Source organism: Scyliorhinus torazame, chromosome 8 (assembly GCF_047496885.1).
Source record: "Scyliorhinus torazame isolate Kashiwa2021f chromosome 8, sScyTor2.1, whole genome shotgun sequence".
Classification (NCBI taxonomy): Eukaryota; Metazoa; Chordata; class Chondrichthyes; order Carcharhiniformes; family Scyliorhinidae; genus Scyliorhinus; species Scyliorhinus torazame.
The window spans coordinates 65,958,840-66,065,362 of record NC_092714.1 but is presented as its reverse complement, the minus strand read 5'-3'; the positions used below and the strand labels follow the sequence as shown (position 1 = coordinate 66,065,362).

Genomic DNA, 106,523 nt, shown 5'->3' with positions numbered 1-106,523 from the left:
TGGATGATTTCTTACGGGCCCTACAGATCCTCGGTAGGAACTGTGACTGCCAGGCAGTTTCGGCAGTCCAACACACCAAACTTTTAATTAGAGACGCTTATGTCACGGGCATGAAGTCTACGTACATCCGCCATCGACTATAGGAAGGGGGTACGCTCGATCTCGCGGGGACTAGGCAGCTTGCTAATTCATTAGAAGTGGCCTCCCGTAACCTGCAGTCCTACACCCCCGACCACACGGCACCCTTGTGGGCCCCACCAGCTGCCGACTCCAGCTCACCGCAAGCCTGCGCCGCGCGGCAGCCAGCCAACTCGGGGGGGCCCCAAGTGTTATTTTTGTGGACAAAGCAAACACCCCAGGCAGCGCTGCCTGGCGTGGAGCGCGACCTGCAACGGGTATGGGAAGAAAGGGTACTTTGTTTCCGTTTGCCAGGCCCGGTCGGACGCCGCTGTTTCCAGGCCCGGCATTTCTACACCCCCCCACGTGCGACCCAGGGGCGCCGCCATCTTCCCCTCTGCAAGCCTCGTGCGGCCCGTTTGCCGCCATCTTCCCCACTGTAAGCCACGTGCGGCCCGTGGGCGCCGCCATCTTTGATGCCGCCCGCCATGTGCGCCTCGTGGGCGGCGCCATTTTGGACCACGCCTCAGGACCCCTCCTCGTTTGGCCGTTCGCCGCCTACTGCTACCTCCGCCACTGCTGATCAGCCCGGGACCTCCCAGCATCTTCCGCAGCTCGCCTCCATCACCCTGGACCAGTCTCGGCCCCGCAACCTTGCGACCGCTACAACGGTGAAGATCAACGCGCACGAGACGACCTGCCTCTTTGACTCAGGGAGCACAGAGAGTTTCATCCACCCCACTATGGTAAGGCGCTGCTCCCTCCCGGTACACCCAGAAAATCTCCCTGGCCTCCGGATCCCATTCCGTTGAAATCCGGGGGTACTGTATCGCGACCCTCACCGTCCAGGGCGTAGAGTTTAGCAACTTCCGACTCTACGTCATCCCCCACCTCTGCGCTGCCCTGTTGCTCGGCCTGGATTTTCAGTGCCATCTCCAAAGCCTGACTTTGAGATTCGGCGGTCCCTGCCCCCCCTCACCGTCTGCGGCCTCACGACTCTTAAGGTCGATCCACATTCCCTGTTTGCGAACCTCACCGCAGCCCCCACCCCAGCAGGATCCGTCCTCCCACTGGATCCACTCAGGGGTGACGAAGACGAGGACAACATGCTCCCGGAGTCGCAGGTGACCACGTCGGTGGCCACATCACCACCAGGACTGAGGCGATCGCGGAGGAGGGTCAAAGCCCCCGACAGACTTAATTTGTAATGTTTCCGTCATCCCCGCCAGACTCTTTCTTTAAGAGGGGGTGAATGTGGTAAACACCACTACTGGTATATTGTATGTATTACGGCACTGCCCGTATATATTACAGGTACAACGGTAAATCCCTGCCTCCTGGCTCCGCCTGCAGGAGTGTGCTCTCCTGCGCTGCAGCCATTCTGGTTCCAGCTACAGGAGGCACAACATCTTGTTCAATAAATTGATGTACCGTCAATTACCACGAGACGAGAATGGTGGAACAACCGAGGCTTTATTGAACAAGATGGCATTGCCATGGAGAATACATAAGGGAACTATTGTCCCCTATGCTAAATTCATTAAAGGTACAATACCTGGACATGTTCCTTTGCCTGTAGAGGACAGGTTGCAATCTGCGAATGAATATAGGTAGCTTCTAGCAAGTGTAAGTGGGCCACATTGTAGGCCCGACTAACAATTTTAAATTGGTTGTTCATGTAATTCTGAGCATATGTGGGATTGTTAGCTAGAGCTATTGAATTGTAGAATAACATCTAATGTTAGACATTGGGTAATGCCTTCTGGCTCTGCAAGGTAGGATTTGGAGATACCCCAAAGATGCGTTGGGGAATCCTTCTTGGAGATTCCCATGTAAGCATTTACCCAGCAACTGTCCAGTAGGGCTAAATTGCCCTGGAATTCCCACTGGGCTGGGAACTATCCAGCAGTATTTAAATTGGATGGGTCTGCCAGTTTTACGGTCATATAAGGAGTTGGAAATAAAAAAAGCAATTCTAATTTCAGAGTTGCTATTTTAAACAACTGAATTGAGTCCCACACGGTACATCCACCACACCCCCGACTTGCAACCAACCAAGCACCCACCCACCCCCGACTTGCAACCAAGCACCCACCCACCCCCAGCCCTCTTCCCCCATCTTGACCTGACCCCCGAACCGACCGGTTCCCCCTTCCCCCAACTCGTCACCCCCCAAACTGATACCCCTGACCCAATCTCCCCTCCGTCAACCTGAATGACCCCCACCCCCACCCCCACTCCCACTTCACTAGCCAGACAACTCCCGACGACCTGACAACACCCGACTTGAATTGGTCCCACTCCCCCACCCCGGCCTGATCCGAATGATACCGGACTGACTTAACCACTCCTGACCTGGCAACCCTGCCAATCTACGACCCTTCTCCGACCCAAATAACAAGCCCCTGACCCAACCCGACCTGACACACCCCATACCTGGACCTTCATCCTGAATCAGGAAAGTCGGGCAAGACAGGCGCTTCACTTTTTACGCACCAATTGCTACTCTGAGGAGGTTACAGCCCAATATTGTGTTCTGAGTTTTGCAAGTACAGGCTCGTTGAGTCCAGTCAGTACTCTGCCTATTGCAAATAGCCAAATGCCTGTGCTTAACCAGCCCAAAAAGCTTTACTTAACCCTTATTAATTAAAAAAATTAAAAATTTAATTTCCCAGTTCCTTGGACTAACTTCTGAATATTGGAGTAAAAGAAACAAAGCAGCAATACTCACCAGCAAATCAACTCAAAGTCTCCCTGGATGCCACAGTTTTTGGATGTGGCGCTCAACCATTATACTGAAAATAGACAATGAACCAAAAAGATAAAATAGCTAAAGCTTATTTCAATATATATGGAGCGGATGACATTAGTGGGAAACGTCAAAATTGGTAAGATTTCTAAACCAACAAATGCAATCCCTGAGCCTGGTGAATTGTTGCAGGTGGGGGGTGATACCTGGCTGGTGGGTTAAAATCCTGGCAGCAACGCAGATCATTCACTCTGTCATCCAGTCATCCGGTCTGATCGGTCTGTTTCCGCGAAGCTCTGCAGCCAACAGCGAGGCCAAGACTAGGACTGCGGCGTGAGGTCCGAGTGAGTGAGGAGAGAGAGGTTGGGAGGGAGGAGAGGAGGGAGGTGGGGAGGGAGAGGAGGGAGGAGAGGGAGGTCCCAGATCCCAGATCCCAGATCCCAGTGAGTGAAATCCGAGTGAGTGAGTGAGGGAGGAAGGTTGGGAGGTCCCAGGGAGTGAGATCCGAGTGAATGAGGGAGGGAGGTCCCAATGAGTGAGATATATGGGGGGGGGGGGGGAGGTCTCAGTGAGTGAGATCCGAGGGAGGGAGGGAGGTCCCAGTGAGTGAGATCCGAGGGAGTGAGGGAGGGAGGTATGAGTGAGGTTGGGAGGTCCCAGGGAGTGAGATTCCAGTGAGTGAGATCCGAGGGAATGAGGGATGGAGGTCCCAGTGAGTGAGTTCCGAGGGAGGGAGGTCCCAGTGAGTGAGATCCGAGGCAGGGAGGTCCCTGTGAGTGAGATCCGAGGCAGGGAGGTCCCTGTGAGTGAGATCCGAGGGAATGAGGGATGGAGGTCCCAGTGAGTGAGTTCCGAGGGAGGGAGGTCCCAGTGAGTGAGATCCGAGGCAGGGAGGTCCCTGTGAGTGAGATACGAGGCAGGGAGGTCCCAGTGAGTGAGATCCGAAGGAGGGAGGTCTCTGAGTGAGATTTGAGGGAGGGAGGTCCTAGTAAGTGCGATCCGAGGGAGGGAGTTCCCAATGCAATCCGAGGGAGGGAGGGAGGCCCAGTGAGTGCGACCCAAGGGAGTGAAATCTGAGTGAGTGAGATCCAAATGAGTGAGGGAGGTCCGAGTGAGTGGGATTCGAGTGAGTGAGTGAAAGAGGTCCCAGTGAGTGAGATCCGAGTGAGGGAGTCCCAGTGAGTGAGATCTGAATGAGTGAAGGAGGTCCCAGTTAGTGAGATCCGAGTGAAGGAGGTCCCAGTGAGTGAGGTAGGTCTGAGGGAGGGAGGTCCCAGTGAGTGAAGTCCGAGGGAGCGAGGAAGGTCCCAGTGAGTGAGTGAGAGGGAAGATGTGAGGGAGGGAGCGGTCGGGGCGAGGATGTGAGGGATGGTGTGGCTGGGTTGAGGATATAAGAGAGGGTGTGGCCAGGGCGATGATGTGAGGGACGGTGCAGCAGGGGAATGCATGCCTCCATTCTGGGGTTGTGCAAGATGCATTTTCAATTCCACTCAGAAACACCACTTCTCCATGTAGAATTCAGTCAACCCCATTCCCTCGCTCACTCCCTTTAACCCTGCAAGTTTTTTTGCTTTAATTCCCTTCCAATTTCCTTTTGAAATCTTTGACTGACAATCATTGGTGTAATCCAGAATCCCATAGATTTAGCTAAATACACAGTGCACCCTGCCAACATCAAAGATTTATGAACATGAACCCCCCAGGTCCATCTGTCCCTACACGCTCTTTAGAACGATGCCATTCAGTCATGCCTACCTTCTGCTTAAGTGCATCACCTCACTTCTCTATTAAAGCCCATCTGTTGGTGCTGCTAACCTGTAAATGGCTGTCACAATTTGTACTTTCCTTTGTCTTGGGGTTTAGCTACTGTTGACTGAAGAGTTACCATGTAGACCTAGGAGCAACCTGTTCATGATTGTTGAAGTTGAGACTCTGGGATGAACAGATCTAACCTCAAAACATGTGTGTGTTTGTTTATACAGATTTTAGTGGCTGGTGCTTTATCTGATGCACAGGAAAATGGTCAATGTTGTTTGAGGTTAATCATTACAGCCTAGGACAGTATGTAAAGTCCCTTGATGCTGTATATTCCATCCAGTCATCGTCTGCTCCTTCAATTATCACCTTCCCTTCATTCGTATCAATAGATATGGTCTTGTTCCCTGATGCCTTAAGTGCACTGCTGCATTCACAACTGCTCTTAGAAAGGAGCTAACCTACAGTAGATGTAGACATCCAACTTTGGGCTCGAAAGTGGCAGGTATTATTTGACTGGAAAACTCCATGGCAATGGATGAGTTGAGTGGTTTAGAGAAAGATGAAAATTTAGTAGAGGTGGTGGAAGGCCAAGGATACGTTAATCCCCCCTAAAACATTTATTTCTCAGCTATATAGTTACTACAATTTTCCATTGCAGTTAGTTGGGAAAATTGGACAAGTATTGATTTTCATTAATAGACTGTTTATTTTTATTTAAGCCGATCTTTACATTGCTGTGCTAAGCTTAGCACCTTGCCATGGGCCTGACAAAGCAGTACCTGCGTTACGTTGCCAGTGCAGTTTTTGGAGTAATCGCAAGTCAGAAAGCAAATATTACTTTTGTCCAGCTGCGAGGAGAGCGAGGTCGATATGTGGCTGTTTCTGCTTGTGAGCATGTATTCATTTGGGATATTCGAAAAGGAGAAAAGGTTAGTTAACATTCTGAATTGGTGTGTTTATGTTTTTGCGTGTATATGATCTTGTTTTGCCAAACTACTGTCTGCTACAAGGAAAATTATTTGTTTTTTGGGTTTTTGTCTCAATTCCATCAGCTTGAATTTACAATAAATTTCTTCAAGGAACAATTGAACTGATATGTTTTGTTTTAACATTGTGCTGTGATGTTTCCACAGGTATTGATTCTTCAAGGCATTAAACATGAAGCTACCTACTTGTGCCCAGCTCCTGATAGGCGTCACCTGGCGGTTGGATATGAAGATGGCTCAATCCGTATCTTTAATCTAATGACTGGGGAGAGTAATGTCACCTTAAATGGGCACAAAGCAGCAGTGACAATTCTCAGCTATGATACCCTTGGAGCACGACTAGTTTCGGGGTCAAATGTAAGGTTTACTCCTTTCAGAAGCTGTTTTAATGTTAACCAAATCATTGTTTAAAGTGACTCAATTGAAGGGAAACCTCTACATTTCGTCTCCAACAGGACACACAAATCATAATTTGGGATGTTATCAATGAGAGTGGATTGTACAGACTAAAAGGACACAAAGATGCCATCACACATGCTGCATTTCTGAAAGGCAGGAATTTTCTGGTCTCAAGGTAATATAAAAGAGAAAGAGGCATAAATTTATATTATTAAATTGAGAAACCATTGTGACGGGCCAAAAGCCCCACAGCACACCCAAGGTTGGAAAGAGACTGTCAGAAGGCAGGATGAAACAAAGTAGTAATTGATGAAGCCAAACTTGTATTTTGAAAACCCGAAGGTTGGAAGAAGAAAGGACAATGAAGTATCATCATTTTGAGACCCTGATTTATCAGGCTATGTAATACATCTTAAAAAATGAGAATGCAAAGAGAAGGAAAATTCACGAGAATGCTATCTATCGTAACAATATTGATTAAATAGAAACTGAAGAGTTTCAATGGCAAATAAAAAGTAATAGGGTGGTAAAAGGAAGAATAAGTCAAATTAAGGACCAAAAAGGAGGTTATTAATACACTGGAAGGATTTAAAATAAGGAATAGGTATTTGATAAAGTTGATAAGGCCCTAGGACCAGATGAGATGCACCCAAGGATACTGACGGAAGTGAGAGTGGAAATTGTGGAGGCATTGGCCATAATTTTTCAGTTTTCCTTTAGATTCAGGGCAGGTGCCAGAGGACTGGAGAATTGCAAATGTAATAACTTTTTTCAAAACAGGGCGTAAAGGTAAGCCCAACAACTAAAGGCCAGTTAGTTTAACTTTAGTGGGAAAACGTCTAGAAATAATAATTCAGGACAAAATTAATAGTCACATGGACAAATGCGGGTGAATGTAAGAAAACAGTATGGATTTCTTGATAGAAAATCATGTTAATAATAATCGCTTATTGTCACAAGTAGGCTTCAATGAAGTTGTTGTGAAGAGCCCTTGGTCGCCACATTCCGGCGCCTGTTCGGGGAGGCCGGTACGGGAATTGAACCCGCGCTGCTGGCCTTCTGGCCTTGTCCTGCATTACAAGTCAGCTGTTTAGCCCACTGTGCTAAACCAGCCCCATGTGATTAACTAATTGATGTGGTGTACATGAACTTCCAAAAGGCATTTGATACAGTGCTGCGCAACAGACTTGTGAGCAAATTTGTAGCTCATGGAACAAAAGGCACAGTAATAATATAGATACAAAATTGATTGAATGACAGGAAACAGGGCAGTATGCTTTTCGGGCTGGAGGCAGATTTGTAGTGGAGTTCCTAGATGTCGATGTTAGGATCGTTGCTCTTCCTGATATATATTCATGACCTAGATCTAGGTGTACAGGGTACAATTTCAAAATTTGCAGACGATCCAAAACGTGTAGGAATTCTGAACTATGAGGAGGACATGGACAAGTTAGTGAAATGGGTGGACAGCTTGCAGATGAAGTCAATGCAGAGAAATGTGAAGTCATTCCTTTTGGTAGGAAGAACATGGAATGAGAAGATAAAATAAATGGTACAATTCTAAAGGAATTACAGGAGCAGAGGGACCTGGTGTATGTGTATAAATCATTGAAGGTGGCATAACAGGTTGAGCTTGCGGTTAATAAAGCATACAGTATCCTGGGCTTTACTAATAAGGGCATGGCGTACAAGAGTAAGGAGGTTGTGTTGAACTTGTATAGGTCATTAGTTCGGCCTCAGCTGGAGTATTGTGTACAGTTCTGGGGTGCCACACTTTAGGAAGGATGAGAGTGTGCAGACACGATTCAGGAGAATGGCTCCAGGGATGAGGAACTTCAGTTATGAAGAGAGACTGGAGAGGTTGGAACCTATTTCCTTGGAGAGAACATCAAGAGGAGGTTTGAGAGAGGTATTCAAAATCATGAGTCTGGGAAGAGTGGAGAGAGAAATTGTTTTCACTTGTGAAAGGATTGAGAACGAGATAGCACAGATTTTAAGTAACTGCCAAAAGGAGCAACAGTGACATGAGGGAAAACTTTTTCTGCAGCGACTGATAAGATCTAGAATGCACTACCTGTGAGTATGGTGGCGGCAATTTCAATCGGGACATTCGAAAGGGAATTGGAGTGTTATCTAAGATAGAAGAAGACAGGTTTATGGGGAGATGGCAGGGATTGGCTTGAGATGAGTGTCATTCAGAGAGCAGGTGCAGACACGATAGGCTGAATTTTGCCTTGTGCATCGCCAAGGTGCCAAGTTGGCATTTTCTGTGTGTTGGCGATCAGGCCGGGGGTGGCCTGCGTGGGTGTTGGGGAGGTGGGGGGGGGGGGTCACGTTGGGGGCCTTGGAGATCGAGACACCATTTAAAATGGCATCCCGATCTCTCGTTGTACTGATCCGGCGAACAGCTCCTCGGTGTAGGCTATGGGGCTGTGTGTGGCCTCGACCGTGCGTTCACCGCTGAAGCCCCTTATTTAACGCGAGTGCCGTTTTATAGATGTGTGTTTCTCAGCGCTCGCTATGGGACTTTGTTCCCATTTAGTTGAATTGCGCCCTATAATTCAATGGGAAATCCCATTGACAGCAACGGGACCAGAAGACCCATCACCTTTGAGAGAAATTTGAGTTGGATTAAGAAAGTGCAAGCAGATCCTGAATCTTATTTGAGACGATGAGGCTAAAGGAATCAAGGAATAAGGGGGGGGGGGGAAAGGCGGGACCAGAGTATTGAACTTGATGATCAGCCATGATTTTCATGAATTGCGGAGCAGGCTCAAAGGGCCGAATGGCTTCCTACTGCTATTCTTTATATTTCTATGACAAGGACAAAGGTTATTGGATTGGATGGAATTTTCACTGGTTGTGTTTTTAAGATTAAGTTAAAGGAATGATGGGCTGAGAAATCTTTGACATTGCAATGCTAATACAATGAGCAGCAGAGTAAAGAGTCAAATTTGGGTTCCAACAGTGACTCGCTGACTGCATCATTACCTGGTTTTTCAATTAATTATCCCACACCAAAGTATTTCGACCGTATTGCATTAATGATTTATCCATTCTCCTATGTATGGCCATTAGTTGGTTAAGTTTCAGCTTTCCTTCAGTCTTTCTTTCCATTTTTATTTTAGCTCCAAGGACACGTTTGTTAAGTGGTGGGACTTGGATACACAGCATTGCTTCCAGACCATGGTTGGTCATCGCAGTGAGGTCAGCAACATTGAAATGAAATGAAATGAAAATCGCTTATTGTCACAAGTAGGCTTCAAATGAAGTTACTGTGAAAAGCCCCGAGTCGCCACATTCCAGCGCCTGTTCGGGGAGGCTGTTACGGGAATTGAACCGTGCTGCTGGCCTGCCTTGGTCTGCTTTCAAAGCCAGCAATTTAGCCCTGTGCTAAACAGCCCCTGCTACTTTGTTTGTTTCCATTACCTTCAGACTGATGTCACTGTGGGTCTTTCAGGAAACTTGGATGTCTAAACAGATTATACGGCTTTGTTTTGAATCTGTCCAAGAGTAATGAGACTATTTCAGTGGCCTTATGGGTTATTGCATTCATGCTGGTGTAGCCCCCACAACCAGTAAAACATGATGTTCCTATATTTCTTTGATCAAGTCAGAGTGTTTTAAATCAGCGGCTGTTTTTTTGAATCTCTTGCACAATAATAAGTTGGGATTGTGTTGTATAAATTCCAGCACATTCAGATTGTACTTTTACAGGCCAAAATCATGCGGATGTCATTTCTTGCCTGCGTCAGTCCCACTCTGATCTCTGTCCTCAGCCTGCTACTGTACCCCTAAATCTTAAGAGACAGCATCTCATATTTCAATTAGGCATGTATGGCCTCCCAGGGAGGTGATGCTCTGTGTTCTAGGGAGGAAACGCTCAGGCTGATTTCACAATCCAGCTTTTGGTCTGTAACATTGTAGGTAGCAAATGAGTAATATATCACCCATGATAGAATGACGGAGCAGAGCCGATGGGCCGAATGGCTTAATTCTGCTCCTATATCTTATGAATATCCAGACGCAATGTTGAATTCAACAATTTCAGCCCATAATCGGGCAGCATGATAGCACAGTGGTTAGCACTGTTGCTTCACAGCGCCAGGGTCCCAGGCTCGATTCCCGCTTAGGTCACTGTCTGTGCGGAGCCTGCACATTCTTCCTGTGTCTGCGTGGAATTCTGAAAGATGCGCTGTTAGATCATTTGAACATTCTGAATTCTCCCTCGGTGTACCCGAACAGGCACCGGAATGTGGCGACTCGGGGCTTTTCACAGTAACTTCATTGCAGTGTTATTGAAAGCCTACTTGTGACAATAAAGATTATTATTATTATTCCTCTAATTTTTTAGGTTTGCTGTTGGTTTTTCCCATTTACATTTCCTCTGGACTCATGCTTTGGCTTGCACCATCAATACTTCTGTCATTTAATCTCCTGCTCTCTACCCTTACACCAACATTCCCTTTCGATCGCTCCACCACTTTACCTGAAATGTTGATCCGGTTTCTCTGCTCCCTGGGCTGCTCAGCATTTCCTGTTATTATTTTAGATATGGTTTCATTGAATAAATATAGATGCTTGTTTTGTTAATAAACATAAATATTGTAAATTATTTCCTTAAATTCAAATGTAATTTTGTACCACACGGTAGAGTGCTCGAACTAGGATGTAATAATTTAATTTCCTGTGAAAATAAACTTTAAATATAATTATTCTTTTGCTTTCTGTATTTGCTCTAGGTGTGGGGTTTTGTGCTACTTGCTGATGAAAAGCAAATAATGACTGGATCATCTGACAGTGAACTCAGGGTGTGGGACATCCATTATTTGGATGAGGTAAAAACTTGATACAATTCACAGACAAAAATATCAATTGTAATTGTTAGTCTGTTTGCTTCATAGAATTCCTACAGTGCAGAAGCCCATACCTTCCTCCAATCACCTTAAAATTATGTCCCATTTCTGCCCTGGGGAAAAGTCTCTGGCTATCCACTCTATCCATGTCTCTCGTCACCTTGTACACCTCTATCAAGTCACCTCCCTTCTTCGCTCCAATGAGAAAAGCCCTAGCTCCCTTAACCTTACTTCATAAGACATGCCCTCCAGTCCAGGCAGCATCCTGGTAAATCTCTTCTGTACCCTCTCCAATGCATCCACATCCTTCCTATAATGAGATGACCAGAACTGAACACAATATTCGAAGTGTGGAATCTGGGACTATGGCAATTTTACCAGGACAGGGGCTTGCAAATAGTCACATAATCCTCAACAGTTCTTGACCCGATAGAAATCTGAAAGAGTTTGATGAGGGTGCGATGATGTCAAGAAAACGTTTCCAGAGAACGGTTACGGTGTAGAAAAAGGCCATTCAGCCCATCATGTTTGCGCCAGGTGGAATTCAAAACTAAGAGGCCTTAAATACAATAGTCACTAATATGCTCAATGGGGCATTCAGGAAACACAACTAATCCCAGAGAGTGGCTAGAATGTGGAGCTCACTATCACGGGGACCAACTACAGAAAACCACACTGATATATTCAAGGCAAGTTATGTAAACATAATGAATAAAATGTTATGCTGATTGGTTAGATGAAGAGTGGTGGGAGGGGTTTTGTGGGTGCAGGAACATAGGTGTGGATAAGTTGGGCTGAATGGTCTGTTTCTGGGCTATTCACGTCATGTAGCTGTATGCAGTTCTATGTAATGATACCCATAGGAGGAATAAACCTTCAGTCACCATGGAGATGAAGTATAGTTCACAGGGTTCAGAAAAATAATAGTCTGAAAGGTTATTCAGGATTTACCTTTTCCAGATAAAAACACAATAATATGGCCTGGTAAGCCTGCTCCACCATTCGGTACAATCATGGTTGATCTTGGGTTTCAACTCCACTTTCCATAAGATATAGGAGCAGAATTAGGCCAATCGGCCCATCAGGTCTGCTCCATCATTCGATCATGGCTGAAATGTTCCTCAACCCTATTCTCCTGTCTTCTCCCCATAACCCCTGATCCCTTTATTAATCAAGAAATCACCTTATTAATCCAAAGCACCAGAGTTGTGCTTTCCTGCCCTCCTCCATATCCCTCGATTCCCTGAGGAACCAACGGTCTTATCTATCTCATCCTTGAATATATTTAGCGATGGAGCATCCATAATCCAAAGATTCACAGCCCTTTAGAGTGAAGAAACTTTTTCATATATTTTCCATTGTCCTTGGAGACAGATTGGGTGATACTCGCATGATTTAGAAAGTTCCTTGAGAACATTCAGTGTCTGTATTTGTGCTGAACTTCAATTCTACTTACAGCAATGTCCCAGCTGCATTATTACCGTGACATCGATGTCTAATAGCCCCATTTAGGATGCATCTCACATTGGAATTCAGTTGGCGTATTAATATTCGGTTATTTTACTTGTTGGTGCGGCTATCTTTAACTGGTTGCTACGGATAGCCTGTTCATTCGAGTGTCCTTGATAAAAAAGTTTCAAATTAATAGCATGTATTTTTGTAGCATTTCTACAGAAAGGTGGCTCTAAGTGTTTTACCTGGTGGTGGAAAACCATGATCAGGTGGGACTAAAACTCCAGTAAATTGTAAAAGCACAGAAAATATCAAGTCTTGACCAGCTATTATCCCCAATTTATTTGGGGAGTAAAAAAGAGTAAATAATACGTTAAGAGTAAATAAACAGAATAGCAATAAAGTTCGAGAAATATAGGGTGGAATTCTCCCCCCCGCCTCCATCCACACCTGGTCGCAGCTGGAGGGAACAGCACGGGAACGCTGGGGGGGTGGCCTGTGGGGCGGCGAGGGGGGGTTCCTGCACCGGGGGGGGGGGGGTGGGGAGGGGGGGCTCAAAAGGGGTCTGGCCCGCGATCGGTGCCCACCGATCGGCGGGCCGGCCTCTCTGAAGGAGGACCTCCTTTCCTCCGCTGCCCCGCAAGATCGATCCGCCATCTTCTTGCGGGGCGGGCGCGGGGAGGACGGCAACCGTGCATGCGCGGGTGATGTCATTTACGCGGCGCCAGTCGCGTCATTTACGCAGCGCCGCTTTTACGCAGCGCTAAGACCCAGTGTGCGTAAATGACGCGGCACCGCTCCTCGCCCGACCCCCCCCCCCCCCCCCCCCCGGGGGCGGGAGAATAGGGGGCTGGGAACGGCCTCCGACGCCGGAGTGAATTAGTCTCCCGATGGGAGAATTGCGCCCATAAACTATATCTGAGGTTTTCTTTTCTAGGGGAGCCTTTAAAAAGCAGGGAAGATGGTTAAAAACGCAGAGTGATTTGGAGGAGGCAGTTGCAGAGGGCAGGGACAGAATGATTGAAAGAGTAGCCACAATTGGAGGAACAGGGAATATCAGAGTACTAATGAGCCCATGAGGGTTCCTTGAGATTGCGGAGGGGAAGGGCCTTGCTCCAAACTTGAAAGGACCCGCAAATGAGGGTAAAATCTCTGAAGTCAGTTGGCCGGGGGAAGGACGTTCATGAACTTTAGCACGGACGTGCATGCCATTCCGGGCTTGGTGGTGTTGATTATGCAAAATCTAAATTTCTTCATCATGAAGACGCAGGTCGGGCAATAGTAATTCCGAAGTGGCAATTGAATTAATCTTTGACAATATATCTGTGCCCAAACACAGAAAGGAGCCTTTAATTATCTGTAACTTATGTTGTGTTGTGGATTATTTCTCAGGAGAAAGAAGTTGGAGAACCAAATGTGAAAAGAACAAAGAGTCCTTTTGAAAACACTGAAATAACTGAAGAGGAATTGAATGAAAACCCAGAGGAGGTAAATCCTACTCCTGCAATGTACTTTTAAAAAATAAATTTAGAGTACGCAATTATTCTTTTCCAATTGAGGGACAATTTAGCGTGGCCAATCCATCTACCCTGCACACCTTTGGGTTGTGGGGGTGAAACCGCAGACACGGGGAGAATGTGCAAATTCCACACAGACAGAGACCCGGGTCCTCAATACAATAGGCAGCAGTGCTAATCACTGCGCCACTGTGCCGCCCTACATCTGTAATGTATTCAGTTTGAAAAGAACAGAATTGCTTATATTCTTTAAAGTACAGCCTGCTTGCAATCTTAAACCAGCAATAGTTGAGCAAGTAATTTTTGTTAACTCCTCCCAACATTCATCTGAACTTGCAAGCACTTTTAAAATGTATTAATGGGAAGAGGCGTTGCTGGCAAGGCCAGCATTTATTTGAAATCTCTCATAGCCCTTGAGAGGGTGGTGGTAAGCCACCATCTTAAACCGTTGTAGTTCATGTAGCATATGTACACTCTGTTGTTAGAGAGGGAGTTCCAGGATTTTGACCCAGCCACAGTGAAGGGATGGTGTCAGGGTGGTGTGTGGCTTGAACACCGCCACCTATCTACAAGTTCCCCTTTATCTTCCTTTCTCCAGGAGGCTGGTTTGAATGGTGCTGTCAAAAGCCTTGGTGAGTTGTTCAGAATCACAGAATTGTTATGGCACAGAAGGAGGCCATTTAACTCTTTGTATCTGCACCAGCTCTCCAAATGAGCATTCACTTCCAGGCAGTCCATCCCAAACCCGAACTACTTGCTGTGTGAAGAAGTTTTTTCCACATCACATTAGTTTCTTTTGCAAATCACTTTAGATCTGTGTCCTCTCATTCCCTATCCTCTTACAAGCAGGAACAGTTTGTCTTTGTCAATTCTGCCCAGCGTCCTTGTCATTTTGAAATCACATCTCCTCTTAGGCTTCTTCTCTCCAAGGAGAACAGCACCAACCTCTCCAATCTGTCCTCATAACTAAAGTTTCTCATCCCTGGAACCATTCTCGTAAATCTCTTCGATGCGTTCATATTCTTCCTAAAGTGTGGTGTCCAGAACTGTACACAATATTCCAGTTGAGGTATCACTAGTATTTTGTATAAGTTCAGCAGAGAACCATAGAATTTACAGTGCAGAAGGAGACCATTCGGCCATAGAGTCTGCACCGGTCCTTGGCAAGAGCACCCTACTTAAGACCACGCCTCCACCCTATCCACGTAACCCACTAACCCCACCTAATCTTTTGACACCAAGGGGGAATTTAGCATGGCCAATCCACCTAACCTGCACATCTTTGGACTGTGGGAGGAAACCAGAGCACCTGGAGGAAACCCACGCAGACACGGGGAGGAAGTGCAAACTCCACACCATTACCCGAGGCCAGAATTGAACCCCAGACCCTGGAGCTATGAGGCAGCAGTGCTAACCACTGTGCCACCATGCCACCCAGCATGATACCCTTGCTCTTGTACTTTATGCCCCGTTAATTAAAGCCCAGAATTCTATATGCTTTATTGACCACTCTCTCCACCTATCCTGCCAACTTCAATGATCTATGCATGTATACACCCAGGTCCCTCTGTTCCTGCACCCTCTTCAGAATTGTGCACACTGCTGTGTTATTGGTGGAGGGAGTGAATGTTTATGGTGGTGGATGGGTTGCTAAATCAGGCAGGCTGTTATGTCCTGGATGATGTCAATAAACGTCTTCAGCATTGTTGGAGCTGCACTTGACCAGGCAAATGAGTATTCCATCACTCCCCTGACTTTTGTGCTGTCGATGGCTTTGAGTCGGGAAGTGAGTTACCTGCCCAGAATTCTCAGCCTCTGACCTGCCCTTGTAACTGTTGTATTTATAAGGCCGATCCAGTTACATTTCAAATCAATGGTAACTCCCAGCATGTTGATGGTGGGGAAATGTGAGTAAATTATGGAGTAATGCTACTGAAAATCACAAAGCAGACTGTGTTCCAGACATTACTTTCTGAAGATAAGGCATTGGAATGAGCAACTGGTGTGAAGTAAAAGGGACGAATTCTGAATAAATTTGAAGTTGATTAAAAATATTTTGGAAATGAAGCAAAAAAGTGAAATCTCAGTGGTCAGTGAAAGGCGAATTACAACTTTTGTTGTGGAGCTGCGCTGAGATCAATTGATTTTGGACTGTTAGCTGAGACATATTAGTAAGTTTAAAAAATAAAATTGCCTTAGTCCCAGATGACCATAGGCTGTTTTCCTGTTTGAGGGGGAGAGCTGACTGGTGGTGATTTAACCTGAGGGTCTCTATACTTCAGGCGAGGGGCATAGTTGAGAAGGCGGGGCCTTTCATGAATAACCTCCGCCGGTACAGGAGGCCGCGCTGCTGGCCTTGCTCTGCATCGCAAGCCAGCTGTCCAGCAAACTGAGCTAAATCGGCAGCTGAGACATTTACTATCGTGACTCCTGGCTATGATTGTAATCCTTTTCTATTTTCTTTACAGCATATACTGACATGCCGGAAAAATGGTTCTGTATTTCGGGAGGGCAGGGATCGTGTTGTTTCCTTAGCAACAGACACCAGTAGTGAAATTGTTGCCTGTCATGTAAGTATCATTATTGTTATGATATGGCAGGTGGAAATTGCTGGGCTGCCCAAATCCCAAAGGGAAACTTAGACAAGCTATCACAGTGATTTGTATTTTGTTATGAGAAGCTGTCATGAGCAAACATTTCAAAGCACTTTTACAGATTTTAAATAAATTTTAACATTTATTGGAAAATGAGCACACAAAATTACATTTATATACTTAACAGTAGAATCTGTTGGTACCTGGGACTTCGATGTTGTGGCCATTTCGGAGACATGGATAGAGCAGGGACAGGAATGGATGTTGCAGGTTCCGGGGTTTAGGTGTTTTAGTAAGCTCCGAGAAGGAGGAAAAAGAGGGGGAGGTGTGGCGCTGCTAGTCAAGAGCAGTATTACGGTGGTGGAGAGGATGCTAGATGGGGACTCTTCTTCCGAGGTAGTATGGGCTGAAGTTAGAAACAGGAAAGGAGAGGTCACCCTGTTGGGAGTTTTTTATAGGCCTCCTAATAGTTCTAGGGATGTAGAGGAAAGGATGGCGAAGATGATTCTGGATAAGAGCGAAAGTAACAGGGTAGTTATTATGGGAGACTTTAACTTTCCAAATATTGACTGGAAAAGATATAGTTCGAGTACAATAGATGGGTCGTTTTTTGTACAGTGTGTGCAGGAGGGTTTCCTGAAACAATATGTTGATAGGCCAACAAGAGGCGAGGCCACGTTGGATTTGGTTTTGGGTAATGAACCAGGCCAGGTGTTGGATTTGGAGGTAGGAGAGCACTTTGGGGACAGTGACCACAATTCGGTGACGTTTACGTTAATGATGGAAAGGGATAAGTATACACCGCAGGGCAAGAGTTATAGCTGGGGGAAGGGCAATTATGATGCCATTAGACGTGACTTGGGGGGGGGATAAGGTGGAGAAGTAGGCTACAAGTGTTGGGCACACTGGATAAGTGGGGCTTGTTCAAGGATCAGCTACTGTGTGTTCTTGATAAGTATGTACCGGTCAGGCAGGGAGGAAGGTGTCAAGCGAGGGAACCGTGGTTTACCAAGGAAGTGGAATCTCTTGTTAAGAGGAAGAAGGAGGCCTATGTGAAGATGAGGTGTGAAGTTTCAGTTGGGGCGATGGATAGTTACAAGGTAGCGAGGAAAGATCTAAAGAGAGAGCTAAGACGAGCAAGGAGGGGACATGAGAAGTATTTGGCAGGAAGGATCAAGGAAAACCCAAAAGCTTTCTATAGGTATGTCAGGAATAAGCGAATGACTAGGGAAAGAGTAGGACCAGTCAAGGACAGGGATGGGAAATTGTGGGTGGAGTCTGAAGAGATAGGCGAGATACTAAATGAATATTTTTCTTCAGTATTCACTCAGGAAAAAGATAATGTTGTGGAGGAGAATGCTGAGCCCCAGGCTAATAGAATAGATGGCATTGAGGTACGTAGGGAAGAGGTGTTGGCAATTCTGGACAGGCTGAAAATAGATAAGTCCCCGGGACCTGATGGGATTTATCCTAGGATTCTCTGGGAGGCCAGGGAAGAGATTGCTGGACCATTGGCTTTGATTTTTATGTCATCATTGGATACAGGAGTAGTGCCAGAGGACTGGAGGATAGCAAATGTGGTCCCTTTGTTCAAAAAGGGGAGCAGAGACAACCCCGGCAACTATAGACCGGTGAGCCTCACGTCTGTAGTGGGTAAAGTCTTGGAGGGGATTATAAGAGACAAGATTTATAATCATCTACATAGGAATAATATGATCAGGGATAGTCAGCATGGCTTTGTGAAGGGTAGGTCATGCCTCACAAACCTTATTGAGTTCTTTGAGAAGGTGACTGAACAGGTAGATGAGGGTAGAGCAGTTGATGTGGTGTATATGGATTTCAGCAAAGCGTTTGATAAGGTTCCCCACGGTAGGCTATTGCAGAAAATACGGAGGCTGGGGATTGAGGGTGATTTAGAGATGTGGATCAGAAATTGGCTAGCTGAAAGAAGACAGAGGGTGGTGGTTGATGGGAAATGTTCAGAATGGAGTTCAGTCACAAGTGGAGTACCACAAGGATCTGTTCTGGGGCCGTTGCTGTTTGTCATTTTTATCAATGACCTAGAGGAAGGCGCAGAAGGGTGGGTGAGTAAATTTGCAGACGATACTAAAGTCGGTGGTGTTGTCGATAGTGTGGAAGGATGTAGCAGGTTACAGAGGGATATAGATAAGCTGCAGAGCTGGGCTGAGAGGTGGCAAATGGAGTTTAATGTAGAGAAGTGTGAGGTGATTCACTTTGGAAGGAATCACAGGAATGCGGAATATTTGGCTCATGGTAAAATTCTTGAAAGTGTGGATGAGCAGAGGGATCTAGGTGTCCATGTACATAGATCCCTGAAAGTTGCCACCCAGGTTGATAGGGTTGTGAAGAAGGCCTATGGAGTGTTGGCCTTTATTGGTAGAGGGATTGAGTTCCGGAGTCGGGAGGTCATGTTGCAGCTGTACAGAACTCTGGTTCGGTCGCATTTGGAGTATTGCGTACAGTTCTGGTCACCGCATTATAGGAAGGACGTGGAGGCTTTGGAGCGGGTGCAGAGGAGATTTACCAGGATGTTGCCTGGTATGGAGGGAAAATCTTATGAGGAAAGGCTGATGGACTTGAGGTTGTTTTCGTTGGAGAGAAGAAGGTTGAGAGGAGACTTAATAGAGGCATACAAAATGATCAGGGGGTTGGATAGGGTGGACAGTGAGAGCCTTCTCCCGCGGATGGAAATGGCTGGTACGAGGGGACATAACTTTAAACTGAGGGGTAATAGATATAGGACAGAGGTCAGAGGTAGGTTCTTTACGCAAAGAGTAGTGAGGCCGTGGAATGCCCTACCTGCTACAGTAGTGAACTCGCCAACATTGAGGGCATTTAAAAATTTATTGGATAAACATATGGATGATAATGGCATAGTGTAGGTTAGATGGCTTTTGTTTCGGTGCAACATCGTGGGCCGAAGGGCCTGTACTGCGCTGTATTGTTCTATGTTCTATGTTCTATCTGTTTAGTTAAGCACCCTTTTAGGCAACAATCCTGAGATTTTCTCCATAAAAACAAGTACCACAAACATCCACAGGGGTAGAATTACACAGGCATTCGAAACTGGAAAACTAAAACTTATATCAAAACCTTGCACCTGAGGGCGCAAGCTGCTCTCTTTGCATGAATGTTTTAGCACGTGTTTTAAAAATCATTTATGGGATATGGGCGTTGGGTGAGGCCAGCACTTATTGTCTCTTGAACTGAGTGAGAGAGCGTTTAAGAGTCAACCACATTCCTGGGTAAATTTCCTTCGCTAAAGGACCAGATGGGTTTTTACGACAATAGTTTCATGGCCATCATTAGACTTTTAATTCCATATTCTTTATTGGATTCTAATTCTGTTGCAGCATGATTTGAACCTGGGTCCCCAAAGCATTGCCCAGGATCTCTGGAGTACTACTACAGTGACAATGCCACTACGCCACTGCCTCTCCCCCACGTGGTTTTCAGAATCCCATGGCTACACCTATGCAGCCTTCATTCTCTCTTTAAATATGATTTTCCCCTTTCATCTTCAAATCTGTTTTTACATCCCTTTGGAAGTTTCCTTTCCCAGAATATTCAGATCTTTTGTGTTATTTGTATGGCTACTACTTCAATACTTTGCTTTATGCATTATGATCTTTGCCAATTGTACATTTTCCTTTTGAAATACAAGAGTTGAACTTCAAGTCAACCCCTTCACTTACCTTCCTAATGCAAATTTACATTCACTGGTATCCCATCTCAGTCCTGCACACTTCACCATATTTGCTTTCACGCCTCGTCCCATTTTGATGTTTTTAACCTGGCAGTACCTTCAGTCTAATTAAATTAGTCACACCTATACATACACACACACACAAGCCTGTTTCACAGTATACCACAGTGATATGAGGAAAATCTTGAAAATTATAATATTTCATCACATTATGTTGGTAAATGAATTGAATGCCCAAGAACTAGGCCCACATTTTGTAATATTCAGTCATTTAAATAAAGTAAGCTATCGCTTAACTTTGGCAAGTTATTTTGAATATCCATTGATTTTATCTTTTCATTTCTGATTAGTGTCAGGCTAGAAAATCTTATGGCTCAGTAGGTAGCATCCCTGCCTCTGAGCCAAAAGCTCATGCTTCAAGTCCCACTCCAGCACTTGATGGCCGAGGAAGGTGTGTTCATAATGTGGCTCAACAGGTTGAGTATCAACTTGTAAATCTTTCCTACATATGCCAGTGGCAGGCGGTAAGAGCAGGAGAGATTGCTGGTCAGCATGTGTGAAGAAGGCAGTATCTTGTCAAGCATAACCATGGTTGTCAATGCCTTCTTAGGGCATGGTACCCGAAGGAAAAATAGTGCCAGGCTAAACCTACATGCAATGTATACAGTAACCTAAGTGTTCAAATCTGATTAAACAATTGTGAAATTGATGCTCGATCAACATCTCATTAGCACAAATTGCCCACAGTCTTTACCGAGAAAAATGGTAACAGTTGCTTTTCAAAACGTAATAAATTGGCTGTGAAGCACTTTGGCATGTCTCAATGATGTGAAAGGTGCATAAAAGTACATCATGCCCTTTTACCCATTCATCTCCTTGTCCCACCTTCCTGCCAATATCTCAGTCTCATTACTACTTATACTGCTTCCCCTTTAAATCACCCACTCAATTTCTCAATAGTTCTGTCCACCTTTCTCTACTGTCACACATCTCACCTATATCCCACTATCTACCCCACCCGTCACGGTCTTTCCAAGAGCAGGTGGTGTAAAGTCCTCACCATAAACTTGTTTCCCTCTTGCCTTTCTTCTTCCTTCGTTCCTTCCTCTTTCATTCTACCTGTTACCTTCAAAGGAATTTTGTTTGCTTTTTAAAAAAAAAAATCAAACATTAAGAAAAGTCAGCCTTTGTTTCTCATTGACTCTTTCTCAGGCATGGACAATTTGGTCCTTTGTCATTAGATCACAAATCACTTAGTTAATTGGATTCAAAATTCAACTTTTTTACAGGACTGAACATTTGCCAAATAAGCTTTCAGTCTCTCTATTTCACATGCTCTCCCGTGCTCGCTCGCTCTCTCTCTCTCTCTCCGTCGCTTGCTCGCTTTCTATTTCTCTCCCTCGTCTGCTCGCAAGCTACCTCTCCCCCTCGCCTGCTGGGGCGCTCTCTCGCCAGCTGGCGCGCCCTCTCGCCAGCTGGCGTGCTCTCCCTCGCCTGCTGGCGCACTCTCGCCCGCTGGCACGCTCTCCCCTGCTGGCACGCTCTCCCCCTCGCCAGCTGGCGTGCTCTCTTATCCCCTCGCTCGCTGGCATGCTCTCTCGCCCCCTCACCAGTTGCCACGCTCTCTTGCCCCCTCAACTGCTGGTGCACTCTCTCGTCTGCTGGTGCGTTCTCTCTCGTCCCCTCGCCTGCTGGTGCGCTCTCGCCCCCTCGCCAGCTGGTGCGCTCTCTGGCCCCCTCACCTGCTGGTGCACTCTCGCCTGCTGGCGCTCTCTCTCCCCCTCACCTGCTGGCGCACTCTCGCTCCCTCGCCAGTTGGCGTGTCCTCTCGCCCCCACGCCGGCTGATGCACTATCTCTCGTCCCTCAACGGCTGCCGTGCTCTCGCCCCTTCACCCGCTGGCACGCTCTCTTGCTCGCTGGCGTGCCCCCTCGCCCACCTGCGGGCCCCTCATCTGCTGACGTGCTCTCTCGTCCCCTCGCCCGCTGGCAGTCGCTCTCGCCCGCTGGCATGCTCTCGCCCCCTCGCCTGCTGGCGACACGTTCTCATTCTCTCACCTGCTGTCTCGCATGCTCTTCTTCCCCCCCATCCGCTGCTGTCGCGCACGCTCTCGCCCCCTCGTATGCTCGCGCTTTCTCTCTGCAAATATTTTTTCTTACTTAGTGAGAAGTTAACTGTAATTAGCTTTAAAATGCAATATGTTGTAATATTTGACCATCACAAAGAAAGAAAAAAACATGCATCATCAGCATCCTTCTGAAACAATGCAACATCCGCATATTGAGAATCAAATATGCAGTTATTGTGAAATGTATTATTCATTAACCAAAGTGCTTTTTACGAAATAGACTCAGAACAACCTTGTTCAGATTAATTCATATTCTGATATTAATTTGACAACTTGCCCCCTGCTGCTAATTCAGGCAGGTATGTTTTCTGTTTATAATGTGAGTTACTGATTGGATCAAGTCTGAATGAGAGTTCCTGCAAAATAGAATTAAAAAGTCATATTAATTAACGGAGTCCGATCCAATACGACTCGTTATGCAGGAGGGAGCAGCGAAGGCTAGGTGTTGGCAGATTATAGTGAATTGACTGCAGTTTTCCGTGATGGTCACACACACAAGAGCACACAAGAATTGGGAGCAGAAGTCGCCCTTTCGGTTCCTTAAGCCTGCTGTGCCAGTCACTAATTGAGCCATTACCCTTCTCTTCCTAGTTGAACAAAAATCTAGCCAACTCAGACTTGAACATATTTGATGATCCACCCTGCACTGCTCTCTGGGAAGAGGATTCCACAAATTAACAACCCCTTGAGAGAGAAAAAATTCTTCTTATCTCCGTGTTTAATCTTGTGTTTGACAACTGTTTTACAGGGCACAGATGGTGTTCTTGAAGTTTTTAAAATCCTAAGTGAAGAGGAAGTGAATAAAAAGATTGAAAAGAAACAAAAGAAAGCAAAGAAAAAGGCAAAGTGAGTGAAAGTATAATTGATTTGACTCCATGAATATCATTAAAGGGAAAGTCATTTGTTGGAATTTTCCCCCACCGATAAATCTCTAAGTATGGCTGCTTCACCATTGCGATATCATTATCTCGCAGGATATTTTTTCAAATTGTGTCTTGCATCAAAGTGGAAGTTATTGCTTTAAGTTTAACCAACATGTCGTTCTAATGGTCTCTGTTGGAGTGTGAAGAGCAATTGGGGATCAGGCACCATAAACAATACTTATGTTAGATGTACATTTATGTTGGCAAAGAGCATGGTATGGGCATATTAAGTTTCCCTCCTCACTAGCCACAATTGAAGCATGTGATATTTCATATGACTAGCTCCTTGTTTTTAGTCATGCCCTCTGGAAGAAGCTTTGTTGTAAAAGTTCGAATCCATAGAATCCTTACACTACAAAAGGAGGCCATTCAGCCCATTGAGTCAGCACTGACCCTCTGAAAGAGCACTCTCCCTGGGCCCACACCCCTGTAACCCCATGCATTGATCATGGCCAATCCACCTGACCTGCACATTTTGGACTTTGGGAGGAAACCGGAGCACCCAGAGGAATCCCATGCAGGCCCCACGGGGAGAGTGTGCAGACTCCGCACAGATCGTATCCCAAGCCGGGAATCGAACCCGGGTCCCTGGCGCTGTGAAGCAACAGTGCTAAGCACTGTGCTACCATGTCACCCCAGTGATGATATAAGCAAAAATCTAACAAATAAGAATTAGAGAATTTTTTCTCAAGTGACTTCTAGAAAATTCTCAATTTGAGATTGGTATTTGAAAAATCTTTGGGGGAAAAAAAACATTCAGTGCGAAACCTTTCCTCTCCCTTCTCTCAACTGGTGTCTCATGGCAATGTGCACTTTGTGACGTGGCAATGAATCAAAAGGTTTCCGATTTGATTACCACTTTGTGCTAAATTAGTTAATTCTACCAGAAAGCTGATGAAGTAACTGCAGTTGAGCTCTGTGGTTTTGAGCTACAGAGAGACAAAGTTGTCCAGGGTGCCGACCCGTTCACTGCCATAAAGCACTTTCTGAAAGTGTGCACAGAAGTTTTGACAGATCATGTTGGCTTTGGCTGTGATCGTGCTGATGGTTTGAAAAGCACTCACTGTTTCGACACACAGTCAACATGCCACTGCTGACCATGGAAAGGGGCTGGTTTAGCACAGGGCTAAAGAGCTGGCTTTTAAAGCAGACCAAGGCAGGCCAGCAGCACGGTTCAATTCCTGTACCAGCCTCCCCGAACAGGCGCCGAAATGTGGCGACTAGGGGCTTTTCACAGTAACTTCATTTGAAGCCTACCTGTGACAATAAGCGATTTTCATTTCATGCCCACCTTTGGTTGCCACTTTCAGGAATGGCAAGCAAGGTCAGAAAGCAACATCAGAAAACTGAATTCCAGCCCTGGAAAATAGAGGGAATACAGTGGGGGTATTTATGAGGCAGCAACACAAAATGAAGCGGTGACAGAATCCACATCAAGTGAACTGTCATATTTTAAAACAAAGCAGTCATAAACATTCAGTTCTGGGCAGACTCTCACTTGTGTCCTGCTATGACACTCAGTTCGACAGGCTCCCAAAAAGCTCTATATTTTATGTTTGCTTTAGTATAACTTAAAAAGTAAATAATCAAACTAACTTTTGATTACGAAAAGCTTTTCAAGACATTTTTTTTTGCCTGTGAGCATTGCTAGGAAAGTGGCATTAAAATCTGAACAAAAGAAAGTTATTGTTACTTAAGTATCTGAAGGCAACACAGACATTCCTGCGTGCAGCAAATGTGCAGCACTGGCCAGGAATGTGGAGAGTTTATTGTCGGGCATAAATCCAACCAGTTTTCCTGACCTGAAATGACTGCATAAGAGTTAAAGCATTATGTACCATTGCATCTAAACTGTGCATTAGTTTCATTCTGCTTGATTCCCAGATAATTGCTGATTGACAGAGAAGCTTGTAGATTTCAGTCTGCAATGTGATAGCTGAGCTAGCTTCGTGCCTGGATTCTGTAAGGAGCTTCTGTTTCACTGAGTCTATCATTTGGTCTTTGTGACTTATTAGAGAGGTAGGAACAGAGGAAGGATGTCAGATGGCACCAAATCCATATAGTTCACCCTGTCGTTATGCACTCTTTGTTGTTATGGCCCCATACGCTTATCTATCAGGCACATAACAAGGAGCACTGGAATTTATAAGGAGACAGTTTTTTATTGTTGTTTCAGGAAGAACTGCAGATAGTTATAATCTTTATTATTATTGTCACAAGTAGGCTTACGTTAATAATGCAAAGAAGTTACTGTGAAAATCCCCTAGTCGCCACACTCCGGTGCCTGTTGGGATACACAGAGGGAGAATTCAGATTGTCCAATTCACCTTAAAAGCAGGTCTTTCGGGACTTGAGGGAGGAAACCGGAGAACCCGGAGGAAACCCAGGCAGACACAGGGAGAATGTGCCGACTCCGCACAGACAGTGACCCAAGTGGGAATCGAACCTGGGACCCTGGCGCTGTGAAGCAACAGTGCTAACCACTGTGCTACTGTGCCGCCCATATAAGGATCATTTCATTTGGTTGGGAACTGATTACCCCATTGAACCCTGACGAGCAGTTTTAACAGGTAAAGATAGAAGGAAGAAGGTCTGGGATCAAAAGAGACCAGTTACAGAAAATTGTTTTTACTTTCTTTGTTTCCTCCTGGTCCCCATAAGGAATGTTTAGACCTCCCCAGCCACAGGCTTCTCCCCACTCTCCTCAATGTTCTCAGAAGTCAGATCATTTCAAATAAATGTTCAACAAAATAAAAAACCCAATAAACATAATCACAAACAAATCAATTTTGTGTACAATATTTATCGCCCTTCAGCTCTTGCTTTTAAACGTCTTGTCTGGCTTTCTTTTTAAAAAGGAATATCTTTTGGAAGTCCAACCACAAATCCCAGTTTAACAACAATTTCAGCCAGATATTTTGTCGCAATTTCTCAAGTATAATAAATTCCTTGTGCTTACTGGTTGAACGGAAAATGCTGCTGCTATGCAATATTGCCATCTGTGTGCCTGTAATACACTGGACAGCTTCTTTTATTCATTTTTCAAGTTTTAATTAAACTTGATGCACTTTGTAATGGTTAGGCATCAGAAATAAGTGTTCATGGAAAATATGTTCAGTTGTTTTACGTGCTGCTCAATATATTCATTTCTAAAATGTAAACAAGTTAATTTAATATTAATAAATACAGGGGACCAGACAGAAAATGATGTTGGATTAGTTTCTGTTTGTGTCCAGGGTATTTGGTAATACAAGTTTGGTTTCTGCTCTTAGCAGGCCTCAATTCTCCCTATACTAAAGAGAATGGATGAAAACAGTGGGGAGTGTGACGGTTAGATTTATACTCCTTCATATTCACTGATCAACAGCTCCTTTAAATTTATAGCTAAGTAGCCAACATAGCATTGACATTTGTGATGAATGTAAGAAATTGTCATATTTTATACTTTATTTTGGTTTGCGGTAATGTTAGAAAAACTTGAATTAAGATGCATACATACAGTATGACTACTAGAGCTTTGATTAAGACGTTGTAAACGTGAGGTAATCATTGATTTGCAATTAAGTGTTCTGTGACTAGATCTTGAGAACCATTTACTTGTTTACAGATAGTTAGCTAATGGAATATTGTTTACTTTTGAAGAGCCGCTGGGGTGTAGATTATTTATGTGGGGTACTCCTTTTCATCCTGGTTAAACAAGTCAAGGGACAGCTTATAAGAAGAAATACAAGAATGCCTTATGGTTTTGGTACAGATGATGTAGTTGAAGGGAGGAGCCAGGCCTGTCTGAAAAGTCAGTTGATCCTAGGACTCTCATCTGAACAGAGGTATTTCGGTTTGGCCCGAAAAGGTGTTCTCTCCAAAGATTCTGCACAGAGAAAAGCAAGTAGAAATCTGGTTGTTAACTTTATTCATGAGTAGTATTTGAAATATATTGGTTTCTTAATTGGAAATAGTGGCAGGATTAGGAAGTAAGTTAGGGTTTTCTCTTTTACTTAAGAACTGTTAACTGTAAAGCTATTTCTTTGTGGCTAATGTGATTAATTCTGTGTTTAAATTAAAGTTTGTTTTCACATAGAAGATGCCTATAGGTCAGTGTCATCACTCCTGTGGTGTAGTAACAGTTCCTTGCAGTTTTACAAATTGAAGATTGTAGGGTTCTCGCTTGGGATCCTAACATATTAAACACTCATTTATAGTAATGGTCAAAACAAAATTTGAGTTTATATAGTACCCTTAATGTAAACATTCCAAGATGTTTCACAAGACCAATGTATGCTAAAATTTGGCACGAAGCCACGTAGCGCACTATTAAGGCAGATGCCTTGTGGTGTGTTGGTAGTTTCCCTACCACCGAACCTGAGGAATTGAACCAAAGAAAAGAGCATTAGACTGGGATGACCAGTTGGAATAGTGCATTCTGGACATTAATTCAAGTTGCAGGGAGTGAACAAAGAGATGGGCAAAACATGGCGAGAGGGGGCGGGGTGGCTATCGGGACTGGTTCTTTGCACAAAGGATGCCACAAAGGATGCTGGGAGGCAGAGGCCCAGAGGAAGGAAAGGTATGTGTAATGAGCCTATCCGAATCAGTGGCAGTTAGATTATATGACCAGGTCAAAGAAAGGGCCTATCGGAATCTTGTATTCGTGTATGTGGAACTTGATACTGCATGAATGTAAACTAAAGACCACATGTGTTGCCTTCCTTTGTCTCACTCGCTCAAGAGACATGGGCCTCCTGCCTTCATCAGAGGGAGTGTAAGCTTGCAAGCTATTTGAAATAAACTAACGGAATTTCTAAATCCGAACTCAGCCTTTTGATTGAGACCAGACTGTACAGAAAGAACTCAATTTCTTCATTTGGTGGCAGCGGTGGGATTTCTACAGGCGACCACCGGTCATCTGCGAAATTAGAATTAAACTGATCTCGGACAGGGAGAGAGGAAATGGGCCCACGGTGTGAGTAGCTGGAAAATGACCATGTTGGTTTTCCTGTCTCATTGTCTGATGAAGTTTAATCACTCGCACATGGTCAGGTAAGGTCGTCTCGACAAAATCAAAGGTCAGTCTGGCGGATTAGAAAACTAATTTCAATCTATATAAGTACGATTGAGGACTATTTAACTGAGGGAATTTGAGGGGACAATTCAGCTAGGGCTTGAGGGAATGTGCCTCGGAATTCATTTTGCATGTTGAAAATTAAAATTGGTTGTATTGAATGACACTTTAATTCAGTTAAGGTCTTTAACGGGTTGAGGAAATGTTACAGACAATTCAGCTACGACCACTGAGGGAATGTTCTGGAGACAATTCAATGCCGTACAATTAGAATTGATTAAAGTTGGATTTTGTTAGGGGGGAGATATGTCTTATGAGTGAAAAAGTTGGGAGATGAATGGCCACTAGGGGGAACCAGAGACTTGGAAAATTCAGAACCGTATTGGAAAAGTGATTTCAGGAATGTATAAATTTCCTTTACAGTTTTGAAGGGGAAAAACGTGCAAATTCACAGTTTTACTGTCTAGTTGGTTGAAATGAATGAAAGTATAATGATTTGAATTCCTTTCGGTTGAGTGGAGGTCTCGATGGATCAATGAGTGTGTGTGTGTTTAATAAGAATTTGTGAACTTACCTCTGTTATTCCTAGTTTTTAAAATGTTGTGTTTTGCAAAATGAAGTTGCACATCAAATAGGAGGTATACAGGGGCAGTTAAAGTGAGATTTAAAATGGGGTAAGTATTTGAAAGTTCTTTAGAAAATCAGTCATAATGATTAACATTGTGGAAGTTATTTAGAACACAATTCTCAGGACGTAAAAAAAAGGCAAAATCAAAATGTATAAATTGGGATTTGTAAATGAGTAGTCGAACTCGGCATAGTCTTGGTTGGTTAAAAAAGAAAAAGAGAGAACAAAGGAATCAAAAATTGAAATGCGAAGACCAGGCATTCGGTGTGGGCTGGGTCCATGTGCTCCTTTATTAGAGGCAGCCATGATGTACCTACATTTAAAAAGTTTGTTCAGTGTTTTCCAAATTGTAGAGATTTCAGTATTTTCTCTGTAAACTCACTACACATCAAATTTAAGATTTGGGGATTTTCATATAGCAAAGACTATGGATTTTTAAAACTTTATTTTAAGATTACACGGGGGGAAAGGAAGGTCCCAGTAGAAAGGAAGCGATATGGCACAGCTCCACGGGGTCCTAGTGCACGCTGAGTTGCAAGAAAGTCACTAGCAGAAGAAATGAAGTTTAGAATTTTAAATTAATAAATTTAGAGTACCCAATAATTTTTTTCCAATTAAGGGGCAATTTTAACGTAGCCAATCCACCTAGCCTGCACATCTTTGGTGTTGTGGGGGCGAAACCCATGCAAACACTGGGAGAATGTGCAAACTCCACACGGACAGTGACCCAGAGCCGGGATCGAACCTGGGACCTCGGCGCCGTGAGGCATCAGGGCTAACCCAATGCACCACCGTGCTGCCCGAAGTTTAGAATTTAACTACATTGCAGGCAGAATTTTAGGGAATAAAGAAATGGGACCGGAGCTTAGATTAGGAGTATTACTTGCAGTATCAGGAAATGAGAATCTGATGGCAGGGAAAGATTAATAAAAATAGATGCAGAAAAAAAAAATTACGATATTAAAAACCAATTGATAACGTAAAGGAAATAAGGAAAGCAAACCTAGCAATAGAAAGAATGACACAGGGTTAATCAGCACACAATTCCAGCACACAATCCAGGGAGGCAATACAGGCCGTAAAAGAAATAGCCCTTGACCCGAGGTGCCAAATGCGAGCTGGAGATAATGATCAAAGAGTTAGAATAGCACGGAATCATTCATGAAGTCACATATGCATCGACGAATAGCCCACTTCAGGTAGTTAGCAAGCCTGTTGGTACATTTAAAATGGTACCGAATTACAAAGCATTAAATAAGGTTACAAAAAGGAAAAAGAGAAGGATAAACAGTATTTAATAAATCCACAAACTGCATTGGAGAAGGTGGCAGGCAAAACGTATTTAACTAGTATAGATTTAGCCAACGGATTTGGGAGTGTTCCGTTAGACCCAGACAGCAGGGAAAAGACAGCATTTACCTTTGGCACGAAACATTACGTAAAATGTAAATTGCCACAAGGATATGTTAATTCCCCAAACCACTTTCAAGCACTAGTAAGGGAGTTGATTAAAGATGATTTGGCTTTAGTATATATTGATGATTTGTTAATTGGAGATGATGATCAGGGGGACACATGTTGAAAGAGTGACCAAAATTATTAAAACACTTAATGAAGCAGGGTTTAAGATAGGGCTAAAGAAATGCCAGATTGGCAGGAGCGAGGTCGATTATCTAGGGTCGTCAGTGTCAAGGGCAGGTGGGGAAGCCAATGTTGGGATGAGAGAGAAAGCTGCTAGAATCGCAGCGCCCGTTTCACGAAACGGGGTAAGCAAATCATGGGAATTTTGGGGGTATTTGAGACCAGTAGTGGAAGACTTTGGTCTTTATGCTAGACCCATTTATGAAACTTTAAAAGGGGATTTTAGGTGGACCAGTGAAGAACAAAGAAAATTACAGCACAGGAACAGGCCCTTCGGCCCTCCCAGCCTGTGCCGATCCAGATCCTTTATCTAAACCTGTCACCTATTTTCCAAGGATCTACTTCCCTCTGTTCATATATCTGTCTAGATGAATCTTAAATGATGCTATCGTGCTCGCCTCCGCTGGCAAAGTGTTCCAGGCACCCACCACCCTCTGCGTAAAAACTTTCCACGCACCTCTCCCTTAAACTTTTCCCCCTCTCACCTTGAAATCGTGACCCCTTGTAATTGATACCTCCACTCTTGAAAAAGTTGGTTGCTATCCACCCTGTCCATATCTCTTGAGATTTTTCCTACTCTACTGATATTACTCCAAAGCTTCATCAGTTTAAGTCGCCTAGATCTTATGTATGCTTCCTTTTTCATCTTGGCAAGTCTCACAATTCCACCCGTCATCCATGGTTCACTAATCTTGCCATTTCTATCCCTGATTTTCTCAGGGACACGTCTGTCCTGCACTCTAATCAACCTTTCCTTAAAAGACTCCCACATTTCAAATGTGGATTTACCCTTAAACAGCTGCTCCCAATCCACATTCCCGAGCTCCTGCCAAAGAGGAGGTTGGACCAGTAAAAAACAGCTGTAGCAACATCCGGGCCATTAGATGAGAGACATGAAGAGGACGATTTGAGCATTAAATTTGATCTGTACGCAAATGGATATGGTATGGTGCTTGTTAATCATAGTACTCTGACACCGCTCAAACATTGACAGGAAATTGGGCAAGGGCTGAACAAAAGTTTTCGGACAGTGCGAAATGTTTGGCAGCCATAACAAAAAGGATAGCAGAGATTGAAAATTTATCAGCCGGAAAGAAAATTTATGTCACAAATGAATTTTGAGAATTGACAGAGTTGACCAAGAGACAGGGTTGCCAGCAAGGTGCGAATACAGCTCGATGGGAAAGATGGGAAACCATTCTTTTAAACACTGCCTTAATGTTTATTCATAACATTAAAGAGGGACAGAAACTTGAAATCAATTAGCAGAACAGAGTTGGTAAATGCTTGGGTGGTATATACGGATGGTAGTAAAGTTAAGGAGGACGAGGGACAAGCCAGGGGGGCATCCATTTAAAAAAAAAAATTCAGGAAAGAAAATGGTGGAGAAACAGGGAGTAGCATAGAAAAAACTGAGACACTGATGGATGAATGGTCACGAGAGTATGCAGGCCCTCTTATTCCTAGAAGCAGCAAAAGTAATTTGTACTTTTTAATCAAAGCTGATAGCAGCACGGGGGACGTTGAATTAGAGAATCAGTGGCACCTGGAGCAAAGGAATTGTATCAGAACTAAAACATCCGACCCAATTAAATAATAAAAGGATTATTATAATTTGCAACCTATCGGCAGCAAACGAAGAAACATAATTAGTAAGGAATTGAGAATATGGGATGATAGGTTATTAATGGACCCCAGTTTAACATGATTCATTGTCAACATAATAAAACGTTGTGTCAAGGATGTGGCACGCTTTGTAGCCCAGTAGTTTGGACAGGGAGTAATCATATGAAACCTAGGAGAATGGCAGATATAGCATTCAGGTGAGTTGATATTGCATTTAGAATGACAGAAATGGGAAATGCTTCGGCTCCCAGGGAAATTTCGGGAATTCAGTTTGTCATGATTGTTTTGTGAAACATCAGGCAACACTGATGATCGAAGTTTGTGACCACATGATAGCTTTTGACCATGGGATGGTGTGATAATGATAAATTGTAATTACTGCAGAGAAAACCAAGCTGACGACGGAGTGATTGGGAAAGGATGTGCAGGATTGTGAAGAAGTGATAAACTTGTGGTACCAATTAGTGAGGGAGTACGTAGTTTAAGAGATGTTGGGATGACCCGGGGATGTAAAATTAGCCTAATAGTGTTTAGAGACTGTATCACTGCAATGATGCCATGCCACAGGATAGATCATATCCCCAAACCGCTCGGACAAGGGAAAAGGAATGTTTGGTTGTGAGTGGCAGGGGATAACTGCACTTACTTGTATAATGGAATCAGTGGAGTGGGATGCCAGGGAATTGAAACCTGTTAGCAGCATCGATAGGACAGATGATAAGGTGAAAATGTTATGATTGGAAATTACTTTCATAAAAATCCTGTCGTAATCAAAATTACAGGAATTAAAGTACATGCAGTAGCAATATCCGACATGTATCAGGGAAAGTTTCGACCCGCTTGGATCACGGAGTTAGTAAAAGGGGAGTTTGAGATTCTTCGAGTCTCACTCAGGGGTGCAACGATAGGAGAAGGAGGCTTAACAGGCCTTAATCGTATGATGTATGTCAAGGATGAGAAGGGAATTAAATGGAAATCCGGAAGCCTTGGAGAGGGCACTTCTGGAACATCCAAACAAGAATAGAAAGATACAAATTAAGAAATAGGGCCCTCTTCGCCTTTGACCTGTTCATTTGGTTTTCAGATGGAGCAAAAATAACACAGACGAAGAACGCGAACTACACTCCAGAGAAGAATGTTTTCGACAGTATGGGGGGGGGGGGGGGGAAAACTAATGATACAATTGGCTACATATTTGAGGGAATTAAATGACAGAGCCCAGAAAGAAAACCTTACGGGTTAGAAACAAATCAAAATATCAAATTATTCCTCAATAATGAAACCTCCGGTCAGACATCTCGAACTGCACGTTAGCTGATGGATGATCTGTGGTCTCCACGGGGTATGTACTATGCGGTGGAGTTATTCAGGGTCTTGGCAGACGGCAGCAACTGACGAGGAACCCCCGCATTTTAAATGACAATAGTTTAGGAATTTTGGCAGCTTGATGCCACGGTGGAAAATTTGTAACCAATGCAGCAAACAATATTGCATTGGAGAGTGTAATAGTTATTACGGACAAAATGTCCTGTAAACTGTTAGGGACTGTTATGTATGGATTCAATTGGGTTGTAACCCCAAAAGTTGACTGTATTGAATGTGCAAGTGGTGTATTGCAAAGTAGAAAAACAAACAAACAAATAATGGCAAGCATACACTCCATGCTGTAAGGAAAATGTAACGGATAAAAAGGATTTGAAGAAAACTGAGTATTGGCTCATGTAAACCGGGGCTGGCAGACTACATGGTTCAGTACAATGTTAGACATTAGTGTGAGGAAGTCAGGAATAAAAACAGGATTGATTGAAGCTTCTGCAATTCATAAAGCGAGATAATCAGTGGCTAGTACATGATATAAATAATACCAGTGAGGGATGAAAACCTTTTTGGTCGCTGATGGACTGAGTTGTGTGCTGTTTCTAAGGGACATGAGGAAGCTTTTACGGTGCTGCATAAGATAAAGATGTATGGCATTAAGGGGAAAGTAGTAGCATGGATTGAGGATTGGTTAATTAATAGAAAGCAAAGAGTGGGGATTAATGGGTGTTTCTCTGGTTGGCAATCAGTAGCTAGTGGTGTCCCTCAGGGATCAGTGTTGGGCCCACAACTGTTCACAATTTACATAGATGATTTGGAGTTGGGGACCAAGGGCAATGTGTCCAAGTTTGCAGACGACACTAAGATAAGTGGTAAAGCAAAAAGTGCAGAGGATACTGGAAGTCTGCAGAGGGATTTGGATAGGCTAAGAGAATGGGCTAGGGTCTGGCAGATGGAATACAATGTTGACAAATGTGAGGTTATCCATTTTGGTAGGAATAACAGCAAAAGGAATTATTATTTAAATGATAAAATATTAAAACATGCTGCTGTGCAGAGAGACCTGGGTGTGCTAGTGCATGAGTCGCAAAAAGTTGGTTTACAGGTGCAACAGGTGATTAAGGAGGCAAATGGAATTTTGTCCTTCACTGCTAGAGGGATGGAGTTTAAGACTAGGGAGGTTCTGCTGCAATTGTATAAGGTGTTAGTGAGGCCACACCTGGAGAATTGTGTTCAGTTTGGTCTCCTTACTTGAGAAAGGACGTGCTGGCACTGGAGGGTGTGCAGAGGAGATTCACTAGGTTAATCCCAGAGCTGAAGGGGTTGGATTACAAGGAGAGGTTGAGTAGACTGGGACTATACTCATTGGAATTTAGAAGGATGAGGGGGGATCTTATAGAAACATATAAGATTATGAAGGGAATAGATAGGATAGATGCGGGCAGGTTGTTTCCACTGGCAGGTGAAAGCAGAACTAGGGGGCATAGCCTCAAAATAAGGGGAAGTAGATTTAGGACTGAGTTTAGGAGGAACTTCTTCACCCAAAGGGTTGTGAATCTATGGAATTCCTTGCCCAGTGAAGCAGTAGAGGCTCCTTCATTAAATGTTCTTAAGCTAAAGATAGATAGTTTTTTGAAGAATAAAGGGATTAAGGGTTATGGTGTTCGGGCCGGAAAGTGGAGCTGAGTCTGCAAAAGATCAGCCATGATCTTATTGAATGGTGGAGCAGGCTCGAGGGGCCAGATGGCCTACTCCTGCTCCTCGTTCTTATGTACCCCAAGGTAATCAGATGCCTTGGAGGTAGTGGAACACACGGATATAGCTATTGTGTTACCTTCCTGAGTAGCGACAGCTATGGTTCATGGTGATTTGGCTTGAGGAAAGAACAATACAAAGAGTCTATCGCCACTGGTCTACGGGTTGGATGAAGCTCAGGGTTCAGGTCCAATGCCAGGACTTGTCGGCCAAGGGTCGCACGGTGGCGTAGTGATTAGTGTTGCTGCCTCACGGCGCTGAGGACCTGGGTCCGACCCTGGCCCCGGTTCACTGTCCGTGTGGATTTTGCACATTCTCCCTGTGTTTGCGTGGGTTTCACCCCCACAACCCAAAGATGTGCAGAGTAGATGGATTGGCCACGCTAAATTGCCCTTAATTGGAAAAAAAATAATTGGGTACTCTAAATTTTTTTTTTTTAAAGGAGTTGTGGGCCATAGAAGGAGCATTCAATATGGTTCAATGGGCTGATAATCAGCTTGAGAATTGCTCTCACTATTCCCCAAAAGGGTAAAAGAAATATGTGGGTGCAACACTTTTAAAAAACAAAAACAAAACCTTAGTCAAAAAGGCAGGTTTAAGGTACACAAAAGTCAATGGAAAGGCAGGTTTAAGAAAGAATTCTAAAGCTTATGACCTTGGCAGTGAGAGTACCCCTCCAATGGAGGAACTTTAAAATTGGGAATGCTCAAGAGGCCGGAATTGAAGGAACACCGCTGTCTTGGAGGGTTATCGGCTGGAGGGATTACAGAAGTAGGGAGGGATGACATAGTAGAGGGAATTGAAAATGAGGATAAGAATTTTAAAGTTGAAGTGTAACGAACCAGTAGCCAGTGTAGGTCAGCAAACACAGGGGTGATGGATGAACAAAATTTAGCACAATTTCGGTCATGGGCACTGGAGTTTTGGATGATCTCAAGTTTATGGATGTTTGAACTTTGGAAGCTGGCCAAGAATGCATTGAGTCTAGAGGTAACAAAGACGTGGTTGAGGGTTTTGGCATCAGATGAGTTGAGATAGGGACAGAGTCTGGACCTGAATTTTCAGGGTGAGCACTTGGCACCCATGTTCCTGCAGATTGGCAGGGATGCCGACAGGTACGCTGCTATTTCACGCTCAGTTGAGCCCTGATTGGAAGAAGTAGGATTTCTGTCCGCACGGACAGAATTCCTGACGTGGAGAGCTGTCGGGCCAATTGGAATGATCAACAGATCTCCAGTCCTTCCATCCTTCCAGGCGCAGCACTGCAGTGGTCAGAAGAGGTACTGCAATGCTATGCCTGAGACAGGGCCGCACTTCAGCAGTCCCGGGAAGGGGAGGGTGGGGTTGCCCAGAGAGGGGTCGGAGTGGGGGGGTGGTGGGGGGGGGGGGGTGCTTTCTTGATGTTGGAGTTGTGCAGGGATGGAGGGCTGGAGCTCCTATGTCCCTGATAAGAAGGTGCCTCTCGCCCGAGATTGCGGGTGAGAACGTCTTCAGTTTCCCACCCTCAGTTTTCGGGCACCCGCCAATCTACAATATAAGACTGGGCGGGAAAAGGCCGTTTAAGTGGTCAACAATAATAATAATCTTTATTATTGTCACAAGTAGGCTTACATTAACAATGCAATGAAGTTACTGTGAACACCCCCAGTGGTCACTTAAGGGCCTTGCTACAGCTTCCCATCTGAGGCCCTGTCTGCACCACCGTAAAATTATGTGTGGGATCCTGGAGGGAATCCTGTCCAGGTTATTTTGCACTCCCCTCTCTCCGCCTCAAAATTTGCCAGAGGAGGTAGTATAAAATTCTGGAGTTGGAAAAATTCAATCTTACTTAAAGGTAACATTCATGATCGACTGGTTAACATGCTAGCACGTTACATTACTAAATCTAGTAATGGAGAACAGTGATTGAATAAACTACAGGCATTTACCGAGAGAAGTAGGGAACTGCATCTATCTATGCACACCAGTCTCAATAGAACTGTCATAACCACCACGAGGCCCATAGGGAAACCACAATCGATTTTCTTGTGGGGCTACTAGAATACAAGCTTTCCCAATAGTGGCAGAGGCCCACTCAGCTTGGGCCTGTAAAACCGAGCATAAAAGCTGACCTGAGCAGGGACCGGCAGGTTGGTTGTCCCAACGGGGATTGTGATGTGTAAATAGTTACTGCCGTGGGCAGACTTTATGTTTAGTTAAAACAATCTTGTCATTCCTACTGCTGGCTTCCTTAGTCATTAGAAGAGCCATGTGCTTCAGTTTATGTCCAATATCTCTGCTTGTATAATCAAAGGTGAGCTAGACACTGGTATTCAGGTAAGTAAAGGTGTTCATGGGAATCTGGATATCATTAGAGTAATGGAAGAACAGAAGGAACTTGAACTTTGATTCTGAGTTGGATTGGTTGGATTTGTTTATTGTCATGTGTACCGAGGCACAGTGAAAAGTACTGTTCTCCGTGCAGCTCAAACAGATCATTCCATAAATGAAAAAAATACATAGGGTAAACATAAATATACAATGTAAATACACAGGCATTGGGTGAAGCATACAGGAGTGCATGCAGTACTACTCAGTAGAGAAGATGTGTGAAGATGTCCGATCAGTCCACAAGAGGGTAGTTTAGAAGTCTGGTAACAGCGCGGAAGAAGCTGTATTTGAATCTGTTATTGCGTGTTCTCAGACTTTTGTATCTTCTGCCCGATGAAAGAAGTTGAAAGAGAGAATAACCCGGGTCGGAGGTTCTGCTTCCCGCTTTCCCAAGGCAGCGGGAGGTGTAGACAGAGTCAATGGATGGGAGGCGGGTTTGTGTGATGGACTGGGCTGTGTTCATGACTCTTTGTAGTTTCTCACGGTCTTGACCGAACGGTTGCCATACCAGGCTGTGATGCAGCCAGATAGGATGCTTTCTATTGTGCATCTATAAAAGCTTGTAAGAGTTAATGTGGACATGACTAATTTTCTTCCTTTCCTGAAGAAGTATAGGCGCTGTTGTGCTTTCTTGGTCGTAGCGCCGATGTGAGTTGACCAGGACAGGTTGTTGGTGATATTTACACCTTGGAATTTGAAGCTGTCAACCATCTCCAGCTCCGCCCAATTGATGCAGACAGGGGCGTGTACAGTACTTGCTTCCTGAAGTCAATGACCAGCTCTTTAATTTTGCTGATATTGAGGGAGATGGTGTTATCATTACACCACTCCACTAGGTTCTCTAACTCCCTCCTATATTCTGACTCATCATTGTTCGAGATCCGATCTACTACGGTCGTGTCGTCAGTAAACTTGTAGTTGGAGTTGGAGCCAAATTTTGCCACACAATCGTGTGTGTAAAGGGAGTATAGTAGGGGGCTAAGTACGCAACCTTGTGGGTCCCTGGTATTGAAGTCAATCGTGGAGGAGGAGTTGTTGTTTATTCTTACTGATTGTGGTCTATGGATCAGGAAGTCGAAGATCCAGTTGCAGAGTGAGGTCCAAGTCCTAGATTTTGGAGCTTTGATATGAGCTTGTCTGGGATTATGGTGCTGAAGGTGGAGCTGTACTCAATGATTAGGAGTCTGACGTAGGAGTCCTTGTTGTTGAGATGCTCCAGGCTTGAGTGTAGTGCAATGGAGATGGCGTCTGCTGTGGACCGGTTGTGGCGGTATGTGAATTGCAGTGGATCTAAGCATTCTGGGAGTATGGAGTTGATATGGCTCATGACCAACCTCTCAAAGCACTTCATTTCATTATGATCAATGTCAAGGCCACTGACTGATAGTCGTTGAGGCACGTTGTCTGGTGGTTCTTTGACACCGGTATGATGGTGATCTTGAAGCAGGTGGGGACCTCAGAACAGAGTAGGGAAAGTTGCAGTTGTGGACTGGAAATAAAGGGATCTGACCGCAGGAAACAGGAGTGCTTTGCACATGGAATTAATTCATTTTATTTTGCTGCATTTACTTAAATAATTCAAAGCAAAATATTCAATTTAACAGACGCAAGGCTGAGTCTGGGGAATCTGACGTTGACCTGGAGCCTGCAGTGGAACGAACGTTAAAAGATGAGATTCAGAAAATCACAAATATCAAAGTTTCAGGAAAAATCAGGTGAGACGTGTGGCCAACCAGAAAGAAAGAATTACCTGTGGTATAATCTTAAACATAATCATAAACAATAAAATGTTAATCAGTGCTAGGAAAGTTCTCGTTCACAGAGATTGGGTTGCATTTTCAAAAAATAAGTATATTCCAGATAAATGATTATATTACACAAAATTTGGCAGCCCATTTAAAAATTGGAACACTCCTTTCACACGATTTTTAAAAATTGTCCTATCTCTATGGAGGAAATTAAAATGAATAGAAGTTTTTATTCAAAATAAAAGCTTGGAACTCTGAAATGTCAGTGTGTTGGACTTTGTGAATGGGTGCATACCTGTCTGTATTGCTTTATGCATTATTATATCAGCAAAAGATAGTTTAGGGTTGCATTTTATTTCTGTTGCACAATGTATCTTTAGATTTTTCCAGCAGTTTTGATGTGCATAAAAATGTACAGTATATTGTATCTAATTCCAAAGCAATATGTTCGGCCATTTTACTATTTGTGAGCTCTAATACCATTATATAAATGGAAGTGCATAAGTTCCCCTTGCTCTACTGTATTGAAACGTGCAATGTAATTGAGTTTAGATTTATGTTTTTGCTGAGCAATCATTGTTGCTTCCACATTTAGAGGATATCTTTAATATTAAATTTACACATGTCACTCGACTAACCTGAGTGAATTCTAGTTTAGTGTTTTCAGTCTTGCATTACAACTTATTGCTGCTTTGGCCTTTTGACCCCGACTGATTTTCTTTTCTCTAGATCATTCAATTTTCTTTTATTGCCAAATGGGGAACTAAAGGCTGTGATGCTGCTGCACAACAACACTGTTGAGGCTTACAGCCTCAACCTAACAGTGAAAACGCCAGAATGCACAAAAGTTGCCAGGATAACCATAGCAGGTCACAGGACAGATGCGAGAACCCTCGCCTTCAGCTCTGACAATATTGCTGTACTCTCTGCTTCGGCCGAGACAGTCAAAATTTGGAACAGGTTTGAATATGTGTGTGTGTGTGTCACATACTCGTACATCTGCATGCACTTCCAGCCTCTGCCACTTGACTCCACGTTGCCACCCTTTATTTATCAACTTCTGCCCATTTTAAATTTGCGTATCCACGTTGAATACGGATTTTACCTATGTAAATGTGTAAGCAAAGAGGAGCCGGCACAACTATGGTCATGCCTGGCAAATTGGCTGTCCGCTTGCTTTTCTAACAATGGATCTTTTGGGGGTCCTTAATTAAATTTTTTAATTTCATATTTGATCAGTTTTAAATTTTCACACCATTACTTTAGCCCACTAATAGCTTTCCACCTTCAGCGGGTTCCATATATTCCTTCCATTCCTTATTGGCTGCTGTGAAGCACAAACCATCCAACCTGACCCGCACAACTGTGATATCCTGAACATCACAATATCTACACACACACACCCCACCCCACCTGGATGCCATGTAATTGCTGGCAGAGGTTAAAAGCCCAGGCCAATTAAGGGTGAAAATCTGGAAAATTCCTCTCTGACTCCTTTAGGTGATCAACACTAGTCCAGGAGATCACTCTGGCCCTGGTTAATCCTATATAGTACCTGATTTATGTTTGAGTTCATCTCCATCCAAGCCAGAAATGAGTCCAGCTCTCAGTTGAGGGCATTCAGAGAATCGACGTTCACTGCATGGGTCCGCACCATGTTCCACAGGTCCACTATTCCTGGGCAATAACCACCTCACCCATCCTAGATTTGGCCATGCATAATTTACGTTTGTGGCCTTTTAACCCAGTGGTCGGTAACTTGTGTCCTGGGGGCCACACACGGTTCATTTGGGTTCTGAGTGCAGCCCACAAGGCATTTTGTTGACTGCTGCCCATGTGCAGAGTTGCCATCCTCTGCTGATCTTTCCTACGGGTATGACTGAAGTGATACGCATGTAAAGAAAGGGCAAGTGAAGTAAGGCGCGTGCTGATTGCACACAATATTGACTGAGAACGATGTCCTCCCTCTGCGTCCAAAGTGTAAATGTTTATTTTGATTTTACCTCTTGAAGTTGATGACAGTTCTACTAATATTAAATGATTAAGCTCACTTGTTATGAAATGTTCGGCGTGTATTAAATATATTTAATCTAATTCATGGGGCCATGGTTAGTGAACAAGCCTGATTTCAAACATGTAGCCCACTGAGATGAAGGAGGCCATTCGTGTGCCCCACTCACAAGTCTAGGTTGCTCATCACTCTTTTAGCTCTCCAACCTATGTATTTGTAAACTGTCACTACAGGCATGGGCCGGGATTCTCTGAAATCCCGGCCAAGTGTTGACACCAGCGTAAACACCGGAGTGGTTTACGCCGGCGTCAACGGGCCTCCTGGCCCAGCAATTCAGCGGTCTTCAGGGGGCCAGCACGGCGCCGGCTCGTGTCCGCGCAGGCACGCGACAGGCGTCTCCGCGCCAGCGCATGCACGTGGTTGCCGTCTCCGCGCTGGCGCCACACAACATGGCGGAGACCAACAGGCTGCCTCCAGACCACGGGTACCCACCGATCGGAAGACCCCGATCGCGGACCTGGACCCTGTGGAGGCCCCCCCAGAGTCAGATCCCCCCCCCCCCCCCGGCCCGCTCACATCCACCGGGGCCACAGGTCCAAGCCCCCGCCGGGTGGTACCAGGTTGGAACCACACCAGCGGAACTCGGTGGGAGTTTGGCCGGTCGACCGCGGAGAATCACCGCGGGGGCCTCTTTCAGCGACTGTGCGGGCACCGGAGAATCGCGTCCCGCCGTCGGAACGCCATGGTGGGAATTTCCCATGTCCCCGCCGATTCTCCAACCCGCCGCGGGCTCGGAGAATCCCGCCCATGATCTATTCCCTCTATCATTCTATACACTTTGTTCAAATCACCTCTTAGTCTATGCTTTTCTAAAATATGGAAACCCATCTCATTGAGCCGGTTTCGACAACTAAGATGCTTTAAACTTGAACTTAATCTTGTGACTCCTGTGCTCCCTTTTAAAAGTCTTAATATCACCACCCTGGAAAGATGCAGAAATGGACACAGTATTTTGAGACAGACCAATGTCTTGTAGAGGTCAAAATAGTTTGATTTGTCTGAAAGATTTTATTTAAAATGATTATTTCTGAAAGTTTTAAGACTCCATTTCATTTCATGAAAGCATTTTCATTATTTTAGACTCTGGGCTGGTGTGCTCTTCTATTACTTTGCCTGCTATTATTTTAATCATTGTTTGACTCTGGACAGTATGAAGCAAGCAGCAGACAGGGTTCATGGACTGTCTTCATCCATGCAAATCATGGTCCTATTGAGTTAAAGGAGCCCAGCAACATCCTCACCGGGCCTGAGTGGGGAAGGTACCTTGAGCGGGAGTGCTTCTCTGTGCTCCGCAAGGAAATTTGCAAGCACCCCTGTCAAGCATTCCTCTCTTCCCTCCTGAAACTCTCTTCCATTACTTGCTTGAAAACTGGACACCTAATTTACACCTGTTAGCGACTACTGTGTCCGTTCCCTACAATTTCTCCCACTACCTTTCTGGATGGGAAATAACCTGTGGCAATTAAATTAGACCTGGCAGTTAAAACATTCGGGATCTGAAACTTCCATATTCTGTACTCGCTCAACTGCTCAAAAGCCTCTCCTGATTAAAACCGGCCCTTTGACCTTGTCTTCACATGAGCAATGCCACATGAAATCAACAATTTTATTGAAATCCCAGTCACCCACTAAAAGAATAAAATCACAAGATTTAATGGTTTTAAACAAACAAAATAAACTTTAATATACCAAGTCAGCAAAGTAAAACAACTTTAAAATATCTATCTTTTTAAAAATAAATTTAGAGTACCCAATTCTTTTCTTTTCCAATTAAGGGGCAATTTAGCATGGCTAATCCATCTATCCTGCACATCTTTAAGTTGTGGAAGGGAGACCCACGCAAACAGGACTTTAATTTAAATTTGTAACATTCCTATATTAGGCATGCAACTATGTAGATTCATTAATATTTTAGTTGCATATCAATCATGCGGCTTCAATTCATGTAGTTTCTTTGAACTAGTCTAGATGCCCTTTTTTATTTAAAACATTAAAATGCACTGTCTGTTCTAAAACCATTATCAAGTGCACACTTCATTCCATACACTTTATAAAATGTGCACTTGTTTATCAAGCAGACCCTGAAAGTTTTTTTTGCTGTTCCTCAGATCTACTCTGCAGTGTATCAGGACCATGGCTTGTGAATACTCTCTCTGCTCTCTTTTTGTTCCTGGGGATAGACAAATTATCTTGGGAACTAAGGTAAGGAACTAAGACTTCTCTTTGCAAAGCTTTAGAGCAGCTATTGTGACCAATTTTCAATTTAAAGTTTTCTAATTTGAGCAGTCTCTAAGGTAGTCAGAACATGATGCAACGATACCTTAACAATTGTGGTGAATTGGAATAAATTGGAGATAAACAATCTTGGCTGTAAAGAAGAATTTTTCGAAACAAATCTCAACTTCTGAACGTATCAACTCATGCTGGAGTACAAATGCAAGAACATCATGATCTGAGTTTGTATAGCTCTGAAGCACTGAGCAGTGCATTTACCAAGTGTGCCATCAAATGAGATCCGATAGGATGCCCTTTAACGACCCACTTTCGAATGTCATTGATATGTGCTACGTAGAACCACCTTTTCTGTATTTGAAGTTCCTAGTAGAAGCAGAAGGAAAATGTATGCATATATATGAGTATAAATGGCAGTTCATGTAATCGCTAGTCTTGATACTTCCAACTTAAAATGAATCATTAGATCATTCTCTGTTAGTTCTTGACTTTGAATAGAATTAAGGTAAAAGAAACACATTCATTATCTCATTTTCTGGGCTTTTCAGTCAGATGCAAAGGGAAAAAACAATGTAATGAAAGCCTACACAAACTAGTAGCTGTTGCTTAGAAATATTGTTATTTTGCTGTCATTGGTTGTTCTCTGAGGAAGCGAAGATAATTGAAGTGAAATTTTGTCCTCCCCTCGTGGATCAGCCATTGAATTTAAGACATTTCTGTTTGTGAAGTGAACATCACTTCAATTGGTGCCAGATTGAATTTAAATTGAGTTTGTGTAAATGCCTCCATTGAATCCTCCATGGGCTCATCGTCCCAAAGCATACTGTAATTGTTATTAAACTAAATAATTCACAATAAATATGTGCATGAACCTGATCAATCGATTGTAAATGAAAGGTCAGTGAAAGAGAAAATTTAATGTAAAAATAATTACAACTCTTAAAAGGTTTTTAATCATCAATAGATGTTTCTTCATGATAGAACATAAAAGGCAGCAAATAAAAGACATTAACCTGTGTGAGTTGCATCTCTTTTAGCAGACAGCTGAATTAAATTTATATCACACATGTCTTTGCATTTACTATCCCTTCTTTTCTCTCTGTAGTCTGGAAAGCTACAGCTTTTTGATATAGCTTCTGGGAATTTGTTGGAGACATTTGATGCCCATGACCGAGCAGTGTGGTCCATTTCACTGGCACCAGACCAGGTAATTCATTCTGCAAGATTTTAGCTGGATAGGTTATTTTTGGATGAGGTCTGAAAATTACCCTTGCATTGCCCTTACTCAAATTTCCTTGTAATACATATCAAGCAAGCTGTAATTACTCACCCACACAGGCAGAATCTAGTAAATGTACTATTTAAAAACCAGCCTTTTGAAATTGAGGCCGCTCTTTGCCAGCAGGTAAGGACATGTATAGAAATGACTTCTTGTTTATAAGTACAGAAGTTACTTGAACCTTACATTGAAGGAGCCAATATATAATTTAATAGACCAGGATAGCACGGTGGCTTAGTGGTTAGCACCTCTGTCTCACGGCGCTGACGACCCAGGTTTGATCCCAGCCCCGGGTCACTGTTCGTGTGGGGTTTGTACATTCTCCCCGTGTTTGCGTGTGTCTCACCCCCACAATCCAAAGGTGTGCAGGCTAGGTGGATTGGCCATGCTAAATTGCCCCTTAATTGGAAAAAAAATAATTGGGTACTCAAAATTTAAAAAGATAATTTAATAGACCATTGTGTAGCATTCTGGGTGAGGAGGGAGCACTAAAGCTAGCTGCTACCTGAGTAAACCACTTGCATCAGTGTTAGATAATTTTGAGGGTGTCTGCATCACAGGCACATTCCAATATGTAGTGCTATGGCAAATAGCTTTCACCATACGGACTGAAGTGGGTTAAAAAGGGGGCACATCACCTCTTTTCCGGGATCAATTTGGGATGGGTAATAAATGCTGGCTTTGCCAGCAATATTTACATCCCATAAAAGAATACATTTTAAAAGTAGGTCCATTCAAAGATGTGCAGGTTAGGTGGATTGGCCATGCTAAATTGCCCTTAGTGTCCAAAATTGGGGTTACTGGGTTATGGGGATAAGGTGGAGGTGTGGACCTTGGGTAGGTTGCTCTTTCCAAGAGCCGGTGCAGACTCGATGGGCCGAATGGCCTCCTTCTGCACTGTAAATTCTATGATCTATGATTCTACCCTTTCATATAATTGTTTTAACATTTTTCCATTTCAAACAGGTAACCAAAACAACTGTGGAGCTTTCACAAATTATTTTTAATAAATTGTTGCCAGAAGCACAAATAAAATAAATTGCAAGGGTTAGATACTGCCTTCCATCTCCCCCACCCCCTCCATGTAAATTAAAAATATATTGATCAAAAAATGAAACTGTCATCACCTTTGAGTTAAATTGGAATCTAAATCAGAGGTGACAAGAGAATGTTGTCCATTGAACAACTCGAATAGCACATATTTTATGAATGTTTTTAAATTCTGTTCTTCGTTCCAGCGTGGTTTTGTTACTGGAAGTGCTGACAAGTTGGTGAAATTCTGGGAATTTGAGTTGGCGAAGGATGAAACTTCAACGCAGACAAGGTGAGCAATGAGGGGGAAAATAAATCGAGCTGCTTAATTAAGTAACAATTGTTAAAGATAATTGGGCTCCTGTGACAGCGAAGCACATTTATCCACTAAATGGACAAACTGCATAGTCCAGGAAGGGTGATTTGATTTGACTTCGATCTGTGCTGAATTACCAATCTCAATATTTCTGGTCTAAGAGGAAGAAAATTAGTTAGGGTTTCCACTTGTAATCGCTACTGTGGCAATACTGGACTCGATTGACATGGCATCATTAATGTTTAGTTTATTTTCGACCAAAAAGGTACAATTGACCATGCATGAAAGTGTGCCTGCAGATATTGATCAAAGATAAGATCAGCTTGACTAGATGCTGCTTGCAGTCAGAGTGTCAGTCAGCATTTACTTATCCTACTTAACAAAATTTACATTTATTCAGCACATTTAACATTGAAAAAACGTCCCTCAGAGCTTCACCGAGTCAAAGGGAAAAATGAGTGCTGAGCCGAAGAAACACTCGTTAGGAGGGGCGATTAAAAACTTGACCAAAGAAATAGGTTTTAAGGAAGAAAGAGAAGTGAGAGGAGGAGGGACTTTGGGGGAGAATTTGGAAACCACAACCACCAGTGTTGAGGTAAAGTATAGGGATGGAATACAAGAATTTGGAGCAAGAGGGAATGGGGAATTTGTGGGTGAGTATTTATAGAGTTGGAGAACGTTACAGTGGTAAAGAAGATTTGGATCATGAAATAATTCAAGCATAAGGTTAAGACACGTATATTCAAGGCATTGGAAAACTGGAAGCCAGTGTACTTCAGAGAGGACAGGGGTGATGTGGAAGCAGGACTTGCTGTGGTATTGGATTGGCTGTGGAGTTTTGCATGATGCTAATTTATGGCAAGTGATGGATGTGAGGCTGGCCGAGAAAGCATTGGGGTAATTAAGTCTGGAAACAACAAAAACATGAATGGACTGATAGAAGTGGAAGAGGAAATGGCAGGGTAAGAGAAAAAACAGCTCTGGGCGAGGTCAATTAGAACTCAACGGCCAGAATTTACCGGCGGTTCACACCAGCGGGATATACCGGTCCCACCAATGGCATACCCCCACCTCCGGTGTCCCGGCGACGAGGGATATATTCAGCAGGAAATCACATTGACAACGGCAGGACCAGAAGATCCCGCTGGCGGGCTGCCTCCGAGACCAAAAAACATGCGGCGCGTTGCACAGAAAATCCCACCCAACGTGGTGGAACCAATCTGCTGATGCACTGCTTTGCCAATTTTGCGCCAGATGCATTCAAACCTGCGGCCCTTGGACTTGAGGAAGCAAAGATGAGGGCTGGGGCCAGAGGAAACAACTGTAAGGGACAGGAAGACGTGAAAGTTTTACTGGGGACGAAGGCAGCAAAGATGAAGTTGAGGGACTAACAAATTATCAGTTACATATATACAGCAAATGGTTAGCAATAATAGGAAATTGGAAGTTAAAGAATGTGGTTGTAAGTGACTTGGGGTAATGTTTTTGCCCAGATTGGATGTTATAACTTAGATTGGAAGGTGCCAGGCAAACGTGGATACAAGAAATCCAAGTAAGTGGTCAGAAATTGCCCCATTGATGATCAAGTCCACAGGAGATGATGAAATTCAATGATCGTAAGTGAATATGGTAAGGAGAGCTTTAGAGACAATTAGACAACTGAATTTGGTCTGCTCTCAAGCAAGTAGTGAGCGAGTCAAAAAATACCGAGAGTCACAGAGGGTAGATACTGGTTTAAGTTGAGGGGATGGGTTGTGGTTCAAGTCTGGGGCAGCAGCAGGAGGACACAAAAACTGAACGTTAGCGATAAGTGAGGTCAGGAATCGAAAGGAGCAAAAGAACTTGAGAGGGGAGAGACAAAAAGGGAAATGACCAAGTGAGAGGAAAGGGAGAAAAGGAAAACAAACTAACAATATAAACCAAGAGCTAACTGTCAACCCACATATCAGACATTTTTAATGATTCTGGGATTATCAACCCCACTATCCTATATATCCTGAAGTTTATTTTAAATGTTGATCTCCGGTGTGTGAAGGACATCTGGACACCATTGCTACATTTTCCTTTTGGCAGTTTGAATATGTGCTTCCTTGTCCTGCTGTAATAGTTCAGTTTGAAGAAATGTTCCAAATCTACCATCTCTATCTCTTTTACTATGATAAATACTTCTTTCCCAATTGTCTCCTTTTGAGGCCGCATAGCCCAAGTTTTCCCAGTGTTTTCCCATTTTGATAATTAATGTAGCTACTTCTGGGTGGCTGATCTTCACCTGTGTTCTGTTATTCCTTAATTGTAGATTGTCTTTGAATCATATTCGCACACTGCAGCTGGATGAAGACATCCTGTCTGTGTGTTACAGCCCTAATCAGAGATTGCTAGCAGTATCACTACTCGATTGCACTGTTAAAGTATTTTACACGGACACATTGAAGGTAAAACATTGCTGTAAGGACTCATGCAAACTCTGTGAAATGTATTTGGAAAAGAAGTCCTCCCTTGTAACCTGTGGCGCGATTCTCCCCTACCCAGCGGGGCGGGGGGTTCCGGCGTAATGGAGTGGCGGGAACCACTCTGGCATCGGGCCACCCCAAAGGTGCGGAAGTCTCCGCTCCTTGAGGGGCCAAGCCCTCACCTTGAGGGGCTAGGCCCGCGCCGGAGTGGTTCCCGCTCCGCCGGCTGGCGGGAAAGGCCAGCCGGCGCCATGCCAGCCGGCGCCGAAAGGTCTTCGCCGGGCGACGCATGCACGGTAGCGTCAGCGGCTGCTGATGTCATCCCCGCGCATGCACAGGGGAGGGGTCTCTTCCGCCTCCGCCATAGTGAAGACCATGGCAAAAGCGGAAGAAAAAAAGTGCTCCCACGGCACAGGCCCGCCCGCGGATCGGTGGGCCCCGATCGCGGGCCAGGGCACCCCCCGGGGCCAGATCGCCCCCGCGCCCCTCCCTCAGGACCCCGGAGCCTGCCCGCGCCGCCTTGTCCCACCGTTTAAAAGGTGGTTTAATCCACGCTGGCTGGAGAGGGTTGATAGCGGTGGGACTTCGGCCCATCGCGGGCCGGAGAATCGGCGGGGGTGGGCCCGCCAACCAGCGCGGTGCGATTCCCGCCCCCGCTGAATCTCTGGTGGCGGAGAATTCGGGACACGGCGGGGGCGGGATTCACGCAAGCCCCCGGCAATTCTCCGACCTGGTGGGGGGTCGGAGAATCGCACCCCTGGTTCTCCATAACAGGCAAATGTTTTAAGATCAGGCAGCCATGCTGTGAGGCAGTATTTAATCAATAAATGTACCTATAAGTAAAATATTTGTTACCCCCATGCTTCCCTCCATAATATGATACAGAATGTGGTCATTTAACCCATTGTAGTACAACTTTCCAATTAGTCCCACTCCCCATATCCCTGTCAATGTTTTCCTTAAGTATGTATCAAATTCACTTTTGGGAGTTACTTTGAATCTGCTTTACAATTGTTCCCTCCAAAGAAAGATGACATAATGCACTGATCCGTGATAGCGTGGCCTGTCCTTTATTTTGTATTATCATTCAAATTGGGTATGGAGGGCATTCATTATTGTACCAGATGAACAACCTGGAAGTTCAAATTCTGCAATGGAAAAATTTGAATCAAATTTAGTAAACATTTGTAAATTAGCATAAGAAAAATAAACGTGAAAACTTCTGGGGTGCGATTCTCCGACCCCCCACCGGGTCGGAGAATCGCCGGGGGCCGGCGTGTATCCCGCCACCGGTGATACGTCGGGGGCGGGAATCGCGCCGCGCCGGTCGGCAGGAATCCCCCCCCGGCGATTCTCCGGTCCGCGATGGGCCGAAGTCCCGCCGCTGTCAACCCACGCCAGCCGGCGTGCATTGAACCACCTTTGGGACGGCGGAGGACGGCAGCGCGGGCGGGCTCCGGGTTCCTGGGGGGGGGCGTAGGGCGATCTGGCCCCGGGGGGTGCCCCCACGGTGGCCTGGCCCGCGATCGGTCCACCGATCCGCGGGCGGGCCTGTGCCGGGGGGCATTCTTTTCCTTCCGCCTTCGCCATGGTCTCCACTATGGCGGAGGCGGAAGAGACCCCCTCCACTGCGCATGCGCGGGGATGCCGTGAGCGGCCGCTGACGCTCCCGCGCATGGGCCACCCGGCAAAGTAATTTCCGCGCCAGCTGGCGGGGCACCAAAGGCCTTTCCCGCCAGCTGGCGGGGCGGAAATCAGTCTGGCGTGGGCCTAGCCCCTCAAGGTTAGGGTTCGGCCCCTCAAGATGTGGAGAATTCCGCACCTTTGGGGCGGCGCGATGCTGGACTGATACGCACCGTTTTTGGCGCCGGTCGGCGGACATCGTGCCGATTACGGAGAATCCCGCCCCTGGTTTGTCAGGAAAAACTCACTGTTTCACTGATGTCCTTCAGGAGGGATAACTTGTCACCCTAATATAATACGCCTGACAGATTCAGACATCAGCTCAGCACTGGAGCAAAGCAAGCTGAGACTCTGGAACAGGTAATATCGTTCGACTTCAATTCAGAGTCGGTTTGGGCTTTCACACATGACCCAGGAATTTAATGACAGCACAAAGCCAAAAATGCTTTGCACTGGCACTAAAAGTACAGTGTAAATGCACCCCAAATAACTCCCTGTATCAACAGCAAATGTGGAATTATCTAATGCCTTTCAATCCTCTAACAAGCCAGTATTTCATACTATGGTTTGCACCAAATATGACTGAAAATTAGACGATGCAGATCACACCATGAATCGTAGCGCAAATGGGAAGATAAATTAAACGTGTAGATTTTGTGGTTGAAAAAAAAATGATTGAATTTATTGTGATGTTTTAAATATTGGTCAGAAGTGCTGCAGAAACCAGGCAACTTTGGAAAATATTTGTAGATGTTTCAGTTGCTTGGTGTAGGGAATTTTAAACTTATGTAAACTGACTTTTTTAGATTATTGGTCTTTCACACTAGTGGTTGAAAAAAAAAAAGCGCATTTGTGTTTTGAAAAGATGGCCAGTTCAAATATTTTTGTTTTCTCTCTCCAGTTTTTCCTGTCTCTTTATGGACACAAGCTACCCGTGCTGTGTATGGATATCTCTTCTGTAAGTTTGTGCACTGTTGTGCCATCTGTTCAATAGTAATGTATGTTGCAGAATGAAGGGATGATAAATTATTTCAAATGATTGGGGATGTTTTATCTTATTGCACTTTGGAATATGTTTTTACATAACTCCAGAGAATGAAATCAAAGTCAATGTAGATGTCATTAAATAAATGCCACATCTCCATTTAGTTATCACAAATATTGGGGTAAATTTGAATACTTTTTGCTGTTGGCAGGTATTAATTTTGTAGGGAGTGCAGGACTAAGATGCACTTGCAGTATTGCAGCCCAACCAATTGGCCTACATTCTCTTCAAGCAGAATTTCTCTTGTGAACATGAAATGCACTGAAATTGCACTATTATTAGTGAGTTATCATTCTTAAAAACATAATTGATCTGCCTGCTCATGATTCATTTCATACACAAGTAATTTTGTTTAAGGAAAATACACCTAGGGAAAGGCCTTTCTATGCACAGTATTTGTACACCTGCAAGAGCAGCTGTGTGTTTTTGTGTTGCTTCAGTTGTCTCCTACTTAATTTTCCACAATGCCAGTCTGCGGCTGCTGCTGTGGAATTTCCTGTGTTGGAAGGAATGATCAATGGGACAGCTCCTCGGAATGCTGTGAATTTGTATCTCAAGTTGTTTGAAAATGAACTTCTGCCATTGAAAATCGTAAAACAGAAAAAAGGCAAAATAATAATCTTTATTATTGTCACAAGAAGCTTACATTAACATTGCAATGAAGTTACTGTGACAATCCTCTAGTCGCCACACTCCGGCGTCTGTTCGGGTACACGGAGGGAGAATTCAGAATGTCGAAATCACCTAACAGCACGTCTTTCGGGACTTGTAAGAGGAAACTGGAGAACCCGGAGGAAACCCAAGCAGACACAGGGAGAACGTGCAGACTCCGCACAGGCAGTGACCCAAGCCGGGAATCGAATCCAAGTTCCTGGTGCTGTGAAGCAACAGTACTAACCACTGTTCTACCATGCCGCCATCAATTGACGTCTTGGATGTGGGTCACCTTGTTAGTTAGCGTATATGTAGAAATGGGCTTGACATTTATATTTGGGACAGATGTAATAGACCCAAAACTATACATTTCTGTGTTTTGATGGGAAGGGTTTAGCTCCATGATTTGAGAAGATTGCCAAGTTTATCAGTACAAATTTTTAACATTTTTCTATTTTTTTCTTTTATAAATTTAGAGTACCCAATTCTTTTTTTTCCGATTAAGGGGCAATTTTAGTGTGGCCATTCCACCTACCCTGCACATCTTTTTGGGTTGTGGGGGTGGGACCCACGCAGACACTGGGAGAATGTTCAAACTCCACATGGACAATGACCCGGGCCCTGATCGAACCCGGGTCCTCGGTGCTGTGAGGCAATAGTGTTAACCACTGCGCCACCGTGCCATCCATTAATTTCTCTATTCTTCCTTCTATAATCTTTTTTACTGCTTTGTTTTCAAATCACTGTTCTTTGTATCTTTGTAGGACAGCAATCTGATAGCTACTGGGTCAGCTGACAGGAACGTCAAGATTTGGGGACTGGAATTTGGTGACTGTCACAAGTCTCTATTTGCTCATGATGACAGGTATGTTTTAGTTTTCCAATAGTCATTAATGCACTGCTGTTGAGATTGACGTCATGGGATCATGGGAGGAACAGCAGCCAACGGTCTCAAAATCCAACTGGGGCCTCATCCCAAAGACTGATTTTGGTAACAGCATCGTGACTTGCACAGATTTGAATTGGAAAATTGTGTGACAAACTCTTGTGCCAGCTTATTTGTGCTATAATCAGTAAAAAGGCAACAATACCAAAATTCATGACTATAGGGGCAGGATTCTCCGACCCCCCCCTGCCGGGCCGGAGAATCGCCGGGCTGCGGCGTGAATCCCGCCCCTGCCGGCTGCCGAATTCTCCTGCGCCGGGCTTTTGGCAGGGGCGGGAATCGCGCCACGGCAGCCGCTGGCAGCGTGCCCCCCCCCCCCCCGGCGATTCTCCGGCCCGCAATGGGCCGAGAAGCCGCCCGTTTTAGGCCTGTCCCGCCGGCGTAACTTAGACCTGGTACTTACCGGCGGGACCTGGCTCTGCTGGTGGCCTCTGGGGTCCTTGGGGGGGATCTGGCCCCGGGGGGTGGCCCCACGGTTGCCTGGCCAGCAATCGGGGCCCACCGATCCGCGGGCGGGCCTGTACCATGGGGGCACTCTTTCCCTCCGCACCGGCTGCTGTGGACCTCCGCCATGGCCAGTGTGGGGATGAACCCCCCTGCACATGCACTGGGATGACGGCAGCATATACTGGTGCTGCGCCGGCCGGCGGAGGCGCCAAGCTCCTTCCGCGCCAGTTGGCGCCAAGCCCCTTCCGCGCCGGTTGGCGCGGCGCCAGCCCCGCCGCCGCCGGCCTAGCCCCTGAAGGTGCGAAGGATTCCACACCTTCCGGGCGGCCCGACGCCGGAGTGGTTCATGCCACTCCTCGCTGCCGGGACCGCCTGTCCCGCCGATTAGGGGAGAATCCCGCCCTAGATTAATCCCAAATACGAGACATGATTGCTACAACAGTAGGATTGAACCTGCATTGGTTGGTATTGTCATTTGAATGGACATAATTTGTATCCCATGTCATGGACATTGCTAAATGCAGCGCATGGCTTATTTGCAAGAGAGAACTTTAAGCATTGTTAAGCTTTGATTCATATTTATTAGGCATCAGTTGTGATTACTCCACATGAGTCTTTGATTTGTGCATTGTGGAGAAATAGGTGTCTTGGTGAGGTGAACAGGGCGGTATGGTAGCACTGTTGCTTCACAGCTCCAGAGTCCCAGGTTCGATTCCCGGCTTGGGTCACTGTCTGTGTGGAATCTGCACGTTCTCCCTGTGTCTGCGTGGGTTTCCTCCGGGTGCTCCGGTTTCCTCCCACAGTCCAAAGATGTGCAGGTTAGGTGGATTGGCCACGCTAAATTGCCCTTCGTGTCCAAACAGGTTAGGTGGGGTTACTTGGTTACGGGGATACGGGGAGGTGTGGGCTTGGGTAGGGTGCTTCCAAGTGTCGGTGCAGACTCGATGGGCCGAATGGCCTCCTTCTGCACTGTAAATTCTATGAAATCTATGAAATGCTGGAAATTATGTCTGGAAAAATTCAGCTGGATGATAAATATTCCAATAAAGTAATTGTCCCGTGTCCTTTTGTAACCTCTGTTCCCCAGCTACCAATGCCATCCCTCTCCCTATCAACTGCCTATGACTGAGCCAGAACCTTTGCAACCATGTCATATTTGACCCTGAGATGAGCTTCCGAGCGGACATTCACCCCGTTACGAAGATTTCCTCCTCCATCATAGCCAAACTCCAGCCCTGACTCAGCTCTTCCGCTGCTGAAACTCTCATCCACGTCTTTGTTACTCTGGACTTGACTATTCCAATACACTCCTGACTGGTCTCCCATGTTCTACTGTCTATGAACTTGAGATGATCCAAAATCCTGGTGCCCTTGACTTTACTAGCACCAAGTCCCGTTCACTGATCACCACTGTGCTCAATGACCTACATTGGCTCCTGGCTAAGCAGCAGATCGATTTTTAAAATTCTCAATCACTTCACCCCACCTTTTCTTGGTAATGTCATTCAGCTCCACAAACCACTAAGATATCTGTTCCTCTAATTCTAGCCTCTTGAGGATCCCCAGTTTTAATTGAGGACTGCACCTTCAGCTGCTAAGTCCCTTGCTCTGTTATTACCACCTTAAAGTTCTCCTCCTCTTTACTTCGCCTTCTTCATTTTAAGATCTTAAAACGTCCGGGTTGGCTATCTATCTGACCATCTACCTTAATATGTCCTAATCTGGCTCGGTGTCAAAATTTGTTTCATAATGCTCCAAGTAAATGCCTTAGGACAAACTATTACATTAGAGGTGCTGCATAAATTCATAAATAAATGTTGTTGGAAGTTGGTATCTCCATGCACACTAGGGGATGGAGTGCAATCAAGCACCCAAAAGGACACCGGCAAAGCAAGAAGAGATGGTGAGGAGGATCATTGGGTTAGAAAAAGGGGTGTTGAGAACAAAAATTAAAGAAGCAATGCAACGTACATTAAAGACAGGAAAATATGCACAAACGAGTGTTTTGAGAAAAGACAATATATAAAGACAAAGATGGCAAGTTAGGTGGATTGGCCATGCTAAATTGCCCCTTGGTGTCCAGAGATGTGCAGGTTAGGTTGAGGGGATGGGATAGGGGAGCAGGCCGAGGTAGAATGCTCTTTCAAAGGGTTGGCGAAGACTCAATGGACCGAATGGCCTCTTGTGCACTGTAGGGATTCTATGATTCTAATCCAGAGCAATAAGATGGTTTCCTCATGCATTTTATGGATTTTTTTCTCTGAAGCTGATTATTATCATAGAATTTACAGTGCAGAAGGAGGCCATTCAGCCCATCGAGTCTGCACCGGCTCTTGGAAAGAGCACCCTACCCAAGGTCAACACCTCCACCCTATCCCCATAACCCAGTAACCCCACCCAACACTAAGGTTTGTGTCAAGCATGTTGTCTTATCCCTTATGTAGTCAGCACACAATAAATGGAGCACTTGCAGAGCTCTATACAGTCATTTACAATTTTCGTATTTTGTGTACAAAAAATATAGATAAATTCAAGGTTAACTGCGAAGAAAAAGACAAATTGTGGTAAAATCAGTGACTCAGTGATGGATTTTTTCTGACCTGTTTTCCTACAGTGTAATGTATTTGAAGTTTGTACCAAAAACTCACCTCTTCTTTACTGCTGGGAAAGATCGGAAGATTAAACAATGGGACGCTGACAAGTTTGAGCACATTCAGACTCTGGAAGTGAGTGTAAAGGAATATTAGCCTATGGTCTCAACTGACAATTATTAAATCTCTTTTCAATATTCCACTTTCAAGCATTAATCAAATTTCATTTTTTCCTGTTGAACTGGTTGCACCCATCAGATGTAATATTGTTATTCACTCTCATTGAATAACATTGTGTCCTCAGTGTAAAAGATTTATGTCACAAATGCAGTGGAAAAGGTTGCAACTTTACACTGAATCCATCACCATCTTCCAATACGCCTATAATCCTACTAATTAGCTAATTATTCTCTTGAAACAGCAAGTGTAAAATAAAATATCTTGAAGCTTTTTAAAAATGATCTTTCTGTTTTGAATGAGGGGTGGGGTTGGAACAATAGATCATCACTTCATAATGGGAATATATTTGCCAGTCTTGTGAGGTACTAAGTGGTGCCCAGGTACTTCCCCTAGGGCCAATTGGAATATCAATGCCAACTGTTCTGGGGCTCTTGCATTTTTAATTCATCATCACACAGGCTTGTTAGAGTGAAGAGAGGAAGAGGAAAGCAAAGTATTTTGCAGAGGAAATTATTTTAGTATATGTGATTTACTGGGTTGTGAACGAACCAGTATCCATCGTATGGGGGAGACAGCGGTGTAGTGGACATGTCACTGAACTAGTAATCCCGAGGCCAAGCTAATGTTTCATGAGCCTTGGTTCAATTTCTACCATGGCAGCTGGTGGAATTTAAGTTCAATTAATTTTTTTAAAATCTGGCATAATCGCAATGATGGTGACTGTCAAACTATCATCGATTGTTGTAAAAACCTACCTGGTTTACTAATGTCCTTCAGGGAAGGACTAATGTCCTTTCGGGAAGGAAATCTACCGTCGTTACCTGGTCTACTTGTGAGCAACTCCAGACCTATAGCAGTGTGATTAACTCTTAACTGCCCTGTGATATGGCCTGCAAGCCACTCCGCTCAAGCGCAATCAGGAATGGGCATCAAATGCTGACCCTTCCACAAATATAACAAAAAGATTGTGGGTGTAGCTCACCTTAAGGGAGATGGTTACTGTCAGAATGCAGCCAGGGTTATCCAAGCAAACTTTGTGTTGAGTTATAATGAAAGCATGTCCCAATTTGAGGAGCAAGTGCAGTCATGAGGCAGCAATAACATCATAAAGGATGGAAATAAGGAAAACTTTCAACTCACCAAGAAAATGACCAAGAAAGTGAATTTTAGAGATTGCTAAGTGAAATTCTAAGATTGTTTTGAGAGCTCTTCATTAATAATTTGATAACCCACCACTTTTAGAACCAATGTTTTCTACATTCCATTCTGTGGAAGTCATGTTAATTGTCAAGTAATTGTTTGACTTGGTTAAAAGGTTCCACAGTGCAGGATCTTAATCTTGTCATTGTAAATATCAGCCTTTTAATGATTGAGCTACTTCCTTGAATCTGACTAGTGCAAACATAATTGTTGGGGTCTAAAGCAGCATCACTGTAGTAAATATAGATTGGTATTTCCACATGGATTATTTTTTGTATTATAGCAAGCTACTTGCCTCTATAGTACTGTGTACTCCTGGTAATTGTTGACAAATTATGGCTGCTTTTTTGGTCTTTTATAGATTTGTGAAGCCTGAATAACAGTCAATAAGTCCAGCCCATTATTTGTTTTTTCTTTGTTTTCCAAACAGGGACATCATGGAGAGGTCTGGTGTTTGACCATCAGCCCCAACGGAAATCACATAGTTTCTTCCTCTCATGATAAATCTCTACGTCTGTGGGATCGAACAAGAGAGCCGATCATTTTGGAGGAAGAGAGAGAAATGGTAATGTGTCTTTAACTGTTGTTGGAGGGAGAAGCAAGCTATTGCTGTTGAATTAAAATAAGCCTTTGAAGGAGCAGGGTAATGGCAGAGCATGTGGGTACATGTGTATTCTCAAGTTAGCTAATTCTTGGGGAAAATATTGGGATGTAGTGGAGATCCATGGGCATTAACCTTTGCAATCGGGCTTCTGATAGAGCCAAACTGATGAGATGCCTGTTGGCTGTGAACTTGTGCTATCTGAGTTGAGACTGCTCAAATTCAGTCATTCCATGTTCCTCTTAGGAGTAGATTCATTGGTAGCATTAACTTAAACAAAGTCATTAACTCAGAAAGATGTCCCAAGGCACTTTACAAGAATGTTTTCAAACAGATTTGACACTGAACTACAAATGGAGATTTTAGGACAGTTAATTGAAAATTGGGCAAGGAGGTGGCCTTCAAGGACCACCTTTATAAGAGGGGAGAGTGGTAGAAAAGTTGAGAGAGAAAATTCCAGAGCTTTAGGGCTTAGGCAGCTGAAGGCATGTCACCAATTATGGAGCGATTAAAACCAGGGTTGTGTGAGGAGCCAGAATTATGTCAATGGGTGGGGGGGGCGGTTGTAAGGCTCAGAAGGTTAGAGGTGGATTGAGGGAAGCAAGGTAAGGTAAAACCATGGAGGGCTTTGAATGCAAGGATGAAAATGTTTAAATTAACAGACTAATAACTAATATAAGTTAACAAGCACAGCTAGTGAATAAATAGAGCCTGGTGTGAATTTGAATGCAGGCAGCAGAGTTTTGAAGGTTACAGAAGTTGGCCAAGAAAGCATTGGAATCGTGAGTCTAGAGGTAACAAAAACACGGATGAGCATTCCAACAGCAGACAACCTGGGCTGGGATAGAGTCAGGTGATATATTGAAGTCAGAATGGAGGGTCTTGCTGAGGGAGGGGAAACATCCTCAGAAGCTCATCTTGGATTATATATGACACCGATATTGCAAATAGTCCAGTTCGGACTCGAGGTAATTGCTTGGCTTGGAGTCAGTGGCTCAGGAAGGAATTTGCAGCAGGACCTAGGGTGCTGGCTTTAATCTTCGCAATATTTAGTAGGAGAAAATTTATGTCAATCCAATACTGAAAGTAAAGCAAGCAGCATGACGAATCAGACAGTGAAGGAACCGAGAGAAGTGCTGTGTGGTGGAGCTAGGTATCATTGGTAGAATAAGCAAAATACTGCGGATACTGGAACCTGAAACAAGAACAGTGGGCTATGGAAAAACTCAGCAGGTCTGCCAGCATCTGCTATCAGGATTAAAAGAGAGTCTGCATCTCTCTCTTTTTTGACTGAGATGTTGGCAGGCCTGCTGAGTTTTTCCAGCTTCCTCTGTTCTTGTATCATTGATAAACCATGGGCGGGATTCTCTGCGCCGAAATCGCGCTCGGCACAGGGGGGTCCGACCAGCGATCGGGTCCGATGCCTTCCCGCGATTTTCCACGGACCGGAGAATCGGCAGCAGTCACGCACGTGTGGTCAACACGGCACCGGTCGGGAACCATTGAAAGAGGCCCGCGTGATGATTCTCCGCCGGCAACTGGCCGAGTTCCCACAGGCGTGGTTCACTCATGGTTCCACCTGGCAGGCACTCGGAGTGGCGGCTGCGGACATAGTCCATGGCCGCCCTGGTGGGGGGAGGGGGATCCGTCACCCGGGCGGGGGGGGGGGGACCTCCAGGTCGACCAGGCTCGCGATCGGGCCACTGATCAGCGGGTGCGCGCGATCTGGGGGGGAGTGCAGGCCACCGTATTGGCAGCCGGAGCTGCATGGACTACTCCGGGGCCCTGCAAGCCTCCTTCGAAACGGAGAATCACTCTGAACTTTCTAGAAAAAAGTCCAGAGTGATTCGCGCCCGTTTTCTTGCGGGTGTGGGGACATAGCCCCATTATCAGAGAATTCCGCCCTATGTTTTGAGGTGCAGCTCGCAGCTGAGAAATGGATGGGAGCCCAGGATAAATCATTGGGGGAGTCAGATGTGGGAACGGGAAACAAAACCATGCCTGGTAATTCTCTGGTTATGCTGCTGGATTAACGACCAAGAGGTTAAAGTTCAAATCTGACCGTGGAAAGTTGTGAAATAAAACAAAATAAAATAATTTCTGAGCCGCCACCAAAAATGTTGCTGGATTTTTGTAAAAATCTGATGGTTCACTGATGTCCTTGAGGAATGAGAAACGGTCACCGCATCTGCTCTGGCATACATGGAACACTAGATGTGGTTGAATCAATGCCTTCAGGTAATTCCTAGCAGTACTTCTTGGTCAAATAGTAGAAAGACCCCGAAATATCCCAATGGAAGGATCGGGCTTTGCAGTAGCCTACTATCCCTCTCTTTTATCATCACCCCTACTGAGGGCCTTTGTTATAACAAGTGAGGTTCTCCAAAATTTCTTGATCCGGGTGAGAGGTCTCGATTTGTCACCGTCCAGCTGACATACCCCAAAATCTTTTACAAACCTGGATGAGGAGGGCTGACTGTCTCTGTGTCTTTATTCACCCCACCCTCTGCTGGTAGGAAAAAGGTTTAATCGAACAACGTTCCCTTTCCCGTGGGTACCTTTTCCAGATCCAATAGTTCTGTTTAAAAATTTAACTAGACTTTCTTGAGATAAGATAAAGTAAGTTAATTAGCTACTAAAAAGGTAAGGAGAAATGGTAAAACACATGCATCTACATTCATACGGACAGTAGTAAGAATTGAATCCAATCACAAGTAAATATAAATAAAAAGTTACACAGAACAGTTCTTAAGCTGTGAGGAGTGAATGATGAAGCGTTGTAGCCATTAAGGATTGATTCCAGTACAGTTGACTTCTGCAGGCAAGTAGTTGATTCTTTGATTCAGATATTTTGTGCTGTGGTACAGCTATTTCTTCAGCTGGGTGGTGAATCTGTAGAACTCTTTTCCGCAGAAGACTAAGGAGGTCAAATCACTGAATGTCTTTAAGACGGAGATAGATAGGTTCTTGATTAATAAGGGGATCAGGGGTTATGGAAAGAAGGCAGGAGAATGGGGATGAGAAAAATATCAGCCATTATTAAATGGCAGAGTAGACTCGATGGGCCGAGTGGCCTAATTCTGCTTCTAAGCCTTATGGTCTTATTTCAGTTCCCTTTTCCAATTGTGATTCTTTTTGCTGGCTGGTTAACTTCCCCAGTCGGAGAGAGAGTTTTAGATATTCCTGCAATAGATGATTATTTCTTTTTTTTCAGGGGCACTGCTTTCGGTATCACACCCTTCAGTGTGGAAAACTTACAGCTGTGTTTCCTCACAGTGCACACACGCTCACATACTCACACATGGACCGACATGGCAGACACAGGCAGGCCCTGGGCAGCGTTATCAGCGAACATGTAACCTCCTCCTTTGTGTATTCCAAACTGGAATCCACTGGTTAGTCTAGGGAGGCAACTAAACCCAGAGTGTTTTACGTGAGATAGCCATTAGGTTCCTTTGTCTTTATCGGGGATAGTAATCAGTCTTTGGATGCTTTTAGAAGTACCTTGTCTGGAAGCACGGGGAGAGGTTCCTTTGTCCCTTAGAGAAACAACCTGGTGCGATTCCTGTCGGTGGCTAACTGTGCATTCTTAGCCATCTTCGGAGTTTGTGTCCATTTTTAAATATAAAACTTGGGTCTTTTTTTAAATCCAATATTTCTGTGTATAATTCTGTGTTTTCTTTCTCCATCATTATAACACCTTGGCCTTGGAAATATATGCCCTTCTAAGTGACTTCAGCCCAATTGCCTGAGTCAAGGAGCAAGAAACTGAGCAGGACTGCTGGTAGTATTGGTACTGTGGTGAAAATCCCACCCAACTCTGCACGGGCAGGAAGAGGGAGATCTGGATCTAAATGTACTGCAATAAACCTTCTAAAATTTAAGACAGACCTTTCAACATTTCCCTGCTAGCTGTATGGAAAATTGAGCTGCCAGTTGCATATTGAAGAGCTTGTTATTTAGTTTAAAATTATTGCAATTTGTGAATTAACTCTTAATGAACTCTCTTTCCCACAGCACAGGGAAGCAGAATTTGAAGAGAGTATGGGAAAAGGAGAAGAACGAGTGGTGAGTGTCTCGCTATAGGAGCAGTCTTATAATTTTCCTTTGAAAATCACAGTTAGTTACATTGGCAAATTTGAGTCAAACTTGTGAGCATCTCCTGTCTACAATACATTAAAACCTCCCTCTGTTCACTAACCCAGTTATCCCCTGCTCTGTAGCTCTACCTGAAGACTACATGCAAGTTCACGGGCGATCAGCCTGTATTTCATAATTCTTTTGAATAGATTCTGGAAGTATGTCTCATGCTATGGCCAGGTGAGAAGCGGTAAAATGGTTCTCACTGTTAGAATATAGTATGTTCTCCATGGTGAATGTTACACACCCAGTACTCGAAGGTAACAAGGCAAATTGGTGCTGGATGTTGATTAGCAAATTATACTCAATTCTCTATAAGGATGAATTGGCCAGCACTGGCTGCCTGGTGTTTTGGAGGGAATTGAGCTGGAAGAGTTTGTCTCTGCTCAGCAGGCTTGAAAATAAAGCCGAATAAGGTAAAGACTTGCTTTTAGTTCGTTCTTCTACAGTATGCACTTATCAGAGTTATCCCTCTCCGTATCTTGGTTGACCACAATTTTCAATTAAGTGCGTTCATAACTGTTTCAGTGCTGTGACTGTAGAAGACACAGCCAAACAGGTTTTGTCTTAAATTTTAAAAGAAAAGAATATAGTGTTTATTCTCCTTAACATCTGATAGATTAAAAAAATTAATAAAAATGCTCCAACTCCTACTTTCATCCAAGAGACTCCCATGCACACGGAGGTAGGTTATAAGGACGGAGGGTAAATTAAATTGTTTTAAGAATGTCCAAAAAAAGTCAGTCAGAAATGGATACGTTGATGCGCTGGATGGTTTCCGGCTATGCTCGGTGAATTTTTTAATAGTGGCTGCGGAGAGGCAATTTAAAGTCTTGACAGGCTATCTCTGTCTTTTCCTCTGAAGTCAGCAGTGGTTTGGTTTAAAGTCAGCAGTGGTGTGGTTTATGTTGAAGACGCTGCCTGTAGTGTTTGGCTGGTCAAATACAGGGAGGTTCAAGCTTGCAAAATGGCTGGAGAGAAGAGCGAGAGAGACGATGAGTTCTCACTGTTCCCCACTCGTGGCCTGTCTGACAATGATCTTGGAAAAAGTTTTTTCAAACACAGAGGGTTCGTTTGTTACTACATGACCTCCATTCCAAAATTAGCCAGTTACCAGGTATGGTCACAGCACGCTAAGGAACTCTTATTGCAGGTCCATTGTTTAAAGCAGAGTTTTTCAAAGTGCGGGTCGCGACTCGCAGGTGGGTCAAGGGTGGGTGTTGGGAGTGCTACTGAGCGATCGGTCGTGCTGTTCCTGCTGCGGTGGTCCCTATCGCGGGAAAATCTACCAACGGCCGCAACCAGCTTTTAAATTGAGAATGGCGGCCGCTGCTACCTTTTAATTGAGAATAAATAAGGCTGTGTGCAGCCTTTGGCCAGAAGCAGCAGCAGTGACCAGGTCATGCACCTACACATACACTTGTCGTCAAGTGCCCTTCATGTATGTGCTTTTGGCACCAAATCATGGAGCAGAGCTGCTTCCATTTTCTAGCTGCTGGCAAGCAAGGCAGCAGACTGCAAAGATAGATTGTTTTCTTCAAAATAAGAGATGGCCAGAGACTCAAATAGGCAGTGTGCCTACTGGATAGGATCTCACAACAGAATCTGCTGGAAAGAGCTGCTCAGAAGAATGTAGTGGAGAACAGAACAGTGCTATTGTTAATTCTGTACAGAGCTCCAGGGCCTCTGGTTAACAGCCTACAAAGAAGAAACTTAACTCAGGAACAAAGCAGGAATAAAGATGATCTCTTGAGGTATGGTTTTGTCAATTGTGCCAATGCAACTGTTGCATCTGTCTAAACCACAGTGTGTCTTGACCCGTATATGGTGGCCAAATGATTATGAGACTCAGTTTATAAAACAGAACAATATTTATTCACACGCACACAATGGTTATGGTTATTCAATCGCACACTCGAATCATCGGTTACACTATACACCAATAGTTCCAAGATCTTAACTTAACTTGGCAGTGATCAACAAGTCCTAGGCAGATACAGGCCTGTTATCTGTAGTTCCGGTCTTGTAATCTCTGTTAGTTGCTTGTCAATCTGGTTCTCTTCTGGCTCTGGTCTTCCTTCTGTTGGTAGCGTGGTTGGCCCTTTGTCAGCCAATGGAAGTCACCGTTGTTGGTTGCTGCTGCTCCAAGAAAAAGAATGAATGCAGTAACTTTTATGCTGTTTGAATTTCGTGACTCTTTTGGTGGGCGGTCTCTGGGTCACTTGTCAATCAATTGATCAGGGCTCGATCAGCCTGATTGATCAAGTCCAATTGGGCTGCCACATCAATTTTGGGGTGGGCACTTAGTGGCCATGCTTGAAGGTGTTGGATGCATCAGGAATTTAGGTGCCGCTGTGTCTGGTAAACAAGTGTGAATGACAGGACAGTTCTATTCCTGGGATGGCCTGGAGATGGCCATTTGCTTATGTCGTTCGCAACAACCTGTGAAATCGTTTGAAGTCTGCAAAGCCTGGGCTGCAACTTTGTTCTGTTCTGCAGCCTGCTCGTCCATACCCTTAACTATTTTTCCCAGCATCTCTTGCTGGATGCCATTTTAGGTGGCCACACAACTAAGGATGCAAAGCCCATGTGTGTTATATGAAGGGAAATACTGGCAAATGGGAGAAGACGATTTTGAAAGGGAAATGGTGGGCAAAAAACTCCTTTTGAGGTTGAGACCCCAGAGTTCATTATTACTTTACAAATGACTCCAAGTTAAAAGACAACGCTGCTTTGCCTGTGATACCATGTTGAAAACACGCCAAAAGCCCATGGGGCGTTCTGGAGCAGCATCTCTGAGGAATATCCAGTACTGAGTAAAATGAGCATTTTGTTGCTATTTGCCCTTCATGACATGTGAGAGGTTGGATTTCCCGTTATCACAAAGATGAAGGCGGCACAAAGAAACTGGCTGAAGTCCGCACCTGCTTTGCCCTCCCCTTCTTTAAACCTGATTCAAGTGAGATTGTGAGAACCAACCATGCTCCCCTTTCACATTAAAGGCAAGTGAAAGTGGCATGTGTCACGAAGGTCAGCTGGTTGATAAAAATGTATCCTAGGAAAAAAGTTTGAAAAACACTAGTTTAAAGTGATTGGATGGAATAGTCAGTGGAGCCCTTTTATAAGCAAGGGTCCATTGTCCAAAGTGACTGCGTTTAACGGTCATCCACATCTACCTCTGGATGTCTGTGATTAGTTTAGGGAATGGGCGTTCCCATTTGCTTAAGCTGATTGAACTGGTGGACTGCTTCTAGACAGCATGACTCCTTTCTGATAACTTTGTAATTTGCAAGGTGAAATAATGTAAATGCTTGGCCATTTTAGAACTGCTGATCAGGTCACTTAATAGTTCTGTTGTTTTTAAAACTTATGCAGTTAAATCCACTTGGTAAATAGTAATTTTTGACATAAAATATGGTTTTATGAAGTCCCTGTTCTTTACAGCTTTCCATTCGAAGTCTTGCTAAAATCCTTGAACGTATGATACTAATGTGGGTGAACTTCGATGGATGACCGCCCTGCTCACTAAATTTGATCCTTGGTAGTGTTGTCCTGACTGTTCACTGAACCTATTGGCAGTGTTAGCTGAATACAATTGGGAGATTTTTATACAACTCCGTGTACCAACTAAGATTGCAGAATTAAATGTCAGGCGGATATGAAAATTGTTTCTCTCTGTGGAGGATTTATGCCATTTCATTATTTTTCTATTTTTCATTTATCTGACTTGTGAGGTCTGCGTTGCTATTGTAGGGTCTGTCAGTCTATTGTTTATGAAACAATGCAGTTTTCACTGAAATTGGCTTTCATCGTAACAGGTTCCTGGAGAGAAAGAAGGGGAAGCCGGTTTAGCTGGGAAGAAGACTATAGAAACCATTAAAGCTGTAAGTGTGTGGAACCTAATAATGTTTTACAAATTTGACAGCATACTCTTGTGCTTTTCAAAATGAGAACTATGAGCCCCACTGTACTCAGCTATTGAATGTTCTTGGCAGGCTGAACGCATCATGGAAGCCATTGTACTCTACAGGGAGGAGACCAAGAAACTGGAGGAATACAGTCATGCTTGTAAACTTGCAGGCAAAAAGGTTGGAACTGTTTATATTGTGATTAAATAATTCCTTAGTTGGACAATTATTTACCAAAACATTGTAATGTGATTGCCACCCAGCTCAGTGAATAGCCTTTCTGGAATATACTTGAATGGAAGAATCCTCCCAGTCCCACAGAGGCCGGTTTGAAGGCAGAAGTGGGAGCAACCTTGGAGGTTAGGGTGTCAGATTGGCAGACCAACATGTTTCTTCCCCCAGAAAATCTTGCTAGTTATGGTTGGACAACGGCAGTGGCTACTTACCTGGCATTGGTGGATAGCCACTAATGATCAGCCAAGGGCCTAATGCAGGGAAGGAAAAAACACACCCAGGATCTCCCAGGTGTCAGAGCGACTGCCTGCTGAGTGTCGAGCCCGGCAGTACCACGGAGGTGGCCATCAGAGCTGAAGTCTCCATGCCCCAATGATGGAACTGGGGGTGTTACAATACCCTGGGCTAGTGCGCAGGTTTGTAAATTTAATCAGGATTGCTGTTTATTTATAATAAGAACTATAATGAAATATGCAGCAAATACAACTTGTTAACTATAAGCTAATTCGTAATCCCCACTTTAACCTGCCCCACCCTCCACACACACGCGCGCACACACACAAGACAGACAAACACACAAGGGTGGAAAGGTAATAATCATAAGTGAAAGGAAAAATAGTCTTTGTTTCAGATTATGTTTTAGCACACCTTTCTTCACAGCATGCTTGTAGATTAAAGTCTCTGTTTTGCAGCCTGTAATGATCTTCTCTGCAGTTTCATTCATTCAGTTCTCTGTAGCTTAGAAATGCAGTACTCACAGCTTTCTGGGGAGACACCTTACTTCACTTCAAACTTTGCTTTCAGTTCATGGTTTGTATTCAGGCCTTTGTAGTTTCAGAAATGCAGTACTCACAAGCATACTGGAGAGCGATAATGCTAATAGCAGGCTTTTTGGAGAGAGATATAGTTGATTATGCTGCCTGAATAAAAACTGAAACCTTGGGACTCTGAAAAACATTCCAGTGGGATAGGATCCAATCACCACCTGTTACCAGGTAGAGCACAACCTTTTGGGCCAAATAATTGGCCACCAGCCTATCAATTAAACCAAGTCCTAACCCATCTCTCTCCCTGGTGCCAAAGTCTGCAGCTCCAGTTTTGAGGCAGTCTCTTGTTCTCCTTTCTGGCTGCACAGTGCCATTGTTTCCCAGCCTCAGCAACCCTGCCCGCAGCCCTTAATTGGATGGTGGAAGTGACCAATTAACATGCCACTTCCTGAAGAGCATGCTGGAGTATTCAGTTCAGACTCGTGTGAGGTCAAGGCCTGAAAAACAAGCCATCATCAGACGTTTATGCCCATAGTCACCAAGACGGTCACCAACCTATAATTAATGTTCCCCGAAACAATTTGGCCTGATGTCTGACTGCAAATCATCCATTAAGATATGCAAATCCCACTGTCCAACCAGTCAAGAATCTGCTGGACTGGGGGTGGTGGGGAAGCAAAATTCAGTGAGATAAAAGGGGAACTGGCCCACATTAACTGGGCAAAAATGTCCGCAAGCAGATCTACAAAGGGATATCCTTAAATATCAGATGGAAAGAGTGCAAAATAAATACAAATTCTCAGCTTTTGTGTTACCCTCTGCTACACCTTTTCACCGTCTTAACTATTTCCATGTTCTTCTGTTCTTTCAGTGTCTTTTCATCAGCTCACTGTTAATCCTTTCAACCATTGAATAGTTTTCTATGAAGCAGGTCATTCAATCCATTCACTATTTATTTTTGTTTTGCATTAACTATTTCTGATTAGTTTATATGCTATTTCTTTACCCCACTTATTTTACTTTTTAACTGCACCAAAATACTTGTTCTTGGTTTTCATTCCTGATGAAGAATCAGTACCAAAATGTTGACAATACTTTGTTTTCCCCCTGGCAGATTTGAGTGGCCTGTTTCCCACATCTCCCTGCTCTTATTTCAGATTTATAGTTTTTGCATTTTCTTCCTTCAAGTGAATCGTTGGATGTTGTTTGTACGTCCAGTGGTGTAAACAGGATATAGTGCCTTCATTTTCAAAAAGAATGAATTCTACCGATTTTTCCTATCCTAACTTTTGGTGAAGCTTATTAATGGAAAATAAGTATACGTTACATACAGGACAATATTGCGATCGCTTCCTCAAATCCGAGGTGGGGAATTAAAAAATACTGCTGATTTTCAAAATCTGAAATAAACCAAAACTGTGGGAAACACTTAGCAAGTCTGACAGTATCTGCAAAGAAAGGAAAGAGTAAGATATAAAACTTCAAAGTTTGTCAGAGGTGGGAATGATTACCTGTCCTTGTATCATGTTACTGAAGAGTGTGATATCCCTTGTTTAGCTTGTAAACATTGGCTATGTTTGAGATACCTGAATAATAAAATAACTTGTATAATTTTTTTCTTTCCAGCTGCCACCGCCCACTAACCCAATACTGACTGCCTATGGAAACATCTCAGTAAGTAGTTCTAATTTTTTCCGCACATTTGTCATTTTTGTCCTAGTTTGTAAACACTATGCTATTTAACCATCAACATCGCAGTTTAGAGTTATTTTGTTGACTTCATCCTCATACAAAATCAGAGTATATTCAATAACTAGTTTTCTGATTTTGGGGAGAAAACGCCTTAGGGAGAGCAGCATACTTCGTGATTTCCTCGCGTACCTGAGGTGAACAGATGGAGATCTGCTCCAGGACTCTGCCTCCCGCCTTTTTGGAAGGCAGGTCTCTGCTGAAGCAGGAGGAAGTAGCGCAACCTGAAGACATCTTTCTCGCAAAGGTTTACATAATGTTGCTGGAGCCTGTGCATGTTCATCCACTGAGACCCCTTGCCAGTTATTCCTTCAAGGTTGTTACTGCGACCATTGAAAGTTGCATACTAGGGTCTAACAGACATAGCCACCCCAAACCTGTCTACCAGACACATCACAGCAGGAGCTATATTTCCCTCCTTGGGCTGTCACTTGCATGGCCCTTTGTGAGCATACACTGGGTTGACCCTCTGGAAAAGATGATGGGGTTGGAACTCAAATTTCTCAGCCCATTACCAGCCGAGTTCCATTATAATCTGGTAGATGGGGCTTCAAAGCTTACATCAGTAAGTTACCGCTTGTAAGTGAAGGCCCATGTGATCCAAGAAAATTTGGCAAATTGATTCCAGAATTGTCTGAGCGGCAGGAAGCAGAGGGTGAGGGGTGAGGGGTGTTTTTCTGACTGGAAGCCTGTGTTCAGTGAGATCCCTCAGGGATCAGTGGTGGAGTCCGGAAGCTGTTAGTGGTTTATATGATTTAGACATGAATGTAGGACGGTTGATCCGTAAGTTCGCAGATGATACTAAAATTTGTGGGGTAGTAAATAGATGAGAAGGATAGCCTTAGATTACAGGAGGATATAGACGGGCTGGTCAGATGAGCTGATCAGTAGCAAATAGAATTCAATCCAGATAAGTGTGAGGTGATGCACTTAGATATGACAAAACAAGGCAAGGGAATACATGATAAACGGCAGGACCCTGGGAAGCACCGAGGGACCTTGGTGTGCAGGTACACTGGTCTCTTAAGGTTGCAGAGAAGATGGATACAGTGGTTAAGAAGGATTATGGTATACTTGTGTTTATTAGCTGAGACATAAAGTTTAAGAGCAGGTTGGTTATGCTGGAACTGTATAAAACATTGGTTAGGCCACAGCTAGATTAGATAGGTCTGGAATCCACATTATAAGAGGGATGTGATAGTATTGGAAATGGAGGATATTTACCAGGATGTTGCCTGGCCTGGAGAGTTTTAGCTTTGAAGAGAGATTGGTTGGAAATATAGGAAGAAACTCTTCCTCTTGGTGGAGGCATCAATGACCAGAGGGCATACATTTAAGGTAAGGGGCAGGAGATTTAGAGGGGATGTGAGGAAAAACCTTTTCACCCTGAGGATGGTGGGTGTCTGTAACTCACTGCCTGAAAGGGTGGTGGAGGCAGAGACCCTGATAACATTTAAGTATTTAGCTGTGCACTTGCTATGCCAAGGCATACAAGGCTGTGGACCAATTGCTGAAAAATGGGATTAGAATAGGGTGGTTGTTTTTGATTGGCGCAGATGCCATAGGCCAAAAGGCCTTTTCTCTGTTGCAGAGCTCTATGACTTCAAGAGAGAATGCTGTCAGCACCAAAATAGATTTTGCATGCGAATGCCATATGGTTAAAATTTTATTTTGGAACTATTTTAAAGTTAAAATTATTACATTTGTGTTCTGCATCTCTGGAGGGATATAAATGTCTGCCTGAAGTGTACTTACTGTATTTATAGCTCTTGTTACTCCCAATTTTAGATCCGGATATTTCCTTTAATTTGAAGACGTGCCACTTTGCCAAAATAATTTTTTATTATAATAAATAATGACAAAGAAAATTGTCAATTCCAAAATGTTTTGTTTCTGTTATTTCTGGCAATGGAAAAGCTAATTTTAAAGCAATTTAAACTATTCATGGAAGAAAGCAAATTGAATCACAATCATAGAATCCCTACAGTGCAGAAAGAGGCCATTCAGCCCATCAAGTCTGCATCGGCCCCTGGAAAGAACACCCTACTCTAGCCCACACCTCCACCCTATCCCTGTAACTTAACCTTTATGGACACTATGGGCAATTTAACCCATAGCCTGCTCATCTTTGGACTGGGAGGAAACCAGAGCACCCGGAGGAAACCCAAGCAGACACGGGGAGAACATGCACACTCCACACAAACAGTGACCCAAGCCGGGAATCGAACCTGGGACCTTGGAGCTGCGAAGCAACAGTGCCACCGTGCTGCCCATATTGTTTGTGGTAGATAGAATTCAGCTGGTGTTGTATTGAAGAATTCTACATGTGGGCTGGTTTTGGTATTTAAGTAATTTCTTATGTTTTTCTCAGCCATCCCGCTATGTTTTGGATGTTATTCGGAAAGTCAAATCAAGGTGAGTAATGATTTAATATGGACTTTCACATCAAACTTGTGGCAAATTAAATCAACGGACTTCTGAATCATATGAACCTTTGCATCCGAGTCGGATGCTGAAGGAACTTGAGGTCCATGCAAGATACCTGGGCGCATAAACTAGCTTGACAATCCAGTGCAGTACTGCAGGAGAACTACATTGTCTGAGGTGCTGTTTTTTTGCGTGAGACATAACTCTGAAGTGTCTGCCCTCCTGTGTAAATGTTTTTTAAATATCCTATGTCACTCTATTTGAGAAGATGCACAGGGGTTCTCCTGGTGTCCTGGTCAATATTTTTCCCCACGACCAACATTACATTATTACATATTACCCAGTCACTTGGCTTAATAATTATTTTTGGGATACCCTGAGTTTATGAAATGCCCTATCTAATTACAGTTTAGTTTGAACAGTATATACCAGTTATATAGCAGTTACTTTCACTACTCCCATCATCCAAACTGCAGGATCTCTATTGTCCATCAAGTTATTTCAGCTTCTTGACTTCAAATCTACTACAAGTGGTTGTAACCCAGTTTGCACCATGAATAGATTTATTTTTAGTTGCTCTAATTCTACTGCTGTGTGAAAAGTTTCTAACGTATGTGCATTTTTTTTGGTGGTGGAAGAGGATCAACAGTCAGCATGTTGTATTGACTTTATTCTGTTCCTGACCAGCCAAATCCAGGGACCTGCTCGTCCCAAATGCAACACAATGGCAGGAGACATTTCAACCTCGCACTTTAATTCCCCAGATGGTGTCTCTCTTGGCTTAGCAACTGGGTTGAACTACTATGTTATAAACCCATGGTAGATCTGCATTTGTAAAATTGCTTCCAAACTGTGGGATTAGTTGGTTTACTTTATTAAATATTCGGAAGTAACCCATATAAGATGAATACAGTCCACTTTAATGCTTTTCTTAACCCCAAAGAGTTATTACTTTGGTACATAGAATCATAAAATTTACAGTGCAGAAAGAGGGCATTCGGCCCATCAAATCTGCACCGGCCCTCGGTTCACCCTACCTAAGCTCCCACCTCTACCCTATCTCCGTAATCCAGTAACCACACCCAAATGTTTTTTGGACACTAAGGGCAATTTAGCATGGTCAATCCACCTAACCTGCACATCTTTGGACTGTGGGAGGAAACTGGAGCACCCGGAGGAAACCCATGCAGACACGGAGAGAACGTGCAGACTCCACACAGACAGTGACCCAAGCCGGGAATCGAACCTGGGACCCTGGAGCTGTGAAGCAACAGTGCTAACCACTGTGCTACCGTGCCACCCATACTTAAACATTCTGGTACCATGGCAATAACAGTGCTAGCATATTCACTAGAGGCTTGAACTGATGGAAATTGGATAGTCGTAAAATTAGGGGATATATAGGAAGCAAACTTTGAATTGTGCGTACTTGCAATTTTGGATAATATTCTGATCATTTTTGTCTTTGATCCTCTCTAGTGAAATGGAGGAATCCCTGCTCGTCCTACCCTTTTCCTACATTCCCGACCTGCTCACTCTATTTAATGAGTATATTCAACTTTCCCTAGAGGTTGAACTCGTTTGCCGCTGCCTTTTCTTCCTACTGAGGTTGGTATTCAGATACAATTTTTGATTCCCTTTTCGCCACCTCCCCCACCAAAGTTAACCACCTTGTTCCCTTAGACACTTTCAGAAGGGAATGGATTAGCTTGAATTACTAACTTTAAAACAGGACCAAATCAATTTGGATGCAAGCAGTGCAAAACTTAATCAACTGTCTCCAATTCTCTTTTTTCATCAGGATTCATTTTGGACAAATCACAAGTAATCAGATGCTCCTTACGGTTATCGACAGTTTGAGAAAAAACACAATCGGAAAAATCATTGATATTAAGGTAAGATTGCTGTTCTTCCACAGCTAACCAAGAGTGCATGAGAACAAACCAAGTAAATTGCAAGTAAACAAGCAGCAATGAACCTTCAAAAAGTGATGACGTCCTTAAATAAAACTAACAAGTTGTACAATGAGCAAAATAATTCCATTCAGGGACAATATTACAATGAGCTTTTCTTTATCGAGTGGACATTAGGTGTCATGCAGAAAACACATTATAAAGCATGCAATGTTACAGAGGAATTTTCAAAATCCCTTTCTATTCATAAGGAACTGTGAACAATCTGTTATGTTGGAAAATATCGCAAGGAAGTCACACTGTGCTCCTGGAAGGACTTCTTTCACACTTGTGTTATGATTCCAGTTGGTGTTATACTGGATGGGATGGTCCCAGAATGAAACCCTGGCTCAAAAGATCGTAACTTTCTTTTTAGAAAACGTGGAGGAACACTAATTAGTCTTCAACAACTAGATGAAAACATTTGAAAAGTTTGATTATGATTTTACCCCCCCCTTGGCTTCACAATTATACACCTATTTTAAGGTTAACACAGGTTACAAAGTATATCTTAAGCAATAATGGTCTCAGTAACACACAGTCCCTTTAAACACACCGGCTGGTTGTGGTAAGACACACACTCCGCTCTGAACCAGGTGATTCTTATACTGTGAGCCACCTTGTCTCACTGAACTCCGGCTTCCAGACAAATGATTTCAACTTCCTCTTTCAAAAAGGCACACTTTCATTTTTTCTCTTAAACAAGGATTTCTCTCTCTACTCCAGGGTTTCCGGGGTTTTTTTTTTTCTCGAACAAAGCTTCTGCTCCACTTTTAACAAGGAATCCAGCATCCAGGTTTTACATCTCCCACTTCAGGATTTCTTTGCCTTCACAATTGCTTTAACGATCGATTCCCAGATTGTATTAAGGTGGCACCAAACATTTGATTTACCTGAAGTCTGCTTTTCCACTTTAAATCTGTTTACTGAAGCTGTTTTAACTCAGACCACTTTATCTGCTTTTCCCTTGAATTCTCTTGAACAGAACATTGTTCATACTTCTTGGTCTCTGTTCCCTTAACTTCAGTCTTACAAACAAAGAACAAATAAATGTACAGCACAGGAACAGGCCCTTCGGCCCTCCAAGCCCGTGCCGACCATGCTGCCCGACTAAACTACAATCTTCTACACTTCCTGGGTCTGTATCCCTCTATTCCCATCCTATTCATGTATTTGTCAAGATGCCCCTTAAATGTCACTATCGTCCCTACTTCCACCACCTCCTCCGGTAGCGAGTTCCAGGCACCCACTACCCTCTGCGTAAAAAACTTGCCTCGTACATCTACTCTAAACCTTGCCCCTCTCACCTTAAACCTATGCCCCCTAGTAATGACCCCTCCACCCTGGGGAAAAGCCTCTGACTATTCTTCCCAAAACATTCTTTCTGTCCCAGTTCGCTAGTTGTCTGGACATACCAGGTTCTTTGGGAAGTCTGCCTTTTTGTGCAGCACCCTTGCCCTGTGCAACTTTTCTTTTGGCAGAGTTGAGAGATGTTCATTCCCTGGCATCCTATCTTCAACTGCAAATTAATTCAGCTAAAAACTAATTTCAAAAGCCTTCCTATTTAAAAGGTGCCCCAGTCGTGTCTCACTAACTTGATAGAGTTTTTCGAAGAGGTCACAAAGATGATTGATGCAGGTAGGGCAGTGGATGTTGTCTATATGGACTCCAGTAAGGCCTTTGACAAGGTCCCTCATGGTAGACTGGTACAAAAGGTGAAGTCACACGGGATCAGGGGTGAGCTGGCAAGGTGGATACAGAACTGGCTAGGTCATATAAGGCAGAGAGTAGCAATGGAAGGGTGCTTTTCTAATTGGAGGGCTGTGACTAGTGGTGTTCCGCAGGGATCAGTGCTGGGACCTTTGCTGTTCGTAGTATATATAAATGATTTGGAGGAAAATGTAACTGGTCTGATTAGTAAGTTTGCAGACGACACAAAGGTTGGGGGAATTGCGGATAGCGATGAGGACTGTCAGAGGATACAGCAGGATTTAGATCGTTTGGAGACTTGGGCGGAGAGATGGCAGATAGAGTTTAATCCGGACAAATGTGAGGTAATGCATTTTGCAAGGTCTAATTCAGGTAGGGAATATACAGTGAATGGTAGAACCCTCAAGAGTATTGAAAGTCAGAGAGATCTAGGTGCACAGGTCCACAGGTCACTGAAAGGAGCAACACAGGTGGAGAAGGTAGTCAAGAAGGCATACGGCATGCTTGCCTTCATTGGCCGGGGCATTGAGTATAAGAATTGGCAAGTCATGTTGCAGCTGTATAGAACCTTAATTAGGCCACACTTGGAGTATAGTGTTCAATTCTGGTTGCCACACTACCAGAAGGATGTGGAGGCTTTAGAGAGGGTACAGAAGAGATTTATCACGATGTTGCCTGGTATGGAGGGCATTAGCTATGAGGAGCGGTTGAATAAACTCGGTTTGTTCTCACTGGAACGACGGAGGTTGAGGGGCGACCTGATAGAGGTCTACAAAATTATGAGGGGCATAGACAGAGTGGATAGTCAGAGGCTTTTCCCGAGGGTAGAACGGTCAATTACTAGGGGGCATAGGTTTAAGGTGCGAGGGGCAAGGTTTAGAGTAGATGTACGAGGCAAGTTTTTTACACAGAGGGTAGTGGGTGCCTGGAACTCGCTGCTGGAGGAGGTGGTGGAAGCAGGGACGATATTGACAATTAAGGGGCATCTTGACAAATACATGAATAGGATGGGAATAGAGGGATACGGACCCAGGAAGTGTAGAAGATTGTAGTTTAGTCGGGCAGCATGGTCGGCACAAGCTTGGAGGGTCGAAGGGCCTGTTCCTGTGCTGTATTTTTCTTTGTTCTAGTTGTTAAGCAATGGCTACTTTTCTGCCAGTTTTTATTTACTCTTCACTCCACAAATTTTGTAAGCACAATAGAAGCACAATTTGAAATGAAACCCAAAACCCTGACACATACAAAAACCTTTGTCCAGCAGGAATCTAACAATAGGTTTACCCTTCCTTACGCTGAAACACTTAAGTTGAACCCACTTAAAACTATACCTTATTTCTAATTTTATCAGTACAAATCTAGATCCTTTAAAACGAACATTGTTTCCCTGACACTTGGTCTGATCACGAAGTGAAGTTGTTATAAATAAACAATTTTATTACATTTTTAACAAAGCTGTTTAAGTATTTATTATAGAAGTCTACAAAATTTTTTATTTTTGTGAACGATGTATTAAAAAATACAAAATAAGTATTATTGTTTTGGACTATGAAAGGCGTATCTTCATTCACGTAATAGGCTAGTGTTTTGTGAACATTATTATGGATAGTAACTTAGTTTATTTGTATAATCAAGTTAGAGTGAGGGAAATACAAAAAATGAATTCCTTTTGAGACATTTAGCATTGCTGCTGAAAGAACTTGTGCTCAGTGGGACATATGCTGGAAAACGACGCATTGCTCGAACATTGTGCAAGGCTACAAACAAGGAAACAATGAAGCACAGTGTAAAAAATAAGTATTGCAGGAAACAGACCCGAGAAGCTGCAGGAAGATAACAGGCACTCCGGTTAGACCACCCAACACTGACCAATGGGAGCAAGATCCAGAAAGCAATGTGAATAATTCGGTCAATGATCCGTAAATTATTTGTAGTTTAAAATTATGTATATTCTATGTGCATGCATCTGAGTAGGGAGGGTCACATAGCCTCTCAGGTGCTTTTTGTCTGAAAAGCTAATGAATGACAGGACTACCATTGTCACCGATGGGGCCTTCCAGAGGTAACTGAGGAACGAGGGGGCACTGGAATATTTGGAAATCTGGACCTGATCCTATTGCTTCCAAAGCTGTGGTTTTCATATGTGTGAAAACATGGAGCAAAGTTACTCCGACTTTGTAGAAGAGTATCATACAAATATTTTATTTATGGCATAATAATAATACAATAATATTAATAATATCTGGAGCACCTGGAGGAAACCCACGCAGACACGGGGAGAATATGAAGACTCCACACAGACAGTGACCCAAGCCGGGAATCGAACCTGGCATCCTGGCGCTGTGAAGCAACAGTGCTAACTACTGTGCTACCGTGCCACCCACAGATAATACACTGGCAGTTTGTTCCATCTCATCTTATGGGTTGCAGCTTCAATATTGCACGTAATATGTGAGCTTAGAGAGCTTGTTTTTGGCCTGAAAAGCATCAAAGGGATTGGAAATTCAGCACTGGTGCCACTCGTTAAACAAATTGACAGCGGCAAGGATGTTTCACGAATGTATTTGAAGTTCTCACTTCACTGTGTTTCATTTCTATTTCTCTTCTGTAACAGGATGTCATTGGCTTCAATACGGCTGGACTACAATTTTTACAAAGGGAAATAGAAGCTAAAGAAGATGTGACTTTTTTTGCTGATGCAACTGAAAGATTCAAAGAAAAGAAGAGGAAACGAAGGATACGAGAGAGAGCTGTTCTGACGGTTCTCTAGGATTCATGCAGGGGCCTCCAAATTTAATTTAATACTGCACTCTAATGTCACAATAGGCTTAGGAAAGCAGGCACAACAGAATTGAGAAAAACATCAAGAAGTGGTACCTTCCCATTCCATACCATTCATTCAAATTTATACCATGTACAGTATAACAACCTTTTTGGCAATTAATTACGCATTTATTTGGATTCTGCTGTAATACAAACACCAGCTCGGATTGCATATGTAAATGTGGTTTAATAAATGTTTCGGTTTTTTTCCCCCCCGTGTTCCTTCTGTGAAATAACAATTTTCCACTTGTGTTGCTGCGTGAGGCAGTTACCAGGAATTACCGCAAGAAGTTTGATATAATTTCATCCCCTTGCTTAGCTGCACCAGTGCTCAAAAGGTTTTTGAAAGAAAAATCTGCCATCAGTAAAAGTGACCACACAATTGTAAGAGTGCCCTAAAAAAAATCCAACTTGTTCACTGATGTCTTTTAAGAAGAAAACCTACTTTTCTTACGCGATCTTATTCATCTGACGCCAATTCCATATCACTGTGAGTGATTATCACTGCACTTAGAAGTTGTGACTGCTAACTTTATCAGTGATGTGCACAATTTAAGAGCTTTCCAACTATCTATAACCATGTATATAAACCACCGTTTGAGCAGAATGAAGAAGCTGACCGCAGTTGGCCACCTGCTGCTTGAGCGAAGACTGCGGCAACATGATAAGCCCAGGACAAAGGATGCTGTGAGATTCTCATGGGCGTGGAGGGAATGGATTATTTTTAAAAAAATATATATTTTATTAAAGTTTTCAAACACAATTTTTTCCCTTACAAATCAAAAAAAAGGTAACATGATAACTGCAATATAACATTGTTTAACTAACATGGTAAACTAACCAAATAACACGAAGTAATACTCCCACCCCCCCGCCTCCTCTCCCCCTCCCCCCCTCCAAAACCCCAAACAATTTACCCCCCCCCCCCTCCCCCTGATTTGCTGCTGCTGGCCATCTATCTTCCCTCTAACGTTCCGCTAGGTAGTCAAGGAACGGTTGCCACCGTCTGGTGAACCCTTGAGCCGATCCTCTCAGCGCAAACTTCATCTGCTCTAGTTTTATGACCCCGCCATATCGTTTCTCCAGGCCGGGGGGTTTCGCTTCCTTCCACATGAGTAAAATCCTACACCAGGCTACTAGGGACGCAAAGGCCACAACATCGGCCTCTTTCGCCTCCTGCACTCCCGGCTCATCCGCTACTCCAAATATAGCTAACCCCCAGCCTGGCTTGACCCGGACCTTCACCACCTTCGAGATCACTCCCGTCACTCCCCTCCAGTGCCGGACACAACCAAAACATATGTGTGTGGTTCGCCGGGCTTCCCCCGCACCTCCCACACTTGTCCTCCACTCCGAAGAACCTGCGCAACCTTGCTCCCGTTATGTGTGCTCTATGCAGCACCTTAAATTGGATCAGGCTAAGCCTGGCACACGAGGAAGAGGAATTTACCCTGCTTAGGGCATCAGCCCACAAACCCTCCTCAATCTCCTCCCCGAGCTCTTCCCATTTTCCCTTCAGTTCGCCCACCAACTCCTCCCCCTCTTCTCTCATCTCCCGGCATATCTCTGACACTTTGCCCTCCCCGACCCACACCCCCGAAAGCACCCTGTCCTGGATCCCTTGTGTCGGGAGCAGCGGAAATTCCCTCACCAGTTGTTTCGTGAACGCTCTCACCTGCATATATCTAAAGAAATTTCCCCGGGGCAGCTCATACTTTTCCTCAAGCACTCCCAAGCTCGCAAACGTCCCGTCTATAAATAAATCTCCCACTCTCCTGATTCCTACCCGGTGCCAGCTCTGGAATCCTCCGTCCAGCCTCCCTGGGGCAAACCTATGGTTGTTCCTGATCGGGGACCACACCGAGGCTCCCAGCACACCCCTCTGTCGCCTCCATTGCCCCCAGATACTTGCCGCCACCACTGGGTTCATGGTAAATTTCTTTGGGGAGAGCGGTAGTGGCGCATTCACCAGCGCTTTTAAACTCGTCCCTTTGCAGGACTTCATCTCCAACCTTTTCCACGCCGCTCCCTCTCTATCATCCATTTACGAATCATCGCCACGTTGGCGGCCCAGTAGTAGTCGCCCAAATTCGGCAACGCCAGCCCCCCTCTGTCTCTGCTACGTTGTAGGAACCCCCTCCTTACCTCGGGGCCTTCCCTGCCCACACGAAGCTCGTGATACTCCTATCTACTTTTTTAAAGAAGGCCTTAGTGATCAGTAAAGGGAGACATTGGAACACAATTAGGAACCTAGGGAGGACCATCATCTTAATTGCCTGCACTCTGCCCGCCAGTGACAGCGGCTGCATGTCCCATCTTTTGAAATCCTCTTCCATTTGTTCCACCAGCCGTGTCAGATTGAGTCTGTGTAAGGTTCCCCAGCTCCTGGCTATCTGAATCCCCAGGTATCGGAAGTTTCTTTCCACTTTCCTTAGCGGTAGGCCATCTATCCCTCTACTCTGGTTCCCAGGGTGTATCACAAAATGCTCACTCTTTCCCATGTTAAGCCTATATCTCGAGAAATCTCCAAACTCCCTCAATACCTGCATGACCTCTGTCATCCCCCCCACTGGGTCCGTCACATACAGCAGTAGGTCATCCGCGTAGAGTGACACTCGGTGTTCCTCTCCCCCTCTAATCACCCCTCTCCATTTTCTGGAGTCTCTCAGCGCTATGGCCAGTGGTTCAATTGCCAGCGCGAACAGTAATGGGGACAACGGGCATCCCTGTCTTGTTCCCCTGTGTCGTCGAAAATACTCCGACCTTTGCCGACCTGTGACCACACTTGCCTTGGGGCCCCATAGAGGAGTTTAACCCAGCTGACAAACCCGTCCCCGAACCTCCTCAGCACCTCCAATAGATACTCTCACTCCACCCTATCAAATGCCTTCTCTGCATCCATTGCCACCACTATCTCTGCCTCCCCCTCTGCTGGGGGCATCATTATCACCCCTAATAGCCGTCGCACGTTGATATTTAGTTGTCTCCCCTTTACGAACCCTGACTGGTCTTCGTGCACCACCCCCGGGACACAATCCTCTATCCTCGTTGTCAGCACCTTTGCTGTAACTTGGCATCCACATTTAGCAGTGAGATAGGCCGATAGGACCCGCACTGCAGCGGATCTTTATCCCGCTTCAAGATTAGCGATATCGTCGCCTCCGACATTGTCGGGGGTAGGGTCCCCCCTTCTCTGGCCTCGTTAAATGTCCTTACCAGCAGCGGGGCCAACAAGTCCACATATTTTCTGTAGAATTCCACCGGGAACCCATCTGGTCCCGGGGCCTTCCCTGCCTGCATGTTCCCCAGCCCTTAGGTAACCTCGTCCACCCCAATCGGCGCCCCCAGGCCTTCCACCTCCTGCTCCTCCACCCTCGGGAACCTTAATTGGTCCAAAAACTGCCGCATCACCTCTTTTCCCTCCGGGGGTTGGGACCTATATAGTCTCTCGTAAAAGGTCTTAAACACCTCGTTTATCTTCCCTGCTCTCCGCACCGTAGCTCCCATTTCATCCCTAATTCCCCCTATTTCCCTCGCCGCTGTCCTCTTTCGCAGCTGATGGGCCAACAGGCGACTTGCCTTTTCCCCATATTCATATCTCATCCCCTGTGCCTTCCTCCACTGTACCTCCGCCCTCCTTGTGGTCAACAGGTCGAACTCCGCCTGGAGTCGTCGCCTCTCCCTGTATAGTCCTTCATCCGGGGCCTCCGCATATTCTTTATCTACCCTCAAAATCTCCCCCAGTAGTCTTTCCCTTTCCTTGGCCTCTATTTTCCCCTTGTGGGCCCTGATGGAGATCAGCTCTCCTCTGACCACCGCCTTTAGTGTTTCCCATACTACTCCCACACGGACCTCCCCATCGTCATTGGTCTCCAGGTACCTTTCGATACATCCCCGTACCCTTCCGCAGACTCCCTCATCCGCCAGTAATCCCACATCCAGTCGCCAGAGTGAACGCTGCTCCCTCTCCTCTCCTAGTTCCAGGTCCACCCAGTGTGGGGCATGATCTGAAACAGCTATGGCTGAGTACTCAGTTCCTTCCACCCTCGAGATCAGTGACCTTCCCAAAACAAAGAAATCTATCCGGGAGTACACCTTATGAACATGGGAGAAGAAGGAGAACTCTTTGGCCATCGGCCTAACAAATCGCCACGGATCCACTCCCCCCATTTGGTCCATAAACCCCCTAAGCACCTTGGCCGCTGCCGGCCTTCTTCCGGTCCTAGATCTAGATCTATCTAACCCTGGGTCCAACACGGTGTTGAAGTCCCCCCCCATTATCAGGTTTCCTACCTCCAGGTCCGGGATACGTCCCAGCATCCGCTTCATAAATCCCGCATCATCCCAATTCGGGGCATATACGTTAACCAACACGACCTCCATTCCCTGCAGCCTGCCACTCACCATCCCATATCTGCCTCCGCTGTCTGCTACAATGTTCCTAGCTTCGAATGACACCCGTTTCCCCACCAGTATGGTCACCCCTCTGTTCTTTGCATCCAGCCCTGAGTGGAACACCTGTCCCACCCATCCTTTCCTTAACCTAACTTGGTCCGCCACCTTCAGGTGCGTCTCCTGAAGCATGGCCACATCTGCCCTCAGTCCTTTCAAGTGCGCGAACACTCGGGCCCTTTTAATCGGCCCATTTAGGCCTCTCACGTTCCACGTGATCAGCCGAACTGGGGGGCTGCCTGCCCCCCTCCTCTGTCGACTAGCCATCACCCTCTCTAGGCCAGTCCCACGTCCCGGTTCCGCGCACCCACCCGTTCCCCAGGCGGCGCATTCCCGCCCCGACCACCTTTTCTTTTACCAGTTCCTCTTCAACCTCTGCAGCAGCAACCCAGTTATCCTCTCCCCCTCTTCCCCCCCCCCCCCCGCTAGATCCCCATCTAGCATGATTACTCCCCCATATTGCTTCCGAAAGTCAGCTGACTTCAACTGACCCCGGCTTCTTCCACTCTCTCCTTGACCCCCCCCCGTGTGGGGAACTCCCATCTACCTTGCGCCTATCTTCCCGCCATCATCTTTCTGGCGTGGGAACAAGAACAATAAGCCCCGTGTTCTCTAGAGCCGTCCCGCCCCTCGTGGCGCAGCTCCCTCTGCCGCCCCACTCCCATTCCCCATCCCCCGCCTATGTCTCTTCTTCCCCCCCACCGGCGCCCACATTTCTCAGTGTCCCCCCCCCTCCCCAATTTACATCTCTATATACATCAGCATTGTCGTTTCCCCTCCAACATCAGTCCCTCAGTTCTGATCCAGTTTCTCGTTTTTAATGAAGGTCCATGCTTCTTCCGCCGTTTCAAAGTAGTGATGCCTCTCCTGGTGCGTGACCCACAGTCGCGCCGGCTGCAACATCCCGAACTTCACCTTTAGGGAATGGATTATTGATCCGCAGGTACTCAGATTTTCCTTGTGTGGCCTTGAGGAGCACTCCTGCACCTTCCAGTCCCATTAAGTATTCTGAATTCACCGGAAAGGGCTTTACTGGATTCTTGACTGTATCACCTGGCCTCGGATTTTGCCTTTATTACCGAGGCTCCTGTCAGAATGCCAGCAGGAACCTTATCTGCTAGTAGAGCCAGGGACAGTAAATGGAAGAAAGGAGCTGACCCTTTTTGTTACCTGGAAAGAAATTGCCCCATAAGTATCAGTGCACTATGGTACGGGATGTGCGCATTGCTGGCTAGGCCAGCATTTATTGCCCATCGCTAATTGTCCTTAAGATTCCCTTGTGGCAGAATGGCCATCACTCCCAAGCCTGTTCCCCTGCTGTTCGGGTCACCAAGGGCAGGAAAATGTTGCATTTTTGTGAGATAATATATATTGAACCATCGAGGCTATTTATAAATGGCTTGGATTTTGTTTTGTTTGATTTCAGGACAAAATAGATCTCTACTTCCTCAAATGAGTGTTCTGCTTGTATTTTTAAGTATTCAGAAGATGCATTTTACATTTCCTATGGGCCAATTTAGCTGTCTTCTCAAGGAAGCTGCTCAGGATAAAAGCACCGAGTACCTTTGACTTTAATGTATTTGACTGCAATGGGTCTGACACTAGAGGGAGCTCTTGCTTTTATAATGGCCATTGAGGTACAGCAAAGGCATCATAACTCTGCTTCTGGTAGTATCATCCGTAAGTGGGAAAGTTAATGATGACAGGAAAGGCTGCAACTTGATCTGGTGTTTGCATGTGGTTTCCTTCCAAGTATCAGTGCAATCTAGGCAGGATCAACTCAAATAGTGCAAACAATCACAGAAAAGAATCATGCCCAAAATCATTGGCACTCAAGTTGCCACAACCTGTTTCCACCGACTGCCTGTTCGGGTATGTTCAAAATGTTTCACTCAGAACTTTGGGTTCACAAGCGTCCAGGGTGATATTAACCCATTGTTAATAACCTGAAACTGCTGTGACCAGCAGTTAAATGAAACCTCTCACAAGTCTGATTCTCAGACTGATTCTACAATTATTTCAAATTCAGTTTACAGGAGTTGAGTTCAGTTAATTGGACTGTCCTTGATATATTAAACCTGTGACCAGCAATTAAATTAAACCATTGATTGGCTTTTTTTTAAGCTGCTACAATTATTTATTTTAATTGGTTTAATTCAATAATCTTGAAACACGTGTTTCAAGTCAATAATTGATTTTGCCCGCTAACATTGCTTGATTGTGCTGATTCATGAGAGACTTTACATTTTAACTTATGTGCACAAGTCTCAGGGGAAACTTGGGTTGCATTTCGTCCACGCAGATTATTTCCAGCATAATTTGAATGCAATTTCTCGACAATATCCCGAGTGAAAACTCTAGGCCATTGTGATTAACCTGCAGATGTGACCAGTCCTGTTTTGGTGCCATCTGATAGTCTTGCCATCCCTTCTTGCAACACAGGAGGTTGACCATTTAGGATTGAGACAAAAGATCTCTTTGTTCAACGATTATGAGCCTTTGGAATTCTCTACTGCAGAAAGCAGTGGATGCAATTCTTCGGAAAGATCTCTTAAGTCTGGTAGCGAGGGGGAACTGTCGTGAGCTTCCTGCCGTTCGGCCCAGCAAAGCTGGCAACGCTATTCAACATTAATTGGCCCACTTAGTGAAGCCCCACAGGCTTCTTGCTGGGACAGGGTTTGCCAGCCCCCTGATAACAAGGTCGAGCAGCACTTAAACAGCTCTTGCACAGCCAACCCCAGCCAGCTCACAACCATGACGCCGAGAAGACCGGTGCAAGATTCAATTATACAGACCTAGCTAGGCTCCTATACGTGGTGGAGTCCAGGAGGGATGTCCTACTCTGCTGAGGTCCCGGAGGGTGAGCCACAAGGTGGTGGCAGCAGTAAGCTCTGGGAGCATTACCAGGAGAACTGGCCTCCAGTGCCGTAAAAGGTCAATGTCCTACACCGGGCAGCACGACTGAGTAGGCACTAATGCCCCCCCACCCCCCAGGCCAACTCTATGTGGCCCACAACCCCCCCCCCCCCCCCCGCTCAACTCTTCCTTCACACACACCCTCCACTGTGAACCATGCGTGTCTCTAATGATGTCCTCTATGTCTCCGCAGGAGAAGCTCTTACACAACCGTTGGGAGAGGACCCAGACTGGCGGCGGGGTGCCAGACCTAAGAATCTTCACGGGGGGTGACGGGGGGTGGACTCGGACAGAGCAGTGACCAACGCAGAGGTTGGCGGACGCCGTAGAGGTGAGGAATCACCGGGCTCCTCCCAGAGGACTTGTTAAACGTGAGTTATTCCTTTACTGATTGACTCATCCCTCCCACTGACCACATGTCCATTCTCCCGCAGGTCCTCTAGGCGACAGCGCCGGCACATCCCCGGAGGACAGCTTCGCTGAAGGCGCAATCGATGTGTCACAGCTGTCATCCCCCCTCTCCACCAGCGCAGACACACGCACCTCGGTGGGAAATGTTTGTCAGGCTTCTGGTGCTCAATCTGGTGAACACCACACTGCTGCAGATGTACATCAGATGGAGGGAGGAACCCGCAGGCGAGACAGCAGCCGGAGATCTGCATCCCAGGACCCAGCTGGGTCCCAGCCTGATGCTGAGCCTATGGGACAGGGTTACCCGGAACTGATGGAGACGATGGGGAGTGGCCAGGACATTCCGACAGTAATGTCAGTGACACTCCAGCAGGTCCAGGGCCAATTGGAGGAGAGGAGTCCAGAAGTTAAGGGCACAGAGCATGTTGCCAGCAATGTGTGGCACCAAGACCAACATTGCTAGGTTGCTGACGCAGTGGAGAGCCTGGTGCACGACATCGGCACTATGAATGAAGGTGTCTAAGGCGTTGTGCAGTCGGTGACTGCCATGGTTGAGGGCCTCAGCAGAATGTCTCACTCGCTAAGGGTGTTATCCAGTACCAGGCCAACCTTGATGAGGTTCTGTGTGACATTTCCTGGTCTCAGGTGGGAATGGCTGAGGCGCTACGGAGCTTGTCACAAGTGGGCATTGCCGAGTCATTGCAGAGCATGGCCCGGTCATTGAGGGGCATCGCCTAGAGCGTTGACACCGTGGTGCAGACATCGGGGAGCCGCCAGGGCTGGCAGAGCCAGATGATGCAGGGGCAGCCGGGGCGCAAACCAGCTGCCCCGCCGTCCCAAGGTGAACCCAAGGGCCCTATGGGAACCGATTGGGAGGAGCGGGCGCTGGGTGCCAACCCGGATCCGTCCCATGCAGTGGTAACGGTGGCTACCAGCTGCCCCTGAGTTCCACCCCTCTGATGAGGCTGTGTCTCGAGGTCAGCACACGGGACGGCTGTGCATGTGCTGTCGACAAGTGTGGCTGGACCCTCCAGCCCCAGAGGACGCGCGCCAGTGGCATCAAAGGCCACGAGACGGGTAAGCAGCTATCTGCCTCCACTTGAGATGTGCATCCTGAGGAGACACCTAGACATAGCGGTAGAGCCAGAAAGGCCAAGCACATTGAGGATCACTGATGGCACGGTGGGGGAGAGGCTCAGGGGGGTGGTGGGGAGAGTGGGGCGGCACCATTGGGAGTGTGGGGAATTGTATTACACATTTAAAAATCCTTGAGCACAACCAGTATGATGCCTCTGCCACTTTCTTCCGTAATGCGGCCCGACCTCCAAGCACTTGGCCCATCTCTTCACGCATCTCCCGCCCCCCCGGACACACTGTGTATAGGTGATAGATGTGAGCATGTACTCAGCAGACAGGTAAGAGTCAGACTGAGGAACACCAGTGCTCAGCTCTCTACGGGTTATCATCACCCCCCCCTGCCATCTACAGTGACCTGCTGATGGAGCTGACACAATCCCAGCACCCTCGAGTGATGTAATCCATGCCCTTGGAGAGTGGGAGATGGGGGTGGGAAGTGGGTACGATATCGACGACAGACCAGGCCATGACCCACGTGAATTGAGCGAGAATGAGGGGTTGCTGGACCTTTGCCACTGCGACCTCCGGCTGGTCCTCCAGTTCCTCCCTGGGATCGTCCTCCAGCTCCTGCTGGTTCGGCGTCGCTTCATCAACCACATCCTCCTCCTCCTCTTGAGGTGGCCACATGTTCCTCATCTCCAACCTCCATCTCGTCGCCCCGCTGCTGTGCTGTTGTGGCAGACACAGCAGACCACAACAAAGCGGGCAATCCTCCAGGCGGTGTACTGCAATGCACCACCGGAACGGTCAAGGCATCAGAACCACATCTTGAGTAGTACAATGCACCGCTCAATGACAGCCCAGTTGGTCACATGGGCCTTGTTGTATCGGGTCTCCGCTTCAGTCTCTGGCCTCCATACTGGTGTCATTAGCCAGGTCCTCAGCGGATACCCCTTATTCCCCCAAGAGCCGGCCGCCCATTCTTGGGTGGTCTTCGAAGAGCCAGGGTGACTGACTGCCCCAGGATGTAGCTGTTGTGCTCACTCCCTAGGAAGCGTGCATACTTATGCATGGTCTTCATGTGGTGGCCGCACACGAGCCGTATGTTCAGGAGCGGAACCCCTTTCTGTCAACTTAGGGCATTCCCAGATGGCTCAGTGAGCACAGGGCAACATGCATGCCACCCACTATCCCCTGGACCTGGGGCATCCTGGCTATGGCAGAGAAACCTGCTGCCCAGGCATCCTGTTGGGCTTGGTCCATGTCAAAGTGGATGTAGTTTTCCGCCAGGGCAAACAGGGCATCCGTGACATATCGGATTCATCTGTGGGCTGTGGCCTGCGAGATGCCACACAGGGCCCCACTCAAGCCCTGGAATGACCTGCGGTGTAAAAGTGGGCAGCATAATCAAAGACTTGTGCGTTCGCCCATGTGCCGCGGGATAGGGCATCAGGAGGCTCGTTTAGCTTCCCGGGACGATACAAGATCTCATAGTTGTAGGTGGAGAATTCGATCCTCCACCGTAAGATCTTATCGTTCTTTATCTTGCCCCACTGTGCATTATCGAACATGAAAGCAACCGACGTTGGTCAGTGAGGAGAGTGAATCTCCTGCCGGCCAGGTAATGCCTCCAATGCCGCACAGCTTCTACTGTGGCCTGGGCCTCCTTTTCGACTGAGGAATGGCGGATTTCTGACGCGTGGAGCGTGCGTGAAAAGAAGGCCACGGGTCTGCCCGCTTGGTTGAGGGTGGCCGCCAGAGCTATGTCGGACGCGTCGCTCTCGACCAGGAAGGGGAGGGACTCATCAATGGCATGCATCGTGACCTTTGCAATGTCTGCTTTGATGCGGCTGAAGGCCTGGCGGGCCTCTGTCGACAGGGGAAAAACCGTGGATTGAATCAGCGGGCGGGCCTTGTCCGCATAGTTGGGGACCCACTGGGCATAATAAGAGAAAAACCCTAGGCAGCGTTTCAGGGCCTTGGAGCAGTGAGGGAGGGGGAACTCCATAAGGGGATGCATGCGTTCAGGGTCTGGGCCTATAACTCCATTATGCACTTTGTAGCCGAGGATGTCTAGGCGGTCGGTGCTGAACACGCATTTATCCTTGTTATATGTGAGGTGAAGGATTTTTGCGGTATGGAGGAATTTTCTGAGGTTGGTGTCGTGGTCCTGCTGGTCGTGGCCGCAGCTGGTGACATTATCAAGGTATGGGAATGTGGCCCGCAAACCGGACCGGTCAACCATTCGGTCCATCTCTCGTTGGAAGACCGAGACTCCATTCGTGACACCGAAAGGAACCCTTTGGAAGTGGTAGAGCCGCCCCTCTGCTTCAACAGCAGTGTATTTGCGGTAGCCCGGGCGGATGGGGAGCTGGTGGTAGGACTTTAGATCCACTGTGGAAAAGACCTTGTATTGCGCAATCTTGTTGACCAGGTTGGATATGCGGGGGAGAGGGTACACGTCAAGCTGCGTATATCTGTTGATGGTCTGGCTATAGTCTATGACCATCCTATGCTTCTCCCCGGTCTTTACAACCACGACTTGAGCTCTCCAGGGGCTGTTGCTGGCCTCAATAATACCTTCCCGCAGTAGCCGCTGGACCTCCGACCTGATGAAGGTTCTGTCCTGGGCACAGTACTGTCTGCTCCTGGTGGCGACGGGTTTGCAATCCGGGGTGAGGTTCACAAACAGGGAAGGTGGATCGACCTTGAGGGTCGCGAGGCCGCAGACGGTGAGGGGGGTGTAGGGCCAGCAACTTTGAAAGTTAGGCTTTGGAGGTTGCACTGAAAATCTAACCCTAGGAGTTTGGCAGCGCAGAGGTGGGGAAGGACGTAGAGCCGATAGTTTTTAAACTCCCTTCTCTGGACCGTGAGATTTGCTGCGCAAAACCCCTTGATCTCCACTGAATGAGACCCGGAGGCCAAGGAGATTTTTTGGTTAACGGGGTGAACGGGGAGAGAACAGCGCCTTACCGTGTCGGGGTGTATGAAGCTCTCCGTGCTCCCAGAGTCGATCAGACAGGATGTCTCATGCCCATTGATGAGCACCATCGTCGTTGCAGTCGAGAGTGTTCGGGGCCGAGACTGGTCCAGGGTCACCGAGGCTAGTCGTGGCAGCAGTTGGATGTTCACTTCGGGCGGTGTGTGGTCATCTGAATTGCGGTCCTGAGAGCCCAGCCAAGATGGCGGCGCCCACTGGTCACACATGGCTGGGGATGTACAAGATGGCAGCACCTATTCATTGCATATGGTGTCCGAGAGACAAGATGGCAGCACCCGGAGGCCGCACGTGGCCCTGGAGGAGGAAGATGGCGGCGCCCGCTGGCCGCACGGGGCCCGTGGAGAGGCTTGTGGCAGTCTGTATTCGCCTCCTGGGACCGCAGCGACCACCCGGGCCTGGCATACCAAGTGGCCCTTTTTGCCGCATCCTTTGCAGAAGGATGAGCGGGCTGGGCAGCGCTGCCGGGGATGCTTGGCTTGCCCGCAAAAATAGCAGCGGGGCCCCCCGGGGTTGCCAGGCCGTCTCGCAGCACAAGCTTGTGGGGGGATGGGAGATGCATCGGGATCGGCTGCAGGGGGGTTCCACGCTGCCCAGGGGGCTGCCGCGCGGTTGGGGGCATAAGCGCGGGCGTTTCGGGAGGCCACATCCAGGGAAGTGGCAAGGGCCCGTGCCTCCTTGAGGCCTAGTGTCTCTTTCTCCAGCAATCGCTGGGGGATTTGGGAGGACAGCATACCTGCAACGAAAGCATCCCGGATCAAAAGTTCTGTGTGCGGTCGCTCGCCGAAACTTGCGGGCAGCTGCAGTTTCTCCCCAACACCAGGAGCGCACGATAGAATTCCTCCAGCGATTCCCCGGGGATTTGGCGCCTCGTCGCTAGTAGATGTCGGGTGTAGACATGGTTTACAGGGCGAATATAATGTCCTTTCAGCAGATCCATTGCGGCCTCGAAGTCGTCCGCATCCTCGATGAGGGTGTAGATCTCTGGACTCACCCTCGAGTGCAGAATTTGTAGTTTCTGGTCTTCCGTGGGTGTGTTTTCGGCCGTCCCGAGATATCCATTGAAACACGGCAGCCAGTGCTTGAAGGTTGCCGCTGAGTTCGCCGCATGGGGGCTGAGTTGCAGACACTCCGGCTTGCTTCGGAGCCACATTCTTTAAAATCTAGTGTAATAAATTGATGCTCGATCAATAACTCCAGAAGCGAGATCAGAGACAATTGAAGGCTTTATTACACTAGATGTTTCCCCCAGCAGCGCAGGTACAGAAGGCAGCTGCTGGGGCGACATGGGCTCTTATACCCCGCCTTGCTGCGCGGAGCCAGCAGACAGGCTTAACCAATGAGAACAGAGTACCTTCAACACCAATGGTCTTCCGGCATTACAGAGTACCGTAATACCTCTAATTACTGACTACCACACCCGGTCTGACCACTCCCCTCTTCCTGGATTGTCCCCCTCCCACCGTCTTTCCTGGACATCGCGCCCCCTCTGGACTGACTCTCCATTCCCTCTGGACTGACCCTCCATTCCCTCTGGACTAACCCTCCATTCCCTTTGGACTGACCCCCCATTCCCTCTGGACTGACCCTCCATTCCCTCTGGACTGACCCTCCATTCCCTCTGGACTGACCCTCCATTCCCCCTCGACTGACCCTCCATTCCCCCTCGACTGACCCTCCATTCCCTCTGGACTGGCCCTCCATTCCCTCTGGACTGACCCTCCATTCCCTCTGGGCTGACCCTCCATTCCCCCTGGACTGACCCTCCATTCCCCCTGGACTGGCCCTCCATTCCCCCTGGACTGACCCCCCATTCCCTCTGGACTGACCCTCCATTCCCTCTGGACTGACCCTCCATTCCCTCTGGACTGACCCTCCATTCCCCCTCGACTGACCCTCCATTCCCCCTGGACTGACCCTCCATTCCCCCTGGACTGACCCTCCATTCCCCCTGGACTGACCCTCCATTCCCGCTGGACTGACCCTCCATTCCCCCTGGACTGACCCACCATTCCCCCTGGACTGACCCTCCATTCCCCCTGGACTGACCCTCCATTCCCCCTGGACTGACCCACCATTCCCCCTGGACTGACCCTCCATTCCCCCTGGACTGACCCTCCATTCTCCCTGGACTGACCCTCCATTCCCCCTGGACTGACCCTCCATTCCCTCTGGACCGACACCCAAATTCTCCTGAGTGCCAAATTCTCCATCCTCGCTAGCAGTAGTAGCGGGGCGGACTCGCAACGGAAAATTCTGGCCAGGGTTCCCCAAGATTTTTCAACCGCGGAATCCTTTTGATCTCCCAAGAGTTGACGGAACCCCTAAGAAACATTCGAATTATATTGAAGAATTAAACCACAAAAAAAGTATTATTGTGCAATAAATGCAAAAGTAAATTCAAGTTTTTTTTCGATGTCTTATATGTATGCATTATTACAATAAAAAAGTTCTCCTATTTAACAAGTACTTCCAAGTGTTGCCTTTTTGGCATTTTTAAAAGGAGGAGTGATGCTGATCTTTGCTCACAAATTCCCGGATTCTCTTGGAGCTCCTTGACCCCGGACCCTCTCCGGCCTCCACGGACACTCTTGGCCCTCGTGGCCCTGGTCACTCTTAGCCTCGGCCCCTCCTCTTTCAGCCCCGGGCGCCTCTCTCTGGCCACGCCTCCCTCGGCCTTCCTTGCCTCGCCTTCATACTCAGCCTTGCCTCTGAGTTTAAATTAAAGTTTTACCGACTTTGCCAGTTTTTCCAGCTCACCCAATCAGAGACCAGTTTCACATTTCATTGGCCGCTCATAGACTGACCATTGCCCCTTTCAGTAGCCATCAAAGTGAAAAAAACACCTTTGATTAGTCAAGTTGAAAGGAAAGCTTTTTCAAGAATTTTAAAATGGCCGCATTACCATGGAACGCCTGAATGGGTTCCACAGAACCCAATTCGGGAAACCCTGTCTTATGACATAACTATTCTTTTGAACAAAGCAGAAGAGTTTCCTTTTCTCTTGGATTTCACTCAATCACCTTTAAGAAAGCAATGTTGTACATGGAATATATGAGTCATACTGTGGTGAATGTATTCACCTGAATATGAGCTGTCTGTATAGTACTGTGACCTATGGCCAGGAAATGGTAATACGATCTACTTCCAGGTATTGTACTAGAGACTTCCGGTGACGGCGGGCGGGAGGCGGGCGCACAATGGAAGGCTCCCGGTCGGCAACGGCATTTTCGGGGCATTAAGCCCGGTCCCAGGGTCCGCGGAGGCGGCAGAGAAGGGAGAAGGCACGGAGGAGGCACAGTGGAGACACAGGAGGAAAAAAGGAACAAAGAAAAATGTCGTGGGTGAGCAAGAAAACGGCCGGAAAAAAAACAGCTGGAGGTCCGTCGGGGAGTGGAAAGGTCACCGTGGGGTCACCAGGAAAAATGGAGGCTGGAGCACCAGGGAAGGCCGCACTGCTTACGGCTGAAGAAATAACCAAGGTGATGGCTGCGGAATTTGAAAAGCAGTTGGCGCAGATTGCGAAATGCATGGAGACGGTGAGGAAGGAGATGAGGGAGGTTTTGAGTGTGCTGGTGGAGGAGGCGGTTTCCCCGGTGAGGACAGAGGTGGCGAGCGCAGTGGCGGAGGTGCGAGAGCAAGGGGAGGCGCTGAAGGAAGTGGAGGAGACATTATTGCAGCACGGTGATCAACTTGCCTCGATGGGGAAAGAGATGCGGAAGGTGATGGATACTAACAAGGATCTGCGAGGAAAAATGGAAGACCTGGAAAACAGATCCAGGCAACAGAATTTGAGGATTGTGGGGCTGCCCGAAGGAGTTGAAGGACCGAAGCCGACTGAGTACTTTGCCGCGATGCTGGCAAAATTATTGGGGGAGGGGGAGGATCCCTCCCGATATGAACTGGATCGGGCTCATCGGTCGTGGAGGCCTATACCAAAGGCGAGTGAGCCGCCAAGGGCAGTGACTCTGTGCTTCTGTAGGTACAGGGTGAAGGAGAAGGTCCTGAGCTGGGCCAAGGAGAAGCGGGTGGTGCAGTGGGCTGGAGCTGGTATACATGTATACCAGGACTTTACGGTGGAGCTGGCAAGGAGGCGGGCTACCTTCAACCGGGTGAAGAGGGCACTGTACATTAGCAAGGTGCGGTGTGGCATTGTATATCCAGCGAAGCTGAGGGTGACTTACAAGCTCAGGGACTTTTATTTTGGAACGGCGGAAGCAGCGGAGGAGTTTGCGAAAGCAGAAGGACTGTGGCAGAACTGACAAATTGAGGAATGGCCATGTGCCGATGTAACCTCATGACTGTATTTTCTTCTTTTTTGTATCACTGCGCGCGGGTGTAGAGATTAAAGGAGCCAATGTGGTATATATTTGGACAAGGGAAGGGACGGGACTTTCACTCCAAATGAGAGTTCTTTGGGGTGTAGGTGGATATGCGGGGTTTGTGTGCTAAAAGGGGATCTTTGGGCTTTCCTAGGGCCGGGCAAGTGGGAAAGGGACCCGGGCGGGTGCCTCCACGCTGGCCGGTTTAAGCCGGCCAGTGAACGGGAGTGAGGTGGGGGGAGGGGCTGCGGCCATTGGAGCCTGGCAGAACAGGGTCCGAGTGGTCTAGCCAAGGTGGAAAGTTGGGGGGAAGGAACCGAGGTTGGGAGGAGGAGTTTTACAAGAGGCAGTGGACAGGAGGAGCTGGAGACCTGCGGTGGGGGTGGTGGGGGGTGGGGGGTGGGGGAGAGCTGTGTAAGATTAAGGGTGACTACGGGTAATCCCTGATTCCTTTTTGCCATTTGTTTATGTAAACATGCGGGTTGAGGTTTGGGAGTTGGTGGGTAGATGGGATCGTTGTTATTATGGGGACTGACATATCTTGCTGATTATTGTTTATTGTTGATGGATGTAAATGTGGGAGAAAATGTGAAAAAGGAGGAGAATAAAATTTTTTTAAAAAAAGGTATTGTACTAGAACCCCAGTGGGCTCCGCCTCTGGCTCCGCCCCCCCCGGGTGATATATAGACCTGCCACCAGTGGGCGGCACTCATTTGTACAGCAGACACTGGCAGGCAAGTTCCTGGATAATAAAGCCTTATGTTCACTCGTTCTCATAGTATCACAGTGAATTGATGGGATATCACATACATTCACAGAACCTAAATGAATTCAATTTAGCCAAAGACCACTGAAAATGATGTGGGGGTGATGTTGACGTGAAGCGTACATCAAAGAACTGGTGGGCACAGTGATCCCAATATACACTTAATGCGAGAGATTTGAAACATTTTCATAGTCACTGTGAAGAGCCAGATAATGCAACAACCCTTCCATGGAGGCAACCAGTAGAAGATCATTAAATGGGAGGGCTTAACCAATTGATGGAAGGGCGAAGGAAGACTATGTAATAGTTACGAGTATATTATGGGGGCATGGGAGGTGTATTCTACAAAGCACTTGTTCCCCTTTCTATGAACGTCTAGCGACCACTTTAGGTGGCTGCTTGTTACTTTGGGTCAGTGCAAGGGGAATGCAGAGTTCAAGCATCACACCGCTGTGTACAAAATTGGTACTGTACTATGCCATTGGACCCTGATTAATAAATAGTAAAATTCTTGTCTGTTTCTGATAGAAGACTGGTAATGGACAGGAAGATGGCGGAGAGTCATGATTAGAAGTCTCGTTGCTGCTTAGTTTCCACTATAATGTGGAGCAAAAACATCCCTTTATAATTTATGCTCATTTTTTTGAAACTCCAGCAAATCCATTGAAACCTCAGTTTGATCATATTACTCATTTACCCAGTAATAGTGGCTTGTGACGATGCTACCAACCCAGAACCGTATTTATAATTTCTTCATTGCTATAGCAACAAAGGGTTGTCTGCATCTGGCAGTACAAACTTTGCTGGCAGTACAAACATTATTGGCACATTGGTACAAAACATCAGTCTTGTCTGAAAAGTCAGTCCGTAATTCTGGATCAAAATTTATGGAGGTCTGAAGGAGCCAAGTTTTTTCCAAGCAGCTTTTGCAGCGTTTCAACACAGCGCTTGTGGTACATCCTAGTTCAAACTGATACAGAAGGAAGACGTACACATCTTGCAGCAGAAAATGCTATTTTTGTCACACATATCTCAAGAAATAATTTTTTGAATAAAGTGACGATAATTCTTTTTGACATTTTGTCAACTAATTGGAGTAGAGACTGTGGGCTATGGAATTGTATATGGCAGATACTCCAAATACAAATGATGCCCATTCGCTCAAATGTTTCTTCAAGCATCATCTGCAACAGTACCAATTGTCTTCAGAAAATAACTTGAAAACAAATAAGCTACATGCACATAAATGCCAATTTTGGATTATGGTAAATGCACTTTTAACAATATACCTGGAGAGGCATCACACCCTGGATTGATCGACCAACATGATAGTGTGTTGCATGTTAAGATAATGAGCTTACAAGTTGTCGTGTCAGGTACACTGGTCTAACACTGGATGCAACTGGATGCAGCTTAGATCAGAAAGATACTCCAGACATTGAAGTTAGTTTAATCAGGTTTATTGAACTAATAGCACAGTTAGCACAGTTCTCTGTGAGGTCGACTCTCTGCTAACTTAAGTGTGGTTACTCTGACTGAACCAGACTAGCTCTTAGCCACATGGTGGAGGTGTGAGATTGTAACAACACCCTTGACTGACTCTCTAGATGTTCATCAGTGGAAAGAGGCGGAGTGTGAGTGCCTCGTGTCTTTTATAGTCAGATCCCACCCCTCAATGTCCTGCCTGCTTATTGGTCATGTCCTGTTCTCTGTGTCCATTAGCTGCTTGTCTGTATATCATTATGTGTGTGTCTGCATATCATGACACAAGTCAAAGCTCTGCATAAAAACACTCCACTGATTCAGGTTGCATTTTTCACTTATTCTTATCATTTTCTTCTTCCCTTCCTCTCATAATGATACTAATTGCCTTGTTGGTTTATGGTTCTGTAGACACCTGACTTCTTTCCAAATATAGTTAAGTCACCTCCTGTTTATTTCTCTCCCACATGCATACAGACCCCACATTGTGGAAGACTTCTTTCTATTTTCTTTGTAAGATAGAAATCTATAGTTACATTGCCATTATCCAACTTCTGAACTCTCCATTGCTCTGATTCTGTCCTCTTGTATACTCACGCTCCCATTGCCCCACCAATGTTGACTATGATGCCAGCTTCCCAGACTCCACACTCTGGAAATCCCTCTTTTAAAACCTGCCTCTCCACTTCCTTCCAATGACCCGCCTTAAACCTACTGCTTTAGAGAACTTTTGGGCAGTGTTCATATTTCCTTATGACTATGTGAGGAAGCAATTTGCAGCATTTTTCAGATTAAATGTGCTACATAAATAAAAGTTGTGATTGTGTCAGACACGTATGTATTTTCACAAATCTGTTACTAAGGGTAAAAAAATTAGCAATGCAGGAAAGTACCATCCTAACTTCCTCCTTTTCTCTCCCAAGTATTCTTCTTGCCTGTGTAGCATTAACAATCAATGTTAGCGTCAAACTGTCATATTCATCCACAGTAGGCTAGACAGCAATAAGTCTACAGCTAATCATTTTGACATGGTGACAGTTTACCTTGTACAAAAATCGCTGTCTCCATTTGTTAGATGTATTGTCAGTTATTAGTTTTTCCTTTTCCAAAACTGATATAGCCTGTTGTTCGTTAACATTTTCTTTTTCAGGATCCAAACCATAGAATACCTTCAGTTCATTTGGCCAAATCTACACAAATATAATTATACAGGAGTTTCCATAACTGTATAGCTGTGTATATTTAAATACATTTTGATATGCTTTGCTGTATTTTAGTTTTCATTCTGTCCCCTTGGGATTATTGCTATTAATTTTATTAAATTCCTCTGGTTCTCTGGAAATCAGCTAGGTGGCTTCCCTGCATCTTCAGAATTGGGTTTGCCAGGGTCATGGGTGGAGGGGAGCGGGGGGTCTCTCACTATCAGGCAGTCAGTACCTGATTGAAGAACTCACCATCATACAGGTGGGTGGCCTTAACTCTGACCACTCCCCCTCCCCCCCCCCCCCCCCCCCACACCACCACTCATCTCCCACAATCCCGCACCCCACCATTACTGGGATAACACAATGAGCCTGGGCCTCTGAAGGGTGCATTTCTTCCAGCTACCACCACTGCAGCTGGCACTGTTGACATGAGAAGCTGCTTGAGTCTGATTGAGTGGTTATTTTCGGCAGGCAGGACTTCTGCCACTGGAGACTTCAATCGCAGGGTAGGCCTGACAGTGAGCACCAGACACTTGATTCCATTGAGCCTCCTCCATTAAACTGGTGGGGTTTGCCACCAGTTCTTGACTGGTGGATGAGTGTTCCTTCGGCCCGGCAGAATCCTCGGGGCCTAGCTAGGACTTCAGTGCAAAATTCAAGGTTGATGGTCCAGGGCAGTGCTGATCGGTTGCTACATAGAGGTGCTGCCTTTTGCTTGAGACATTAAACCAAGGCTCCATTTTTCCTCTCAAATGAAGGTAAAAGATCCTACAACACTGTTTAGAAGCCGAGCAGGGGAGATAACCCCAATCCTGCCCAAAGTTTATTCCTCAGTCACCATCACAAATCACTCTCACATTGTTATTAATCATAGAAAAGTTACAGCCATTTGGCCCACCTTGTCCATGCCAGCCCGAGGACCCCCTGAACCCTTTCTAATCCCACCTCCCTGGACTCAGTCCATAGCCCTGTAGCTTAGAGCACATAAGGTGCAGATCCAGGTACTTTTTAAAAGGGTTTAGGGTCTCTGCCTCCACCACCAACTCAGGCAGTGAATTCCAGACTCCCACTACCCTCTGTGTAAAAAGGTTCTTCCTAGTGCCTTCTTTGTTCCGAGGAAAATAACCCCAACCTATATAATCTCTCCTCATAGCTACACTATTCTAGTCCTGGCAACATTGTTGGCAACCTCCTCTGTACTCTCTCCAGAGCAATATTGTCCTTCCTGTCATGTGACGACCAGAACTGCACACAACATTCCAGTTGTGGCTTGAAATTAAATGAAATGAAAATCGCTTATTGTCACAAGTAGGCTTCAAATGAAGTTACTGTGAAAAGCCCCTAGTCGCCACATTCCGGCGCCTGTTCGAGGAGGCTGGCACTGGCTTCACCAGTGTTTTATACAATTCTAACATTTCTCTCTTTACATTTATATTCTATACCTCTGCCAATGAAGGAGAGCATTCCATATGCTTTCTTAACAACCTTGTCTCCTTGAACTGCTGCATTTAGGGACCTGTGTACTAGTACGCCAAGATCTCTCATTTCATCTACCCCTCTTAGTATATTCCCATTTATTGTTGAGGCACGATCAATTGAACAAAGATTAGAGTTGGATACAACTGAGGCTTTATTGCTCTAAGATGTGTGGCCTCCCACAGCACTTGGCGAAATGGCTGCTGAATGGAGGACATGCATATTTATACTCCGCCTACTGGGCGGAGCCAGCAGGCAGGGACTACCTGCGAACCTGTAGTACAGGTCCTATATTACATCACCTAATACAGGTGCAACAGTGGTTTACCACATTCACCCCCTGTTAAAATTGAGTCCGGCGGGGGTGGTGGAGAACTATATACAGCAATGAATTTATATGTACAGTATTTGATCAGGAAAAAAATGTCTTTTGAAGTCCGGTGCCAGTTAGAGATTTAACCGGTCCGGTGCCTTGATGTTCCGCTGGGAGAGACGTAGTGGTGGCGGCGATGTCGATGCTGGCCTCATGTTCGGTGACTCTGGGAGCGTGCCGAAATCCTCTTCATCCTCCGGCGTGGGCAGGGGAAGGACGGATGGTCCTGGTGGGGTTAATGCTGGGAGCGCGGGGGAGGGGAGGGTGGCGCCGGGCCGGAGGGGTGTGTGTGTGTGGAACCTGCTGGTGCCAGGTACCTGAGGGAGACAGTATCTTGGCGGCCGTCGGGGTACGCCACATAATCATACTGGGGGTTGGCATGGGGCAATTGCACCCTTTCCACCAACGGGTCCGCCTTGTGGAGGCGGACGTGCCTACGGAGCAGGACTGGTCCTGGAGCTACGAGCCAAGTCGGGAGCGACACTCCAGATGTGGACTTCCTGGGGAAGGCAAAAAGACGTTCATGGGGTGTGTTGTTAGTAGTGGTGCACAACAGTGACTGAATGGAGTGGAGTGCATCAGGGAGGACCTCCTGCCAGCAAGAGGCTGGGAGGTTCCTGGACTGTAGGTCCCGTTCTCCCTCTCTACCTGCCCGTTTCCCTGGGGGTTATAGCTGGTCGCCCTGCTGGAGGCGATACCCCTGCTGAGCAGGAACTGACGCAGCTCATCGCTCATGAATGAGGATCCCCGGTCACTGTGGATATAGGCGGGGAAACCGAACAGAGCGAAGATAATGTTTAGGGCTTTGATGACGGTGGCAGTCGTCATGTCGGGGCATGGGATGGCGAAGGGGAACCTGGAATACTCATCGACCACACTGAGAATATACGTGTTTCGGTCGCTGGAGGGGAGGGGCCCTTTGAAATCCACGCTGAGGCGTCCAAAGGGGCTGGAGGCTTTCACCAGGCACACACGGTCCGGCCGGTAAAAGTGCGGTTTGCACTCCGCACAGACCTGGCAGCCCCTGGTGATTGTTCGTACTTCCTTGACGGAGTAGGGCAGGTTGCGGGTCTTTATGAAATGGGACAACCATGTGACTCCTGGGTGACAAAGGCTGTCGGGCAGGGTCCGGAGTCGGTCTACTTGTGCGCTGGCGCATGTACCTCGGGATAGGGCGTCTGGGGGCTCGTTGAGTTTGCCGGGGCGAAACAAAATCTCGTAATTATAGGTGGAGAGCTCGATCCTCCACCACTAGATTTTATAGTTTTTGATCTTGCCTCGCTGTGTGTTATTGAACATGAAAGCTACCGACCGTTGGTCAGTGAGGAGAGTGAATCTCCTGCCAGACAGGTAATGCTTCCAATGCCACACAGCTTCAACGATAACTTGGGCCTCTTTTTCGACGGATGAGTGCTGAATTTCTGAGGCATGAAGGGTGCGGGAAAAGAATGTCACGGGTCTGCCTGCCTGATTGAGGGTGGCGGCTAGGGTGACGTCCGATGCGGCGCTCTCTACTTGAAAGGGTAGTATCTCGTCTACAGCGTGCATCCCGGCCTTGGCGATATCGGCTCTGATATGGGCGAAGGCCTGCTGTGCCTCGGCCGTCAGGGGAAAATGGGTGGACTGAATGAGTGAGCGGGCCTTGTCCGCTTAGTTTGGAACCCACTGGGCATAGTACGAGAAGAACTCCAGGCAGCGTTTGAGGGCCTTGGGACAGTGGGGGAGGGGAAGCTCCATGAGGGGGCGCATGCGGTCGGGATCAGGCCCCAGAACTCCGTTCTGAATCGCATAGCCGAGTATGGCTAAGCGGGTCGTGCTAAACACGCACTTCTCCTTGTTGTAGGTGAGGTTGAGGAGAGTGGCGGTGTGGAGAAATTTGGCAAGGTTGGCATCGTGGTCCTGCTGGTCATGGCCGCAGATGGTGACATTGTCTAGGTACGGGAAGGTGGCCCGCAAACTGTACCGGTCGACCAATCAGTCCATCTCCCTTTGGAAGACCGAGACCCCGTTAGTGACGCCGAAGGGAACCCTGAGGAAGTGATAGAGGCGACCGTCCGCCTCGAAAGCGGTGTGTGGACGGTCTGATTTACGAATGGGGAGCTGGTGGTAGGCGGATTTGAGGTCTACCGTTGAGAAGACCCGGTACTGTGCAATCTGATTGACCATATCCGATATGCGTGGGAGGGGGTACGCGTCGAGCTGCGTGTACCGATTGATGGTCTGGCTGTAGTCCACAACCATTCTGTGTTTCTCCCCAGTTTTAATGACTACCACTTGGGCTCTCCAGGGGCTGTTGCTGACCTCGATAATGCCCTCCCGAAGCAGCCGCTGGACCTCGGACCTGATGGAGGTCCTGTGCTGGGTGCTGTACCGTCTGTTCCTGGTGGTTCCTGGATTTGCAATCTGGGGTTAGATTGGCGAAGAGGGAAGGCGGATCGATCTTTAGGGTCGCGAGGCCGCACACAATGAGGAGTGGTAGGGGCCCGCCGAACTTGAGGGTTAGGCTCTGGAGGTTGCACTGGAAGTCCAGGCCGAGTAGTAGGGCAGCGCAGAGGTTAGGGAGGATGTAGAGGCAGAAGCCACTGAATTCTATGCCCAGGACCGTGAGTGTGACCATACAGTACCCCCAGATCGCGACGGAATGGGATCCGGAGGCCAGGGAAATTCTTTGGTTGGCAGGGTGTACCGCGAGGGCGCAACGCCTTATCGTATCCAGATGTATGAAGCTTTCGGTGCTCCCGGAGTCCAGCAGGCAAGAGGTCACATGGCCGTTGATTTTCACGCTGGTCGATGCGATGGCCAGGTTGTGTGGACGAGACTGGTCGATCGTCACTGAGGCGAGTCGTGGTCGGTCGTCGCTGATGTCAGATGATGGGGAGCCCGGGGGGGCCCAGGTCCTGGAATGCTGTTGGTGTCCATGTCCCGTTGGGGAGACAAGATGGCGGCGCCAAGATCCTGCGGGGGACAAAATGGTGGCGCCCATGGGCTGCACGTTGCGAGGGTTGGACAAGATGGCGGCGCCCATGGACCGCATGTGGACTGAGGTTGAGAAGATGGCGGTGCCCACTGACCATGCGTGGCCCCGGGAGGTGAAGATGGCAGAGCCCACTGGCTGCGCGTGGTCCGGGGAGGTGAAGATGGTGGCGCCCACTGGCCGCGCGTGGTCCAGGGAGATGAAGATGGTGGTGCCCATTGTGTGTAGACTAGGGGGTGGGGGCGATAGTGGCGACTGCGCGGGCCTGGCACACCGCGGCGAAGTGCCACTTTTTGCCGCAAGCCTTGCAAAGGGCAGCGCAGGCCGGGCAGCGTTGGTGAGGGTGTTTCTGCTGGCCGCAGAAGTAACATCGGAGACCCCCGGGGTGCGCGGGCTGGCGTGTGGCGCAGGCGTACTGGCTGGGTAAGGCCCCCGCTGGGGCGGCAGTCTGTGGGATCCACGAGGAGTAGGAGGGGTGGGCCGCGCGGCTGGTGGGGTAGGTCTGAATGTTACGTGAGGCAACCATCATGGAGAGCGCTAGCTTCTTTGTTTCAGCTAGGTCGAGCGTGGTCCCTTCTAACAGTCTTTGGCATATGAGGTCCGACCCAATCCCCGTTACGAACGCGTCCCGCATAAGAAGGTTGGAATGTTCGGTGGCCGTAACAGCCTGACAGTCACAGACCTGGACGAGTGGGATTAGGGCCCGCCAGAAGTCTTCTATGGACTCACCAGGGAGTTGAGAGCGAGTGGCGAGTATGTGCCTGGCGAAGAGCGTGGTCGTTTTCTGTGCGTAGTTTTCTTTGAGAAGCGCCATGGCGTCGGCGGAGTTCCGGGCGTCCTGGATTAGCGGAAACACGTTGAAGCTCAACCTTGAGTACAGGATCTGTATCTTGAGCCTCCGGAACAGGGGTGGTCGCTGAGTTGATATATGCCGCGAAGCAAGCTAGCCAGTGATTAAAGTACTTTTTGGCGTCGCTTGATTGCGGATCCAGCTGCAGGCGATCTGGTTTGATTCGGAGTTCCGGCGAACCTGTAGTACAGTTCCTACCTTACATCACCTAATACAGGTGCAACAGTGGTTTACCACAATTGTGTATCCTCTCTATAACTGTTGGACCTGCTTCTCAGTGTTAAATTCCATCTGCCACTTTATCACCCACTCCAGCAAACCATATATATCTTGTTAATATAAAACACAAACAGTAAGGGTTCCAACAACTAGCCCTGTGGAACACTACTTGAAACACCTTTCTAATTGCAAGGGCAGTTGTTTGTGGGAGCTTTATATATGCAAATTGCCAATTGCATTGCTCATTACTGCAGTGATCATACTTTAAAAATACTTCACTGGCTTTCCTGTGGTCATGAAAGACACTAGAAATGCAAAGTTTTATTTTTAACTGAATGACCCATGGATCAATTACTTCTGGCAGTCTGGTTTTTAAAAGGTAAGTAACATGAACAATGTATTGCAAAGAAAATGTAATCTCAAATTTTATGAGTACAAAGTGCTCTGCAAATCTCCAAATGAATTAGATTCCATTATATTGGGTTTATACAAAACTCCTGAAATCTAATCATATTGGGACCTTTTTTTATTAGTAAACATATCCACATAACCACAACGATAAGAAACGAAGCTCGTTTTACTGACAAACAACTCCTCAGTATCAAACTCCTTTCTCACATCCAATTTGGGTTTTTATGGATTCTAATCACACCCCTTCAAAATGATGAAAGTATTTCAGACAGAAGTCTGCTGAGGGCCAGCAAGAGCTGTGATGTGTGGAAATGAGTAACTCCTGGTGTCAGCTAGCTCATCAGTACAGATTAACCTAGGGCAGTATTCTTTGATCTATTTCATTAATGGTCTGAATTCTTACCAACAGTAGCCCAAGGCCATACTTAGTGGGGACTTGTCTTAATGTCAGTATTAAAACAATTGATTTTTCCAGTTTACACATTCAGGATTTATCACAGTGTCCTTGAAATTTAGCATTTTTTTGCAATCCTTCTCTGCTATTTTAGCCAAAGCATTAGATCATGTATTTAAAATATATTAATGTCTCCAGATAATAGCTGCTCAGATAGCAGACACATTGGGCGCAATTCTCCCATCGGGAGACTAAGTCCCGACGCCGGAGTGAAAACCGGAGTGTTTCACTCCTGCGTCGGAGGCCGTTCCCAGCCCCCTATTCACCCGCACCCGGGGGGCTAGGAGCGGCGCCGCGTCATTTACGTGCGCCGGGCATGCGTGGTTGCCGTCCTCCCCGCGGCCGCCCCGCAAGAAGATGTCGGATGGATCTTGCAGGGCGGCGGAGGAAAGGAGGTCTTCCTTCAGAGAGGCCGGCCCGCCAATCGGTGGGCACCGATCATGGGCCAAACCCCTTTTGAGCCCCCCCCCCCGGTGCAGGAAATCCCCTCACCCCCCCCCACAGGCCGCCCCCCCAGCGTTCCCGCGCTGTTCCCGCCGGCAGCGACCAGGTGTGGATGGCGCCGGCGGGAACCTGTCGTGTTGGGCAGGCCGCTCGGCCCATTCGGGCCGGAGAATCGCCGCTCGCCCGTTACCAATGGCAAGCGGCGATTCTCCCAGCGGCCAGCCATGATTCGCGCTGCGCCGGTTTGGAGGGGGGTGGGAGAATCGCGTGCGGGCATTGGGGCGGCGTGGCAGGACTCGCACGGTGCCCGGGCGATTCTCCCACCCGGCGTGGGGAGGGAGAATTCCACCCCTGGCCTATAGTTTTCTAAAATAACCCAGATTCCGGAAAGTTCCCATTGGAATGGGGAATAACATGGGCGGGATTCTCCGATGGCTGACCCTGAAATCGTGAAACGGGATTGGGCGGAGAATAGGTTCCGACGCTAAAATCACGCCGGGCGCCGATTTGACGCCAAATCACTATTCTCCGTCACCAAGACAACGGCATCAATGCGGCCTGGAATACACGTACAGTAGACATGTTTGCAACATTAGCGGGCCTGACCCGGTATTCTCCGGGGCCTCCTTGAGGCTCTGCCTCTGACGGGCCGAGTTCCCAAAGGTACGGTTCACTTGTGCTTTTAAAAATCATGAAACCGGCATTTTGGCTACTGAGGGAGAGAGAGCGGGCAATGGAAAGTGTCCAACATCGCCATAGTTTGTGACAGTCATGCTGCTGGCCAGGGGGCTTCTGCCTGGTCTGGTGGGGATTAACGAGGGGTGGGCAGGAGGTGGACTGTGGGGTTGCTGTGGATGGACACAGAACACCATTGTCTCAGCCGGAAAAGCAGCCATGCAGCTGCACATGCCATTGACAGCCCACTGTGAACTCAGGGCCATGGGTCGTATCGGTGTCCCCCCAGGCCACCCCTCTAGGTGTCCTCTGGCCCCAGCCGACCCATCAGCTGTATGGACGTGCTCCAGCACAACCAGTGCCATCTCGTTGGCTGAGTTGAGTGTGTGTGGGGATTATAATGTGCAAATACGACTGCAGCTTGTCAGCCTCCCGAGTTTCAATGACGGACCCGGCGAATCCCGCACCAGTTTTCATTGGAATTGATTGTGTTCCATGTGGTGTCACTGCTGTTCCCTCCACAGTTGCTGAATCGATCCAGGTTCGGTGTCAGTTTTGCTGTCATGAAAGTCCACAAATTCTGCGTCGGCGTCAACACTTAGTTTCTGAAATGGAGAATCCTGCCCCATGTACCTGAAGTATGGAATATTCTACAAATTAGTAATGAAAACCTATCACAAGTTGAAAATCCCTTATCTGAAATACTTGAAGCTGAGTGTGTATCGGATTTAGGAATGTACTGCGCAGGTGTGGCGCGCATTGGGAACTGCGCATGTGCGGAACCACTGGCAACTGCTTATGTGCAGTGCGCATTGAGAACTACGCATGTGGGAAACGTTGGAAACTGCGTATGTGCAGTGTTTGTTGGGAACTGCGCGTGTGCAGTGTTTGTTGGGAACTGCGCGTGTGCAGTGTTTGTTGGGAACTGCGCATGTGCAGTGTTTGTTGGGAACTGCGCGTGTGCAGCGTTTGTTGGGAACTGCGCATGTGCAGTGTCTGTTGGGAACTGCGTATGTGCAGTGTTTGTTGGGAACTGCGCATGTGCAGTGTTTGTTGGGAACTGCGTATGTGCAGTGTTTGTTGGGAACTGCGCATGTGCAGTGTTTGTTGGGAACTACGCATGTGCAGTGTTTGTTGGGAACTGCGCATGTGCAGTGTTTGTTGGGAACTGCGTATGTGCAGTGTTTGTCGGGAACTGCGCATGTGCAGTGTTTGTTGGGAACTACGCATGTGC

The 106,523-nt window shown here is 46.1% G+C and overlaps 1 protein-coding gene across 3 annotated transcripts; it reads left to right on the top strand.

Annotated features, from left to right (window-relative positions):
• The first annotated feature begins 3,117 nt into the window (after positions 1–3,117).
• wdr3 (WD repeat domain 3) lies at positions 3,118–77,994 on the top strand. Of its 3 annotated transcripts, none has more exons than XM_072513763.1 (27): positions 3,118–3,204; positions 5,344–5,553; positions 5,758–5,967; positions 6,066–6,184; positions 9,138–9,216; positions 10,752–10,847; positions 13,710–13,805; positions 16,303–16,404; positions 23,032–23,129; positions 39,207–39,317; positions 40,080–40,310; positions 43,530–43,623; positions 44,759–44,860; positions 46,171–46,256; positions 48,577–48,712; positions 51,315–51,371; positions 52,877–52,977; positions 56,120–56,231; positions 57,907–58,041; positions 62,095–62,145; positions 66,036–66,101; positions 66,213–66,305; positions 68,753–68,800; positions 71,247–71,290; positions 72,782–72,910; positions 73,104–73,197; positions 77,576–77,994. In XM_072513763.1, exons 2-27 carry the CDS (start codon positions 5,383–5,385, stop codon positions 77,729–77,731), a joined length of 2,817 nt encoding a protein of 938 aa, XP_072369864.1. In that variant the 5' UTR covers positions 3,118–3,204; positions 5,344–5,382; the 3' UTR covers positions 77,732–77,994. The 3 variants fall into 3 exon arrangements, with proteins under 3 accessions (XP_072369864.1, XP_072369863.1, XP_072369865.1); XM_072513762.1 differs by having other exon boundaries at positions 3,128–3,210; XM_072513764.1 differs by lacking the exon at positions 3,118–3,204 and adding an exon at positions 3,679–4,117.
• The last annotated feature ends 28,529 nt before the right edge of the window (positions 77,995–106,523 follow it).

Bases quoted from the DNA above. Each gene is read 5' to 3' on its own strand.
- wdr3 (XM_072513763.1), top strand. From the start codon at position 5,383: ATGGGCCTGACAAAGCAGTACCTGCGTTACGTTGCCAGTGCAGTTTTT. The intron at 44,861-46,170 runs GTAATTCATTCT...TCTTCGTTCCAG, and splicing joins TTTCACTGGCACCAGACCAG to CGTGGTTTTGTTACTGGAAG. The intron at 66,306-68,752 runs GTTGGAACTGTT...TTTTCTTTCCAG, and splicing joins GTAAACTTGCAGGCAAAAAG to CTGCCACCGCCCACTAACCC.